The sequence below is a fragment of the Macrotis lagotis genome, chromosome X (genome assembly GCF_037893015.1).
Source record: "Macrotis lagotis isolate mMagLag1 chromosome X, bilby.v1.9.chrom.fasta, whole genome shotgun sequence".
In the NCBI taxonomy this organism is placed as follows: Eukaryota; Metazoa; Chordata; class Mammalia; order Peramelemorphia; family Peramelidae; genus Macrotis; species Macrotis lagotis.
The window spans coordinates 704152777-704278621 of record NC_133666.1 but is presented as its reverse complement, the minus strand read 5'-3'; the positions used below and the strand labels follow the sequence as shown (position 1 = coordinate 704278621).

The window sequence follows — 125845 nt, the reverse complement described above, 5'->3', positions numbered from 1 at the left end:
GAACAGATTTCCAAATGGAGTGGAGATAACTTGGCGGGGGGGGGGGGGGGGGGGGGGGTTGAGTGGTTTCCTCAGGACAAGCCCACTAGTGCAGGCCACTCCAGGTGTCCTGGGGTAAGTTAAGTTGATTGGTTTTGGGGTTACAATAGTGTTTTGCTTGGGCACAGTATTGGTTATTTATGGTTTTCTGATTCACTTCCCTTAACCTGGTAAGTAAGTGCTAGTCAGGGAAAGAATGCAGGCTTGGCAGGGTAAACTGCTTTGTTCTCTGACTCCCAAGCCATTGTTTCCAAGGGAAAGGAACTCTAGAAATTAGTAAATTCTTTATACACATTGATTAATATGAAGGTCGCAATTCTCTTGACAGAAGCATCTCCTGAGGTGAGCTACAAGAATGGAGCCATGATTAACAAAAGAGCAGGATTTTTAGACTGGATCCATTACGGATCAGCTCAATTCTGAACCAATTTCAGATTCAGAGAACCATGATGGGTAGACACAGGACAAAAGCAGTTCATTGTGAATAGAGCTAATAAATCAGTTACAAGATCCATTCAATCTTCTCACAGGATAGATCACCCTGGGCTGCATCCTGGGTTCTAGGGCTCTCTGGAACACATTCTTCTATTCCATCCTCATTTCTAATGGCATGGGAATAGCTTTAATTATTCCAATGTCTATTCCATTGTATTTGAAACTCTTTTTTAAGATGGCTTGAAGGAATTTTTATTTCTGAACTGAGCTGTGAAATTGAACCATAAGCCCTTTTGCAATTTGCAGCCCTGATTGTTTTTTCTGAAGGTGATCTGAATTCTTTCCACTTGAGTTTCATTTTCTAGATACAGAAGTTGTGTCCAATTCATTGATTATTTTCTTCATGATTGTGTTCAGGTTACCCAGTCATGTTCTTCTGTGAGGTCTATAATTTTTATGTTTTCTATGTGAGTTCAGTATGTTTTCATCAACAATGGTCAGGTTTTTTTTATGTCCTTATTTTTTGCTTCTCTTATTCTAGATTGTTCTTCACTTTTGTTTCCTGGCATTCCAAATCTATTGTTTTACCTTTTGTTGTCTTTGAGAGACTTGCCATGGCAGATTCAAGGTTCTTTATTCCCTAACTTCAAGTCATTAACAATTTGGCAGGAAAAAAAATAACACTCAAAAGGTTGAAAAGGGATTAGAATGAGAAGAAAAAAAATGATGAGAAGATTCCACTTCAGGGATCTGGTGGAAAAGTTTCAAAGAAGAGAAGACAAATGAGAAATGAGATGTCTGAGATGAGCTTTCTCCTTCAAAGGAGGTTTGCAGTTCATAACCCATGATTGTAGAGGCCAATTGAAGGGGGCACTTGAGAAGGAAAGAAGTTTTCAGTAGCTTCTGATGGGTGACTTAGTGAACCAACTAGAGATCAGTTAATGTTCAATAAAAGGTCTGTCTTCCTTTAATGAGAACCCATATTATGCCTATTACAGAATGAAGAAGAGTGACTTGTGGCATCCTAAAGAAAAGTAGTGATTTTAAAGTTTAGGGGAATCTCAAAAAGTGGAACAGAGCAATAAATTCCTCAATGAAAAGTACAATGTCACTTACAAATCAGATTTTTAATGATTTTTAATTTAATCTTTTCTTTTTTTCTCCAATTATGTTAAAACAATTTTTAAAAACATTTTTTAAAGTTTTGAGTTCCAAATTCTATCATTTCCTCCTCATTTCTGTGAGATGGTAAGCAATCAGATTTATATTATCCATGTGCAATCATGGAACATATTTCCATTCAAGTGATTTTTTTTCCAAGAAGACTGAAAAAAAATGAAAGTGAAAATTAACATGCTTCAATGATGATTCAAATATGATCAGTTCTTTCTCTGAAGGTGGATAGTTTGATCCATCATTAGTCCTTTGCATTAGTTTTGGATCATTGTATTGCTGAGAATAGCTAGACTATTCACACTCCTAATTCAGTTCACCTTGCTTTGCATCAGTTCATCTAATTCTCTCTTTTCCAATCATATTTTTTAAAGAAGAAATCATAATAATGAATAACAAAGGGGTGATTTTATGCATAGTAGGGAGAATGGTTCTCAAGTATCAGAATCTCTGATAAGGTGAATCCCATCCACATGATGGAAAAGGAAGAAAATGAAATGGAAGACCATTAAGTTTTAAGCACAGCAGCAAAGCACTTGTACATATAGTAGGTGGGAAATAATAGATGACCCCTCCAAGATATTGGGGTAGTTCGGATCTGGCCAGCCTCTCCTGTTTATGACCCATCAGTAGATCTCTTAACTCACAAGTTTCTAGAATCTAGGGGGTTTTTTTGCTCATTTATTTTTCACAAGGAAACTGGCAGTATTTTTCTGATGAATTAGCTCAAATAAATCTGAAATCAATTAAATATTGTTTTTTAATTAATGAAACAAACTTCTGTTCTCCATCATAGAAACTCTTCTTTCTTTGCAATGAAATATTTTAATTAAGGAATCTATGCCATAAACAAATGAAAACAATCATTAAGCAGAGGTATAAGCTGTTTTGACCATGACACATCATCTCCAAAGTGAACTCAAGCCCTCAATGTTACAACAGATAATTCTTCACTTGCTTGAGAACCATCACTCAGTGCAACCTAGAGTTTGACTTATATCTCTTTATAATCCTCTTCCTGTTTCATCCAGATAAGTCCTCCTTTCAGCCATTCAGAAAGCTAAATAGTTGTTTCCATAACTGATATTTTATTTTATTTTTCAATTATGATATTAAAGTTTGTCAATCTTCATCCACATGTATGCATATTTATAGGTTACATAATTTGCTTCCATACTCCCTTCCCACTCCCCTCCCTTCAATGGCAAGCAGTCTGGTGAACATTGTCCATATACATTTGTGTTTAACATGTTTACAGATTAGTCATTTTCTGTATGAGGGATTAGGTCAAGGAAAAAGAAAAAAAACAGGAGATAGGAAAGAAAAACATAAGAAAAAATTTTTTGACATGAACATAGTGGTCATTCAGATTTTGAAGGTTTTTTTCATTACGTTTTGTTTCATTTTTCTTCCTATGGATGTGAATAGCATGGTCCATAATAGGTTTCTAGCTCTCTGGACTGCTGAGACACTGCATCCATCAAGGTTGTAGCTCTTTTCTTTAATTTTGTTCTCTTTGAAGTGATCACATAAAACTTCATCATCCTGCCTCCCAGAATGCCAGTACTTGCCAACTTCTCACAAACTCTTCTAAAAATTTGATTTTATGTGTGGCCTTGTGCAAGCCACTTAACCCCATTTGCCTTTCAAAAATCTAAAAAAAAGAGTTTGATTTTAGAACATAAAACTGAAATCACATCTGATAAGGGAGAAATTTCACATCACCTTCTCCCTTTCTCTGCTACAGATCCACCTACTTAAGAGATACAATGCAAAATTTCTCCCTGATTCTATGGGGAAACATTTCTCAGCTTCTTTCCAACAGATCATTAAGGTCTTCCTGACATTGGTTTCAAATCTTCACTCTGCCACTCATAAAGGGTGTGAGAGCCTATGGACAAATCCCTCTCTGATGATGATTAGTCTAGAAGACTACTGAATTGACCTTCAACTCTGTGTCCTATGACTTGATAACTTAGGAGTTAGTGATATTCAAGGATGTAGCTGTGGACTTCACCCAGGAGGAATGGGGCCTCTTGGACCATCCTTAGTTGTTCAAAGAGGTCATGCTGGAGAATGCCCATAATCTACTTTCTCTGGGTAAGGTCACTTGCTCTGGCAGTTCTGAGTCTCCATTCCCTAGTGGACAAAGATTGGAGTATGTATCAATTATTAGAAAGAGAAAAATCTTGGCCTTCTGTGTCTAAGAGACAGGGTCTTCCTGCTGTCCAGATGTCCTGTAAAAGGTCTTTGTGGGATAGGAACATGAGGGTTTCCTTTCTTCTGAAACTCACTGTAGCTTTAATTCAAAGATGAAGTCAATGTAGAAGTATTGCCAATGTGGAATAACCTCTACTTGCATTATCAGCATTGATGGAGAATACATATATTTGAACATAATGGAATGATTCTCAAAATGGAAGTATCCACAGCCCTTTCCCTAAAGAGAACTAAATTACAAATTTCTCTCCAAGCTCTTCCCTGATTCCTCTTGGCCAAGGCTTCCAGTTCCCAGGGAGATGTGATCTCTTATTTTGAGGAAAAGGGAGCACCATGGATGCAGGTGCAAGAATACCCTAGGAACCTCTCTCCAGGTCAGTGAGATGAAAGCAGGCGTAAGAGAGCTATGATTACAAGAGGCTTATCTGTGTTGTGGGGCAGCAAGTACTAGATTTGGGGGAAGGAAAACCTGTCACCCTACTTTGGAATTCAGATTTTTTTTTAACTGTGGCCTCCTAAGAAAGTCCCTGAACAGTGGGCAGCCTCAATTTCCTCATCTGTAAGTTGAGGGGGTTCTTCCGGGATCAAATTATGATCCTATAAGAAGTCATTGTTTGGAATTTATGGACATGGAACTCCCCTGAAAGTGCTAAAAGGGGTCAGGCCACACAATATGAGCTCTTTCTTAGACCTTCTTCAAGTCTACAAACATTGTGTCTGCTGCAGGCTAGGCCCTAAGCACTGAGGACACAGAGAGAGAGAGGCAAGGGCCTTCCCTTGCTCTCAGGGATCTCACAGACTGAGGGGCAGATGATAGACCAAAATCTATGTAGAAACCCACTATGGACAGACAAATTGGAGGTGGTCAAGAGCCAGAAGGCCCTAGAGTTAAGGAGGGCTGGAAAGGGCTGATGGGGGGGGGGGACCTCTAGCTGGGGAGCCAGGACCAGCATTCTGGGTAACAGGATGGAAAATCTCAGAGTCAGGAGGTAGAGGATCCTGGTCACAGTAATCATTGTAGGGAAATAGGATGAACGAAGCCTGGAAGAGTAAGAAAGGAGTTGCTTTAGCAGGCCCAGAGAAGATTTCAAATTTGATGCTTTGCTTGTTGAGTAGATGGTCACATGGTCAGATGAAAGCTTTAGCAAAGCTGGACGTGGAGGAATGATTGGACACAGGGAAACCTGAGGCAGCCAAACAGGACTCAGGTGTAAGGAGATGGGCACCTGAACAATGACATCCCTGTTTGCAGAGAAGGGAGTCAAATGGAAAGATCTAGAAAAGCTGCTGTGGTGAAGAGCATAGGAGGTCAGCTTGGGGATGCCAAAGGATTGCCTTGGCCCAGGAAGGCCCAGCTGAGATGGTGTGACTTCATTTTGTAGGTGAACTGGCAACCTGGTTTCATGATTTCCTCTCATTCAGCAGTACATGAGGAAGAGTGAAGGCTGCTGTCAATCTTGGTCATTTTTCAGTCATTTCTCACCCTCTGCGACCCCATTTTGGGTTTTCTTGGCAAATATCCTGGAGTGGGTTGTTATTTCCATCCCCAGCTCATTTTACAGATGAGGAAACTGAAAGGGTTAAGTGACTTGCCCAGGACCACACAGAGAGTACCTGGCTGAAGCCACAGTTGAACTTGGGAAGATGAGTCTTCCTGAGTTTAGACCTGGTTCTCCATCCAACTAGCCAGCATTTACAGAGCAGCCACTGTGAGCCATGCCCTTTATAAATATCTATTCATTGGATGCAAATAATGTCCCTGGGATTTAGGTGCTATTATTATGCCCATTTTACAGATGAAGAAACTGAGGCAAACACATCTGTGCTGTATAACACAGAATCCACACTAGGAAGAGATTTTATGAATGTAATCAATGTGGAAATTCTTATTAAGACAGCACATCTTGCTAAACATGAGAGAATCCATACTGGAGATAAGCTTCTCAGATGTAATCAGTGTGGAGAGACCTTCACAACAGGTTCCAGTCTTCCTGTACATAAAAGCATCCACACTGGAGAGAAACCTTCTGAATATAATCAACATGGAAAGACTTTTACATATAGGTCCAGTCTTGCTGAACATGAGAGAATCTACACTGGGAAGAAACGTTAGGATTGTAATCAGTGTGGAAAGACATTCATTCACAAGGCCAGTTTTCCTTTACCTGAGAAAATCCACACTGGAGAGAAACCTTATGAATGTAATCCATGTGGAAAAACTTTCCTAAGAAAAATAAACTTGCTGAACATCAGAGAATCTGTACTGGAGAGAAGCATTATGAATGTGATCAGTGTGGAAAGACTTTACTCAGAGCTCCAGTCTTACTAAACATCAGAGAATTCAGACTGGGAAGAAATTTTGTGAATGTAGTTGGTGTGGGAAGATTCTCACATACAATCTTTTTTTTTTTTTTAGGTTTTTGCAAGGCAAATGGGGTTAAGTGGCTTGCCCAAGGCCACACAGCTAGGTAATTATTAAGTATCTGAGACTGGATTTGAACACAGGTACTCCTGACTCCAGGGCCGGTGCTTTATCCACTGAGCCACCTAGCCACCCCATTCACATACAGTCTTACTGGACATCAGAGAATACACATTGGAGAGAAACCTTATAAATGTAATCGTAGTGGAAAGACTTTCACAAAGAACTCCTGTTTTGCTGACCAGAGAATCTATACAGGAGAGAAACCTTATGGATGTGATCAGAAAAGACTTTAATGAAGAGTTCCAACTTTTTTTAAAATTTCATTTATTTAAGGCAATGAGGTTAAGTGACTGGCCCAAGGTCACACAAGTAGACAGTTATTAGGTATCAGGTTGGATTTGAACTCAGGTCCTGACTCCAGAACTGGTGCTCTTTCCACTGCTCCACCTAGCTACCTCAAGAGCTCCAATCTTGCTGTACATGAGAGAATGTCAAAAGTATAATCAGTCTGGTAAAGCCTTCAGGATAATGTTCAATGTCAGAAGGGATGTGGGAAATCTGGGACACTAATATATTGTTGGAGTTGGTGGAACTCATCCAACCTTTCAGGAGAGCAATTTGGAATTAGGCTCAAAGGGCAATGAACATGTGCATACTTTTTGATCAAGCAGGACCACTACTGGGTCTGTATCCTGAAGAGATCATGAAAAAGGGTAAATATTCCAAATGTACAAAAATATTCATAGCAGCTTTGTTTGTAGTGGCAAAGAATTGGAAATCAAGGGGATGTCCATCAATTGGGGAAATGGCTAAACAAATTGTGGTATATGGATGTGATAGAACACTGTTGTTCTATTAAAAATCCAGAGGGATGGGACTTCAGAAAAGCCTGGAAGGATTTGCATGAACTGATGCTGAGCAAGATGAGGAGAACCAGAACACTGTATACCTTAACAACATGGGGTGATGATCAACCTTGATAAATTTGCTCACTCTGTCAGTGCAATGATCAGTGACAATTTGGGGGGGGATCCATGATAGAGAATTCAGAGAATGAACTGTAGAGCTCAAACAAAGGCTAAAGCTTATTATTTTCAATTTTTAAAAGTTGTCTTATGTATTACATAATTTTGCTATCTCTAGTATTTTCTTCATTATGGATATGTATTTTTTCTCAACACATTCAATTTTGATCTATGCATATCATGGAACAAATGTAAAGACTATATCAGATTGTCTTCTGTTGAGGAGAGGGGGAGGTAAGGGAGGAAAGGGGGGAAATTGTAAAATTCAAAACCTTGCAAAAAATGATTGGTAAAAACTACTATTGTGTATAATTGGAAAATAACGAAAATATTTATATCAATTTTTTTAAAAAGTGACTTGTCCAAGATCACACAGCTAGTAAGCATCAAGTATCTGAGATTAGATAAATATGTCAGAATTCTGCATTCCAAAGTCTATGCTTGGAATAAGCATAAAGAACCAAAATAAAAAAAAACACAAAACAAAACCACTTTGCTCTTTTCCTCTAACATAGACACACAAATACACAAATACAAGTCCCAGTCATGTGTGTATCCTAGAGCTATTCTCTATAGCCAAATCATATCCTTATGAGGATATGATCACTAGCTTAGCTGAGACAAACAGCCCATAAAAATCAACTTTGATGAAGCTCTCTGGAGATGCCTAATATCTATAATTTGTTTATCTCCCATATGTTTCTTTAAAGATAAGAGATAAGGATTTCTGGTCACTTCCAATTTAGACTAGACCCATCCTAATGCTGTAAAGATTGAGGAAAGTCATTCAAATGCAGTCCAGAGCTTCTTAGCAGAAAATTCATTTTGTCTACAAACCATATTATGGACTCCATGTGGGAAGGCCTTCAACCAGAGATGGAAATATCCTAGGAAGAAGTCTCATGAATGTGCTCAGTGGGAACATTCCTTTGTCTGGCCAATGAAGATTACTGTTTAAGGGCTCAATTTTGATAAGGAGACATTAGAGCTGAAAGGCAGAATGGAAAAAGCAAACAGGAAATGAATGAATGAATGAATGAATGAATAGCATTGTCCTTTTCAAAGAAGTCTCAGCTCATACAGTCACCTGGTTCTCTGGAAACAACTGATAGCGCCCAGATTTCATAGTTGACCTCATTCATTTCCCCCCTTAGGATAAGGATGAGATTCTGCTATGGAATTATAGCAGAAGATTTTTATAAGAAGTTGAACTCTTGAGGTGGCTAGGTGGTGCAGTGGATAGAGCACCGGCCCTGGAGTCAGGAGTACCTGGGTTCAAATCCGGTCTCAGACACTTCATAATTACCTAGCTATGTGGCCTTGGGCAAGCCACTTAACCCTATTTGCCTTGCAAAAAAAAAAAACCTAAAAAAAAAAAAAGAAGTTGAACTCTAATACAAAAATGAATTCATTTACTTCGGTTGTACCAAAAGTTCTAGGATGGGATATATAAATAAATATATTGAGTAATCGCAAAATAGTGCATGTCAAGTAAGTTTTTTTATAATAAAACACTTTCAACTTCTGACTATATTAAAATAAATAGCCCCAGAAAGCTTGGATGTCTCTAAGCCATTCATAGGATAGACCACAAGTCATTATTCTTTCCATTCACATAAAACTCAGACCATGATGATATTAACATCACTAAATACTAGAATTAAATTCTGATTTCACAAATCTTTCAATCATTTACCCAATTATCTTCATGCCATTATGAGAAATTAAAGGACATTATCTTACACAGGATTATATAACTAGTGAAACATAAGTGGCAAGACTGAAGACTTAATTGCTTCATTTTTGGGGATGGAGAAAGAATGGGATAAATTGGTGTGGGCAAGAGACTGAAGGCCCTAAAGTTATGGAGTGGAAAAGGCTTATTATGGAAGCTGACCTCTAGCTAGAGCTCCATAGCTCGGCTTCCCAGTTTTCTGGGAAGAATGTAGATAAGTTCTTAGATTTTTTTTTTTCATTTTTTCAGTGACGTGTCTCCTGTGAAAGGTAAGAACAAAGTCTCCTTCAGACCTTCTCTCCCTCAATTGCTAACACTGTCTTCTCTCAGAAACCACCTTGCTCTCTCTCCCTACCTCCTCCCCCTCCCCCTTGCCACCCAGACTTCTCTAAAGAGTAGTTCCACAATACCCTGCTGAGTTCAGGCCACATCTGAAGTATTACGTTCAGGCTGGGGCACCACATTCTAGAGAAAGTTTGGACAGTGTGTCCAGATCAATATGACTAGAAGACAAAGGCCAGCATGATGAACACACCAGAGAACATGCTAGAGAGGAGTGTAGAAGGGATGGGGTATGTTACCATAGGAGAAGAGAAGATTGAGAGGATAAGAGAGTTGTCTTCAAGTGTTTGAAGGATCATTTAGAAACAGAAGAGTCGAAGCAGACACAACTAGGAGCTGAGGGAACTTTGCAGAGGCTGCTCTCACCTCCCTAAAGATTAGGTCTATGGAGAACTGGAAGGAACATCAAGCTTCCCCTGACCTGGAGATCTTCAAGCAGAGTCTCTGGGGCCAGGTGGTTCAGGTGTAGATGGAACTGTGTTCAGCTAGGAGTCTGAGAAGAGAGCTAAGGTACCTTGGAACTCTTAGTCTGTGATTTCGAGTTATTAGCCCCATCCTTGCCTGCAAGGGAAGAGGCCATTTCTTCTTCCCAATCATTCAAATAGGAGAGGGAGAGAATTGGAGAAAATTTCCTAGATCCCACAGCATACTATTCCTCTTGCTTAACATGAGTTTTAATATAATTTTAAGTCTGCAGGTTTCTGAGTACAGCTCTGTGGTTGTGTTAAATGGACAGATGCAGGAAGCCGTTCTGTACATTGTAGACCTTGGATCCAAGAGATGGCCCTGCTCAAAAGAAAGCATTAAGAAGCAGAGACAACATCAAAGTCTTCCAAGAAGAAGTGACACAGCTGAAAAACCATTGCTTAAGGAAGAAAACCTGGGATTTGGTCTCTAAGGACAAGGACTGCAGGGACCAGAATAAAAGGCCATCTAAAAGAGGCATCTTGAGATGAGAGAAGTCTCTCTCTGCTAACTACCAACAGATGAGAATTAGCAGGAAAGACTGCTCTCTGGAGTCAGTTCCAAGGTGTAGGAAGTGAAGGACAGGTTGATGAGTTCAGAATGAAAGTTTGTCCAAAAAAAGTTCAAAGAAGTAAACTGGCACATTGATGCACCTTGGATGAGGCTGTGAATTGGACAGTTCATTCTGCAAGGCAGTTGGGGTCTCTGCCTTGAAAGCAATTCTATCATGTGTGCACTTTTACCCATATCACAGTCTGTAACCCAAAGAGACCAAAGAATGAGGCTTACTAAATAAGTCCATTAACACCCATATATTTACACTCATTTTAATTACATATCACAGGTTTTTTTTGTAATGGTAAAGATCTAGTAACCAAAGGAGTAGGCACCAATTTAAAACTGGGTAAACTCATTTTGGCAAATGAATGATGATAAAGGAGATGGTTTCAGAAAAACTAAGAAAACCTTATATGAATGAATACAGAGTAAAATAAGAACCAGGAAGACATTTTGTACAAGAACATTATAAAAATGAGCCATTTTGAAAGCCTTATGAATTCCAATCAACATCACGACCAATCTTGATTCCAGAAGAGTAAGAACTGAGGATGCTGGCTATCTCAGATGTTGGACTAAGGATTCAGAATGAGACATGTTTTGGGACATCACCCATATGAGAAATTTGTTTGTTTGACTTGTGTCTATTACTCTGATTTTGGTTTTCTTTTTTATTCAGGGTGAAGGGCCTAATGAGAGCAGATTGGAGGCAGAAAAAACAAATTCTCAATAATCGAAGTAAGTTTCATGTTAAAATGTTAATTTAAAAAATAATTGAAATAGTTTGTTAAAAGACTTATATACTCTATCCTTAATTTTATAAGACTTACAAAGAATGGGGCAACATGGCCTTGTGAGGTAGAAGAAGCTGAGTATAAGAAACTCTGGGAGGCTTTGTGTGGGTGACTAGAAGATATTTGCCGAGCTTTCTAACAAAAAGAGATCCTTCCAACTCAAGTGGACTGAATACCTTCTCACTCTGAGGAAGAAAGACAATACAGCTTGCTAAATCCACAACCAAGGACAGAAAGCCTAGGCCATCCTTCCTGGGCCAAATGCCAGCTGGGGCATCTCTCCAGTGTTTATGGTCTGGGAATAACCCAGTGGAATGAACTAGGAAGCCCCTGTTCCATAGAAACAAGGCAGACTTGGGAATCTCTTACTTTGGGGCTAAGGCAATTGGGGCTAACTGCTTAATTTGCCCAGTATCACTAAGTCTCAAGAGACTGAGCCCCAGTTGTTACTCGGGTCCTTCTGACTCCAGGGTCAGTGCTCTATCCCCTGCCCTTCTAGCTGCCCCAAATAGCTTACTTTGGGGACCCCCAATCATTCTTAGATGCTATGCTCCTTGATCTGCCCTCACAATCTGTCACTTTTGTCTGCCTTATATTTCTCTAGATCTCTCTCCATTTCATGCTGATGTTGTTCTGCTTTCCTCCTTCCTCCTGCCAGGATACTCTTCGGCAAAATCACTGGGCTTTGCATCAGTCATGTGCATTAATATGTCCAAATCATTTCTCTATAATTGTTTCTAAATTAGTTCTTTCATTTCCAGAGATTTCTCCGCTATTCCTAGGACTCAAGCACTATCTTATTCAAAGAATTCATCACAGAATACAGGTGAGAATCACCTGAATTTAGTCCGACCTAAGCCTAACCACCCCCACACCACTCCTTCTTCTAATGATTCTCTTCTTTTTTTCCCTAATTCTATTTCTCTCATAAATTCCTTTAGTAATTTTGGTTGTGTCAGGAAATATCCAACTTGTGTGGCTGCTGCCACAACATTCTAATTCAGCTTTCCCTCAGTTTCCAAAGGGATCTTCCTAAAATAAAGGGTCTGGTCCTTCAATAGATTCCAGGGTCTTTCTGGGCTCTCCAGGACCAAATACAAAATCCTCTTTGGTCTTTAATGCTCTTTGCACCAAACTGCTTCCAGCCTTTCCTGTCTTCTGACACTTTACTCTCCCCTCCACTTACTTCTGGAGGGAGGACACTGGACTTGGGGCTGTTCTTCCCACAGGACCCCTGTGGGTACACAGGCTATTCTAACAGCCATGACACAAATCATTTCCAAGTAAACTGCCACCTGGACAATCTTAGGAGCTGGCATGCCGCCCTTAGAGATAAGGTGTGCCGGAAGCCTTGGGAGCTGGACATTCTGCCCCACAGACCAAGGGCACTAGACACAGCTGCGTTTTACCACCTCCTCCCTAATGTACCCCCTTATCCTGTAATGCAAGATGCTGAACATACCCCACTTGCATTCCCCCCAATTACCTCATTATTCTTTGTTCTACCCTGGAAAACCTAACAGTATATATGTAATAGCTAAGCAGTAATAAAATTGAGCTGGAAGCATAAGGCGGTAGTGGCTTGACTCCTTATTTTCAGCTCCCCTCCAGGAGGGGGTTCACCACTGTGGGCCCCAAGGAAGCAAGCCACAAAAAATGGTGCTGAAATCTGGGATCCCCCAACTCTGAAGGACACTTCAGAATTTGCACTCATCCTTGCTGGCCAAGGTAAGTGCCCCATACAGACTGGTCTCTTGATGGTCCCCTCACCCCAGCGGCCCCACGGCTTCTAGAGACCCTGCAGTCCCTTATCCTGATGGGGAATCTTCCCCCTTCTTCCCAAGATACCCAAGTACAGGTTCTTAAACAACTCCTAAGTTCCATTCACCTGCACTGCTCTGAAAAAAGAATGTAAGATAACACTCCAGGCAGTTTTGGCTTTGGCCCCCGGATAGAAGCTGATCACATCTTGGATCCTGATGTTTGGGGGCTTGTTTTGACAGTTGTCCGCAGAGCTGAGGTCTGTGGTGACTTTCCTCCCCTGCTGCCCTTCTATCCTATTGTCACTGCAATACATGCCTGCCTTTCAGGGAGAGAAGACAAACCTCAAGATATTTTACAGGCAGCTTTAGATGCAGAAAAGGCCAGAGCAGAGAGCCCATGCCACCTCACTGAGGTCTGCGATGAGGGCACTCAAACTGATGAGAAATCCACTTGCCCCCCTCCTCCTAAGCCCTCCCCATCCTCCGCCAGACAACCCCCCCCCCCCCAAGCCTCCTTGTCTCTACCCTGAGTTGCCTCGGGGAGATGACTGGATCCAACCACCTCCCCAACACTGCCCCCCAGGGCCACCCTGACAAGCCCATTGATGATAACCCCTAGGGCCTGAAGCATCAAGATGCTCCCCTGCCCCCTCAGCACCTACTAATGACTTCATGGAAGCCTGCCAGATGAGAGGTTCCTGCTGGGGTGCATTTTCCCCCAAGCCAGAACCTTTCCCTCAGGCTTTCCCAGTTAATGTTAACCCTACCCCACCAAGACCCTTAAGGTGGTATCCCACAGATGCTAAGGTCCTGGAAAGAATGAGGAAGGTCACCAGGGAGGAAGGCCTTAATAGCCCCTACTTGCAAAGCATGTTAGACACTTGGAGCATTGATCTTAATTGCCCAGGGGACTCTAAACAACTCTTGTGTACCCTTTTAACCCCTGGAGACTTTATCATATGGAAGGCAGCCTTTTATGATGAATGTAAACAACAGGCCGAGTACAATAGTCATACCGGCATCCAGCTAACCTTTAACATGGTGGCAGGGGAAGGGACTTTTAGTAATACGAACATCCAGTCCCAGGGCCCCCCCAGTACTATGATCAGGTCAGGCTCTGTGCGCTCCAGGCTTGGCGACGCACACCACAATCAGGCCCCTCTAAAGAGCCCTTGCGCAAACTCATCCAAGGACCAACAGAACCCTTTTCTGCTTTTGTTGCTCTGGTCCAAGAGGCTGTTGAATTTGAAGTCACCCACACAGGAGCAGCCAATGCCCTTACTAAAGAACTCATTAAGGAAGGCTGCTCCCAGGAATGCCGGAGGCTGATCGATCTTTCTAAATCCACTCACATAGAAGATTGGGTTTTAGCCTGCAGGGATATGGGGTCTATGACCCACCAAGCCTCCGCCCTAGCCCGAGCCCTAGAGACCTTGCAGATACAAACTAAGAGTGAAAAAACAGGGAACCAAGACAGGAAATGTTATGCATGTGGAGGAACAGGCCACCTAGCATGAGAATGTGCTAAACAGAAGCTCCAATTCCCTGGCGCCACCCCCAGCCATGGGCCCCAGCCCTCACAGACAGGAAAACCATGAACACCCTGCTCCAAGTGTAAGAAAGGCCTTCATCGGGCAAAAGACTGTCGCTTGCATCTCACTCCTCCTCCTCCTTCCCCCTCGGGAAATAGGATGTGGGGCAACCCTCAGCCCTGCACCTAAGAGGCAACGACATCCTCTGGACAGCACCCATTCAACTTGGGCAGCCCAGAATGTCCCTAAAATTGGCCGGGTCAGACTGGACTGGGGTCATTGACAAAGGAGCTCCACCACAGGTTTCATTTGTCCCCGGCATCCCTTCACCGCCTTTACCCTGATTTAGCCATTGAGGCATGCAAACACCTCTCTCGACAGTGCAGTAAGTGTGCACCCTTTTTACCCCTCGGCCCACTCACTAGGACAGGAGTCAATCCTCGAAGGCTCCGACCCAACTCTTTGTGGCAGGCTGATGTCACTCATTTTGCACCTTTTGGCAGGCACAAATACATAGTCACTTGCATTGACACTTTTTCTCGCTTTCTTTTTGCTGAAGCCATGACTTCTGAAACTTCCAGAGCAGTTATCACTGCTTTGATGGCCACCTTCTGCACCCTAGGGGTCCCTCACACTGTAAAAACAGAGAATGATCCCTGCTTTACTTCCTCCCCCTTTGCCACATTTTGTTCCCAGTGGAGAATTAAACATGTCACAGGAATCCCTCACAACCCCCAAGGTCAAGCAATTATTGAATGGACTCACGGCACGTTAAAGAACACTCTCCTAAAACAAAAAGACAGTGATGCCCACAACTGGCGTAGCCCCAAAATTGCCCTGCACAGGGCCCTCTTTACTATGAACTTCCTGACTTTTGATTCTGAAGGGTTTTCCCTGCCTTTAAACACTGGGGGGCCCTTTTCCCGGCCACACCTTTGCCCATGGTTCACTGGAAGGATTCTATTTCTGACAAATGGAGGGCAGGACCTGACCCTATTCTAACACAAGGGAGAGGGTTTGCTTGTGTTTTTCCCACAGATTGCACTGCCCCGCTGTGGTTTCCCGACATTCTGATCCGAACTGCCTCTCAAGATGACGCCCCACATCGCAGCCCTCACCAAAGAGATGCAGAGAATGTCACTAAACAATAGAGGAGACCCAAGATGCAGAGGACTGAGGGGGAGGAGGCGATTCCCCAACCTCCCACAGCGCTCCAGGACGAGCTCCTCACCTTGGCAAAAAGAGCCATGGACTTTAAAGACTTGTCTCTTCTCCAACTCCTCATTACTATGCTGTTCCGGCTGAATATCCCCGAAGTACAGGCCACCCCCCGATGGGCACTCATCCCCTCCCCCCAATTCTTTTACCAGTAGGTTATGATGCGACTCTCTTCCCTGCTCTCTTTGCCAGTAGTGGAACTGTGGGTCTCCCCGCACTCTCACCCGAAGAACAAGCAGCCACACTGTTTCCCGGGACTCTTAACATTTCCAATTCTGTTGGTTTCACCTTTAACTGGTCCTTTGCACACCCGGACGGGGTCCCGCTAACCCACTCATTTAAAGGGGACCTTTTTTGCCTTTGATTCTTCTGAGGTAAGAGTCCCAGCTGGAAGTCTATGGGGATACAATGGTACTGGTGTGTGCTGGTCCAAGGATTTTAGAACACTGTACTTTGGCCCTGAGAATACTGGACCACCTCAAATTCCACCCCCACCCCCCCACCCCGTTTTCTCCCTGACGTTGGACACTCCCGGGTTCTGGTCTCCGCAGATCCCCTGGGCCCCATGAAGAGGTCCCTATGCATTCCGCATCGGTTCCCGGCTCAGTATCTACTCTGATGTAAATGAGATTGGGGCACCCCCATTGAGATATAGAACCCCCCCATATGCAAAATACACTGCCCTGTCACAGGCCCCTCTGTGCAGCCCTTCAGCCTGCACAGACATTAGACCTCTTTTTTTATGAGAGGGCTTGTCTGGTATAATGGAACTTGGGGAAAAACAGACCCTAGGTGGTCCAAGCTAGCACTGGTTGAGCCTACAACACAGCCGGAAAAATCAGTACTTTTACAAAGTCAGGCCTGTCTCACACCCCCATTTTTCTGGGTAGCTACCATCTGAACCCTGGACCACTCAGACGCTGAACTGCTCCTGTATCCTACCTCCTGCACACAGGTCCTGGTCCGTACACCCGGGTATGTCTGGATCCCCGCGACCACTGATGGGTGGACACAAGCAGTTACAATCTATCACAGGGAACCCCCAGCTCACAGACCCCGCCCCGGCACAGTCCCGGGGCCCCCCACGGGCCTCTGACCCGCCGCAGCCCTCCATCCGGGAACCTCGGACCCCCGAGGCCGGAGGACACGGGGGCGGGGCAGGGGGCCGCAACCTGCCTTGTAATTCTTTGTCAGATATTTTAGGGCTTCCTGGGCTAATCCCTGAACCAGTGAACCTCAGTTTCCTCATCTGTAAAATGAGGGGGTTGGACTCCAAGGTCTTTCAGCTTCCTTGAATGGTTTTGATTCTGAATGGGATAAAGTCTGAGATTTATTCAGTAGAATATTATAGATTAGAAATAGTTGAGCTGTGTGTATGTCTCTTCTACCCCTCCTCCCCTGAAAAGCAATTTTATGTTACCTTGACCAGAGTGTAAAGAGTAAACTGCCCCTGTCTTATCTAAACAAGTCCAGATGGTTCTATATTCCTTGTCCTGGAGGGGGAGAACCTGTCTCTGTTTGAATGATATGCTTATTCTTTAGAGTAATTTATGCCTATAGATTGTGAAGACCACATTCCTCACCAAGGAAGATGGCTCAATGGGGGGGGGGGGGGAGGATCCTGCTAGGATAAATGGATCTTGGATTCCCTGCTCTTTACCCCTTTTCTCTCTCCATGTTTAAGATGGAGCAAGGGGCTCCAATTCTGGAGAATTGAATAAAACTTTTCTCTTCATACCTTGAGAAATCTCCGAGTTTTATTAAACAGGTAAACACATCCCACACAATTCTATAAGAAGTTATTATTTTGGGGTGGCTAGGTGGCATAGTGGATAAAGCACCAGCCTTGGAGTCAGGAGTACCTGAGTTCAAATCCAGTCTCAGACACTTAGTAATTACCTAGCTGTGTGGCCTTGGACAAGCCACTTAACCCTGTTTGCCTTGCAAAAACCTTAAAAAAAAGTTATTATTTGAAACTTGGGGGCATGGAACTCTCCTGAAACTTTTCGAAGAGGTGAGGTTGTCTAATATGAGCTATTTCTTAGATATTCTTCAAGTTAATAAACATTTATTATGCTGCAAGCTAGGCCTAAGCACTGGAGACACAGAGAGAAGCAAGGGCCTTCCCCCTCCTCTCAGGGAGTTCACAGTCTGAAGGGGCATATGACAGGCCAAAACCCTCTATGGAGGGGACAAATTAGAGCTGGTCAAGAGACAGAAGACCCTAAAGTAAAGGAGGCCTGGAAAGGGCTGGTTTGTGGAAGGGGACCTATAGATAAGGCTTCAGAGGAGCTAGGACCAGCATTCTGAGCAACAGGATGGAAAAGTTTCAGGGTCAGGAAGTGGAGGGTCCTGTTCACAAGTAATTATTGTGGGAGAAATAGGATTTAAGAAGCCTGGAACAGTAGGAGAGAGGTTTGGATTAGCAGCCCCAGAGAAGATTTCATATTTTATCCTTTGCTTGTTGAATAGATCACCATATGGTCAGATGAGAGCTTTAGCAAAGCTGGAGATGGAGGAATGACTGGACTGGGGAAGACTTGAGGGAGCCGGACCAAGCAGTAGCCAGATACGACTCAGGTGTGAGAAGATGGTTGCCTGAATGATATCAGGGACAATTTTTGGAGAGAAGGGGGTCAAATGAAAAGATCTAGAAAAGCTGCTGTGGTGAAGGACATAGGGAGTTGGCTAATATTTGTCCTTCATTCTCAAAGAGTATCACTGCATCAGGGAGGTGATGCCATGACAAACACATGAATTGGATTTGAGTGAGAGGGTGCTGTGCTAAGTCACCAGCATTACTTTCTCCTCCAGAACCATCTGAATCCAGCGGTCATATATGAATCAGGATGACTAGAGATGACCCTGGATATGAGGCAATCAGGGTTAAGTAACTTGCCCAAAGTCACACAGCTAGCTGTCAAGTGTCTGAGGCTGGATTCGAACTTCTTTCCTCCTGACTCTGAAGACACCACCTAAGGAGCCTTAGGGGGTCAGGATTGTCTCACCACAAGAAGACCCAGTAGAGATGATGTGGCCTAAATTTTAGGGGAACCAGGTTTCATGATTTTCTTTCTCATTCAACGACATAGGAGGAGGAGCTACCATACTTGGAAGTCATGCAAGGCTTAGCTATGTATAAAATATCAGCCCAAGTCCTGATCTGTGTGGCTCACTTTCTGCCCCATTCTTGGAAAATCACTTATCAGGTTCACATAGGTGGCCCCCACCTCAGTTTCAGAAACAGGGTGGTAGAGTTTCCCAGATGTCCCATGTAGGAGACCCTTCAGAAGCCTAAACAGAAGCCTCTGTGATTTTCAGTGTGGGATATGATCAGGTTCTATCTGGGTTAGAACCTGACAGAGATGATTACTTAAAGGTGATTGGTTGCAAGAAGGAGACAGAAATATGACTGAATATGCCCTTGAAAAATGGTAGAGAGAGCAGAATGCAGAGATTGAGGTACACCCTAGAGTTGGTGTCAGCCTGAGCCAAGGCAATCCATCAAACATTGATTAAGCACCATTTGTATTCTGTCCATTGTTCTGAGCCCTGAGCAAACAAAGGAAGGCAAAGGCTAGTCCCTGCTTTCACTCAGCTAACAGTCTACTCTGGGAAGATGGAGATGGTTTAAGAAGAAACAACAGATTCAGAACCTCTTCTTAGTTTATCTGATGGAAAAATGGTTATTTTGGAATAGAATACATTTAGCTGAAGAGAGAAATAAGGAAATGAAAGGAGTATCACAGTCTAAGAAGGTGAACAGAACTGGGGAAGAAAGAGTAGAAATCTAAATAAGAATGATAATCATGGACATTTTATTGATATTGAGTCATTTTTCAGGCATGACTCATACTTTGTGATACCATTTAGAGTTTTCTTTATAAAGATACTAGAGTGATTTGCAATTTCCTTCTCCAGTTCACTTTACAGTTGAGTAAACCAAAAACTTGCCCAAGATCACACAACTTGTCAGTATCTGAAGCCAAAGTTGAACTTGTCTTCCTTCTTCCTGACTTTGGGCCTGGTGTTCCATCCTGCTAGCTAGCATTTACATTACAGCTACTGTGGGCCATGCACTTGATAAATAATATCTCATTGGATCACCATAATAATCCTGGGATTATTTGCAGATGAAGAAACTGAGGCAAACAGAGGGCTATGACCATTAGATTGGTCTTCTTTACTCAAGTATCAGCTCACCTTTCATTGTGCTTACATCTACATTCTAGTTTGTAAACAGAACACTATCTAAAGGACCACATATGTGGGGTGGAACATGAGAGAGCTGGATAAGCTCTCTTGCTGAGGGATGGAAATGCATGTTTTTCCTTTGATTTTACCTCCCTCACCAGTCAATACAATGAATTTCTGGTTACTTTGTAAAAGATTTATTTTAGTATTAACTCATGATGACTAGTATATTAAATTTTAAATGGACTTGAAGCCCAATTTCACATATTTGTTGTTGTTATTGTCGTTTTTAAACAATGTTTGTTTTTAAAATCATCTTTGGAAGGATTAGAATTTATTTAGATTTAAGTTTCATTTGTCTCCTTGCTGGCAATCAGAAACTCTGTTGAGTGACTTATTTACATTACCCAAAAGTTTCTTTGAGAACCTGTTAGGGAGACAAATAGTTATATAAGTGGAAAATAGGTTCCACTAAGGAGGATCTGTGCATGTCCATGAGAATTTACACTTAAAGAATCATCCTGAACATTTGTAAACAATTCAATATATTGTACTTGATCAAAAGCAGAGTCTGATGTCATCATTGCAAAAGTATTCTACATGCTCCTTTCCTGAAAGAAAACACACTGGGCCTTTATTTACTGCTTATAAGACCAGAAACAAATTTTTAGTACCATTGTCTGGAACCTCCAAGGGCTTTGTGAACCACTAACTAGAAAGGGGTAGAAGAAGACTAATAGGGAAGCATGTTGTCCAATTTCTTATAAAAGGATGATTGACTCAGGTTCCTTTATGATATCCATGTTTTCAGATATGGGAAGTGTCATACATTTTTAAAGTTGTAATTATTACAAGGAATTTAAATTGTTTTAATAAGCAGAAGCATTTAAAGATAATTTTAACAACAAAGAAATAGGGACTAACTAGCCAAAATCACTTCTACCTCAGGTTAATAGGGAACATCTTGTTGGTGTTCATCATGTGATATAAAATTGGATTCGATCACCAGAATAATTATATTATGCTTACAGAGAAGTTCGATTATGAAATGACAGAGATGTTTAGTATCTGTGCATCAAGTAGCATGGCATTTATGAAGAAAAGATGGAAAGTGCAGACAATGAAAGTGAAGGTGAAGCAATGGTTTCTAGGTAGAGACAATTTCTTTGTTACTGTGGACAGAGCATCTCCAGTCACAAGGTTTGAGTTCTGATTCATCTGCTGAATCCATTTCAGTCAAGTCAGCTTGAGTCATTCTGAGTTCATGGCCTGAATTGTCAATGTATTGAGAATGCCAGCCCTCCCTGTGTCAACAACTTTCTGGGGAGGATCCAATGCAATTGTCTATGAAGCTCTGTGTAAATAAAATCATCCTTCATCTGTGAGCTTATGATATTTTCTTTTTCTTTTTTTTAATTTATTTAAGGCAATGGTGTTAAGTGACTTGCCCAAGGTCAAACTGCTAGGCAATTATTAAGTGTCTGAGACTGGATTTGAATGCAGGGACTCCTGACTCCAGGGCCGGTTCTCTATCTACTGCACCACCTAGCTACTCCCCCCCCTACACCCCGTGATATTTTCAAATGATTGATTCTGCCCATTTAAGTTTGAAGACTTCTCTTTGCTTGAGTTAACAAAATATAAATCACTTTCCATTCTACCAAATGGAGAGAAGAGCTTATAATTAAATATATGTGAGTATATGAGACTATGTAGTTATTTTTAATATTTATTTTTGTAGGAGAGATCAAACTTGAAATAAAAGAGATCCCTGCAGAAATAAGCCTTTCCTGGGAAGAAACTCACAAGCAAAAATTTGTGAATGATGGTCCCTATAACTGGACTGTACAACAGAGTATCCACACTAGGGAGAGATCTCATGAATGTAATCAGTGTGGAAAGACTTTCACATTTAGGTCCAGACTTGATGAACATAAGAGAGTCCACACAGGAGAGAAAGTTTATGAATGTAATCAGTGTGGAAAGACTTTCATTCACAAGGCCAGTCTTCTTGTACATGAGAGAATCCACACTGGAGAGAAACCTTATGAATGTATTCAATGTGGAAAGACTTTCCTCTACAAGCTCCTATCTTGGAATACATCAAAGAATCCACACTGGAGAAAAAGCTTATCAATGTAATCAGTGTGGGAAAACTCTGCTGAAGAAAAATGAACTTAGGGGTGGCTAGGTGGTGCAGTGGATAAAGCACCAGCCCTGGAGTCAGGAGTACCTGGGTTCAAATGTGGTCTCAGACATTTAATAATTACCTAGCTGTGTGGCCTTGGGCAAGCCACTTAACCCCGTTTGCCTTGCAAAAAAAACCCTAAAATAATAATAATAATAATAATAATAATAATAATAAATAAATAAATAAACTTACTGAATATCAGAGAATTCAAACCAGCAAGAAAACTTATGAATGTTATCAGTGTGGAAAGATTTTCACAAAAGCTCTTCTCTTGCCATACATCAGAGAATCCACATTGGAGAGAAACCTTATGAATATAATCAGTGTGGGAAAACTTTCCAAATGAAAAATAAACTTGCTGAACATCAGAGAATCCATAGTGGTGAGAAATCTTATAAATGTAATCATTGTGTAAAGACTTTCACAACAAGCTCCCCTTTTGCCATACATCAGAGAATTCACACGGAGCAGAAGCTTTATGAATGACATCAATGTGAAAAAACTTTCCAAAGTAAAGATAAACTTTCTGAACATCATAAAATCCACACTGAACAGAAACTTTATGAATGTAATCAATGTGGGAAAACTTTCCAAAAGGAATGTAAACTTGCTGAACATCAGAGAATCCACACTGGAGAGAAACCTTATGAGTGCATTCAGTGTGGAAATGTTTTTACAAGAAAGGACAGTGTTACTGTATATCAGAGAATGCACACTGGAGTGAAACCTTTTGAATGTAATCAATGTGGAAAGACTTTCACAAAGAGCTTCAGTCTTGCTGTACATCAGACAATCCACAGTGGAGAGAAACTTTACCAATGTAATCAGTGTGGTAAAGCCTTCAGGGAAAAATCAGCCCTTAATGACCATCAGAAAATTCATGGTAGAGAGAAATCTTGATGATGTTGATAATGATGTTTGTCCTTCATTCTGGAAGAAAACCATGACATCATGGAGGTGATACTATGACAAGGACATGAATTGGATTTCAGTGAGGGGGTGGGGGTGCTATGCTAACTAACCAGCTTCACTTTCTTCTCTAGAGCCAGTGGGTAGAATGCTGACCCTGAAGTCAGGAGGACCTGAATTCAAATCCAGCCTCAGGCACTTACTACCTGTGTGACTGCACTCATGTCACTTCACCCTGGTTGCCTCATATCCAGGGCCATCATCAGTCCTCCTGATTCATATCTGGCCACTGGGCCTAGATGACTCTAGATGAACAAGTGAGACTGGTGACTTAGCACAGCCCCCTCATGCACATCCAATTCATGTGCTTGTCCTCCTATCACCTCCTTGATAGAAATCTTATCCCTGTAATTATTGAGAAAAAGTCATTCAGAGGGGCGGAGCCAAGATGGCAACATGAAGGGATCCAGTCTTAGGAGCTCTCTGATAAAAACTCATAAACTAAGGACTCTAACTAAACTTTGGAGAGACAGAACCCACAAAGGGACCCAGTGAGGCAGTTCTCCTACTCAAGGTAACCTGGAAAAGAGCAGAAAGGCTCTGCTCCCCGGGGTCAGAGGGGTGGCCCGCCGGAGGGGTGGCCCGCCGGAGGGGTGGCCCGCCAGAGGGGTGGCCCGCCAGAGCCAAAGAACTTCAGCCTCCCGGAGGCAGCCCCAGGGCATTGGGATCTGCAGCTCACAGCAGCAGAGGAGTCTCCTGAGCTGCACCCCGGGGAGCACCAGGCACAAAGTGGGGGAACAGCAGGGGACCTTTGCCAGAGTGAGCCCATGGAGCCCAGCCCTCAGGGCACACAGCCAGCAGCATGGTCTTTCAGCAGCTTAGACCCAGAAATAGAAGGAGGTGGAGCAGGTAAGCTGGATCCCCCAGGGCATGAGCCCATTGAGCTGAGGGAGGGGACTGAAGAGAGAGAGACTGCAGAGCTCTGTCCTCTGCCCCTGGAACAGGACTTTGGGGCTCTGACCACATTCAGATCCTGATCCCAGTCTGGGCCCCCCCATAGAATAACAGGGCCCCCCCACCTCAGCCCTGTGGCAGAGGGGGGCGCTTATGGTCATTCACAGACCAGGAGGGAGGACAGAACCTCACACACTGAGACCCTTGTGGGAGTGTCTCAAAAGCTCAGGAAGCACCCCCAAAAAACAGGCTTAGGCTGGGAAAATGAACAAAGAAACAAGAGGAAGACCATGGAGAAATATTTTGCAAATGAGCCCAAGAAGGATCAAAATACTCAGTCTGAAGATGAGGAAGCACAAGCTCCTGCATCTAAAGACTCCAAGAAAAACAGAAATTGGGCTCAGGCTATGATAGAGCTCAAAAAAGACTTTGAAAATCAAATGAGGGAGTTAGAAGAAAAACTGGGAAAAGAAAGGAGTGAGATGCAGGAAAAACATGAAAATGAAGTCAGCAGCTTAGTCAAGGAAATCCAAAAAAATGCTGAAGAAAATAGCATGCTAAAAACCAACTTAGGTCAAATGGATAAAACAGTTCAAAAAGTTATGGAGGAGAAGAATGCTTTAAAAAGCAAAATTGGCCAGATGGAAAAAGAGATAAGAAAACTCTCTGAGGAGAATAAATCCTTCAGACAAAGAATAGAATTCAGGGAGAGTAATGAATTTACCAGAAATCAGGAATCAATACTTCAAAACCAAAAAAAATGAAAAATTAGAAGAAAATGTGAAATATCTCATTGAAAAAACAACGGATATGGAAAACAGACTTAGGAAAGATAATTTGAAAATTATTGGAATACCTGAAAGTTATGATCAGGAAAAGAGCCTTGACATCATTTTCAAAGAATTACTACAGGAAAATTGCCCTGATATTCTAGAAGCCGAGGGCAAAATAGAAATGGAGAGAATCCACCGATCCCCCAGAGAAAGAGATCCCAAAACCCAACCCCTAGGAATATCATAGCCAAGTTCCAGAACTCCCAAGTCAAAGAGAAAATATTACAAGCAGCCAGAAGGACACAGTTCAAATATCGTGGAGCTGCAGTCAGGATCACACAGGACTTAGCAGCAGCTACATTGGAAGCTTGTAGGGCTTGGAATATAATATACCGGAAGGCAAAAGAGCTTAGAATGCAACCGAGAATCAACTACCCAGCAAAACTGAATGTCCTCTTCCAGGGAGAAAAATGGACTTTCAATGAACCAGGGGAATTTCAAATGTCCGTGTTGGAATGGCCGGAGCTGTACAGAAGGTTTGATCTTCAAATACAGGACTCAGGCGAATATAAAGATTGGAGGAGAGGGGGAAAATATGAGGGACTTAATGAGGATGAACCGCATGTATAGAAAAATGATACTGATAATATTCATATGAACCATCTCAGTTAATAGAGCAGGTAGAGGGAGCTTTTATAGTTGAAGCACAGGAGAAAGCTGAATTCGAAGATAAAATATGGTGTAAAAATGGAGTCAATAAGAAAAAAAGGGAAATGGAATGGGAGAAAGAAAAAGGAGAGGGGGAATAGTCCAAGCTATTTCACATAATAAGATTTTTTTTATTACAATGAGCTATTGCAATGATATGGAAGCGGGGAGGCACGGGGGAATGAGGGAACCTTTGCTCTCATCAGAGATGGCTAGGAGAGGAAACAGCAAATATACTCAATGGGGTATAGACAACTGGAGTAAGAAGGAGGGGGACAGGGGGAAGGGGTGGGGATGTAAATAAAGGAGGAAAGGATGGACCATGGGGGGAGAGTGGTCAGATATAACACATTTTCTTTTTTTACTTCTTGCAAGGGGCTGGGATTGGAAGGTCTGCCCAGGACCATAGGGCCAGGTGGATTCTTGGCTTAAGGGGTGGTATGAAGGCTCAGGGCTTCTTGGCCCCAGGACCAGGGATCTGTCTGCTGTGCCACTCAGCAACCCTACAGCAGAGTCAGAGTGAAAGGAAAGAGAAAATATAGTACATGGTAGTGGAGAAATAAGAAAGGAGGGAGTTGCGAGCAGCAATGGCAACGTTGGAAAAATATGGAAGTAACTTTTGTGATGGACTTATCATAAAGAATGTGATCCACTCACGACAGAGTTGATGGTGTTGGAACAAAGACTGAAACACATTTTTTATTATTATTTGGGGGAGGGTGCAGGGCAAGTGGGGCTGGGTGGCCTGCCTGGGGCCACATAGCAGGGTGATCATTGGGTGTCTAGGGCTGGATTCGGACCCAGGTGCTCCTGGCTCAAGGGCCAATGCTCTGTCTGCCACCCAGCCACCCCTACTATTATTACTATTTTATTTTATTTTAGGTCTTTCTTTTTTTTTTTTTTTTTTCTTCTTTTTGGTTTTTGCAGGGCAGTGGGGATCGGGTGGCTTGCATGTCACATGGCTGGGTGATTATTGGGTTTACGAGGCTGGATATGGACTCGGGTGCTCATGGCTCCAGGGCTGGTGCTTTGTCCATTGCACCACCTGGCCATACCTACAATTACTACTATTATTTTTTTAATTTTAATTTTTTTTCTCCCCCTTTACTTTTTTGCCCAAGCAAGTCAATCTATATTCATGGGGGGAGGGGTATTTTGTTTACTTGTAAACAAGTATATTTTATTAATGTAAAGAAAAACATTTGTACAAAATGAGAATAAAAAATAAATAAAAAAAAAGTCATTCAAATGCAGTCTAGAGCTTCTTAACAGTAAAGTCATTCTGGCTACCAACCTTATTATGGACTCCATGTGGGAAGGCCTTCATCCAGAGGTCACCTCTTACTTTACTACAGAGGTAACATCCTGGAAAGAAACCCTATCAGTGAACTCCATGGGGACATGCCTTTCTCTGGCAGATGGAAGCTGCTGGTCTAGAGCTAAATTTCAGTAAGGAGACATTAGAGCTAAAAGGCACAAAGGGAAAAGTAAATAGGAAATGAATGAATGAATGAATGAATGAAATTGTCCATTTCAAATAAGTCTCAGGTCATACAGGTATCTGCTTCTCTGGAAACACCTGAGAGAGCCCAGGTTTTATAGTTGGCCTCATTCACCCCCCCCCCAGGAGGATGAAATCCCCCTAGGAAATTAATAACTCTATTCTTATTATATACGAAATTGAATTCTACAGCTGGGTGATTGTTGAATGTCTGGGACTGGATTTGGGCTTGGGTGCTCTTGACTCCAGGGCTGGTGCTCTGTCCACTGTGCCACCCGGCTGACCCTATTATTATTTTTTTAATTTTAATTTTAATTTTTTTCTCTTTCCTTTACTTTATTGCTCATGGGGGGTCTATATTTTTTAGGGGGAGGGGTATTACATTTACTCTTAAACAAGAATATTTTAGTAATGTATAAAAAATCATTTGTACAAAAATAAGAATAAATAAATAAAAAGAAATTGAATTCTAATACAAAAATGAATTCATTTCAATGTTGCTAGATTAGCTTCAGTTGTAACAAGGGCTTCTGGATGGAATATATATAAATAAATATATTGAGTAATCAATTGCAAAAAATGCAAATCAAATAAATTATTTATAATAAACAATTTTCAGCTTCTGTCCATGTTAAAATGAATAGCTCCTCAGAAAAATGCATGTCTCTAAATCATAAGTTAGAGAACAGGCCATTCTCTTGAGATAAATCAGAGTGCTGCTATTCTTTTCATTCTCACAAAACTCAGACAGTCATGATATTCACCTCATTAAATACCAGAATCATATCATGGTTTTGCAAGTTGTTTCATCATTTGCCTAATTATCTCCATATCATTATGAGAAATTAAAAAAGACCTAATCTTATACAGGATAATATAACTAGTAAATGGCAGGTGGCAAGGCTAACAACTTAATTTCTGTGTTCTTTGGGATATACAAAGGACAGGATAAATTGGTGCTGATCAAAAAAACTGAAGAGCCTAAAGGAGAACTAAAAAGACTTAATGCGGAAGATGACCTCTAGCTGGAACTCCATAGCACAGCTATCTGGTACACCAGGTTTCCAGGAAGAATGTAGACAATTCCCTAAATTTTTATATTCTTTTCAAAAGTTTATTTAGTTTAAATTTTACAATTTTCCCCCTAATCTCACTTCTCTCCCCCCCCACCCCTCACAGAAGGCAGTCTGTTAGTCTTTCCATTGTTTCCATGGTATATATTGATCTAAGTTGAATATGTTGAGAAAGAAATCATATCCTTAAGGAAAAAAATAAAGTATAAGAGGTAGCAAAATTAGATAATAAGATGATGTGGTTTTTTTTTTAATTAAAGGTAATGGGGGCAGCTGGGTGGCATGGTGGATAAAGTATTGGCCCTGGAGTCAGGAGTACCTGAGTTCAAATCCAGCCTCAGACACTTAATAATTATCTAGCTGTGTGGCCTTGAGCAAGCCACTTAACCCCATTGCCTAGCAAACACTAAAAAAAAAAAAGAATTGGTCTATAGAGAAGTACAATGGTGTCTCTGGAAGTAAGAGTTTGCCTTGGAGGTCCTCAGGCAGAGACTAGTGGACCATGTGGTTTAGACATAGAAGGGATTGTTGTTCAGTTAGGAGCTGGAGTAGGTAACTAAGGTAATTGGAACTCTTAGTCTGTGATTCTGAGCTGTCAGCACCCACACCTGAAAATGAAAAAGATGTTTCTTCTGCCCAGTCATTCCAAGAGGATAGGAAGAGAGCAGGAGAAAACATCCTAGAACCCAAAGACTACATATTCCTCTTGCTTAATGTGAGCTTTAATATAGTGTTAATTCTGGAGGTTTCAGGTACAGGTATGGAATTCAATGACTTTGCTCTTATTAAATGATACAGAGAGCCATTGTAGACCCTGGGCCTTAAAGATGCCACTGCTCAAAAGAAAGCACTAAGAAGCAGAGTTAAGCAAATGCTCCAAAGCCTTCCAATATGAACTGAAACAGCTTTTAAAAAACCTCTGCCTGAGGAAGGAAACCTGAGATTTGGTCTCTTAAGGACAAGGATTACAGTAACCAGAATAAAAAATCCCACCTAAAAGAGGCATTTTGAGATTAGAGAAGTCCCTCTGCCAACTTCCAGCAGATGAGAATAAGCAGGAAAGGCTGCTCTCTGAAGCCATTTCCAGAGTTTAGGAAGTGAAAAACCAGGTTAATGTGTACAGAATGACAGACTGTCCAAAAAAGAAAATGACAGATGTTGACGGCTGCAGGTAAACTGGCCCATTGGTGCACTTTGAGTGAGACTGTGAATTTGCCCTAGTCATCCTGGAAAACAGTTGGGGATTATGCCTCAAGTGATTCTCTTATGTGTGTCCTTTTAGCCAACAGGACCACTTTGAGGACTCTGCTCCAAAGAGATCTAAGAATGAGGAAAAGTCTTAATAAATATGTCTAATATATATGTATGTATATGTATATGTATATAAATATATATGTATATATATATATTTACACACAATTATAACAACTTTTTTGTAATACAAAAGCTCTGGAAACTAAAGGAGTAGTCACCAGATTGACTGGCTAAACACAATTTGGTAAATGGTGATAAAAGAGATGGTTTCAGAAAAACCAATAATGTATATATGGATGAATGCAGAATAAAATAAGAACCAGGAGACCAGTTTGTACAAGAACAACATTGTAAAAATAAACCATTTAGAAATTTATGAATTCTCATCAACACTGACCAATCCTGATTCCAGAGAAGCAAGGATGGAGAATGCTGTCCACTTCAGATGATGAACTTAAGATTCAGAATAAGGCTTGTCTTTAAACATCACTAATATGGGAAATTTACTTGACTTGTGTCTACTACCCTGGTTTTGGTTTTCTTTTTTATTCAGGGAGGGGGAAAATGAGTTAGGGAAGATGGGAGGAAGAAACAACATTCTTGATAATTGAAGTAAATTTTATTTAAAAATGTTAATTAAAGGGACGGTTAGGTGGCACGTGAATAGAGCACTGGCCCTGGAGTCAGGAGTATCCAAGTTCAAATCTGGCCTCAGACACTTAATTACCTGTGTGACCCTGGGCAAGTCACTTAACTCCATTGCCTTGCCAAAAAGAAGGTTAATAAAAAACAATTGAAATAGGTTGTTAAGAGACAAACTCTATCACTAATTTAGAAAGAAGTTATAAAGAATGATATGGCAGGGATATATGAGGTTCAAGAGTCTGAGATAGTAATCATATAGAGGTTTATTCATTACAATGAATATATTTGGAAATCTGGATTGTTCCATCTTGCTGTAATTACAATGTAGAATATATAAGTGTATTGTAGTGGGAAGGGAGATCATAAACAATCATTTTGGGGACTTGAGTGGTTTTCTCAGGACAAGCTCACCAGTGTAGTAAAACACAGGACTCCTTGAGTGCTATGAAAGTGGATAAATTGATTGTTTGGTCTTGGGCTTATTTTCCCTGGGTAGAGAGCAGGTTGCCTAGTTTTCTGATTCACTTCACTTGATAGAGGCAAGTACAGATCAGGGAAAGAATACAGACCTCTCAGAGTTAATGCATTAATCCAGACTGCTATATTTTCTCTTATGCCCAAGACAGTTTCCTGGAAAAATGATCTCAAGAAACTAAGTTAATAGTAAATTCATTACACAGTTCACATTGATAAATTTGAAAATCATAATTCTCTGGACATGCATCTCCCAAGGTGATCTGATTCCTTGAGGCAAGTGTAGAACAATGATTAGTAGATGAGCAAGATTTTTTATACTTTACCCATTATAGACCAGCTAAACTTTGAACCAAATTGAGATTCAGAGAACCATGACTAGGGGCAGATAGAGGACAAAGGCAGTTAATTATAAATAGGGTTAATAGATAAATGATAGAGGATTAATTCAGTCTTCTCACAGGATAATCTGCCCTGGACTGTATCTTGGGTTCCAGTGTTCCGTGGTACACATTCTTCTATTCTTTCCTCATGGGTTGGAGATAGTTTTTCATTATTCCAATACCCTTTCCATTGTATTGATAGGACTTTTTGTTTCTGAATTACATTATGAAATTTAACCATTTTTCTCTCCTCCCTCCTGGAATTTGCAACCTTTGGTCTTTCTTGAAGGTAATCTGTGAATTCTTCATCATTTAGAGTTTCATTTTCTAGATGTAGAAGTTCTGGCCAGTTCTCTTTGATTATTTAAGATTGTATTCAGGTTACCCCACACACACAACAACCCTAATCCTAACCATAACCTTAACTGTTCTTCTCAGAGACCTATAATTCTTTGTCTGCAAATCCTGCCTTTTGAGTTTTCTTCAGTAGTGACCAGTTTTTCTTTGAAAGGTCTTTTTGCTTCTCTTTTTCCTAGCAGAATTTCACTTGTGGTGAGGCTTTCCCTGGCAGATTTTCAAGTTTTTTATTCCATTAGCCTCCAGTGCCTATTTTTCAGAAGAAAAGAAAAACAACAAAAGAAGGATGAAAAGCAATTAGGGTGAGGAGGAAAGGTCCTATTCAGGTGCCTGGTGGAGAAGTCCCAAAGAAGTAGAACCCCAGGAGAATTTAGATGTTGGAAATGAGCTTACAAGTTCCTGTTCCCATGCCATGATGCCGAAGGATGGCTAAGGAGCAAAGAACTTTGGAGTCTTCTGAATGGATGTGACTTAGGAAATCAATTAGAGATTACATAATTACACAAAGTGATGTCTGGACATTAGAGAAGAGGAACAATTTAAAAATTCTTGGAAGTTCCAGAAGTAGAAAAGAGCAATTAATCTTGTAAACCTTACAAATACAGGGTTAAAATAAGATGACAGAAAATAGAGGTTAGACTTGAAGATTTATTTTCTGGGATTTAGTCTTAAAAAATAGTGGAAGAGGCCATCTGCCCAAGCTGAAGGAGATCAGGATACTTATACTGCAGCAAGGAAGTGGGAATCCAGATATACAATAGATAAAAAAGTTAATATTGACATCTATTAGACTATGTGTTCTTAAGGATAAGAGCAAATAGGATGTGAGAGTATGTGGGACAAAATCCACTAAGAAAATTTTCAGAGACTTGTCCGAGTAAAAGAAAGTTTATTATCTTTTTTTTTTTTAAGGTTTTTGCAGGGCAATGGGGTTAAGTGGCTTGCCCAAGGCCACCCAGCTAGGTAATTATTAAGCGTCTGAGGTCAGATTTGAACTCAGGTGCTCCTGACTCCAGGGCTGGTGTTCTATCCACTGTGCAACCTAGCCACCCCACAAAACATCCTCAATGGAGGCATTTGATAACATGGCTGAAAACTTCATACTAAAAGGGATGGAGGCACCGACACATCCAAGAGCGTCATCCACTATCCAGAACCTGGGCATGCATGTCATCATGAAATTGACCTACAGTACTGATGAACTTCTCCAGGCAATCAGGACAGATGGTATCAAAAGCCATGGTCAGATTTACAGATATTATATACAGACTTCCATTCTGTTCTTGGCATTTTTCCTGGATTTGCCAGGCAATAAACACCATATTGACTGTTCCTCAACCATTTCTGAGGCTATAGTGACCATCTTCCAGATGAAGGATCAGCCTCTTGAGAAGGACTCTGGGAAGAGTCTTACTAGCAATGACTAAAAGAAAAATACCCCTGTGGACTGTCACAGGACAATCTAGTCCCTTTACTTTTATTGAGAAGGACGATGGAGGCATCCTTGAATTCCTGGGCCATAACCTGGAAATTTTTAGTCAGTTTTTAGATGAGCAATGACCCCCCCTCCCCCAGACCTTGTAGATCTCAGCTAGAATAGAATCAGCACCCGGTGCTCTGCCACTTGAAAGGAGCCTAATGGCATTCACAACCTCTTCTTCAGTTGGAACTTCATCTTGGGACGGATTGACTTCAACTTAAGGTCAGAGGTCGGTGGCTTCCACATTGATTGCTGATGGTCTGGTAAGAATGCTGTGGACGGGTTCAGCCCATCTCTCTAGGAGCAGGTCGATATTGCTAATCACTGTGGCTCCATCAGCACTGAGGAGCTGAGATGCCCCATATGTCTTTGACCCATAAATAGCAGTCATTGGAGCTAGTGAAGAGAAGATAGGCCTGAAATTTAAGAAGGCCTGGGAAAGGCTTATTAGAGAACGTGATCTCTATCAGGGAAGACAATCCATTAGGTAAAAGTCACTTCTCTATTGCAGAATGGTTTCTCCAAAACCTAAAGGGAGAAAAATGAAAAACCCAGTGGTAACAGATTGAAACCATGAACCAAAGGGCCGAAGGAGCACAGTTCAGGGAAGGCAAGTCGGAATTCTCTAACATAGAAATACCACTGCATCCATCCCTTCACTGGGCAGGAGATCCAGTCACCCTGAACTGTCCTCCTTCCAGCCTGGACCCTTCACTGGAGATCTGGTCTAAGGGGCAAAGATGCCAAAGGAGACTTGCACAAAATGGGGATTCGGAGACACTCTCCAGTACCTCAGTTACCCAAGGGACAGGGACTCTGGTACCCCGTTTTATCTGGGGAGCTTTCTGCTCAGAAGTGCAGGGAGTTGAGGAACAGCGGAGGTGAAGCGCCTTCAGGGATGAGACGCGGGGGAACCTCGGAGGCCCAGGCGGAACTGGGCCGGATCGGAGGGAGGGGGCGGAGTCTAGGGCGGAAGCGGCTTCAGGCCATTGGGCGAGGCCTTGCAGGTGAGGGGGGCGGGCTCCGCCCCCGGGCTGGCCGCGGCCCGGGGAACTCTGGGAGCTTCCGGCCGCCTGTGCTTGCAGCCCCAGGTAGGCCGCTGCCGCCGCCCCCCCCCCCCCCCCCGCAGGGCGCCCCCGCCCGCGCTTGCCCTTGGCTCCCACTTTCCCAACTTCGGACTTTGGCCACGGCCCGGGGGGGCCCGTCCCCCGAGTTGTGGGGCCCAGGCCCGGGCCCCCGCCAGGAGCCCCCCATGACCCTCCCAGAGGCCGCTCGGGCCCGTGGGGAGGGGGCTGCAGGGAGGCCAGAGGAGCAGTGGGGGGCTCGGACCCACCCGGGGGGGCCCATGGGGGCGGGCAAGGGGCCGGGGATGGGGGCCTGACAGGTCCCTCCCTCTTAGGGCCCCCCCTGGCCCTCTGTGAACCCCCTCCCCAGCACAGGCTGCAGAGGACCCAGATCTGCCCCAAGCAGGGAGCCTGGAGCCAGAGGGAATGGCCCCGGGGAGCCCCAGCCCCCCAGCCCAGGTGAGTGCAGGCCTCTGGCCCGACCCCCACCCCTAGCCCCGGCCCCTGCCAGGCACATGGAGGAGCCCTCTGCCCTGCGCCCTGCTGCTGGGGTTCCAGCTGGGTCACTGGCACGGCCACCAGGGCCCCCTGTCCCCCGGCGTCGCCCCCTCCAGCACGGGCACTTCCCTCCCTAGTGTCTGGTCTCCAGGGATCCTGTCTCTGCCGTCCTTGGACAGGGCCGCCCACTGGGGGCCTCCTGCCTCAGGTTCCCCCAGATCCCTCTGCAGCCCTCTCCTTGCCCGATTCTCAGGTCCTGTCAGTAAGGATATAGAAAGACCCTACTGTGCGCCAGCACTGTGTATTGGCCACGAAGGAGCAGGGCCTGCCCCCAGGTAGCGCCTAGTGTGCTGTGGCCTGTCCTCAGGCCTCCCTCCTTCCAGAGCTGGGGCCAAGCCAGCCCTACACAGACAGGGGAGGGGGCAGATCCCCCAAGGGGGAAGGCTCTACAGGTTCAAGACTGGGAAGCTGTCAGGGTTTGAATTATCTGAATCTTGGAGGAAGCCCAGGAGTCTGGGGGTGGAGCCCTTGGAAAGGCCGGGGCAGTTGAGGGGGGGTCCTGGTCAGTCCAGTGTCCCTGGGACAGAGAAGAAGAAGAGGAGGAGGGGAGTGAGGGGTAGAAGTTTGGTTAGGGGCTTGGGGCTGGCTCTAGGAACCTCCTCTGGGCCACCTGAGGCACCTTCTACATTTTCCCTTATTTGATCTTGTTGCCAGAATTGTCAGGATCCTTGGTAGAGGCAGTCAGATAGCTTGGCTGACCTTTTTATATAGTTGTAGAGACTCAAACCACAACTCCTGATCCCACCTCCCCCTGCAGTTTATAGGCCACTCTAGAAGAAGGAGGCTTTCTTTGAGCTCAGTTCTTTGGGCTCCCTTTTGGGCTTGATGACTGTGAACCTAAGTGAAAAAACATGGGCCTCAGCCTCTAAAGTCCTTCTAGCTGCCCAGTTTAGCCTGCAGAGAATCAAAGCCTTGCCCAAACAGGGAGCCTGGAGGGGATGGCCCCTGGGGGCCCTGGACCTCCACCCTTGGTGAGTGCAGTCCAGCCATGACCTTGAGCAGCATTAATAAGAGTGAAATTTAATAAATATATTTTATAATTAAAACAAATGAAATTTAAGTTAGACATGAAGTTGATGCACCAAGTTCATTTGGTATTTAGTAACCATTCCAGAAAGGTCTCCCAAAAACAAAAAGAGAAAAGAGTCCTAAACTTTTGGGGGCCAACCAGTTAAGTTAGACAGGAGTGCATGGAGGTACCATTGATTACTTGATGATCCTCTTCCATGTCAGATCCCATGAGCAGCAGGACTAGTATCTACCTCCTGTCTTGAGAGTTTGTTGTTAATCAGATATGTTATAGACATACAAAACCTAGGATTTCTCCCATTCCAAAATGTCCTAAGTCCAGGAAAGTATTTGGGGCACTTAGAGAAATCTGCTGTCCTTGGATAATCTCCCTCTCCTTGTCTCAACTAGGAAAGGCAATTTGTGGATACAGTTCTTTAAAGAAGGACTAGGCTAATTTTTTTTTTTTTTGCTGCCAGGCAATAGGGTTAAGTGACTTGCCCAAGGACACACAGCTAGATAATTATTAATTGTTTGAGGTCTGATTTGAAATCAGATCCTCCTGACTCCAAGGCCAGTGCTCTATCCACTTCACCACCTAGTTGCCTCCAGATTAATTTCTGCAGACAGAGCCAACATTCAGATTTCTAGCTTGGAGAGATACAAACCTTGAGAAGGGCAGAGGCCAACATAGAGGCTGAGGTATAGTGGGTTTGAATCTGGAATTTTCAGTGGTCATTTCCATAGATATCTAGGATGGTGTATGAAGCCAGCAAGGCCTCACTTCTGGATCATTTCTTAACCCCCCCCTCCAATATTCTACTTCTTTGAGCTGGGTGCTCCAGGTTTTCCTTTTTTCTCTATTCTTAATGTATAGCAAAGAATGACTTTAGCTAAATCCCAGAAATTGTGATATATTGTTTGATCCTTTGAAATGAAATTATTAGTAAATTCTATAAACATCCATCATCTTAAAAATCATGCCTCTCCCAAGGTTCAATAATTTCTTGAGACAAGAATAGAACAGTGACTAGCAAAAGCAGGATTTTTATATCTGACCCAATACAGACCATCTCAAATTTAGATTGAGAACCATGACCTGGACAGCTACAGGACAAAAGCAATTGATTATAAATAGGGTTAATATTAAATAAATGATAGAGGAGGGGGCAACTCGGTTGTGCACCAGCCCTGGAATGAGTATCCAAGTTCAAAACTGGTCTCAGACACTTCATGATTACCTAGCTGTGTGACCTTGGACATGTCACTTTACAACATTTCCTTGCCCCCCTCAAAAAACCTCCAAAATAAATTAAATAAATAATAGGGGATCAATTCAATCTTTTCACAGTATAGGTCATCCTGGACTGCATCCTGGGGTCTATTTTTCCATTTTTATCTTCATTTCTGTTGGGCTTGGAGGAGTATATTATAATTCCAAGATCTCTCCCATTTTACTTAAAAGTCTTTCTTTGAGGGGCGGCTAGGTGGCGCAGTGGATAAAGCACAGGTCCTGGAGTCTGGAGTACCTGGGTTCAAATCAGGTCTCAGACACTTAATAATTACCTAGCTGTGTGGCCTTGGGCAAGCCACTTAACCCTATTTGCCTTGCAAATCCTAAAAAAAAAAAAGTCTTTCTTTGTATGAATTGCAGGAATTTTTGTTTCTGAATTGAATTGCTAAATTGTAACTTGTAACTATCATGCCTCCTGGAATTCGCACCCTTAAGTTTTGGGATTTTTTTTCTGTAGGTAATCTGTGAATTTTTTCCACTGGCATTTCCTTTTCTTGGTTTAAAAGTTTTGTTTAATTTGACTATTTCCCCCATGATTGTGTTCAGGTTACCCAGTCATCATCTTCCTGTGGAGCCTTTGGGCTTCAGTCTGTTTTCTTCTATATTTGGCAGATTTCCTTTGATTATTCTTGTTTTTTGCTTCTCTTCTTCTTGGTTGTATATTGTCATTCCCAATCTATTGTTCTCCCTTTTGTTGTTTTGGGGAGACTTGCCATGGCAGATTCCAGGATTTTTATTCCCTTAGCCTCAAATCATTGACAATTTAGCAAAAGAAAACACTCAGAGTGATGAGAAGGGATTAGGATGAAAAGGTCCCACTTCAGGGGCCTTGTAGAGAAGCCAGTCAGAAGTCCCAGAGAAGTAGAACCATTTTGAGTAATGAGAAGATGCCTGAGATGCTCCTTCAAAGGAGGTTTGGAATTCATTGCTCCCTGATGGTGGAGGTTGTTTGGAGTAGCTTCTGATGGCTATAATTTAGGGAATCAATGAGAGATCAGTTAAATTTCTGAAAAAGAACAGTTTTCCTTTAAATAAGATCCTATACTATGTGTGCTATGCAATGAAGAAGAGCAACTCTTGGCACCCTAGAAAAAAGAAACAATTTAAAAATTCTTGGGAATTTCAGAAAGTGGAATAGAGCAGTAAAGTTCTTATTGTTCAGAAGTAAAATAATATAATACAGGAAGTGAATGGTGCAGCATGGATTACAAATTGACCATAGATCACATTTTTAATTTTTGAAAAGTTTTGAGTTCCAAATTCTATCCTTTGCTCCTTACCTCTCTTGCCACCTTCTTCCCTTTTCTGAGATGGAAGGCTTCTTTGGGTTTACCTATGCAATCATGGAGCATGTTTCCTTCCATATTCTTCATTTTTTCAAGATGAATCAAAAGAACTAAAATAAGAGACTGTGAAAAATATGATATAGTGTGTATTCAAACCATCATTCTTTCACTGTAAGTGGATGATATGATTCATTATTAGTCCTTTAGATTAGTTTTGGGTTATTGTAATGCTGAAAATAGCTAAACCATTCACATCTCATTTTTTGTGTAATTTTTCTTTTAATGTGTAAAATATTCTCCTGGTTCAGTTCACTTTGCTTTGCTTCAGTTTTTGTAATTCTGTCCAGCTTTTTCAAACAACTTTTAAAAGAAGAAATCATAAAAGTGAATAACCAAAATGTAATTTTAATGCATAGGATGGTGAATGGTTCTCAAACATCAGAATCTCTGATAAAGTGAATCATCCTTGTGATGGAAATGGAAGAAAGTGAAATGGGAAGCCATGAAGTTCTAAGCACATTGGCAAAACACTTGTATATGTAGTAGGCAGGAAACAGAAATGACCGCTCCCAAGTATTAGGGTAGTTTGAATGTAGCCAGCCTCTCCTGTTTATGACCCAGCAGTAGGCTTCTCTTGACACTTGTTCTCTGAAATGTCTAGATTTCTAGGGGTATGTTCTGATCATTTATTTCTCATAAGGGAACTAATAATATGTTTCTGATAAATTAGCCAAAGTTCATCTGAAGACAATTAAATATTGCTTTTTTAAATAAGGAAAATCTGTTCTCCATGTAGAAACATCTTTCTTGGTAAAGAAATATTTTACTTAATGAATCCATGACATAGAAAAATGGAATTTATCATAAAGTAAAGGTATAAGCTGTTTTAGCTACGAGACATTCCTAAAATGAACTCAAGTCCAAATGATGCAGGGAAAAGTTGTAGAGAATTATGAATGTAGCAGAAACAAAACTTGTACTTTTAAAGGCTGTTAAATTTTGTTAAATTGGGTGGAGCCCCCCCCCCATGTGAATCAACTCTCATTGTTTAATGTAAAATTTGTATCCTGATCTCCTTAGGTTTCAAGGCCCCTACCTAATTCTGGTTGGTAAAGGAGAAGAGAATTCCCTTTTTGCTCTCTGGATAAGGGGCAAGACCATAAAAATTTGGGTTTGACCTCCCTTGGGGCCAGTCCTCTCTGACTCTCTGGCCCAGTCAACTTTGCCACTATTCTTTTATCTCTGTCTCTCTCCTTACCTATCACTTTCTGTTAGGTTGCAACTTTTTTTTTTTATTTAATATTTATTCTCATTTTGTACAAATAATGGTTTTTTTATATTAATAAAATATTCTTGTTTAAGAGTAAATGAAATACCCCTCCCCCCATAAACATAGACTTGCTTGAGTGATAAAGTAAAGGGGAGAGAAAAAAATTAATTAAAAAAAATAGCAATAATTGTAGGTATGGCCAGGTGGTGCAATGGACAGAGCACCAGCCCTGGAGCCACGAGCACCCGAGCCCACATCTGGCCCTGTAGACCCAACAATCACCCAGCCATGTGACATGCAAGCCACCTGAACCCCACTGCCCTGCAAAAACAAAAACAAAAAAGAAAAAAAAACCCCAAAATAAAATAAAATAGTAATAATAGTAGGGGTGGCTGGGTGATGGACAGAGCATTGGCCCTTGAGCCAGGAGCACCTGGGTCCAAATCTGGCCTCAGACACCCAACGATCACCCTGCTATGTGGCCCCAGGCAGGCCACCCAGCCCCATTTGCCCTGCACCGCCCCCCAGAAAATAATAATAATAAAAAATATGCTTGAGTCTTTGTTCTCACACCAACAACTCTGTCGCAGGTGGATCACATTCTTTAAGATAAGTCCATGGCAAAAGTTAATTTCATATTTTACCATTGCCATTGCTGATTGCAACTCCCTCCTTTCATATTTCTCCACTACCATGTACTATATTTTCTCTCTCCTTTCACTCTGACTCTGCTGTAGGGTAGCTGAGTGGCGCAGCAGACAGATCCCTGGTCCTGGGGCCAAGAGGCCCTGAGCCCCCATACCACCCCTTAGGCCCAGGCTCCACCTGGCCCTATGGTCCCGGACAGGCCATCCAATCCCAGCCCCTTGTAAGAAGTTAAAAAGAAAATGTTTTATATCTGACCACTCTCCCCCCATGGTCCATCCCCACCATCACTCACATACCCCCCTTCCCCTTGTCCCCCCTCCTTCTTACTCCAGATGCCTATACCCCATTGAGTTTATATGCTGTTTCCTCTCTTAGCCACCTCTGATTAGAGCAAAGGTTCCCTCATTCCCCCTTGCCTCCCCCTTCCATATCATTGTAATAAAAATCTTATTATATGAGATATCTTGGCCTGTTCCCCCCTCCTTTTTCTTTCTCCCATTACATTTCCCTTTTTTTCTATTGACTCTATTTTTACACCATGTTTTATCTTCAAATTCCACTTTCTCCTGTGCTTCAACTATAAAAGCTCCCTCTACTTGCTCTATTAACTGAGAAGGTTCATATGAGTATTATCAATGTCATTTTTCTATACAGGAATACATGCAGTTCATCCTCATTAAGTCCTTCATATTTTCACCTTCTCCTCCAATCTCTATGCTTCACCTGAGTCTTGTTCTGAAGATCAAACCTTCTGTTCAGCTCTGGCCATTCCAACAGGAACATTTGAAATTCCCCTGGTTCATTGAAAATCCATCTTTTTCCCTGAAAGAGGACATTCAGCCTTGCTGGGTAGTTCATTCTTGGCTGCATTCTAAGCTCTTTTGCCTTCTGGTATATTATATTCCAAGCCCTACGAGCTTCCAATGTAGTTGCTGCTAAGTCTTGTGTAATCCTGACTGCAGCTCCACGATATTTGAACTGTGTCCTTCTGGCTGCTTGTAATATTTTCTCTTTGACTTGGGAGTTCTGGAACTTGGCTATAATATTCCTAGGGGTTGGTTTTTTGGGATCTCTTTCTCTGGGGGATCGGTGGATTCTCTCCATTTCTATTTTGCCCTCTGCTTCTAGAATATCAGGGCAATTTTCCTGTAGTAATTCTTTGAAAATGATGTCAAGGCTCTTTTCCTGATCATAACTTTCAGGTATTCCAATAATTTTACAATTATCTTTCCTAAGTCTGTTTTTCATATCAGTTGTTTTTTCAATGAGATATTTCACATTTTCTTCTAATTTTTCATTTTTTTTGGTTTTGAAGTATTGATTCCTGATTTCTGGTAAATTCATCAATCTCCCTGAGTTCTATTCTTTGTTTGAAGGATTTGTTCTCCTCAGAGAGTTTTCTTGTCTCTTTTTCCATCTGGCCAATTTTGCTTTTTAATACATTCTTCTCCTCCATAACTTTTTGAACTGTTTTATCCATTTGACCTAAGCTGGTTTTTAGCATGCTATTTTCTTCAGCATTTTTTTGAATTTCCTTGACTTAGGCTGCTGACTTCATTTTCATGTTTTTCCTCCATCTCTCTCCTTTCTTTTCTCAGTTTTTCTTCTAACTCCCTCATTTGATTTTCAAAGTCTTTTTTGAACTCTGTCATAGCCTGAGCCCAATTTCTGTTTTTCTTGGAGTCTTTAGATGCAGGAGCTTGTGTTTCCTCATCTTCAGACTGAGTATATTGATCCTTCTTGGGATCATAGATAATGTATTTCTCAATGGTGTTCCTCTTTTTTCTCTGCTTGCTCATTTTCCCATCCTAAGCCTGTTTTGGGGGTGCTTCCTGAGCTTTTGGGACACTCCCACAAGGGTCTCAGTGTGTGAGGCTCTGTCCTTCCTGGTCTGTGAATGACCATATATGCCCCCCTCTGCTATGGGGCTGAGGTGGAGGGGGTCCCTGCTGTTCTATGGGGGGGCCTAGACTCTGATCAGGATCTGAATGTGGTCAGAGCCCCAGAGTCCTGTTCCAGGGGCAGAGGACAGAGCTCTGCAGTCTCTCTTACTCCCCTCCCTCAGCTCTATGGGCTCATGCCCTGGGGGCTCCTGCTTACAGGTTCTGCCTGCTTCAGTTCCTGGATCTGGGCTGCTGAAAGACCACATTGCTCACTGTGGGCCCTGAAGGCTGGGCTTCACTTGCTCCCTCTGGCAGAGGCCCCCTGCTGTTCCCCCAATTTGTGCCCGGTGCTCCCTGGGGTGTAGATCAGGAGACTCCCCTGCTGCTGTGAGCCATGGCTCCCAGTGCCCTGGGGCTGCCTCCGGGAGGCTGAAGTTCTTTCACTCTGGCAGGCCACCCCTCTGGCAGGCTGCCCCCTCTTACCCTGGGGAGCAGAGCCTTTCTGCTCTTTTCCAGGTTACCTTGAGTAGGAGAACTGCCTCGCGGGTCCCTCTGTGGGGTCTGTCTCGAAAGGTTAGTTAGAGTCCTTAGCTTATAAGTTTTATCAGAGAAGGCCTAAAACAGGATCCTTTCTTGTTGCCATCTTGGCTCTGCCTCCCTTTTTTTTTTTAGTTTTTTTTGCAAGGCAAATAGGGTTAAGTGGCTTGCCCAAGGCCACATGACTAGGTAGTAACTTTTTTTTTTAATAAATCTTTATTTTCTTTCCACACCTGAATTCCTGGAGCTGAATTGTGATTCTTCACAGGCAGACTCGAACTGAAATCTAAGCAACAACACTCATAGCAACAGATGACTCTTCTTTATTTCATTTAGCGCAATCCAGATATTGATTATAATCCTCTTCATGTTTTCATTCAGATATGCCCTCTTTTGCCATTTATATCTTTCCTTTAACTTTGTTCTTTTTTCAGTGATCACAGAAATCTCCTCCACCCCCCTAACCTGTTCTTGCCAGCCTCCCACATACACTTCACAGAATTTTTTTTTTACAGCATAAGCACTTCCATCAGGTCTGAAAAGAAAGAAATTTCACATCAATTCTCCCTCCCACTCAGATCTACCTTCTTCAGAGAAATAACACATACTTTTTCCCTGATTACATAAAGAGTCCTTTTTCAGTCTTATTCCAATTGATTATTATGGTCTTCCTGAAAAAGGTTTCAAGTATTTATTCTGCCACTCAAAGGATGTGACCTTTGGGCAAATCCCTCTCTGTGTTTCAATTTCCTCCTATAAATTGATGAGGGTTGTGCTACAAGAACTTTTAAAATATCCTTCAGCTCTATGTCCTATGACTTTTGATAATTTAGGAGTTGGTGACATTCAAGGATGTGGCTGTAGACTTCACCTGGGAGGAATGGGGCCTCTTGGACCATCCTCAGAAGGAGTTGTACAAAGAGGTGATGTTGGAGAATGCCCAGAACTTGCTCTCTGTGGGTAAGGACACTTGCTCTGATAATTCTGTCTCCATTCCCTAGTGGGCAGTGTTTGAAGCATTTGTCATCTATTATGGTCTCCCATTTCTAAGAGGCAGTGGCTTCCTGCCCTGCAGATGACTTTTTTGCTTCATGTGATAGGATTTTGAAGATTTCCTTTGTTGCTTCAGAAGCTCTAGGAAGCTTCAGTTAAAACAGGAAGTCAATGTGGAAGCATCTCAAATGTGGAACTAAACTCAAAGGTTATTAAGTCCAACCTTTACCTGATGATCAGCACTAATGGGGAGTAGAAATTCATTCCTTTGCACATAATGGATTCATTCTTAAAATGGGACAGTTCTGTATCCAGAGCCCTTTCCCTAAAGAGAACTAAAGTACAAGTTTCCCTCCCAGCTCTTCCCTAACTATTCCTCATGGCCAGGGCTTCAAGTTCCCAGGGATGATGTGATCTCTTATTTTGAGGAAAAGGGAGCACCATGGATGCTGGAACAAGGAGACCTGAGGAACCTCTGTCCAGGTGAGTCAGGTAAAAGCAGGTAGATGAGAGCTGAGATTACAAGAAGCTTCTTTGTGTTGTTGGGGAGCAAGTAGTTGATTTGGGGGTAGAAAATCTGCCTTGGAATTCTTAGATATTTTAGCAATGGCTTCCTGGCCAATCCCTGGATCAGTGAACCTCAGTTTCCTCATCTGTCAAATGAGAGGATTGGACTCCATGGTCTTTCAGCTTCCTTGAAGGGATAAATCTATGATCTTATAAGAAGTTATTATTTGGAATTTGTGGGCATGGATCTCCTGAAAGTTGAAAAAGAGGTTAGGTTACACAATATGAGCTTTCCTAGACCTTCAAGTCTGCAAACATTTATTAAGTGTCTGCTGCATGCTATTCACTAAGGATGAAGAAAGAAGCAAGGGCCTTCTCTGCCTTTCAAGGAGCTCAGTCTGGAGAGGCAGACAACAGGCCAAAAACTATGTAGAAACCCACTATGGATGGAACAGATTGGAACTGGTCAAGAGCCTGAAGGCCCTAGAGTTAAGGAGGACTGGAAAGGGCTGTTTGTGGGAAGGAACCTCTAGAAGGGAAAGACTGAGACAGGAGGTGGAATACAAAGGAGACCCTTGTATTGCATTATAATATTATGGGTTTAAGAAGAGCCTAGGGACAGCTAGGTGGCGCAGTGGATAGAGCACTGGCCTTGGAGTCAGGAGTACCTGGGTTCAAATCCGACCTCAGACACTTAATAATTACCTAGCTGTGTGGCCTTGGGCAAGCCACTTAACCCCATTTGCCTTGCCAAAAATCTTTAAAAAAAAAAGAGCCTTAAAGTGTGGGAAAGAAATTGCTTTAGCAGCCCCAGAGAAGATTTCATATTTGATCCTTTGCTTGTTGAATAGATGGCCACATGGTCAGGTGTGAGTTTAGCAAAGGTGGATGCAGAGGAATGACTCGACTTGGGGAGACTTGAGGCAGCTGGATCCAACTCAGGTGTGAGGACAAGGGTGCCTGAACAGGGATGTTTGCAGAGAAAGGGGGGTTTGAATGAAAAGATCTGGAGAAGCTGCTGTGGTGGAGGGCATAGGGAGTCCGCTTGGGGAATGTCAAAGGATTGTCTTGCCCCAGGAAGGGCCAGTGAAAATGGTATGGCCTCTATTTGTGGGGCTGCTTGGTTTCATGACTTTCTCTCTCCATCAGCAGCACTTGAACAAGGGTGAAGGCTGCTGCCAGACTTGGAAGGCATCCAGTCCTGATCTCCATGGCTCAATCTGTCTCATTTTTTGGAAAGTCATTGGCCAGGTTCATATAGATGACCCCTGCCTCCGTTTCAGGAGTTGGGTGGTAATTTGCTAGGTGTCTCATGTGGGAGACCATTCAGGAGCCTAGACAGAAGCCTCTGTGCTCTTTAGTGATGGGTCTGATCAGATTCCATCTGGTTAGATCCTAACTAATATGATTACCTAAAAGTGATTTGGTGCAAGAAGGAGACAGAAATATGACTGAATATACCCTTTAAAAGTGGTAGAGAGAACAGAATGCAGAGATTGAGGTAGACCCTGGGGTTGGTGTTAGCTTGGGCCAAGGCATTCCATTAATCAAACATTGATTAAGCATCTTTTGTATTCTGTCCATTGTGCTGAACTCTGAGCAAACAATGGAAGGCAAAGGCTTTCACTCAGCTCATAGTCTACTCTGAGAAGATAGAGATAGTTTGAGAAGAAACAACAGATTCAGAACCTCTTAGTTTATCTGATGGAAAAAAGTTTATTTTGGAATAGAGTACATTGACTTGAAGAGGAATATGAAATAAAATAAGGAATAAGGAAATGAAAGAAGTGAGCATAACATTCTAGGAAGGTGAGCAGAATTGGAGGAAAGAGTAGAAATCTAAATAATGATGATAATAATAGCATGGACATTTGGTTGATATTGAGTAATTTTTCAGTCATTTCTCATGCTTTGTGTACCCATTTAGGATTTTCTTTACAAAGGTACTGGAATGGTTTGCCATTTTCATCTCTAGTAACTTGCCCAAGATCACACAGCTAGTAAGTGTCTGAAACCAAAGTAGAATTTGGTAAGACAAGGCTTCCTGACTTTGGACCTGCTGTTCCGTCCTGCTAGCTAGCATTTATATAGCAACTGCTCTGGGCCATGGTCTTTGTAGATATTATTTCCTTGGATTCCCATAATAACTTTGGGAGATGGGAGTTTATTGTTATGTTCATTTTACAGATGAAGAAACTGAGGCAAACAGAGGTCTATGACCATGGGATTGGTTTTCATTACTGAAGGACTAGCATAATATCAATTGAACTTGCAACTGCATTCTGGTTTTTAAACAGAACATTATATAAAGGACCACACATGTTTATGGAGAAACTCGATTATGAAATAATAGAAATGTTTAGTATTTGTGTATCAAGTAGCATAGCATTTATGAAGAAAAGATGGAAAGTGCAGACAATGAAAGTGAAAGTGAAGCAGTGGTTTCTAGGTAGAGACAATTTCTTTGTTACTGTGGACAGAGCATCCCCAGTCACAAGGTTTGAGTTCTTATTCATCTGCTGTTTCAGTCAAGTCAGCTTGAGTCATTCTGAGTTCATGGCCTAAATTGTGAATGTATTGAGAATGCCAGCCCTGTGTCAACTTTCTGGGGAGGATCCAATGCAATTGTCTATGAAGTTCTTTGTAAATAAAATCACCCTTCATCTGTGAGCTCATGATATTCTCAAATGATTGATTCTGCCCACTTAAGTTTGAAGACTTCTCTTTGCCTGAGTTAACAGAATATAAATCATTTTCCATTCTGCCAAATGGAGGGAAGAGCTTATAATTATATATATATGTGAGTATATGAAACTGTAGGTATTTTTAATTTTTGTTTCTTTTTGTAGGAGAGGTCAAACTTGAAATACGAGAGATCCCTGCAGAGATAAGCCTTTCCTCGGAAGAAACTCACAAGCAAAAATTTCTGAATGATGGTCCCTATAACTGGACTGTACAACAGAGTATCCACACTAGGGAGAGACCTTATGAATGTAATCAATGTGGAAAGACTTTCATAAAGCAGGCACATCTCACTGAACATGAGAGATTCCACACTGGAAAGAAACCTTACAAGTGTTATGAGTGTGAAAAGACTTTCACAACAAGTTCCAGTCTTGCTGTCCATCAAAGAATCCACACTGGAGAGAAACCTTATGAATGTAATCAGTGTGGGAAGACTTTCACTACAAGCTCCTATCTTGGAAAACATCAAGGAATCCACACTGGAGAGAGACCTTATGAATGCAATCACTGTAGAAAGACTTTTACAAATAATAGCAATCTTGTTTGTCATCAGAGACTTTATGAATGTAATCAATATGGAAAGACTTTCATTAAGAAGTCCAGACTAGCTGAACATGAGAAATGCCACACTGGGAAGAAACCTTATGAATGTAATCAGTGTGGAAAGACTTTCACTGCAGGCTCCTATCTTGGAATACATCAAAGAATCCACACTGGAGAGAAACCTTATGAATGCAATCACTGTGGAAAGGCTTTTACAAAAAATAGCAATCTTGTTTGTCATGAGAGGATCCACACTGGGGAGAGACCTTACAAATGTAATCAGTGTGGAAAGACTTTCACAACAAACTCTATTCTTGGTGTACATAAGAGAATCCACACTGGAGAGAAACCTTATGAATGTAATCACTGTGGAAAGACTTTCATTAAGAGGGCACATCTTGCTGAACATGAGAGAATCCACACTGGAGAGAAACCTTACACATGTAATCAGTGTGGAAAGACTTTCACAGCAAACTCTAGTCTTGGTGTACATAAGAGAATCCACACTGGAGAGAAACCTTATGAATGTAATCACTGTGGAAAGACTTTTACAAAAAATAGCAATCTTGTTTGTCATGAGAGGATCCACACTGGGGAGAGGCCTTACGAATGTAATCAGTGTGGAAAGACTTTCAGAACAAACTCTATTCTTGGTGTACATAAGAGAATCCACACTGGAGAGAAACCTTATGAATGTAATCACTGTGGAAAGACTTTTACAAAAAATAGCAATCTTGTTTTTCATCAGAGGATCCACACTGGGGAGAGGCCTTACAAATGTAATCAGTGTGGAAAGACTTTCATTAAGAGGTTCAGACTTGTTGAACATCAGAGAATCCACACTAAAATAAAACCTTATGAATGTGAGCAATGTGGAAAGATTTTCAAATACAGGTCTGGTCTTGGCGAACATCAGAGAATCCACACTGGGAAGAAACCTCATGAATGTAATCAGTGTGGAAAGACTTTCACATATAGGTCCAGACTTGATGAACATAAGAGAGTCCACACTGGAGAGAAAGCTTATGAATGTAATCAGTGTTGAAAGACTTGCATTCACAAGGCCAGTCTTGCTGTACATGAGAAAATCCACACTGGAGAGAAAGCTTATGAATGTAATCAATGTGGAAAAACTTTCATTCAGAGGGCCAGTCTTGCTGTACATCAGAGAATCCATACAGGAGAAAAACCTTATGAATGCAATCAGTGTGGAAAGACTTTCGTTCGCAAAGCCAGTCTTCTGGTTCATCAGAGAATCCACACTGGAGAGAAACCTTAATGAATGTAATCAGTGTGGAAAGACTTATTTGCAAGACCAGTCTTCTTGTTCATGAGAAAATCCACAGTGGGAAGAAAGCTTATGAATGCAATCAGTGTGGAAAGACTTTCACGACAAACTCTTATCTTGTATTACATCAGAAAATCCATGCTGGAGAGAAACCCTATGAATGTATTCAGTGTGGAAAGACTTTTCTAAAGAAAAATAAACTTGCTGAACATCAGATAGTCCACACTGGAGAGAAACCTTATGAATGTAATCAGTGTGGAAAGACTTTCACTTGCAAAGCCAATCTTTTTCTACATAAGAGAATTCACACTGGGAAGAAACCTTGTGAATGTAATCAGTGTGGAAAGACTTTTACTCAGAGGGCCAGTCTTGCTATACATGAGAGAGAATGTATTCTCTCTGGAGAGAAACCTTATCCACACTGGAGAGAAATCTAATGAATGTATTCAGTGTGGAAAGACCTTCACCACAAGCTCTTAACTTGCATTATATCAGAAAATCCATACTGGAGAGAAACCTTATGAATGTAATCAATGTGGAAGGTCTTTTCCTAAAGAAAAACAAACTTGCGGCAGCTAGGTGGTGTAGTGGATAAAGCACCGGCCCTGGAGTTAGGAGTACCTGGGTTCAAATCCAGTCTCAGACACTTAATAATTACCTAGCTGTGTGGCCTTGGGCAACCACTTAACCCCGTTTGCCTTGCAAAAATATAACAAAAAATCAAAAAAAAACTTGCTGAACATCAGAAAATTCACTCTGGTGAGAAACCATATGAATGTAATCCATGTGGAAAGGTTTTGCAAGGACAGTGTATCCTGTATATCAGGCAATGCACAGTAGAGAGAGACCTCATCAATGTAATCAGTGTGGTAAAGCCTTCAGACAAAAGTTAGCCCTTAATGTCATTCAGATAATTCATGCTAGTGAGAAATCTTGATGATGATGATGATGGTGATGATGATGATGATGATGATGATGATGATGATGTTTGTCATTAACTCTAGAAAAAGATCATGACATCAGGGAAGTGGCATCATGAATTTGATTGGAGTGGGGAGTTTGGGGAGGGGGTGGGAATTGTACTATGTCACCAGCCTCACTTTCTCCTCCTGAACCAGGGGTTAGAGTGCTGACCCCAAAATCAGGACATTTACTAGCTGTTTGATCTTGGGCACTTCACTTTACCCTGATTCCCTCATATCTAGGGCCATTTCCAGCCTTCCTGATTCATATCTGGCCCCTGGACCTAGATGGCTCTGGAGGCTAAAGTAAGGCTGGTGACTTAGCATAGACTCCCCTCATTTTTGACCAATTCTTGTGTTTGTCATCCTGTCATTTCTCTGATAGATATCTTATCCCTGTAATGAATGAGGAAAGTCATTCAAATGTGGTCCAGAGCTTCTTAGCAGAAAAGTCACTCTGGCTACAAATCTTACTGTGGACTCCATGTGGGAAAGCCTTCAACTGGAGATAAACTTATTTTACATTAGAGGAAATATCCTGGAAAGAAGCCTTATCATGTGCTCAGTGGGAACATACTTTTATCTAGCAGATGGAAGTTGCTGGTCTATGGCTAAATTTTAGTAAGGAGATATCAGAGCTAAAAGCCATAAAGGGAAAAGTAAACAAAATAAATGAATGAATGAATGAAATTGTCCATTTCAAAGAAGTCTAATCTCATACAGGTATCTGGTTCTCTGGAAACATCTAATAGAACATAGATTTTATAATTGATAGTATTCATTCCCCCATTAGAATAATGAGATTCCACTTTGGAAATACTAATAGCCTTTATATAAAAAACTGAATTCTAATACAAAAATGAATTTATTTCAACATTGCCATTCATTTTCTGTTTACTGGAGTATTCGTATTTGAACAATGTTTCCAGAGGAACATGTCTAGAAGACAAGGACTAGAGAGCATGCTAGAGAGGTTAGAAAGGAATTGGGCATGTTTCTCTACCAGAAGATCTTGAGGGGGGAATAAGACGGTTGTCCTCAAGTGTTTGAAAGATTATTTGTAAACAAATAAGTCCAAGTACAACTAGGATTTGAGGGATCATTGCAGAGAGGTTGCTTTTATTTCCATTAGGATTAGGGCTTTGGTGCCTCTGGAAGAAGAGTTTGCTTCCCCTGCCTTTGAAGTCCCCAAGCAGAGATTAGCAGAACACATGGTTCAGACATAGAAGGGACATGTTCAGTTGGTAACTGGAATAAATAACTAAATTAATTTGAACTCTTAGTCTGTGATTTTGAGCTAATCACCCCAACATCAGCATCCATGCCGGAAAATGAAAAAGATGTTTCTCTGCCCAGTCAATGAGGGGAGGAAGAAAAGCAGGAGAAAATATCCTGTAACCCAAAGACTCTTTCTTAACATAAATTTCTTAGTGTTAATGCTGGAGGTTTAAGGGTACAGGTATCAAATTCAGTGAACTTCTTGTTAAATGACATGATGCAAGGAGCCATTGTAGGCCCTGTGCCCTTAAGATGGCAATGCTCAAAAGAAAGTACTAAGAAGCAATGTCCAGCAAATACTGAGAGGAAGAGAAAGCTCCAAAGTCTTCCAACATGGAATGAAACAGCTAAAAAACAGCTAAAAAAACCTGAGGAAGGAAATCTGAGATTTGATCTCTTAAAGCCCAGGACAGCAGGGACCAGAAGAAAAATTGCACCTAAAAGATGCAATTTGAGATTAGCCAAGTCTCTCTGTCAACTTCCAGCAGATGAGAATTAGCAGAAAGGCTGCTCTCTGGAGTGATTTCCAGGCTATGGGAAGTGACAGACCAGGTTCATGTGTTCAGAAGGATAGACTGTCCAAAAAAAAAAAAATTATAGATGCTGAGGGTCTGCAAGTAAACTGCTACATTGGTGCACTATGAGTGAGGCTGTAAATTGTCCTAATCATTCGAATTAGAGCATGCCATGCTGGGCAATCCTGTGCCAGTGTCTCTCATGCTTTACAATCAATCTAAAGTTTTCAGAGTGTCCTGGTTTTGCTTCTCCTGGATCTTTGTGAGCACTTGCCTGTGTGAGTTTACCATAGAATAATCTTTTTGGAGAACATATTTCTGGCATTGTAACAATGGCCAGCCTACCATGGTTGCACTCTCTGTAGTAATGTTGAAATGCTCGGCAATTTACCTGGATAAAGGATCTCAGTGTCTGGTATCTTCTGCCAAGTGACCTTCAGAATCTTCCTTGGACAATTTAAATGGAAGTGATTGTTTCCTGACATGGCGCAGGTGGACAGTCCAGGTTTCACAGGCATATAACAAGGAGGCCAACACAAGGGCTCTGTAGAACTTCAATTTGGTAGTCAGTCTAATACCTCTTCTCTGCCACACTTTCTTTTGGATCCTCCCAAGTACTGAGCTAGCTCTGGCAATGCCAGTGTCAGGGTACACCTCACTGGAACAGACATTGCCAAGGTAAATGATCTTATCCACAGAACTCAAAACTGATGGAGCACCTTGATGTTCATTGTTAGACCAAAATGAACATAAGCAGCAAAGTACTGATCCATACTTTGCTGCATCTCAATTTCAGAGGCTGCATTGAGTGTATAATCTTTTGCAAACAGATCATGCACCAATACTAACTCTACTTGGGTCTTGGCTCCTAGTCTTTTGAAGTTGAAGAAAAGTGAAATGTGAATTACAAATCTAAAATTAGATTTTACAAATTTTTAATAAAATAATTTCATTTTTTCCCAATGATATTTAAACTATTTTTAAAAGTATGCATACCCTTTAATCCAGTAATACCACTACTGGGTCTATACCCTGAAGAGATGATGAAAAAGGGTAAAAACATCACTTGTACAAAAATATTCATAGCAGCCCTGCTTGTGGTGGCAAAGAATTGGAAATCAAGTAAATATCCTTCAATTGGGGAATGGCTTAGCAAAGTGTGGTATATGTATGTCATGGAACACTACTGTTCTATTAGAAACTAGGAGGGATAGGAATTCAGGGAAGCCTGGAGGGATTTGCATGAAGTGATGCTGAGCGAGATGAGCAGAACCAGAAGAGCATTGTACACCCAAATAGCAACATGGGGGTGATGATCAACCTTAAGGGACTCGCTCATTCCATCAGTGCAACAATCAGGGACAATTTGGGGCTGTCTGAAATGGAGAATATCATCTGTATCCAGAGAAAGAACTGAGTTTGAACAAAGACCAAAGACTTTTACCTTTAATTTAGAAAAAAAAACCTGATATCTTATTGTCTGATATTGCTATCTCTTATACTTTATGTTTCTTCCTTAAGGATATGATTTCTCACCATACTCAATATGGATCAATGTAGACCATGGAAACAATGTGAAGACTGACAAATTGCCTTCTGGGGGGTGGGGGTGGGGGAAGGAAGTAAGATTGGGGAAAAATTGTAAAACTCAAAAATCTTTGTAAAAAAAGAAAGATCAAAGGCAGAAGAGATAGACACAAATAATAATAATAATAACACCAGTTCTTTCTCTGGAGGCAGATAATATGCTTTGTGAGAAATTATAGGGTGTTTGATTTCCATGAGGTGTAAGAGGAGACTGTTAGTTTAAAGATCTCACAGGTATCCACCAGAAGAAAGGATAAAGTTAACTATGAGTGATTGTGTATTATATATATATATATATATATATATATATATATATATATATATATATATATATATATATATAAAGTTAACTATAACTGATTGTTAATTAGGTTGAAAAGACACCAACTTGTGCAAGAATGTGGAGTTGAGACAAAAGGGGACCCTGACCAATCACTGAACTAACTGGGAGAGGTCTTCTCACTAGACCTGAAGTCACCTTAACCAGGGGAAGGTCAAATATTGAATGAGTCCGAAGTTGCCCTAGGGTGTCTGACCTTTGCAAGTGAACTTGCTTATTGAGGTCTAAGCATATTAGTATAGACTCCCCATGTGATAATTGCGGCTCATCAGCATACTATGCCTCCTTTGGCCAGGGTGAGGTAAATGTGTTAAGGGGTGTCATGGAGCTGGGGGATATCTTTTAGATTGTGCTCCTAATGAAGAGGACCTATCAGGATTCAAAGGGGATGGAAACACAAGCCTTCCTGTATAATGTTGGACATTGTCCCAATTCAGGGCTTTTCCCATTGGGGGAATTGTCTCTTTTGTGGGGATGTTAATTCAAGCTCTTCAACCACTCCAGGCTAAGTTTTATTATTCTGGGCCATTTATCACAGCTTCATCAGTCCTTTGGTTGTCTTGGGTCATTGTATTGCTGAGAATAGCTATGTCACTGAGAGTTTATCATGCTTTTTTGATTCTATTTAGTTTTTGTTAGTTCATATGTAAGTTTTTCAGGTTTCAATTATATTTTTAAAGGAAGAAACCACACTTATAAATAAGGAAAGGGTAATTTTGTGCATAGGATGAAGAATGCTCTCCAAACATCAGAATCTCTGATGAATTGAATCATTTCCCCAGGATGGAAATGGACTTGGAAGTCCTTCAACTTCTTAATATTTTGACAAAGCACATGGTGGACATGTAGGTGGAAAACATAGATGACCCCTCCCAAGCATGAGGATATTTTGGATCTGGTCACCGTCTCCTGTACGTGACCTTTAGTAGGCCTCTTAACTCATTCTCTTGCCTCTTCTCCCAAGATTCTAGTCTTGTATGTTTAGATCATGTATTTTTCATTAATTTTTCTGATGAAAAACCAAAAGGTAATTAAATAGCAACTCTTGTTTCTTTGTTATGAAATGTTATATGTTAACTGTACTTTTGGTGATGATTCTCCTCGAAGACCATGACATCAGGGATGCCATGATAAACAGATTTGAGTGAGGGGGCTGTGCTAAGTCACCAGCCTCACTTTTCTCCTCCAGAGTCATCTGGTTCCAGTGGCCAGATGTGAATCAGGACTACTGGAGGTGGCTGTGGGTTCCAGGCACTGAGGTTTAAGTGACTTGCCCAAGGTCACACAACTACTACTAAGTGTCTGAGGTCAGATTGGAACTCCAAACCTCTTCACTGCAAGGCCAGTGCTCTATCCACTACAGCACCTAGCTGCTCCACATATAAGTATTTCACAGTGTACTTAAACAAAGACAAGTCTTGGGGCAGCTGGTTGGTACAGTGACTAAAGCATGGACCCTGTAGTCTAGAAGACCTGAGTTCAAGTTTGGCCTCAGATACTAATTTCCTATCCCTATGACCTTGGGCAAGTCACTTAATCCCAGTGCCTTGGTGGGGGGGGGGAAGAATGACAAAGCTGAAGATTTCTAGCAAGCAAGGGCATTTATTAATGATTAGGCTTTAATGGAGAACATTGAGGTGTTAGCAACCCAGGGAAGCAGGATTTTAAAGGATATTGTATAGGTAGTGCTGGGCATTGAGGGGATAATGATCTACAGACTGAAGACCATGCACCAGCACTCCCTTCACTCCCTTCTTGGCTTCTTGCCTTTTCAAGTTGAAGAATTTCCATCAGGGCAGTAGCTGACTTCGAGGCCAAGTTCTTCCTCAATGAAAGTATGTGATAACATGGCTGAAAACATCATGGGAAGAAGGACATCGCCTTGTTTCACTCCAGGGTGACCTAGAAATCTTGAGAGTATCATCTACTATCTAGAATGTAAGCCTGCAAGCCATGGGAGACTAAAGGACAATACTGATGAATTTCTCCTGGCAACCATATTTTGACAAAATTTTCCATAAACCCTCACAGCTGATGGAATCAAAGGTCTTGGTCAGATCCACAGATATTGTATACAGAGCTCTGTCCTGTTCCTGGCATGTTTCCTGGAGTTGCCGGTCAGAAAACATAAGGACCATCCCTTGACCTTTTCTGAAGGTGTGGCCTTCCCAGTGTCTGCTCCTTCAGACCTGTGCTGGCAAACCTTGCCTCCCAGGTCCTTCAAAATCTATAGTAATGTTTTCTCATCATAAGCCTTTTCTTTTGGTTGGCATTTTCTCTCCTGAGAATTTCTGACCCTTCTGATTGCTGCTAAGTAACAAAAGCTGTTGCTGTTCTCCAGGACCTTGCACTTAACGTTTCACATCACTCTGTGATGGTCCTGGGAAGCCTCTTGGTGAGTCTTTCCTGCCTTGGTCTCTCTCCATGCCATGCTGTCCCTGGTGACTCCCCCTCCAGTCCTACCCCTTGGGACAAGATGATTCTGGGTATCTTCTCCTGGCCACAGCCTCTCCCCCCTCCTAAGCCCCAAGCTCCAATCCAAGCTGAACCCTGAGAGTCCTGTCTTTTGCCCCTTAAGCAGGATCCCCAGGTTGACAAATGGCATCCACCCTTTATCACAGTCCCGAGTCTTTCCTTCCAATTTCTGTCTTTATCAGAGCCCAGAGAGGTCAGTGTGCAAAGGGTGCTGCCTTCCTCTGACCACAACTGCCTTTTCTCCAGAACAGGGCCAGGGAGTTTGGGGAGCAGGCCAGGTGACGACAGACTTCATTTCTGATGCGGGCGCTAACCCCACGGACTACAGTCACTATACAGAGGCTAGCCGGGGCTCACTTACTGGGGTCCCCTCTAACGTTTCTCTCTTCACTGATCCTGGGAGGTTGAGACACCGGCCTCATCCATTTTCTGGAAGATACAGAACACTGGAATGACCGACCACCTCGGTGCCCTAGGATGGTGGTGAGCTGCTGCAGGCCTGTGGGTGAGACAATGGCAGGGCACCTGTCTCGACGTGTGTATCTGGGTCTGGGGCCCCCCAAAACAAGAGAAAGGCCTATGAGGAGGCTGCATTCAAATGCCCCCAACTTGGGCAGGGGTCAGAGACTGTCCCCCCATTAGTCGGCGGCCTCCCCCCAGGCAGGGCCCCCCTCCACGTGCACTCTGGCTGAGCAAGAGGCTCTGGGCCTGGGCCTCCTCCTTGCAGCTCGGACCCTGCCCCGGAGAGCCGGGCTCAGGGCAAGGGGAGCCCCTCCCGAACCTCAGTGTCCTCCGCTCAGAGGGGGCGGGGCGGGGGAGGGGGCGGGGTCTGGGGCGGAAGCGGCTTCAGGCCATTGGGCGAGGCCCTGCAGGTGAGGGGGGCGGGCTCCGCCCCCGGGCTGGCCGCGGCCCGGGGAACTCTGGGAGCTTCCGGCCGCCTGTGCTTGCAGCCCCAGGTAGGCCGCTGCCCCCGCCGCCCCCCCCCCCCCCGCAGGGCGCCCCCGCCCCCCCGCAGGGCGCCCCCGCCCGCGCTTGCCCTTGGCTCCCACTTTCCCAACTTCGGACTTTGGCCACGGCCCGGGGGGGCCCGTCCCCCGAGTTGTGGGGCCCAGGCCCGGGCCCCCGCCAGGAGCCCCCCATGACCCTCCCAGAGGCCGCTCGGGCCCGTGGGGAGGGGGCTGCAGGGAGGCCAGAGGAGCAGTGGGGGGCTCGGACCCACCCGGGGGGGCCCATGGGGGCGGGCAAGGGGCCGGGGATGGGGGCCTGACAGGTCCCTCCCTCTTAGGGCCCCCCCTGGCCCTCTGTGAACCCCCTCCCCAGCACAGGCTGCAGAGGACCCAGATCTGCCCCAAGCAGGGAGCCTGGAGCCAGAGGGAATGGCCCCGGGGAGCCCCAGCCCCCCAGCTCAGGTGAGTGCAGGCCTCTGGCCCGACCCCCACCCCTAGCCCCGGCCCCTGCCAGGCACATGGAGGAGCCCTCTGCCCTGCGCCCTGCTGCTGGGGTTCCAGCTGGGTCACTGGCACGGCCACCAGGGCCCCCTGTCCCCCGGCGTCGCCCCCTCCAGCACGGGCACTTCCCTCCCTAGTGTCTGGTCTCCAGGGATCCTGTCTCTGCCGTCCTTGGACAGGGCCGCCCACTGGGGGCCTCCTGCCTCAGGTTCCCCCAGATCCCTCTGCAGCCCTCTCCTTGCCCGATTCTCAGGTCCTGTCAGTAAGGATATAGAAAGACCCTACTGTGCGCCAGCACTGTGTATTGGCCACGAAGGAGCAGGGCCTGCCCCCAGGTAGCGCCTAGTGTGCTGTGGCCTGTCCTCAGGCCTCCCTCCTTCCAGAGCTGGGGCCAAGCCAGCCCTACACAGACAGGGGAGGGGGCAGATCCCCCAAGGGGGAAGGCTCTACAGGTTCAAGACTGGGAAGCTGTCAGGGTTTGAATTATCTGAATCTTGGAGGAAGCCCAGGAGTCTGGGGGTGGAGCCCTTGGAAAGGCCGGGGCAGTTGAGGGGGGGTCCTGGTCAGTCCAGTGTCCCTGGGACAGAGAAGAAGAAGAGGAGGAGGGGAGTGAGGGGGTAGGAAGTGGTAACCTAAAAACAGAAAATAAAATAACATAACAATAGAGAATAATAGATTTGAGAAAAGGTTTATTTTTCTTTGACTTTAACTACCTCCATTACATAGTGGAGACCATGTTAGCAAAATGATCTCCCTCAGCTGAGTGAGATGCCAAAATGTACCCAGGAACAAGGGAAGGGGAACAGAACATACATAGCTAGAGTAGCCAAAACCTTCAACTTGTCTGGTCACCATTCCGTTATTTGATCTCAGAGGAACTTTCTTCCAAGATACTATGTTCAGGAAGGAGGGAACTTGTTTTTGACTTTGGAGTTGAAGTATCAGGAGCTCAGGGTAAGTACTTGTTTTTGATGTCTAAAAGTGGCCTGAATCCTTGATATGATGAGGTTCAGACAATCTGCTTTCAAAATTATATAGCAATTAGAGAGGGCAAGATAAGTGTAAAGTGGACACATTCCAATCCTTACCATTGCCTAGAAATACCACCTTCTACCAGGAAAGGAACTTGGGAATGGTTCTAGGAACCTCCTGTGGGCCACCTGATGCACCTTCTACATTGTCCTTATTGCATCCTGTTTTAAGAATTGTCAGGGGGCAGCTAGGTGGCTTAGTGCATAAAAACCTGCCTTGGAGTCAGGAGTACTTGGGTTCAAATCCGGTCTCAGACACTTAATAATTACCTAGCTTTGTGGCCATGGGCAAGCCACTTAACTCCATTTGCCTTGCAAAAAAAAAAAACCCTAAAAAAAAAAGAATTGTCAGGAGGCAGCCAGACAGCTTGATTACCATTTTGTGGTGTTTCAAAACGGGGATCTGCACCTCTATAGGAGGTGGATACCTTTGGTGTCTCCTCCAGAGGAGAGTTTTGGGTAAGGTCAAGAAGAACATTGGATAAAAAAAAGGTAGGGAAAAGGTGAATTTAAAAAGTAAAGACACAAAAGGGGGAGGCTCCAAAGTTTTTGGGTCTTTAGTACCCTTTATGAATGGGGTGGGGGGCCAAGGATTGAGTTTAAATCTGACCCACATGTCTGTGTGATCCCAGGGAAGTCTTTTAACTTTGTCTCAGGTTTTCATTTGTAAAATATGTTGGAAAAGTAAATAAATGTCCAATTCCTCCAGTCCTTGTGCTGTCTGAACAATAAATGGTGCCTCTGTACAAATTTATGACTAATTGAGCCTTTGGTCAGCTAAACAATGTTTCCTGGTTATTTAGCTTCCTTTGGGTTTTTTTTTTTTGCATGGCATTGGGCTTAATGACTTGCCCAAGGTCACCCACCTAGGTCATTATTAAGTTTTGAGGTCCTCCCATGGCCTGTGCTCTATCCCCTGAGCCACCTAGTGACCCTAATTTAGCTTGTTTTTGAAGCAGCTATTTATTTCGTTATTATCAGGAGGAGACCACTCCCTCATGCTTTGTGAAGATCTAAATCTGGTTGCTGGAGTGGCCTTTTCTGAAGTGAATGAAATCATCCCCAGAGTTGTAGGGACTCAAACCACAACTCCTTCCTGATCCCACCTAGTGAAGACCCTGCCCTCTGACTCCATAGTAAATATGTCCTTCTAGAAAGAGGCTTTCTTTGAGCTCAGTTTTGGGGGCTCCCTATCATGCATGATGGCTCTGTGAGTCTAAGTGAAGAAACATGGGCCGTTTTTCTTACTTTGCTGGTTCGTAGTCAAACTCTATGATCATTTTTTATAAGAAATCTCAAAATGAGATCAGGCGAATTGAACCTGACAGAAACAGCTGGACACCACCCACCCACACACTCCTAGGAAAGGCAGGGCTTTTGAAGGGATGGGGGGTAGGGAGGGTCCTCCTCAGGCCTTTTCCTGCTGTTGGTGTTCTCCAAGGAGACCATGAGAAGAGGTAGGTGATGACATGGCAGGCCAGTGAATTGGATTGAATTGAGGGGGGCAGGGCAAAGTCACCAATCTCCCCTTCTCTGAAGGCATCTGGACCCATTGGCCAGATAGGGGACAGGAGGACTAGGGATGGCTCTGCATGTAGTGGGCGACTTTGGTCTTTTAAAGCTAGATTTTTCCGAGGTTACAGTTTGAGGCAAAACCCATTCAGTCATTAAAGTTAGAACATAAGTGAGAGGTGAGGAGAGGCCAAGAATGACCATTTCTAGAAAAGAAGAAAAAACATTTTTGTTGGAGAGTAAGAGCCTGAGGATTCCTCAGTGGTTAAGGCTAGTAAGAAAGGAAATGACCATGGACCTCTTGCATAGTCAAAAATAAATCTACCAGTGCTGGGAGGGGAACAGCCTCAGACTCTTCTTTTTTTTAGGTTTTTACAAGGTGGGGTTAAGTGGCTTGCCCAAGGCCATACAGCTAGGTCATTATTAAATGTCTGAGGACGGATTTGAACTCAGGTCCTGACTCCAGGACTGGTGCTCTATCCACTGAGCCACCTAGCCACCCCAGGCTTTCTGACCCAAACAGAAACTCTTCCTATTTTCATTCACTCTGAATCAATCAGGCCTAAACTATGACCAAGTGGGCTTAATCTGAGACTCATTTGTCCTCTTCCCTTGGAGTTGAGACCAGTAGGTCCTAGGTTGGTCTTAACCAGGCCCTCTCTCCCTGCCCTAACTGCTTCTTAACTTCTGCCAACTCTTATGACCTCATGGTGAATATCCTGGGGGTCCTCCAGGAGTACACTTCCCTCTGTAACCTGCATACTGGACCAGTTTCCTGTCTCTAGCTGTTTTTCAGACTCTCAATGACTTCTCACTCACTCAGTCTCCCTCATACCCCAGATTTACTATTGTGTCATGTATTCCCTAAACTTCACAGGACTCAAGTGTCTTGCTTTCAACCTTCATGAGTCCTTTCTCCCTGGAAAGAGTTCCTGCCTGTCCCCACTTTATCTGTACCTGTCTCTTGGTCTGGTTCCCATCAGATCCCAGCCACTGGCTCAACTGCTCCACTTGCCCTTTAGGGATTCCAAATCTCAGCTGTACTGGGGTCTTCCTGGCTCCTAGGGAGATATCACGACACAGTCATCTTAATTTCCCAGCCTCAGTGTCCACTTTGAGGCCTTCTGCCCCTATCCAATGTCCCTGACCTTCCTAACGTGAGCTGGGTTACAGTGACTTGCCTCCCAAACTCTCCCTCTCACCCCCTCCCCAAAAGCGAACTCCTGCTTCCCTGACCTCATCCTCCTGCTGTGTGTTTTAGTTTGGGAGAGGGGCTGTTCGGAGGGCAAAGAATCTATAGGAGGGAAAGTTCTGACCCAGGAACCTCAGTGATTTAGATTGGTCTCATCCTATCTAGGATTCTAAAACACCCTCATTGTAGAAGGATGGTTAGGATACAGAAGAGGAGGAAGAGTCTTCCTGTATAGTCTTCATTTCTAAACCTGACCCTTTCTGCTGCCTCCCCTTTGGGGGGGGGGGAGAAAAAAAATGGTTTTGGTCATGGGGTATTAACATCATAAACTCAAGACAACTCAGACAAAAAAGTGAACACCCTCAGCCATCCCTCATCTCTGCAATATGTTTATGTGGATTGTCCACCCAGTCAAAATCTCCTTTAAATGACCTCCCTCCTTCTTTCAAATGTAATCTCTGTCCTGAGGACAGGACCTGGGCCTTTATAACTCCTGTTCATTCCTTATAGACCAGCCTCCTGCCTCAGAAGAGAATGGAAAGACCTCTGAGCTACCAAGATCTTTCTACCTGCCCAGTTCAGTCTGCAGAGAATCAAAGCCTCGACCAAGCAGGGAGCCTGGAGGGAATGATCCCTGGGAGCCCTGGACCTCCACCCCTGGTGAGTGCAGTCCAGTCAGACTTGAGCAACATTAATTATTATTATTTTTTTTTGTAAGGCAAATGGGATTAAGTGGCATGCCCAAGGCCACACAGCTAGGTAATTATTAAGTGTCTGAGACCAGATTTGAACCCAGGTACTCCTGACTCCAAGGCTGGTGCTTTATCCACTATGCCACCTAGCTGCCCCACAACATTAATTATTGTAAACTTCATAATTAGATTTTAGAATTAAAACAAATGAAGTTTATGAAGCTGATTCACTAAGTTCATTCTGTAGACATTTCAGAAATGTCTCCCAAGAGCAAAACAAGAAAAGGGTTCTAAACTTTTGGGGACCAAGCAGTCAGGTCAGATATGAGTGCATGGAGCTGCCATTGATTACTTGATGATCCTCTTCCATGTCAGATCCCATGAGCAGCAGGACTAGTGTCTCGCTCCTGACTTGAGGATTTGTTGTTATTAGATATGTTATAGACATACAAAACCTAGGATTTCTCCTATTCTAAACTGTCATAAATAGAGAAATATATTTGGGATGCTTAGAGAGATAACCAGACCTGCTATCCTTGGATAATCTCCCTCTCATTGTCACAACTGGGAAGGACAATTCATGGAAACAGATGAGGGCCAGGCTAATTTCTCAGATAGAGTCACTATTCAGATTTCTAGCTGGAGAGATACAAACCTTGATAAGGTAGAGACAAACATAGAGGCTGAGAAAGCAGGTTTGGATAACAAGTTTTAAGTTTCCATTTCCATAGATATAGAGGATGGTCTATGAATCATTAAGACCTCTTTGCTGAATCATTTCTTAAACCTCCACTACTCTCTGTGTCTTTGAGCTGGGGGCTTCGGGTCTTCCTTATTTCTCTATTCTTAATGTATAGCAAAGAATGACTTTATCTGAATCCCAGAAATTTTGATATGTTGTTTGATCTCTAGAAATGAAATTATCAGTAAATTCTATAAGCATCCTTCATCTTAAAAAAAATCATGGCTCTCAGGAGGGCGGCTAGGTGGCGCAGTGGATAAAGCACCGGCTCTGGAGTCAGGAGTACCTGAGTTCAAATCCGGCCTCACACACTTAATAATTGCTTAGCTGTGTGGCCTTGGGCAAGTCACTTAACCCCATTTGCCTTGCAAAAAACCTAAAAAAAAATCATGGCTCTCTTAATACATGCATCTCCCAAGGTTAGCGAATTTCTTGAGGCAAGAATAGAACAGTGATTAGCAAGAGCAGGATTTTTCTATCTGACCCATCACAGACCATCTTAAATTTAGATTGAAAACTAAGAGTTGGACAGCCACAGGACAAAAGCAATTAATTTTAAATAGGGCTAATAATAAATGATAATGAGGGGTCACCTAGAGTGTGCACCAGCTCTAAAGTGAGGAATATTTGAGTTCAAATTCTGCCTCAGACATTTCATTATTGCCTAGTTGTGTAACCCTGGGCAAGTCACTTAATCCCATTGCCTTGCCTTCCCCTCCCCCAAGTAATAAATAGAGTAAATGTTAGAGGAGCAATTCAATCTTCTCACAGGATAGGTCATCCTAGCCTGCTTTTTGGGGTCTGTTTTTTTCCACTCTATCTTCATTTCTGATGGACTTGGAAGAGTCTTTCATTTTTCTAAGATTTTTCCCTTGATTTTGAAAGACTTTTCTTTGCATGACTTGCAGGAATTTTTTTTTCTGAATTGAATTGCTAAATTTTATCCATTATGACTCCTGGAATTTGCAATATTAGATTTTTGGGGTTTCTCTGAAGGTGTTTTGTGAGTTTTTTCCACTGGCATTTCCTTTTCTTGGTTGCCTTGGTTTTCTAGGTTGTCCTTCACTTTTGTGTATTTTTTTTCCCCAATCTATTTTCCATTTTGTTTTTGGGACACTTGTTATGGCAGATTCCAGGATTTTTATTCCCTTAGCCTCAAGTCACTGACACCTTAGCAGAAGGATGAGAAGGGTTTAGGATGAGGAGAAGGTCCCATTTCAGGGGCCTGGTAGAGAAGTCAGTCAGAAATCTCAGTGAAGTAGAGCCATATGAGTAATGAGGAGATGTCTGAGATGGTCCTTCAAAGGAAGTTTGTAATTCACCCCCATGATGGTGGGGAATGTTTGGAGTAGCTTCTAATTGCTATAATTGAGGGAATCAATTAGAAATCAGTTTAGTTTCTGAAAAAAGAACAGCTTTCCTTTAAATAAGATCCTATACAATGTGTACTATACAATGAAGCAAAACAACTCTTGGCACCCTAGAGAAAAGAAACAATTTAAAAATTCTTGGGAATTTCAGAAAGTGGAATAGAGCAGTAAAGTCCGAATTGTTTAGAAGTAAAATAATAGAACAAAGGAAGTGAAAGGTGCAATGTGGATTAGAAATAAACCATAGATCAAATTTTTAATTTTTTAAAAATTCTGAGTTCTAAATTCCATCATTTGCTCCTTCTCTTTCTCCCCACCTTCTCTTTTTCCCCACCTTCATCCTTTTTCTGAGATGTAAGCTGGTTTAGGTTTATCTGTGTAGTCATGGAGCACATTTCCATATTCTTCATTTTTTCAAGATGACTCAAAAGGAACAAAATGAGAGAATATGAAAAATATCATGCTTTAGTGTGTATTCAGATGATCAGTACTTTCACTGTAGGTGAATAGTATGATTCATTATTAGTCCTTTGGATTAGTTTTGGGTTATTGTATTGCTGAAAGTAGCTAAGCCATTCACAGTTATTGTACAATATTGCTTTTCTTTCTTTCTTTTTACTTTTGTAAGGTTTTTTGCAAGGCAATGGGGTTAAGTGGCTTGCCCAAGGCCACACAGCTAGGTAATTATTAAGTGTCTGAGGCTGGACTTGAACTCAGGGATTCCTGACCCCAGGGCTGGTGCTCTATCCACTGCACCACCTAGTTGCCCCCACAATATTGCTTTTAATGTCTAAAACATTCTCCTGATTCAGTTCATTTTTCTTTGCCTCAAGTCATGTAATTCTCTCCAGCTTTTTCTTTTTTTTATATTTAATATTTATTCTCATTTTGTACAAATGTTATTTTATACATTAATAAAATATTCTTGTTTAGAGTAAACAAAATACCCCCTCCCCCAAAAAATATAGATTCGCTTGAGCAATAAAGGGGAGAGAAAAAATTAAAATTAAAAAATAATAGTAATAATTATAGGTATGGCAAGGTGGCGCAATGGATGGAGCACCAGCCCTGGAGATGGGAGCACCCGAGGCCATATCCGGCCCCATACACCCAGCAGTCACCCAGCCATGTGACATGCAAGCCACTCCAACCCCACTGCCCTGCAAAAACCAAAAAATGAAGAAAAAAAAAGACCCCAAATAAAATAAAATAGTAATAATAGTAGGGGCAGCTGGGTGGCAGACAGAGCATTGGCCTTTGAGCCAGGAGCACCCAGGTCCAAATCCGGCCTCAGACACCCAATGATCACTCTGCTATGCGGCCCCAGGCAGGCCACCCAGCCCCATTTACCCTGCACCCCCCCAAATAAATAATAATAATAATAATAATAATAATAATAATAATAATAATAATAATAACAACAGATATGCTTCAGTCTTTGTTCCAACACCAACAACTGTCACTGGTAGATCACATTGTTTATGATAAGTCTATCACAAAAGTTACTTCCTTATTTTTCCACCGTTGCCATTGCTGATCTCAACTCCCTCCTTTTGTATTTCTCCACTACCATGTACTATATTTTCTCTCTCCTTTCACTCTGACTCTGCGGTGGGGTAGCTGAGTGGCGCAGCAGACAGATTACTGGCCTTGGGGCCAAGAGTCCCTGAGCCCCACTACCACCCCTTAGGCCCTATGGTCCTGGACAGGCCATCCAATCCCAGCCCCTTGGAAAAAGTAAAAAAGAAAATGTGTTATATCTGACCACCCTGTCCCCATGGTCCATCCTCTCCTCCATCACTCACATCACCCCCCCCCCCCCGCTTCTCCCTGTGCCCCCCCACCTCCTTCTTACTCCAGATGTCTATACCCCATTGAGTATATATGCTGTTTCCTCTCCTAGCCACCTTTGATGACAGCAAAGATTCCCGCATTCCCCCTTGCCTACCCCCTTCCATATCATAGCAATAGCTCATTATAATGAAGAAAAATCTTATTATATGAAATATCTTGGCCTATTCCCCCTCTCCTTTTTCTTTTTCCCATTACATTTCCCTTTTTTTTCCTATTGACTCCATTTTTACACCATATTTTATCTTCAAATTCAGCTTTCTCCTGTGCTTCAACTATAAAAGCTCCTTCTACCTGTTCTATTAACTGAGAAGGTTCATATGAGTATTGTCAGTGTCATTTTTCTATGTAGGAATACATGCAGTTCATCATCATCAAGTCCCTCATATTTTCCCCCTCTCCTCCAATCTTTATATTCACCTGAGTCCTGTATTTGAAGATCAAACCTTCTGTACAGCTCCAGCCATTCCAACAGGGACATTTGAAATTCCCCTGGTTCATTGAAAGTCCATTTTTCTCCCTGGAAGAGGACATTCAGTTTTGCTGGGTAGTTGATTCTCGGTTGCATTCTAAGCTCTTTTGCCTTCCGGTATATATATTATATTCCAAGCCTTATGAGATTTTACTGTAGTTGCTGCTAAGTCCTGTGTGATCCTGACTGCAGCTCCACGATATTTGAATTGTGTTCTTCTGACTGCTTGTAATATTTTCTCTTTGACTTGGGAGTTCTGGAACTTGGCTATAATATTCCTAGGGGTTGGTTTTTTGGGATCTCTTTCTCTGGGGGATTGGTGGATTCTCTCCATTTCTATTTTGCCCTCTACTTCTAGAATATCAGGGCAATTTTCCTGTAGTAATTCTTTGAAAATGATGTCAAGGCTCTTTTCCTGATCATGACTTTCAGGTATTCCAATAATTTTTAAATTATCTTTCCTAAATCTGTTTTCCATATCAGTTGTTTTTTCAATGAGATGTTTCACGTTTTCTTCTAATTTTTCCTTTTTTTTGGTTTTGAAGTATTGATTCCTGATTTCTTGTAAATTCATCAATCTCCCTGAGTTCTATTCTTTGTCTGAAGGATTTGTTTTCCTCAGGGTTTTCTTATCTCTTTTTCCATCTGGCCCATTCTGTTCTTTAAAGCATTCTTCTCCTCAATGACTTTTTGAACTGTTTTATCCATTTGACCTAAGCTGGTTTTTAGCAAACTATTTTCTTCAGCATTTTTTTGGATTTCCTTGACTAAACTGCTAGCTTCATTTTCATGTTTTTCCTGCATCTCTCTCCTTTCTTTTCCCAGTTTTTCTTGTAACTCCCTCATTTGATTTTCAAAGTCTTTTTTGAACTCTGTCATAGCCTGAGCCCAATTTCTATTTTTCTTGGAGTCTTTAGATGCAGGAGCTTGTGCTTCCTCATCTTCAGACTGAGTATATTGATCCTTCTTGGGATCATAGATAATGTATTTCTCAATGGTGTTCCTCTTTTTTCTCTGCTTGCTCATTTTCCCAGCCTAAGCCTGTTTTGGGGGTGCTTCCTGAGCTTTTGGGACACTCCCACAAGGGTCTCAGTGTGTGAGGCTCTGTCCTCCTTCCTGGTCTGTGAATGACCATAAGCGCCCCCCTCTGCCATGGGGCTGAGGTGGGGGGGGCTAGACTGTGATCAGTATCTGAATGTGTTCAGAGCCCCAGAGTCCTGTTCTAGGAGCAGAGGACAGAGCTGGAGAGTCTCTCTCTCTTCACTCCCCTCCCTAGTTTCAATGGGCTTATGCCCTGGGGGCTCCTGCTTACCAGCCCCACCTGCTTCTGTTTCCTGGATCTGGCCAAGCTGCTCACTGTGTGCCCTGAGGGCTGGGCTTCACATGCTCGCTCTGGCAGGGGTCCCCCCACTGCTCCCCCAATTTGTGCCCGGTGCTCCCCCGGGGTGTAGCTCAGGAAATTCCCCTGCTGCTGTGAGCAGCTGGTCCCAGCACCCTGGGGCTGCCTCTGGGAGGCTTCATGAAGTTCTTTCACTCTGGCAGGACACCCCTCTGGCGGGCCCCCCCTCCAACCCCAGGGAGCAGAGCCTTTCTGCTCTTTTTCAGGTTACCTTGAGTAGGAGAACTGCCCCAATGGGTCCCTCTGTCGTTTCTGTCTCTAGAAAATTTAGAGTCCTTAGTTTTGAAGATTTATGAGAGAACACCTAAGACATGATCCGCTCTTGTCACCATCCTGCCTCAGCCCATTCTCTCTAGCTTTTTCAATTACCTTCTTAAAAGAAGAAATCATAATAATGGATAACAAAAAGCTAATTTTATGCATAGGATGGAGAATGGTTCTCAAACATCAGATTCTCTAATAAAGTGAATCATCCATATGATGGAAATGGAAGAAAGTGAAATGGAAGGCTATTAAGTTCTAAGCACATTGGCAAAGCACTTTCTGTACATGTTATAGATGGGAAGCAGAAATGACCCTTCCCCAGTATTAGGGTAGTTTGAGTTTAGCTATTCTCTCCTGTTTTATGATCCGTCAGTGGGCCTTTTCTCTTAATATGTGCTCTCTCAAATTTCTAGAATTCTAGGGGTATGTTTGGATTTCTTACAAAGGAACCAACAATATTTTTTCTGATGAATTAAGTCAAGAAGATCTGAAGACAGTTAAATATTGCTTTTTTTTTAAAAAATCAAACAACCATCTGTTCTCCACGTAGAAACATTTTTCTTGATAAGGAAATATTTTATGTAATGAATCTATGACAAAAAAAATGAAATCAATCATAAAGCAAAAGTATAAGCAGTTTTAGCCAGAGGATATCCCCAAAATGAACTCAAGTCCTCATTATAACAAGAGATAACTGTTTTCTCCACTTAGTGCAGTCCAGATTCTGATTAATAATATCTCCTTATGATCCTCTAAATGATTTCATCCAGATATGTGCTCTTTTCTTTCATTTAGATCTTTATTTTAACTTTGTTTTCTTTGGGCTGTTCACAAGAACAGCTACCTACTTGAGCTTGCACAAAGGAGGACACAGACCCTAGGTTAATCTCAGAACTAGAAGGGACAGACCTAACCTAATTTCAGGTTTTGATCAGATTGAGGCTAAGTCTTTTGTCTTTATTTTTGAAGAAATGACTTTTTTAAATACATTATTAAAATATTCTTGTTTAAGAGTAAACTAATACCCCCTCCCCCCAAAATATAGACCCTCATGAGCAAAAAAAGGGAAAAAATTAAAATAATGATAATAATAATAATAGTAATAGGGGCAGATAAGTGGCACATTGGATGGAGCACTGGCCCTGGAGCCAGGACCACCTGAGCCCAAATCCGGCTTCATACAACCAACAAACACCCAGCTGTACAACCCCATCCACCCCGCAACCCCCTCCCCCCAAAAAAATAACAAAAATAATAATGATAAAATATGTGCTTCAGACTGTGTTCTAACACCACCAGCTCTGTCACGGGTGGATCACATTCTTTAGGATAAGTCCATCACAAAAGCTGCTTCCATAATTTTCCACTGTTGCCATTACTTCCCCACTACCATATACTATATTTTCTCTCTCCTTTCACTCTGACCACCTTTTTAAATGTGCTGTAGGGTAGCTTAGTGGCAGCAGACAAAGCATTGGCCCTGGGGCCAAGAGGCCCAGAGCCCACCTACCACCCCTAAGGCCCAGCAACCACCCTGCCCTGTGGTCCCAGACAGGCCATCCAATCCCAGCCCCTTGCAAGAAGTAAAGAAGAAAACATGTTATATCTGACCACTCTCCCCCACAGTCCACCCTCTCCTCCATAACTCACATCCCCCCATCCCCCATTCCTCTTCTCTCCTTATTCTAGATGTCTATACTCCATTGAGTATATATGCTGTTTCCTCTCTGAGCCACCTCTGATGAGAATGAAGGTTCCCTCATCCTCCCTCACCTTCCCCCTTCCATATCATTGCAATAGCTCATTGTAATGAAGAAATCTTATATGTAATATCTTAACCTATTCTCTTTTCTCTTACTCCCATTACATTTCCCTTTTAGCCATTGACTCCATTTTTACAAAATATTATATCTTCAAATTCAGCTCTCTCCTGTGCTTCATCTATAAGAGCTCCTTCTACCTGCTCTATTAAATGAGAAGTTTCCTATGAGTATTATCAGTATCATTTTTCTGTGCTGGAATACATGTAGTTTATCATCTTTATCATATTTTTCCCCTTCTCCTCCAATCTCTGTGCTTCACCTGAGTCCTTTACCTGAAGATCAAACTTTCTGTTCAGCTCTGGCCATTCCAACAGGAACATTTGAAATTCCCCTGGTTCATTGAAAGTCCATCTTTTTCCCTGGAAGAGGATGTGTGGTTTTGCTGGGTAGTTGCATTCTGAGCTATTTTGTCTTTTTTTTTTTTTTTTTAGGTTTTGCAAGGCAAATGGGGTTAAGTGGCATGCCCAAGGCCACACAGCTAGGTAATTACTAAGTGTCTGAGACTGGATTTGAACCCAGGTACTCCTGACTCCAGGGCCAGTGCTTTATCCACTACGCCACCTAGCAGCCCCCCCTGAGCTATTTTGTCTTATGGGCTATTACATTCCAAGCCCTAGGACCCTTTAATGTAGTTGCTAAGTCCTGTGTGATTCTGACTGCAGCTCCATGATATTTGAATTGTGTCCTTCCGGCTGCTTGTAATATTTTCTTTTTGACTTGGGAGTTCTGGAACTTGGCTATAATATTCCTGTGGGTTGGTTTTTTTGGATCTCTTTCCAGGGGAGATCAGTGGATTCTTTCAATTTCTATTTTGCCCTCTGCTTCTAGGATATCTGGGCAGTTTTCCTGTAGGAATTCTTTAAAAATGATGTCAAAGCTCTTTTCCTGATCATTAATTTCAGGTATCCCAATCATTTTTAAATTATGTTTCCTGAATCTGTTTTCTAGATCTGTTGTTTTTTCAATGAGATATTTCACATTTTCTTCTAATTTTTCATTCTTTTAGTTTTGAAGTATTGTGTCTTGACTTCTTGTAAAGTCAGCAACTTCCTTCATCTCCATTCTACATCTGAAGGATTGTTTTCCTCAGGGAGCTTTCTTATCTCTTTTGCCATCTGGCCATTTCTGCTTTTTAAAGCATTCTTCTCCTCAATAATTTTTTGAACTGTTTTATCCATTTGACCTAAGCTGGTTTTTAGCATGCTATTTTCTTCAGCATTTTTTTGGATCTCCCTGACTAAGTTGCGGACTTCATTTTCATGTTTTTCTTGCATCTCTCTCATCTTTTTTCCCAATTTTTCTTCTATCTCCCTCACTTGATTTTCAAAATCTTTTGAGCTCTGTCAGCCTGAGCCCAATTTCTGGGTTTTTTTTGGAGTCTTTAGTTGCAGGAGCTTGGACTTCTTCATCTTCTGACTGAGTATTTTGATCTTTCTTGGGATCATAGGCAAAGCATTTCTCAATAGTGTTCCTCATTTTTCTCTGTTTACTCATTTCCCCAGCCTGTGCCTGTTCTTTGGTTGCTTCCTAAGCTTTTGAGTATTATTGGGACATCCCCCCCTCCCAAGGATCTCAGTGTGTCCTCCCTCCTGGCCTGTGAATGACCACAAGTGCATCCCTCCTCCATGGGGCTGGGGGGGGGGGCCTAGACTGCTATCAGTATCTGAATGTGGACAGAGCCCCAGAGTACTGTTCCATGGACAGAGAACAGACCTTGGAAGTCTCTGTCTACTCCCCTACCTAGACTGAGTACTCAAGGCTGAGTTGCCTGGGGGCTCCTGCTTATCAGCTCTGCCTGTTTTCAGTTCCTGGATCTGGAGTCCTGCTGCTGCTCAATGAGTGTCCTGAGGGCTAGGCTTCCTGTGCTCCCTCTGGCAAAGGCAGCCCCCATCTTCCAAGTTGTGCCTGGTGCTCATCTTCTCTTCTAGTCAGGAAACTGTCCCCACTGTCCTGAGCCATGGCTCCCAGGCACCCTGGGGTTGCCTCTGCGAGGCTCAAGTTCCTTCACTCTGGTGGGTGGCTCCTCTAACTTCATGTAGCTGAGCCATTCCACTATTTTCCAGGTTACCTTGGGCTGGAGAACTGCCTTACTGGATCCCTCCATGGGTTCTGTTTCTCAAAAATCTAGTTAGAGTCCTTATTTTATAAGTTTTGAGAGAGAGCACCTAAGAGAGACTCTTCTCCTGTTGCCATCTTGGCTCCGCCCCTCCTTTTGTCTTTTGTCTTTTTTTTTTAAGTTTTGCAAGGCAAATAGGGTTAAGTGGCCACACAGCTAGTTAATTATTAAGGGTCAGGTACTCCTGACTCCAGGGCAAGTGCTTTATCACTGTACCACCTAGCTGCCCCTCAAGTCTTTTGTCTTAACTGTGGTACCTGCCCACAGGCAATAATATACGCAGACCCTAGTCTTTGTAATGTAAATTCACAATTCTTTCTTCAAGGTCTTCCAAAAACTCCCATATCCCTCATAATTCCCCATTTTTTTTTTAGGTTTTTTTTCACAAGGCAAATGGGGTTAAGTGGCTTGCCCAAGGCTACTCAGCTAGGTAATTAAGTGTCTGAGGCCAGATTTGAACTCAGGTACTCGTGAATCCAAGACCAGTGCTCTATCCAACTGTGCCACCTAGCCACCTGCCATTTTCTTTTTTTAATAAGAATTTGGGTTCCACACTTTATCAGTGATTTCTTTCTTAAATCACAATCCTTGTTATTGACAAGACTACTGACTTTTCTTCTATCAAGATTTTTACTTCCTTATCATGAACCCACCCTATTTTCCAGGTTTGCAAACTTTCTGATGTCCCTTCTTATTTCTTTTACTGCTTGTCTGTTGTCATCTATCTTTTAAGCAGCAATGTGACAGATTTAATTTACTACCTTCTCCAACCAATAGATTGTCTAATACAACTCTGTGTTGAGTAATTCTCTCTAGTTTGCATGACCTAGCCAACCAGCCAGTCCAGGGTCCTTGGTGTCCAATTGGCAATTGTTTCCATTACAGCTTAGAATCTAATCAGGATATAAATTGGATTTCCATAGCCCTAACTCCCATCTGTCCCCAGTAGTAGGCCCATAAGTCTAGATAACATTTCCCTGAGCAATCCTTCTAGATGGGTATATGCAGTGGTAATCATAATTTTCTTCAACTATAATGCATCCTGACAAGGAATCCAGGTACCATCATTACATTTCACATGAGTCTCAGTCTACCTAACTGTAAGTTGTACAGTCCAGAATAAGTATCCTGTTTCTGGATATAAGTCCACAAACATTTGCCACTTCCCAGGAAAATGTCTTGTCCAAACTGGTATAAACAATAGTCACCCCTAGCTGATTTAGTCATAAGCCACTGTTGTAGGGGCAGCTAGGTGGTGCAGTAGATAGAGCACCAACCCTGGAGTCAGGAGTACCTGAGTTCAAATCTGGCCTAGGGCACTTAATAATTGCCTAGCTGTGTGACTTTGGGCAAGTCACTTAACCCCATTGCCTTGCAAAAACTAAAAGAAAAAAATAAGCCCCCTTTTGTTCTCTCCTCTGGACCAGTGACTTATGCTACAATGCACCCTTGACCAGGAACTGAGAATCTAGGCTGGACTCAGGGGCACTGGCACCCAAGGCCAGTTGTCAAACTATTGTGGATAACACTGCAAGTCCAACAGTTAGTCATACTAAAAGATTGGGTAATGACTTCTGTCAGCTAGATTCTTTTCCCGCCATTATTTATCCCCTATTCTCTAAATCAGAGATAGGACTCTCCCTGGTAGGTTATAATCCTGCCATCCAATAATGTTGACCTCCTTTTCTTTATTGGAGCACATATGCCTCTCTTCCTCCTTTCCATAAGGGAAGGGGCATAAGGATGGGTGTCATACAGATCCCCTGAGTAAACAATGTACATACAGGCAAGAGATGGTGGAGATGAATTGTCTCTCCTTGTCTCTTCTCTTCTACCCTGTAGTCATCTGGATGTCCTTCTGTATCCTTTGAATCTCTTCCAAAAAGGTCCTCTCCAACATAGGTGACTTGCTGAGACCTTCTTTTCTAGTGTGGAAACTCCTTCACACTCAGATCAAAATAGATTTTCATCATTAGAGAATGAGATTCTGTAGCTCATTACAATTTGCACTTTGCTTTACTGTCATATTGACATACATACTTCACTTTAGCACAATAAACTTCCATAAGTATTTCACTACATGAGTAACTCCACTGAGCAATAACCACATTAACTTAAGCTTGTAATAGTCTTAACCTTTTGTTCTCATTACAATGACGACTGGAACATCCTTAACCAAAATGGATTTTTTTCCAAAATATTCCCAAATATACCATAGATTTTCCTTTTGCAGATGTACTTATCTAACTCACAAACCTTTCCATAAACTAGATAATGAAACTGTAATTGTCCTAAAAATTTCCATTCTTCTCTTTATCTCAATATCCCCCTAACATAAAAATTAAGGAATCTTAATTCCTATCTAAACATGTAGCTGTCAGCAGGTGTCAGAGTCACACACCTAACCTATCTGGCTATCAAATCCAATTGACCTAAAACTTCTTTTTCAGATTTGCTTAGTTACTGTAAAGATCCAGGACATCAAAGGAAAATTCCTTTATAGATATAATTTTTGACTGTCAGTGTCCAAGCAAAGGTCATGCAGGTTGTCAGATGTCCTAGGCCAGATTTATTCTGCCAGGTGAGACATTATCCAAATGTCACTTTGGGGAAGTCAGGTCTGAAAGGGTCCAACTTCAGACCACACTGAAAAGCTACCCTTTAAACTGTATACCCCAACACCTGAGATCTTCAGCCCCTCAGCTTCTTTGGCTCTAAGAACACATTGACCCACTAATACTTCCTTCTTGCTGTCCATCCTAGTATCTGACATAAAAAGAGAAACTTGATTAAAAGTTCTATGATCTAATATCATAATTTTAGCTAATTAGAATTTCAAGTGAGTCCAATTCCCTAAATTCCCATTTAATGGGGCCCCAATTAATGAATCCCCTACTTAAATCTCTGAGTGTCCTTCCTGGGTCCTTGTTAACCAGGAATTCTAACTATTTCTGGCCCTGCATGCCTATCATCTTCCTCTTACTCAAGGCCTCTGATCTCCAGACCCACATCCCTTTGTTTGAAATCATATCTACTTTATCTCTATATAAAGATGTTATTTCAAATTACCCTTGACTATCTTACCCTCCTTGTATCCTGTTGTATTTTTCAACAAATAAATAGCCCCTTTGGGTATGAGATTGCCCATCTCCTAAATTCTCAAAGAACAATCAGCTAAATATTGTCACAGAAAAATCTCCAATAATCTTTCTTGTGTTCTTTCTCATATTACATAGGTGCTTTTAATTCAAAGCAAACAACCACAGTTTTGGAATGTATATCTACTTAAAATATTCTCAGTTTACAAATATAGCTAGAAACTTCTATACATAAACTTGTTTAGCTAATAGACATCCATCCTTAACATACAAAGTATTACTTTCAGAGTTCTTTCAAACCATTAGAACAAGATGACTTTAAATTTCCCAACATGTATTTTTAATTCCAATATATATGAACCCACAAATCTATCCCAGAGTTGAGCATGATTTTTGATATTTCACTTATTATCCCTTCAAAGCAATCACATGTTAATTCCAGGCTTTAATATTACAAATATTCAAATAGCTTATATGTTCAGATGAGATAATATAATCCCTCTGCCATTACAAAAGAATACCACATAACTGATAAATGCATCTTTCTCATCAATAAGTTACCTTACAGTGGGACCACACTAATTTCAATCATCCGTCAGAGCCCCCCATATCTGTTATAACCAGATCCTCCAAGAATCTAATCTCATACATATGATACATTTAAAACCCCAATGCTTATTTATGCCATGGTTATTAATCCAATGGCAAAAGACCAAATCATTTGATGAAATCTCAGTTTATTTAGTTTACTATCCATCCTACAACTAAACTTTCCATCAGTTTAGTTTGGTAAAAGCTTCAGAATACCTTATACAAAGAATCCAATACTCACATTCCAAAAACTCCATCCAAAATAAAAATACAGTTGTCATCATTAGGCTTAACATCAAAACAAATTAGAGTTAATAAATCCTCTCCTTAAATGTCCTTCACAACTCTTTCCTGTGTTTTCTTTTTCCCTAATGAAATCAGTAAATATCTGTGATAATAATTTTGCATTTTTCTTCTTAGTAACACAATACCACTTTCCTTTAATTCAAAGGTGTTTCTATAGAGTTTAAAATCCCAAATCAATTTAACAGTCTAGGTTATTTAATTCCTCCCATTCCATACCTATTTTTTCAGAATGTAACAACACTAATTCCCCTATTTTAAAACCCTCAGAGTGATTCCCTTAACTCCAGTTCAGACTTGGGTCAATCTTAAAAATAACTTTTATACCAAGAGGCCAGAACAGAGGCATTAATTAAACATGATTTCCTTTCAATAAACGTGTCTCCCAACCCCTGTTTTTTTTCTTTTATATTTTCTCCCTTTCTCAACCAGATACCACCTCACCTGTGATGCAGTCTTTCCCTTTAAGGCTAACAACTTGGAATCTCCAGACACACCCCCCCCCCATTTCCACAGGCTGGGAACTCCTCAGCTGAACTCAGTTTAGAGTTCAAGTCTTAACAAGATAGGAGATGGGATCAAGACTACTATGTGTCCAACCTATCATTCCCTTAGGGTGAAAGCATGGGTTCCTTCTCAGACAGTTATAAGAATAAGAAATCTTCCTTCCAATATTTCCCTTAAAAGTTCTCTCTCTTAAACTCTTCCCAAACCAGAGCTTTTTTCTCTTAAAGAGCACCCCCCCCCTCTAATTTCACACACTGACCCAGTGAGGGAGGGGCTGATCTCCATGAAGGGGACACTGCAGGGCTACTTCCTCCTCCCCCACCTTCTGAAACTCCTTTGCCCAACTCCCAGCTCCCCCACAGTTTAAAACTTAGACTTTGTCCCCAGTCCCAGAAATACCTAACCCAGACTATTTACACAAGACTGTACAGAGAACATATGAACACACAAAACACACATAACCCCTATGGGAACATTCAAACTCATTCATACACCATCCTTTATCCAATTGCTTTGCTTCCTTTCCTCTGGCATCTGGCTTCTGTGTACTGGCCACTAAGCTCCCTTGCTCCTTATGTTGACTGACAATCTTCCCCTTGTAGGCTTTAAGATTTTGGGGAAATTCCTGGAGAGAGAACCCCAAATTCCCCTCCCTCCCTTGGGGCACCCTATTATCCTCTGGCCTCCTTCAGGATAGATCTCCCATCTGGAGGACTTCTCAGTGAGCCAGGGTGCTTCTATAGTGTCCACAAAGTGAGACAGAGACCAGGACTTGATTGATTTTGGAGTTCCTTTAAGGATCCTGGGGGTTGCTGGGGTAAAAGAATATGCAAATTGGACAGTCTCTGAGTGTTCAGAGGATAGGGTTTATATAACATTTTGGGGGGGCAGTTATGAGCAAGCATGATACAAAAGCAGAGATAGCAGTTAGATACATTTTTCTGTTGGACAGGTAATTACTAATATACACAAACATAGAAAAGAACTCACATACTCCCAGGCTTCTCCCCGGCCTAGAACTTGTGGAATGTAATGTCTAAATGTTCCAGCCAAATCTGGAGAAAGTGGAGATAGTCTCTGGAGGAGTCAGGAATTTGTAGCCACAGCAAAAGGATCATTTTGTAAGTCCAAGATAGGTTCTTTGAGCCCCACCCCCACCCCAGAGTCAAACATCTGTCTTATCAATATGTTTTCAGACCTATAGGCACCTAATCAAATTTAAATTTCTTTTTTTTTTTTTTTTGGCAAGGCAATGGGGTTAAGTGGCTTGCCCAAGGCCACACAGCTAGGTAATTATTAAGTGTCTGAGGCAGGATTTGAACTCAGGTACTCCTGACTTCAGGGCTAGTGCTCTATCCACTGCGCCACCTGGCCGCCCCTTCAAATTTATGTTTTTAAGGAGTTTCTCAGAGTTCAGAAAAGTGTCGAGGATCTCTCTTGTACAAGGATTACACAAATGTTAATGCTGTGCTTCAGTTCTGTCCACCACCTCGTGGTTCATACCCCCAGACATTTTAATCACTCTCAGTTCCAAACCCCAGGCCAATCTTCTCTGGAATCTCTGAGATATTCCCCCCTGCTCCCCACCCCCTCAGAGAACACCAAGAAAGTGTCTTTTAAATCAAGCTGTTTGCATGCCTTATTTTCTTGTGTTCTTCTGGGAAAATACAGAAAAGATTTACATTATATTCCAAATGAACCCCCAAATTGTTATAAATGGCTCATGAATACAGAGTATTTAAATGTGGTTAAATTATTTTTTTATTAAGGCATCTTAATAAATGGCACACCTCTCTCAAGGGGAGAGGGACATGGAAATCCAGAACTGCTAGGTATTATATGCACTTTGAAAGGTTTTATTCCTGTTCCTCTATGCCAATCATTGGCTGTTGTCACAAATCTAATTGATAGTTGTCCCCATATGTTTTCCCTGCCCTGATCATAAACAGCTACCTCCTTGAGCATTCCCAAAGGAGAACAGAGACAGACCCTAGGTTAATCTCAGAACTGGGTGCGGCAGTCCTTATCTAATCTCTATAATGTATACTAACAATTCTCCCTTCACATTATTGTGGAACCCAAAGATCCCCATATTACTCACAACCTACTTCAGAATAATAAAACATACTTTTCCCCTGATTCCATAGGGAGTCCTGTTTCAGCTTTATTCCAATTGATTTAGATTTTCCTAAGAAAGGTTTCAAATATTGATTCTGCCACCCAAAAGGTGTGACTTTTAACCAATCCCCTTTGTGCTTATTTCCTATCAGTTGATCAGGGATAGACTAGAGGAATTTTAAAATGTCCTTCAGCTCTATGTTCTATGACTTTTGATAATTTAGGAGTTGGTGACTTTCAAGGATGTGGCTTTGGACTTCACCTTAGAGGAATGGGGCCTCTTGGACTATCCTCAGAAGGAGTTGTACAAAGAGGTCATGTTGGAGAATGCCTGGAACCTGCTCTCTGTGGGTAAGGACACTTGGTCTGATAATTCTGTCTCCATTCCCTAGAGGGCATTTGTCATGTATTAGAAAGAGAAAAATGCTGTTCTGTGTCAAAGGGGCAGGGGCTTCCTGCTGTCCAGATGTCCTATAAAAGACCTTTGCCTCTCATGATAGGATCCTGAGGATTTCCTTTGTTGTTCCTGAAGCTCTAGGTAGCTTCAATTCAGACATGAATTCAATGTGGAGGCATCTCAGATGTGGAACTAAACTCAAAGGTTATTAAGTCCAACCTCTACCTGATGATCAGCACTAATGGGGAGTAGAAATTCATTCCTTTGCACATAATGGATTCATTCTTAAAATGGGGCAGCTCTGTATCCAGAGCCCTTTCCCTAAAGAGAACTAAAGTACAAGTTTCCCTCCCAGCTCTTCCCTAACTATTCCTCATGGCCAGGGTTTCCAGTTCCCAGGGATGATGTGATCTCTTATTTTGAGGAAAAGGGAGCACCATGGATGCTGGAACAAGGAGACCTGAGGAACCTCTGTCCAGGTAAGTGAGGTGAAAGCAGGTAGAAGAGAGCTGGGATTACAAGAGACTTTTATGTATTGAGGGGGAGCAAGTAGTTGATTTCAGGTTTTTTTGTCTTGGAATTCTTAGTCAGATATGTTAGCAGTAGTTTCCTGGGCCAGTCCCTGAATCAGTGAACCTCAGTTTCCTCAACTGTAAAATGAGAGAGTTGGACTCCCTGGTCTTTGAGCTTCCTTGAATGGATCAATCTTTGATCTTATAAGATGTTATTATTTAGAATTTGTGGGCATGATCTTTCTTGAAAATGGTAAAAGAGGTCAGGCTACACAATAGCATTAAGTGTCTGATGCATGCTAAGCCTAAGCACTGGGGACAAAGAGGAAAGGGCCTTCTGCTTTCTGGGAACCCAGTCTGGAAAGGCAGAGGACAATCTGAAATGCTATGTAGAAACCCTCTATTGACAGAACAGATTGGAGCAGCTCAAGAGCCCTGAAGGCCCTAGAGATAGGAGGCCTGGAAAGGGCTGAGTCAGGAGGTGGAACACAAAGGAGACCCTGGAACTACATTGTAGTATTATGGATTTAAAAAGCCTGGAAAAATAGGAAAGGGATTGCTTTAGCAGCCTTAGAGAAGATTTCATATTTGATCCTTTGCTTGTTGAGTAGATGGCCACATGATCAAATGAGAGCCTATTTTACAGATGAAGAAACTGAGGCAAACAGAACTCTATGACCATGGGATTGGTCTTTTCTACTCAGGGTCCAGCATATTATTCACTGTGCTTGCAGCTACACTTTGGTTTTTAAACAGAACACTATGTAAAGGACCACGCATGTGTGGAGTGAAAAATGGAAGCGCTAGTTAAACTCATTTGCTGAGGGATGGAAATGCATGTTTTTGTTTGTTATCTTCTTAACCAGTCAATACAATGAATTGCTGGTTATTCCATAAAAGGTTTATTTTAGTATGAACTCATGATAAGTAGTATATTAAAGTTTAAAAAGGATTGAAACCCAATTATACATATTTCTTGTTGCTGTTTCTTTACAATGTTTATTTTTAAAATCACCTTGTGAAGGATAGAATTTTTTCATACTTACATTTCATTTTTGACCTGCTGGCAATCCAGCCACCCAGAAAGTTTGCTGAGTGACTAGTCTACATTGCCAAACCATTCTTTTGAGAACCTGTCCAGGAGACAAATAGTCATATCAGTGGAAAATAGGTTCCAATAAGGAAGGTCCATGAGAATTTACACATAAAGAATCATCCTGAAAGTCTGTAAACAATTTGTATTTGATCAGAAGCAGATCTGTCATCATGGCATGTTCCCCAAAAGCATTCCATCTCTGATTGTGATGGTTTGGAATCACTGCAGAAAGAATCCTACTATGGTAGAAACAGACACAAGCTCCTTGTCTGAAAGAAAAATATCATTATAGCACAAGGAGCCTTCTAGTATTTGTGCATCAAATGGCATAGGTTTTATGAAGAAAAGATGGAAAGTTCAGACACTGGAAATAAAGGTGAAGCAGCAAGATTTGAAATAGAAACAATTTCTCTGTTACTGTGGATAGTAACAAGATTAGAGTCCAGTCACAAGATCAGAGTTCTGATTCATCTGCTGCCATTTAGGTCAAGTTAATCTGATCCATTCTGAGTTCATGCTCTGAACTGTGACTGTAATGAGACTGCCAGCCCTCCCTGTGTCACAGCTTTCTGGGGGGCATGTACTGTGGTTGTGTATGAAGCTCTTTATAAACAAAATCATCCTTCATCTGTGAGTGCATATTTTTTTTAGTTTTTTTTGCCAAGGCAAATGGGGTTAAGTGACTTGTCCAAGTTCACTCAGCTAGGCAATTATTAAGTGTCTGAGGCTGAATTTGAACTCAGGTATTCCTGACTCCAGGGCTGGTGCTCTTTCTACTGCACCACCTAGCCGCACCTGAGCTTGTATATTCAGTTGATTGATTCTGCCCTTTTAAGTTTGAATAATTCTCCTTGCCTGAGTTAACAATATAAATGACTTTTCATTTCTGCCAAATGGAGGGAAGAATTTATAATTATATATGTGAGTATATGAGACTGTTTAGGTATCTTTATATTTGTTTCTTTTTGTAGGAGAGATCAAACTTGAAATAAAAGAGATCCCTGCAGAGATAAGTCTTTCCTGGGAAGAAACTCAAAAACAAAAATTTGTGAATGATGGTCCTTATAACTGGATTATACAACAGAGAATTCACACTAGGGAGAGATCTTATGAATGTAATCAATGTGGAAAGACTTTCAATCAGAAGGCACATCTTGCTGAACACGAGAGAATCCATACTGGAGAGAAACCTTGCATATACAATCACTGTGGGAAGACTTTTACAAATAATAGCAATCTTGTTTGTCATCAGTGGATCCACACTGGGGAGAGACCTTATGAATGTAATCAATGTGGAAAAACTTTCACATATAAGTCCAGATTTGTTGAACATAAGAGAGTCCACACTGGAGAGAAACCTTATGAATGTAATCAGTGTGGAAAAACATTTATTCACAAGTTTCAACTTACTCAACATCAGAGATCCCACACTGGGAAGAAACCTTATGAATGTAATCAGTGTGGAAAGACTTTCACAACAAGCTCTTATCTTCCATTACATCTGAAAATCCACACTGGAGAGAAACCTTATGAATGTAATCAGTGTGGAAAAACATTCATTCACAAGTTTCAACTTACTCAACATCAGAGATCCCACACCGGGGAAAAACCTTATGAATGTAATCAGTGTGGAAAGACTTTCACAACTAGTTCTTATCTTCCATTACATCAGAAAATCCACACTGGAGAGAAACCTTATGGATGTAATCAATGTGGAAAGACTTTCCTTCGCAAAGCCAATCTTCTGGAACATGAGAAAATCCACACTGGGGAGAAACCTAATGAATGTAATCAGTGTGGAAAGACTTTCATTCGCAAAGCCAATCTTCTGGAACATGAGAAAATCCACACTGGGGAGAAACCCTATGAATGTAATCAGTGTGGAAAGATTTTCACGACAAGCTCTTACCTTCCGTTGCATCAGAAAATCCACACTGGAGAGAAGCCTTATGAATGTAATCAGTGTGGAAAGAATTTCCTTCGCAAGGCCAATCTTCTGGAACATGAGAAAATCCACACTGGGGAGAAACCTTATGAATGCAATCAGTGTGGAAAGACTTTTATTCGCAAGGCTAATCTTCTTGAACATGAGAGAATCCACACTGGGGAGAAACCTTATGAATGTAATCAGTGTGGTAAAGCCTTCAGGCAAAAGTCAGCCCTTAATGTTCATCTGAGAATTCATGCTAGAGGGACATCTTGATGATGATAATGATGTTTGTCCTTGGTTCTGGAAGAAGATCAAGACATCAGGGAGGTGGCAACATGACAAGCACAGTTGGATTTGAATTGGGGGGGGGGCTTCACCAGCCTCACTTTCTCCTCTAGAATCAAGGGTTAGATCTCTGACCCTGAAGTCAGGAGGGACACTTACTACCTGTTATATGACCTTGGGTACTCCACTTCACCCAGACTGTCTCATATCCAGGGCCATCTCCAGTCTTCCTGATCTATATCTGCCTCTGGACCCAGATGACTGGAGGAGCAAGTGAGACTTAGCACAGCCTCCCCTCACTCAAATCTAATTCATGTGCTTATCATCCTATCACCTCCCTGATAGAAATCTAATGAGGAAAGTCATTCAAATGCAGGACAGAGCATCTTAACAGAAAAGTCACTCAGGCTATAAACCTTACTGTGGACTCTATGTGGGAAGGCCTGCAGCCAGAGATCACTTCTTATTTTACAACAAAGGAAACATCCTGAAGAAGCTTTATTAATGTGCTCCATGGGATATGCCTTTCTTTTGGCAGATGAGGTTGCTGATCTAGGGCTAAATTTCAGTAAGGAGACAGAGCTAAAAGGCATAAAGGGAAAAGTAAACAGGAGGAAATGAATGAATGAATGAATGAAAGAAATTGTCCATTTCAAAGAAGTCTGATCTCATACAGGTATTTGCTTCTCTGGAAATGTGATAGAACCCAGATTTTATAGTTGGTCTTATTCATTCCCCTATTAGCTGTATGAGATTCTACTTTGGAATTAAGAACCACATTTTATAAGAAACTGAACTCTAATACAACAATGGATTTTTTTCAAAGTTACTGTTCATTTCCTTTTTCCTGGAGTAATAGAAAATAATTCAAGAATATTTCCAGAGGAATATGTCCAGAAGAGAAGATATTGAGCAGGGATAAGATGGTCATCCCCAAGTGTTTGAAGCCTTATTTGTAAAAAGACTTAGACAAGTCCAAGTTGACACAACTAGTAGTTGAGGGACAATTTTCATTTCATTAGGGTTAGGTCTATGGAGAAGTACAGTGGTGCCTCTGGAAGTAAGAGGCTTCCCCTTCCTTGGAGGTCCCCAAGCAGAGACTAGCAGACAACATGGTTCAGACATAGAAGGGATTATTGTTTAGTTAGGAGCTGGAGTAGATAACTAAGATAATTGGAACTCAGTCTGTGATTCTGGGCTATCAGCCCCCATGTTTGAAAATCAAAAAGATGTTTCCTCTGCCCAGTCTTTCAAAGAGGAGAGGAAGAGAGCAGGAGGAAATATCCTAGAACCCAAAGACTACATATGCTACTTGTTTAATGTGAGTTTTAATATAGTGTTAATTCTGGAGGTTTCAGGGACAGGTATGGAATTCCATGACCTTGATCTTGTTAAATGACATGATATAGGAAGCCAGTGTAGGCCCTGGGCCCTAAAGATGGCACTGCTCCCAAAACCTTCCAATATGAACTGAAATAGCTAAAAAAAAACCCCTCAAAACCTCTGCCTTTGGAGGCAGCTAGGTGGCACAGTGGATAGAGCACTGGCCCTGGAGTCAGGAGGATCTGAGTTCAAATCCAGTCTGACATTTAATAATTGCCTAGCTGTGTGACCTTGGGCAAGTCACTTAACCTCATTGCCTTAAATAAAAAGAAAATAAAAAAAAAAACCCTCTGCCTGAAGAAGGAAACCTGAGGTTTGATCTCTTAAGGATAAGGACTGCAGTAACCAGCATAAAAATCCCACCTAAAAGAGACATTTTGAGATGAGAGAAGTCCCTTTGCCAACTTCCAGCAGATGAGAATTAACAGGAAAGGTTACACTCTGGAGTCATTTCCAGGCTTTAGGAAGTGAGGGAGTAATCATAATACCAGGTCTCCCTCATCCCCAACCAAGTAGAGAAACCTCAGAAAAATAAAGTGAGAGAAAAAGCAAGTGTACTTAATTCACTGTGTGTTCAGATTACCATTGACTCTGTCTCTGGAATGGATTGCGTTTTTTACCATTATCCTAAGTCCATCAGAAAAGTTGCTTCAGTACCCCCCCCCCCCAGTTCAAATTGTCAATTGTATTTCCCTTCATTTTATTCTGTCCTACTCCCATTCTATTCCCTCTTTCCTTTTACCCTATCCCTCCTCAAAAGTAGGTTGTACCTGACTACTATACTTGCCCAAGATCTTCCCTCCTTTCTATTACCTACACCCCTTCTGTCCTCAGTTCCCTTTCTCCCATCCCTTTCCTCTTTTTTCTTCTATATAGTATGATAGATTACTATTCCCTATTGGGTTATTTCCTCTCTGAGCTATATTTGATGGTCATGTAGGTTTACTCATTTCCCCTCATCTTACCCCTTCCACCCTATCACAAAAGCTTTTTCTTCACTCCTTTCTCTTTCTCCCCAGAACATTCATTCCTATTTCATCAATTGACTCCACCTTTACATATACCTTCATATTCAGCTCTCTCCTGTGCCTTATCTATATATGCACCTTCTAACTGCTTTAATAAATGATAAGGCTCATAAAAGTTATCAGTATCTTCCTCCCTGGAAAGAGTACACTCAGTTCAACAACATTGAATTCCTCATAATTTGCCCTTCCTGCCTACTCTCTGCTTCACCTGAGTCCTGAAATTGAAGATGAAATTTTTTCCCCCCCAGTTAGTTCAAAAGGAAAGTTTGAAAGTCCCATATTTCTGGGGATTGTGTCTCTAAAGGGATTCTATGATGTGTGTCCTTTTAGTCAGCAGGACTACTCCCCACAAGGGATCAGAAAATGAATAAAAAGCTTAATAGATATGTCTGTAATTCATATAAATTTAGACAAAATTATAGTACCTTTTTTGTAATGGGAAAGATCTGGAAACTAAAGTAGTAGTCACCAGTTTGCATGGCTAAACACATTTTACAGATAGATGGTGATAAAAGATGGTTTCAGAAAAACCAAGAAAGGCTTATGAATGAATGCAGTGCAAAATAAGAACCAGGAGAACAGGTTGTCCAAGAACAAAATTATTAAAATAAACCATTTTTGAAAGCCTTATGAATTTTCAACAACTCTGACCAATCCTGGTTCCAAAGGAGCAAGGATATAGAATGCTGTCCACATCAGAGGATACACTAAAAATTCAGAATGAAGATTGTATTTGGGCATCACCAATGTGGCAGATTTGCTTGACTTGTGTCTATTGCCCTTGTTTTGGTTTTCTTTATTCAGGGTAGTAGAAGAACGAGTGAGAGGAGATGGGAGGAAGAAAAAACATTCTTGATAATTGAAGTAAGTTTTATTTTAAAATGTTTATTAAAAAACAACTGAAACAGTCCATTGTTAATAGTCTTAAATTCTCATTAATTTAGAAAGTGGATTCATAGGATGGCACAGCATGGCTTTGTGAGGTACAGGAATCTGAGATGGTACCCGTAAATCTAGATTGCTCCATATTGCTAAAGTTATTTTACATATATATATGGGAAGGGAAATCACAATCATTTTGGGGGCTTGAGTGCTTTTCTCAGGACAAGCTCACCAAAATACTAGGATAAAAGTATCCTCTGAATCTATGGGCATGGTTAATTTGATTGTTTGGTCTTGAGCTTACATTGTATAGAGAACAACAGCTTACATAGTTTTCTGATTCACTTCATATGCAAGCAAGCACAGGTCATGGAAAGAATGCAGACTTGTCAAGGTTATTAACGAATTACTCCAGACAGCTTTATTTTTTCTTTCTCCCAAGCCAGACTTTCCTGGAGAAAGGTTCTCTAGAAATTAAGTTATTAGTGAATTCATTACATAGATCACATTGATCAATTTAAAAATTATAGTTATCTTGACACATGCATCCCTCAAGGTGAACTGATTCCTTGAGGCAAGTGTAGAACCGTAATTACCAGAGTAGGATTTTTACAATGGACCCTTTACAGACTAGATCAATTCTGAACTAAATTGAGATTCAGAGAACCATGACTAGGGGCAGAATAAGGACCCAGGCAAGTTAATATTATCTTCTCACAGGATAAGTCACCTTGGACTGCATCTTAGCTTACAATGGTATGTGGAACACATCTTTCCATTCCCTCTTCATAGACTGGGGATACTTTTTCATTATTTCCATTGCATTGGTAGGACTTATTGTTTCTGTATTGCATTATAAAATTTAACCAATATTTCTCCTCCCTCCTGGAATTTGTAGCCTTGGTCTTTCTTGATGGTAATCTGTGAATTCTTTCAATTGGAGCTTAAGCTTAAAAGGTACCGAAGTCCTGACCAATTCTCTTTTTTTTTATTTCCTTTAAGTCTATGTTCAGGTTACCCCCACCACCCCACCCCTAATTCCAATCCTAACTGTTCTTCTCAGAGCCCTTTGAACCTTTAGTTGTCTTCAAATCTTGCCTTTCAGTTCTGTTTGTTTTCTATTCCCTTAGCCTCCACTACCTATTTTAACAGAGGAGTTGGGTGATTCTAGTCCTTCATTTTAGAAGATCAAAATGACATAACCATGTTTGAGACAAATGACAGTGTGTCCAACTGGCTGATGTGACCAATATGAGCTTGAATCCTCTACCACAGGTCAGGCACAAATAGTCCATGTGAACACTTGGTGTAGGTACTCTAAACTTACATATGTCACATTTCCTTTGAGCTGCTTCCATTCTACCTTCCTCATTGAAGGCAGCACCGTCACTGATGAGGGCATGCCATGCTGGACAGTCCTGCACCAGTGTCTCCCATGCTGTAGGATCAATTCTAAAGGTCTTTGATGAGACCTTCCAGGTGTCTCAGTATCACTTTTTTTTTTAGTTTTTTTGCAAGGCAAATGAGGTTAAGTGGCTCACCCAAGGCCACACAGCTAGGTAATCATCAAGTGTCTGAGACCTGATTTGAACCCAGGTACTCCTGACTCCAGGGCCAGTGCTTTATCCACTGCACCACCTAGCTGCCCCTCAGTATTACTTCTGACAGTCTTGTGAGTGCTTGCTCTGTGGGAGTTCTCTATAGACTTGTCCTTTTGATAATTTATTTGTCTGGCATTCTAAAAAATATTCCCAGTCCACCGTAATTGCCCTCTCTGTAGTAATGTTAGAATGCTCTGCAGTTTAGCTTGAAAGAAGACCTGTGTCTGTTATCTTCTGCCAGGTGATCTTCAGAATCTTCCTAAGACAATTTAAATGGAAGCGATTCAGTTTCCTCACATGGTACTGGTAGACTGTCCAGGTTTCACAGGCTTATAGCAATGAAGTCAACACAATGGCTCTTTAAACCTTGAGGTTGGTACCTGTTCTCTCTCACTCTATTGGGATTTCCCAAATGCTGAGCTAGCTCTGGCAATTCCATTGTGCCTCACTGTCAATGTGTACCTCAATGGAAAGGATATTGCAGGTAAGTGAACCTGTCCACAGAACTCAAAACTGATGGAACACCTGGTTTTTCCTTAAACCAAAGTGAACACAAGTGACAAAGTATTAATCCATACTTTGCCACAACTCAGCTTTGGAAGCTACATTGAGGGCACAGTTATGTGTAAACAGAGCATGCACTAATACTTCTCCACTTTGGTCTTGGCTTCTAGACTTTTCAAGTTGAAGAAAAGTAAAATGTGGATTGCAAATAGATCTAAAATTAGATTTAAAATTTTTTTAATAAAATAATTTCATTTTTTCCCAATGATATTAAAACTTTTTTTATTTAAATTTAAATTTTATTTAAATTTAAATTTTATTAAATTTTAATTTAAAATTTTTAAACATTTTCTTTAAAGTTTAGAGTTCCAAGTTTATCCTTCCACACTTTCCTGAGACAGTAAACAGTCAAATATAGATTGTAGAGGAGCAATCATGGGAAACATTTCCATATTAGTCATACTGAAAGAAGACTCATAAGAAAGTGAAAAATAGTATCCTTCAGACTGTATTTAAATAATACCACTTCTTTCTCTGGAGGCAGATAATATGCTTTGTGAGAAATTATAGGGTGTTTGGTTTCCATGGAGTGTAAGAGGAGACTGTTAGTTTAAAGATCTCAGAGGTATCTACCAGAACAAAGGGTAGAGTTTCTGTTTGTTAATTAGGTTGAAAAGACAGCAACTTGTATAACAATGTGGAGTTGAGACAAAAAGAGGACCCTGACCAATCCCTGAACTGGGAGGTCTTCTTACTGGACCTGAAGTCACCTTAACCAGGGGAAGGTCAAAAATTGAATGAGTCCGAAGTTGCCCTAGGGTGTCTGACCTTTGAAAGTGAACTTGCTTATTGAGGTCCATGCATATTAGTATAGGCTCCCCATGTGGTTATTGAGGTTCATCAGCATACCATGCCTCCTTTTTTTTTGCAAATTACCAATTTTTATTTGTGTACTGAAATTTATGGATTATTTCATATTTAACATTAGAAAAAATACTTAACAGAATTAATACTTTATATAAGGAATTATGTGCAGAGAAGTGTATTTTCATCAACCTCTAGTGAAAGATTTTAGTTTTGGTGGTCATGGAAACCTACTTCTATATTTTCATTGTAATAAAGAAAAAAACTTATATAAGATATCTTGGCCTATCCCCCCTCTCCTTTTTCTTTCTCCCATTACATTTCCCTCTTTTTCTATTGACTCCATTTTCACACCATATTTTATCTTCAAATTCAGCTTTCTCCTGTGCTTCAACTATAAAAGCTCCCTCTACCTGCTCTATTAACTGAGAAGGTTCATATGAGTATTATCAGTGTCATTTTTCTATGCAGGAATACATGCAGTTCATCATCATCAAGTCCCTTATATTTTCCCCTTCTCCTCCACTCTCTATGCTTCAACTGAGTCCTGTATCTGAAGATCAAACCTTCTGTTCAGTTCTGCCATTCCAATAGGAACATTTGAAATTCCTCTGGTTCATTGAAAGTCCATCTTTTTCCCTGGAAGAGGACATTCAGCCTTGCTCTGGGTAGTTGATTCTCGGTTGCATTCCAAGCTCTTTTGCCTTCCGGTATATTATATTCCAAGTGCTATGAGCTTTTAATGCAGTTACTGCTAAGTCCTGTGTGATCCTGACTGCAGCTCCATGATATTTGAACTGTGTCCTTCTGGCTGCTTGTAATATTTTCTCTTTGACTTGGGAGTTCTGGAACTTGGCTATAATTCCTGGGGGTTGGTTTTTTGGGATCTCTTTCTCGGGGGGGGCTTGGTGGATTCTCTCCATTTCTATTTTGCCCTCTGCTTCTAGAATATCAGGGCAATTTTCCTGTAGTAATTCTTTGAAAATGATGTCAAGGTTCTTTTCCTGATCATGACTTTCAGGTATTCCAATAAATTTTAAATTATCTTTCCTAAGTCTGTTTTCCATATCAGTGTTTTTTTTCAATAAGAGAGATGTTTCACATTTTCTTCTAATTTTTCATTTTTTTTGGTTTTGAAGTAATGAATCCTGGTTTCTTGTAAATTCATCAATCTCCCTGAGTTTTCTTATCTCTTTTTCCATCTGGCCCATTTTGCTTTTTTAAAGCATTCTTCTCCTCAATAACTTTTTGAACTGTTTTATCCATTTGACCTAAGCTGGTTTTTAGCATGCTTCTGGATTTTTTTGGATTTCCTTGATTAGGCTGCTGACTTCATTTTCATGTTTTTCCTGCATCTCTCCTTTCTTTTCCCAGTTTTTCTTGTAACTTCCTCATTTAATTTTCAAAGTCTTTTTTGAACTCTGTCATAGCCTGAGCCCAATTTCTGTTTTTCTTGGAGTCTTTAGATGCAGGAGCTTGTGCTTCCTCATCTTCAGACTGAGTATTTTGATCCTTCTTGGGATCATAGATAATGTGTTTCTCAATGGTGTGCCTCTTTTTTCTCAGCTTGCTCATTTTCCCAACCTAAGCCTGTTTTGGGGGTGCTTCCTGAGCTTTTGGGATACTCCTACAAGAGTCTCAGTGTGTGAGGCTCTGTCCTCCCTCCTGGTCTGTGAATGATCATATGCACCCCCCACTGCCATGGGGCTGAGGTGGGGGGGCCCTGCTGTTCTATGTGGTCAGAGCCCCAAAGTCCTATTCCAGGGGCAGAGGACAGAGCTCTGGAGGCTCCTGCTTATGGGCTCCACCTGCTTCAGTTCCTGGATCTGGACTGCTGAAAGACCACATTGCTCACTGTGTGCCCTGAGGGCTGGGCTTCACATGCTCACTCTGGCAGAGGTCCTCTGCTGTTCCCCCAATTTGTGCTCGGTGCTTCCCAGGGTGTAGCTCAGGAGACTCCCCTGCTGCTGTGAGCAGTGGCTCCCAGCGCCCTGGGGCTGCCTCCGGGAGGCAGGGAGCAGAGCCTTTCTGCTCTTTTCCAGGTTACCTTGAGTAGGAGAACTGCCTCACTGGGTCCCTCTGTGGGTTCTGTCTCTCAAAAGTTTAGTTAGAATCCTTAGCTTATGATTTTTATGAGAGAGCGCCTAAGACAGGATCTGTTCTTGTCACCATCTTGGCTCTGCCACCCCATACTATGCCTCCCTTGACCAGGGTGAGGTAAATGTGTTAAGGGGTATCATGGAGCTGGGGGATAACTTTTAGGTTGTGCCCCTAATGAAGAGGACCTATCAGGATTCAAAGGGCATGGAAACACAAGCCTTCCTGTATAAGGTTGGACATTGTCCCAATTCAGGGCTTTCTCACTGGGGGAATTGTCTCTTCTGTGAAGATGTTAATTCAAGCTCTTCAACCACAGCAGGCTAAGTTTTATTATTCTGGACCATTTATCACATCTTCATCAGTCCTTTGGATGAGTCTTGGGTTATTGTATTGCTGAGAATAGCTATGCCATGTTGTTTATCATACTATGTTGCTCTGACTGTCCAACATTTTCCTAGTTCTATTCACTTTAGTTTTTGTAAGTTCATGTAAGTATCTTTAATAATTGCAAGGCAATTATTAAGTGTTGGAGGCCAGATTTGAATCACGTCCCTCCTGACCCTAGGGCCAGTGTTCTATCCACTGGGCCACCTAGCTGCCTCCAATTTTTAAAGGAAGAAATCACAGTAATCTTATGCATAGGATGGAGAATGTTCTCCAAACATCAGAATCTCTGATCAATTGAATCATATCCCTAGGATGGAAATGGAATAAAATGAAATGGAAGTCCTTCAAGTTCTAAGTACTTTGGCAAAGCACATGGTGGACATGTAGATGGCAAACATAGATGACCCTTCCCAAGTATCAGGATCTTTTTTAGTTGGCCTCTTAACTCATTCTCTTGCCTCTTGTTCTCCCAAGATTCTAGAATTCTAGAAGCATGTTTAGATCATGTATTTTTCATAAATTTTTCTGATGAAAAACCCAAAGGCAATTAAATAGAAACTCTTGTTTCTTTGTTATGAAATGTTATATGTTAACCATAGTTTTGGTGATGATAATGATGTTCTCCTCAAAGAAAACTAGAACAGCAGGGATACCATGACAAACACATGAATTGAATATGAATAATGGGAGAAGGTGCTAAGTCATCAGCCTCACTTTCTCTTCCAGAACCATCTGGGTCCCTTGGTCAGATATGATTCATGAACCTGGCCCTGGGTTCAAAGCAATCAGAGTTAAGTGACCTGTCCAAGGTCACACAGCTAGTAAGTGTTCGTTGATTGAGGCCAGATTGAAACTCCCAACTTCCTGATGTGAAGGTCAGTGCTCTATCCCTACACCACCTAGCTCCCCCTGGTTTTCTTAGATTAAAAATCAACTAACATAAAAGTTAGTTTATCCATGAAGTGTTATTCTTTAAGACCTCTCTTGGAAACCCATGGGTGGACAACTCATTAAAGGTATCCAAGGTCTAAATGAAGAAGTATTTAAAGTAATTTCAGAGAAGGCCATAAAATTGAGGTGGCCAATTAGGTTACATAATCCATAAAGCTGTCATTAAAAGACCACAGCCACATCTAATCTGACTCTAGTCTCCCTTGAGGCAGCCCCTGACCTAAGCCTATAAGAGTCACTCTGTACCACTCCAAAGTCATTCCTGGTCCTGCTCCCTGGGGTTGAGCAGAACCCAGAAAGCCTCTCCCAGTAACAACAACTTTCCAGATATTTGAGCTCCACAGCCTCCTCCCTTCTTTCCAGGCTAATCAACCTTTGTTTTTGTCAATGGCTCCTTAGTCAATCAGCTGATCCCCAGACCCCTTGATACTGTTTTCACCATATAAGTCACCTAATATGGTGGAAAGAATGTGGACTCCAGAGTCAGAAGGGATCTAGGGAGAAATCCCATTTCCTACAGTACACTCAACCCTAGTGCTACCCCTGCATGGATGGAAAGGCAGTGAAAGAATTGAGTTAGTCAGTTTTTCCCTCACATGCAGGACCATCTCCAGTTGTCCTGATTCTTGATTGTGTGTGTGTGTGTGTCACAAAACTAGGTCGTTATTAAGTGGGGGCAGCTAGTTGGTACAGTGGATAAAAGCCATGGAGTCAGGAATACCTGAGTTCAAATCCACCCTCAGACAAATAATTACCTAGCTGTGTGGCCTTGGGCAAGCCACTTAACCCCACTGCCTTGCAAAAGCCTAAAAAAAAAATTATTGTCTGAGGACTGATTTGAACTCAGGTCCTCCTGACTCCAGGGCTGGTGCTCTATCTACTGTACCACCTTGTCACCCCTTGTCTTGATTCTTAAATGACCACTGGATGCAAATGGCTCTGGAGGAGAAGGTGAGGCTGGTGACCTTGCATGGTCCCACCTCATTCCAATCCAATTCATCTGCATATCATAACCTCACCTCCCTGACCTGATGGTCTTTTAGAGCAATAGTTCTGTCCTATCTTTCTTTTCTTGATCCCAACAGATCTTTAAAAAAAACTTCTTGTCATTATCCTTTCTGCCTCCCCTCTCCATAGCAGAACTGTCTGGTACACCAGTTTTCTAGGAAGAATGTAGACAAGTCTTGGATTCTTTCATTCTTTCAGTGGCACATCCTCTGCTAGGATGAAGTCTGTTCAACCCTTCTCTCCCTCAATGTCTTCCCCATGTTCTCTGCAATACTCTTCCTGGGTTCAAGCCTGAACAGAACAGGCTAGGGCATCCCATTTTGGAAAAGCTTTGGATACTGTGTCCAGAAGACAAGGACCCCAGTGGTGGGAGACCATAGAAGTGTAAAAAGAACTGGTGGAAGGAGTTGGAGATTTTTCTCTAGAAGAGAATGCATTGAGGTGATAAGATTGTCATCTTCAAGTATTTGAAAGATTTTTGAAAACACACTTAGACAAGAGGGCATAATTAGGAGTTCAATGAACATTGCAGAAGCTGGTTTGACCTCCATAAGGATTAAGACTATGGAGAAGTGCAATGTGGCCTCTGGAATAATCAGCTTCCTTTCCTCTCCTTGAAGGTCCTCAAGCAAAGACTGATGACCACATGGTTAATGGGGAGGCATATGAGTGTTTCACAATGTACCTTACAAAAGACAAGGCTTGGGGTAGCTAGGTGGTACAGTGGATAAAGCACTGGCCCTGGAGTCATGAGTATCTGGGTTCAAATCTGGTCTCAGACACTTAATAATTACCTAGCTGTGTGGCCTTGGGCAAGCCACTTAATCCCGTTTGCCTTGCAAAAACCTAAAAAAAAAAAAGATTTTATTTCTTTTGAATTTTACAATTTATCCTCTAATCTTGCTTCCCTCTCCCCACCCCCTACAGAAGGCAGTCTGTTAGTCTTTACATTGTTTCCATGGTATACATTGAGCTAAGCTGGATGTGAGAGAGAGGAGTCATGTCCTTATGGAAGAAAAAATAAAGTATAAGAGAGAGCAAAATGTAATAGTCTTTGTTCAAACTTCACAATTTTTTCTCTGGATACAGATGGCATTCTCCATCACAGATATTCCAAAATTGTGCCTGATTGTTGCACTGATGGAATGAGCAAGTCCATCAAGGTTGGTCATCACCCCTATGTTGCTGTTAGGATGTACAATGTTTTTCAGGTTCTACTCATCTCCCTCAGGATCAGTTCATGCAGATCCTTCCAGGCTTCCCTGAATTCCTATCCCTTCTGCTTTCTGACAGAACAATGGTGTTCCGTCACATACATATACAACATTTTGTTAAGCCATTCCCCAATTGAAGGACATTCACTTAATTTCCAATTTTTTGCTACCACAAACAGGGCTGCTATAAATATTTTTGTGCAAGTGATGTTTTTGCTTTTTTGTTATCTCTTCAGGGTATAGACCCAGTAGTGGTATTGCTGGATTAAAGGGGATGCACATTTTTGTTGCCTTTTGGTTATAATTCCAAATTGTTTTCCAGAAAGGTTGGATGAGTTCACAGCACCATCAATGTATTACTGCCTCAGATTTCCCATATCCCTTCCAACATTGATCACTGAAGGATATTTATTAATGATTAGGGTTTAGCTCCTCCATTGAGGAGTTATTAACCAATGGAAGCAGGTTTTTAAAGGACATTGTATTCAACTGACAGTTCTGGTCAATGAAGGCACAATCTTCTGCAGACAGAAGACCATGCACCAGCACTCCCTTCACTTTGGTCTTGGCTTCTTGCCTTTTCAAGTTGAAGAATTTCCATCAAGGCAGTAGCTGACTTCGAGGCCATGTTCTTCCTCAATGAAAGTATGTGATAACATGGCTGAAAACATCATGGGAAGAAGGACATTGCCTTGTTTCACTCCAGGGTGACCTAGAAATCTTGAGAGTATCATCTACTATCTAGAATGTAAGCCTGCAAGCCATGGGAGACTAAAGGACAATACTGATGAATTTCTCCTGGCAACCATATTTTGACAAAATTTTCCATAAACCCTCACAGCTGATGGAATCAAAGGTCTTGGTCAGATCCACAGATATTGTATACAGAGCTCTGTCCTGTTCCTGGCATGTTTCCTGGAGTTGCCGGTCAGAAAACATAAGGACCGTCCCTTGACCTTTTCTGAAGGTGTGGCCTTCCCAGTGTCTGCTCCTTCAGACCTGTGCTGGCAAACCTTGCCTCCCAGGTCCTTCAAAATCTATAGTAATGTTTTCTCATCATAAGCCTTTTCTTTTGGTTGGCATTTTCTCTCCTGAGAATTTCTGACCCTTCTGATTGCTGCTAAGTAACAAAAGCTGTTGCTGTTCTCCAGGACCTTGCACTTAACGTTTCACATCACTCTGTGATGGTCCTGGGAAGCCTCTTGGTGAGTCTTTCCTGCCTTGGTCTCTCTCCATGCCATGCTGTCCCTGGTGACTCCCCCTCCAGTCCTACCCCTTGGGACAAGATGATTCTGGGTATCTTCTCCTGGCCACAGCCTCTCCCCCCTCCTAAGCCCCAAGCTCCAATCCAAGCTGAACCCTGAGAGTCCTGTCTTTTGCCCCTTAAGCAGGATCCCCAGGTTGACAAATGGCATCCACCCTTTATCACAGTCCCGAGTCTTTCCTTCCAATTTCTGTCTTTATCAGAGCCCAGAGAGGTCAGTGTGCAAAGGGTGCTGCCTTCCTCTGACCACAACTGCCTTTTCTCCGGAACAGGGCCAGGGAGTTTGGGGAGCAGGCCAGGTGACGACAGACTTCATTTCTGATGCGGGCGCTAACCCCACGGACTACAGTCACTATACAGAGGCTAGCCGGGGCTCACTTACTGGGGTCCCCTCTAACGTTTCTCTCTTCACTGATCCTGGGAGGTTGAGACACCGGCCTCATCCATTTTCTGGAAGATACAGAACACTGGAATGACCGACCACCTCGGTGCCCTAGGATGGTGGTGAGCTGCTGCAGGCCTGTGGGTGAGACAATGGCAGGGCACCTGTCTCGACGTGTGTATCTGGGTCTGGGGCCCCCCAAAACAAGAGAAAGGCCTATGAGGAGGCTGCATTCAAATGCCCCCAACTTGGGCAGGGGTCAGAGACTGTCCCCCCATTAGTCGGCGGCCTCCCCCCAGGCAGGGCCCCCCTCCACGTGCACTCTGGCTGAGCAAGAGGCTCTGGGCCTGGGCCTCCTCCTTGCAGCTCGGACCCTGCCCCGGAGAGCCGGGCTCAGGGCAAGGGGAGCCCCTCCCGAACCTCAGTGTCCTCCGCTCAGAGGGGGCGGGGCGGGGGAGGGGGCGGGGTCTGGGGCGGAAGCGGCTTCAGGCCATTGGGCGAGGCCCTGCAGGTGAGGGGGGCGGGCTCCGCCCCCGGGCTGGCCGCGGCCCGGGGAACTCTGGGAGCTTCCGGCCGCCTGTGCTTGCAGCCCCAGGTAGGCCGCTGCCCCCGCCGCCCCGCAGGGCGCCCCCGCCCGCGCTTGCCCTTGGCTCCCACTTTCCCAACTTCGGACTTTGGCCACGGCCCGGGGGGGCCCGTCCCCCGAGTTGTGGGGCCCAGGCCCGGGCCCCCGCCAGGAGCCCCCCATGACCCTCCCAGAGGCCGCTCGGGCCCGTGGGGAGGGGGCTGCAGGGAGGCCAGAGGAGCAGTGGGGGGCTCGGACCCACCCGGGGGGGCCCATGGGGGCGGGCAAGGGGCCGGGGATGGGGGCCTGACAGGTCCCTCCCTCTTAGGGCCCCCCCTGGCCCTCTGTGAACCCCCTCCCCAGCACAGGCTGCAGAGGACCCAGATCTGCCCCAAGCAGGGAGCCTGGAGCCAGAGGGAATGGCCCCGGGGAGCCCCAGCCCCCCAGCCCAGGTGAGTGCAGGCCTCTGGCCCGACCCCCACCCCTAGCCCCGGCCCCTGCCAGGCACATGGAGGAGCCCTCTGCCCTGCGCCCTGCTGCTGGGGTTCCAGCTGGGTCACTGGCACGGCCACCAGGGCCCCCTGTCCCCCGGCGTCGCCCCCTCCAGCACGGGCACTTCCCTCCCTAGTGTCTGGTCTCCAGGGATCCTGTCTCTGCCGTCCTTGGACAGGGCCGCCCACTGGGGACCTCCTGCCTCAGGTTCCCCCAGATCCCTCTGCAGCCCTCTCCTTGCCCGATTCTCAGGTCCTGTCAGTAAGGATATAGAAAGACCCTACTGTGCGCCAGCACTGTGTATTGGCCACGAAGGAGCAGGGCCTGCCCCCAGGTAGCGCCTAGTGTGCTGTGGCCTGTCCTCAGGCCTCCCTCCTTCCAGAGCTGGGGCCAAGCCAGCCCTACACAGACAGGGGAGGGGGCAGATCCCCCAAGGGGGAAGGCTCTACAGGTTCAAGACTGGGAAGCTGTCAGGGTTTGAATTATCTGAATCTTGGAGGAAGCCCAGGAGTCTGGGGGTGGAGCCCTTGGAAAGGCCGGGGCAGTTGAGGGGGGGTCCTGGTCAGTCCAGTGTCCCTGGGACAGAGAAGAAGAAGAGGAGGAGGGGAGTGAGGGGTAGAAGTTTGGTTAGGGGCTTGGGGCTGGCTCTAGGAACCTCCTCTGGGCCACCTGAGGCACCTTCTACATTTTCCCTTATTTGATCTTGTTGCCAGAATTGTCAGGATCCTTGGTAGAGGCAGTCAGATAGCTTGGCTGACCTTTTTATATAGTTGTAGAGACTCAAACCACAACTCCTGATCCCACCTCCCCCTGCAGTTTATAGGCCACTCTAGAAGAAGGAGGCTTTCTTTGAGCTCAGTTCTTTGGGCTCCCTTTTGGGCTTGATGACTGTGAACCTAAGTGAAAAAAAATGGGCCATTCTTACTTCATCTGTTGGTAGCCAAACTCTAAGATCATTTTTCATGAGAAATTCCCAATGGGGTCCAGAAGAATTGGACCTGACAGAAACAGCTGGACACCACCTAGGAAAGGCAGGGCTTGTGAAGGGTAGCAGGCAGGTGATGCCGTGGCAGGCCAGCGAATTGGATTTAAATGAGGGGAGGGCAGTGCAAATTCTCCAATCTCCCCTTCTTTGGAGCCATCTGGATCTATTGGCCAGATATGCCGTCAGGAGAACTGGGGATGGCTCTGCATGCAGTGGGGGGCCTGGGCCATTTAAAACTAGGTCTTTCCCAGGTTACAGTTTGATTGAGGGAAAGCCCATTTAGTCATTAAGGTTAGAACATAAGTGAGAGGTGAGGGGAGGCCAAGAAAGATCATTTCTAAAAAAGAAGAAAAAACTTTGTTGGAGAGTAAGAGCCTGACCATCCTTCTACAGTGAACCCTGAATAAGAAGGGGCTTTGGAATCCTACATAGAATGCAATCAGACAGATAATGGCCTTGGACCTCTTGCATAGTCAAAAATAAATCCACCAGTGCTGGGAGGGGAAGAGCCTCAGGCTTTCTGACTCAAACAGAAATTCTTCCTATTTTCATTCATTCTGAACCAACCTGGTCCAAACTGTGGCCAAGTGGGCTTAATCTGAGACCCATTTGTCCTCTTCCCTTGGAGCTGAGATCCAGTAGGTCCTGGGTTGGTCTTAGCCAAGCCCTCCCTCTCCTGCCCCAAACACTTCTTAGCTTCTGCCAGCTCTTCTGGGGATCTTGCAGGAGCACACTTCCCCCTATAGCCTTCATAATGGAGCAGTTCCCCATCTCTACCTCTTTGCATGATTCCCAATCACTGCTCACTCATCTGGGCTACCCCCCACATCCCAGATTTACTATTGTGTCATATATTCCCCAAATTTCAACAGGTGTCCTACTTTCAATCCTTTCTCCCTGGAAAGAGCTCCTGCTTGCCCCTACCTTATCTGTGCCTGTTTCTTGGTCTGGTTCCCATCCCAGCCACTGACTCATCTGCCCCACTTTCCAAGCCTCAGGGGGTCCCGGCAGTTTTCCTGGATCTTTGGGAATAGTCATGTTACTTTCCCAGCCCCACTGTCCACCTGGAGTCCTTCTGGCCCTATCCAATATCCCTGAACTCCCTAGCTTAAGCTAGGTTATACTGTCTTGCCTCCCAGACTCTCCCTCTCACCCCCTCCCCATAGGGGAACTCCTGCTTCCCTGACCTCATCCTCCAGTTGTGTGTGTTAGTTGGGGAGAGGAGATGCTGGGAGGGAAAGTTCTGACCAATAAGCCTTAGAGATTCTGATTGATCTCATTCTATCTAGGATTACAAAGCCCCTTCTTCCTCATGGTTCACTGTAGAAGGATGGTTAGGGCACAGAAGGGAGGGAGAGTCTTCCTGTACAGTCTTCATATCTAAACCTGACCCTCTCTTGCCTCACTCCTTTTTTATTGGTAGAAAAAATGTTTTTTTCCAGGGGATATTAATATTATAAACTCAAGATAACTTAGATAAAAAGGTGAACACCCTCAGACACCCCCCCATCTCTGCAATATGTTTATATGAAACATCCATCCAGTCAAATCCAATCCAGGCCTTGAAATGACTTCCCTCCTTTCAAGTGGAATCTCACTCTCTGTTCATCCCCTATAGGCCAGCTTCCTGCCTAGGAAGAGAATGGAAAAGCCTCTCAGCCTCCTAGATCCTTCTCCCTGCCCAGTTCAGCCTGCAGAGAATCAAAGCCTTGCCCAAACAGGGAGCCTGGAGGGAATGGACCCTGGGAGCCCTGAACCTGTACCCCTGGTGAGTGCCATCCAACCATGACCTTGAGTATCATTAATAAGAGAGAATCTGAATAAATGCATTTTAGAATTAAAACAAATGAAATTTAAATTACACATGAAGTTGATGCACTAAGTTCATTTGGTAGTTAGTAACCATTCCAGAAAGTTCTCCCAAAAGCAAAAAGAGAAAGGAGTCCTAAACTTTTGGGGGCCAACCAGTTAGGTTAGACAGGAGTTCATGGAGGTACCATTGATTACTTGATGATTCTCTTCCATGTCAGATCCCATTAGCAGCAGGACTAGTGTCTCCCCCCTGACTTGAGAGTTTGTTATTAATCAGATATGTTATAGACATACAAAACCTAGGATTTCTCCCATTCCAAAATGTCCTAAGTTCAGGAAAGTATTTGGGGCTCTTAGAGAGATAACCAGACCTGCTGTCCATGGATAATCTCCCTCTCACTGTCACAACTGGGAAAGACAATTGGTGGAAACAGAGGAGGACCAGGCTAATTTCTTCAGTTAACAATGGTTAAATTTTAACCATTATGCCTCCTGGAATTTGCAACTCTAAAGTTTTTTTTTTTCTGTAGGTGATCTGTAACTTTTTCTATTAGCATTTCATTTTCTATGGTCAAAATTCTAATTCTTTATTCCCTTGATGATTGTGTTCAGATTACCTAGTCAAGGTTTTCTGAGAAGCCTTTGAGTTCATCCAGTTTGTTTTCTTCAATACTTGACAGATTTTTTTTTTAGTATTCTTGTTTTTTGCTTCTCTTCTTCTAGCTTGTCCTTCTCTTTTGTGTCTTGTCATTCCCACTCTATTCTCCCTTTTTTTGTCTTTGGGAGACTTTGTCATGGAAGATTCCAGAATTTTTCTTTGCTTTGCCTCATGCCACTGACAATTTAGCCGAAGAACACACTCAGAAAAGGGTTTAGGATGAGTTTCCACTTCAGGTGCATGGCAGAGAAGTCAGAAGTCCCAGAGAAGTAGAGCCACGTGAATAATGAGATGTCTGAGATGCTCCTTCAAAGGAGGTTTGGAATACATAATGCCATATTGCTGGGGGATGTCTAGAGTAGATTCTGATGGCTATGATTTAGGGAATCTATTAGAGATCAATTAATCTTCTGAAAAAGACTTGCCTTCATTTAATGAGATTCCATGCTATGTATTTTATACAATGAAGAAGAGTGACTGGTGGCAGACTAGAGAAACAAAACAATTTCAAAATTCTTGGGAATCTCAAAAAAAGTAGATCAGTGCAATAAATTTCCCTATTATTCAGAAGTAAAATAATAGAATAAAGGAAATGAAAGGTACAATATGGATTACAAATAGATCATAGATTAGATTTTAGTTTTCTAAAAATTTAATGTTTTCCTTTACCCCCCCCAGTATGTTACAACAATATTTTAAAACAATTTTTAATGTTGTGAGTTTCAGATTCTGTCTTTTACTCCTTCCTTCTCCCTACCTTCCTCCCTTTTCTGATATGGTAACCTGGTTTAGGGTATACTTGTGCAATCATGGAGCACACTTTCCATATTCTTCAGTTTTTCAAGAAGACTCATAAAAAAATGAAAGAAAGTGAAAAATATTATGCTTCAATGTGTATTTAAACAATCAATTCTTTCAGTGAAGGTGAATAGTATGATTCATTATTATTCCTTTTGATAAATTTTGGATCATGATATTGACTGAGAAAAACTAAGGCATTTACAGTTCATAAATGGTATGACCTTTGGGCACATCCCACTCTGGGCCTCTATTTCCTCCTATAAATTAATGAGGGTTAGACTTGATGAATTTTGAAATGTCCTTCAGCTCTGTGTTCTATTACTTTTGATAATTTAGGAAATGGTGACATTTAAGGATGTGGCTGTTGACTTCACCCAGGAGGAATGGGGCCTCTTGGACCATCCTCAGAAGGAGTTGTACAAAGAGGTCATGTTGGAGAATGCCCAGAACCTGCTCTCTGTGGGTAAGGACATTTGCTGTCATAATTCTGTGTTTCCATTTCCTAATGGACTCTGTTTAAAGCATTTAACATTTATTAGAAAGAGAATAATTCTGTCTCCTGTGTCTTAAGGGGCAGGGGCTTCCTATTATCCGGATATCCTTTAAAGGACCTTTCCATTGTGTGATAGGAATGAGAATGTCCTTGGTTGCTTCTGAAGCTCTCCATAGCTTCAGGTCAAAGGTGAAATCAGTGTGGAATATTAAGCTTATACATGATATGTATATAAGCTTAGTGAGTCCGAGCTCTTCTTGCATTATCGGTACCTGTAGGGAGTACAAATACACATCTGAACATAATGGAGTGATTTTCAAAATGGAGCAGCTCTGTATCCACAGCCCTTTCCTTAAAGAGAGCTAAATTACAAATTTCTCTCCAAGCTCTTCCCTAACTGATTCCTCATGGCCAGGGCTTCCAGTTCCCAGAGAAGATGTGACCTCTTATTTTGAGCAAAATGAAGCAGCATGGATGCTGGGGCAAGAAGGCCTGAGGAACCTCTGTCCAGGTGAGTGAGGTGAAAGTAGGTTTAAGGGAGCCATGATTACCAGAGGCCTCTATGAGTTGTGGGGGAGCAAGTACTAGATTTTGAGGTAGGCAAATCTTCCTTGAAATTCTTTGTCAGGGGGCAGCTAGGTGGCGTAGTGGATAAAGCACCGGCCTTGAAGTCAGGAGTACCTGGGTTCAAATCCGGTCTCAGACATTTAATAATTACCTAGCTGTGTGGTCTTGGGCAAGCCACTTAACCCCATTTGCCTTGCAAAAACTTACAAAAAAAGGGAAAAAAAAGAAATTCTTTGTCAGATTTTTTTTAGCAGTAGCTTCCTGGGCCAGTCCCTTAACTAATTTCCTTTTTTTGTAAAATGAGGGAATTGTCTTTCTACTCCCTTGAAAGGATCAATGTATAATTCTGTAAGAAGTTATTTGATATTTGAAGATATGGAACTCTTTCTTAGATCTTAGATCTTTCAGGTCAAGAAACATTTACTGTCTGTTACATGCTAGGCCCCAAACTTTGGGGACATAGAGAAAGATAAGAACCTTCCCCTCTTCTCAGGGAGCTCACAGTCTGAGGGTCAGATGACATGGCAACAATTATGTGGATACCCACTATGGGCAGGACAAATTAGAGGTGCTCAAGAAATGGAATAGCCCTAATGTTAAGGAAGACTGGAAAGGGCTGGGGCTTCAGGAGAGCCAGGACTAGTATTTTGGGCAACAGAGAGAAAGAAAAGACTAAATCATGAGGTCAAGTATCCTGTTCACAGAGCAGAAAGGGAGCCACTACCATTGGATCATAGTAATTATGAAGTGAAATAGGAGGGAAGATTTTATATTTGATCCTTTGCTTGTTGAGTAGATGGCCCCATGGTCAGATGAACTTGAAGGCTGAGGTAGCCATACCAGTAAGCAGGATCTTAAATACCTCAAGTGTGAGGTGATGGGTGCCTGCCTAGACAATGACAATGGCAGTATTTGGAGAGAAGGAAGTGGAATGAAATAATCTGAAAATAAAGTCAGCTAGGGAGAAGTCAAGGGATTATCTTGTCACCAGAAGACCCAACTGACATGTTGTGAACCTAAATTTGTAGGGGAACCAGGCAACCTAGTTTTATGATTTTTCTCTCTCATTCACCACCCTTGCAGAGGAGTGAAGGCTGCTGCCATACTTGGAAATCATCCAAGGCTTAATTTTGCATAAATCATCACCCTGAGTCCTGATCTCTGTCCCATTCTTGGAAAATCAATGGTTGGGTTCATATAAATGACCCCTACCTTGGTTTTGGAAGCTGAGTGGTAGAGATTCCCAGGGATCCCATGTGGGAGACTCTTCAGGAACCTAGACCAAAGCCTCTGTGATCTTCAGTGTTGGATCTGGTCAGATTCTACCTGGATTAGAACCTGACAGGATTGCTTAAAGGTGATTGGGTGTAAGAAGGAGACAGAAATGTGACTGAATCTGCCCTTGACATCAGGTAGAGAGAACAAAATGCAGAGATTGAGGTAGAACCTGGGGTTGCCTGGGGTTGGTGTCAGCCCTGGGCCAAGTCAGTCCATCAATCTGTAAAAATTGGTGAAGTTGTGTCTATATTCTTGCCTCTATGCTAATCCCTGACCATACAAAGGAAGGCAAAGGCCAGTCCCTGCTTTCATTCAGCTCATAGTCTAATCTAGAAGTATGGAAATGGTTTGAGAAGAAACAACTTCATGAACCTCATTCATAGCTGATCTACTTGAAAAGAGTTGTTTTCAAATGGAAATATATTTAGTTCCACAAAGAAATGAGGAAATACATGGAGTGAGTATAATAGCAGCTTAAAAGGTGAGCAAAATTGGGGAGGAAAGGACAGACATCAAAATGATAATAATAATGATAATTGCACAGATTTTTTGATATTGTTGAATCTTTTTTTTTTTTTTTAGATTTTTGCAAGGCAAACAGGGTTAAGTGGCTTGCCCAAGGCCACACAACTAGGTAATCATTAAGTGTCTGGATTTGAACCCAGGTACTCCTGACTCCAGGGCCGGTGCTTTATCCACTATGCCACCTAGCCACCCCATTGCTGAATCATTTTGCGATCATTTCTTATGCTCTGTGACCCCATTTAGGATTTTCTTGGCAAAGATATTGGAATAATTTGCCATTTCCATTTCCAGCTTATTTTACAGATGAGTTCATTGAAAGGGTTAAGTGACTTGCTCAGGATCTCACAACTATTACATGTCTGAAGCTGTAGTTGAACTTGAGAAGATGAGTCTCTATCCAATTAGCTAGCTTTTACGTAGCAGCTACCATGGGCCAAGTACTTAATAAGTATTATCTCATTGGATCCCCATAATAACCCTGAAGCTAGTTGCTATTGTTGTAACCACTTTACAGATGAAGAAACTGAGGCTAACAAAGGTCTTTAATCATGAGATTGGAATTTGGGTCTTCCTGACTCAAGGGCCAGCAGGCCATTCATTGTGCTTCAAACTGCATTTCAATTTTTAAACAAAACATTGCGAAAAGGACCACAACTGCATGGGGTGGGAATTTTGATGTCTGTCCTTTCCTCCCCAATTTTGCTCACCTTTTAAGCTGCTATTATACTCACTCCATGTATTTCCTCATTTCTTTGTGGAACTAAATATATTTCCATTTGAAAACAACTCTTTTCAAGTAGATCTCTCTTTCTAAGGGTCAGAAATGTTTTGTTTTCACATCCTTGATCAATCAATAAACTCAATTTCTGGTTACTATGAAAAATAATATGTTAAATTAAAGTGCACATGAAGATCAAGTGTACTTACTATTTTGTTGTTGGTTTTAGACAACATTTATTTTTTTATATTTTATGTTCCCAGTACATGATACAAAAGTTTTTCAACATTCATTCAGTTGCTTATTTATGTTATATTCTTTTTTCCACCCTTCCTCCCCCCTTAGCAGCAAACAATCTAGTGAAAACATATTTATTTTTAAAATCACCTTTGTTAGGATAGAATTTCTTCAGATTTGTGTTTCATTTTTCTACTACTGGCAATTCATCTCCTTAAAAACTCTACTGAATGGCTAATCTGCCAAACAATTCCTTAGGAGACAAATAGTCATGTAAGTGAAAGAAAGGTTAAAATAAGGAGGTTCTGTGAATGACAGTGACAATTTACATTTCAATAGAGACTCCTCTTGTACGTCCAGTCCAAAGCATATGTCGCACTTATGAATCGGAGTATATGATCTCCAAAAGTATTCTATTACTGATTGTAATGCTTTGAAATCACTGCAGAAAGAACCCTATTATGGTAGAAACATATACATGCTTGTTATCTGAAAGGGAAAATAACATTATAAAAAAAACTGAGACATTATTTATGGCTCACTGATATAAATTTTTAGCACAAATACCATGGATCAAAATCCAGAATCTCTGAGGGTTTTGTGAACCACAAACTGGGAAAGGCTACAAAAGGACTAGTAGGGAAGCATGTTGTCCACTTTATTAAAAAAGGATGAGGGACTCAGGTTCCTTTATACATGCATTTTTTAAGTTGTTTTTATTGCAAGGAATATAATTTTGTTTCTTTTAGTGGACAGAGGCATTAAGAAATAATTTAAAAAACAAAGAAAGATGTACTGACTACCCAAAAAGTAATGAGCAAGAACAAAATGTCTTGTACCTCAGGTAAATACACAAAAATAGTACTGGCATTCATCATGTGATGGCTGATATTGCAGCAACACAAATAATATTGCAACCATAATTAGGTTATGCTTATAGATAAGCTAGATTAGGAAATAATAGAAATGTTTACTATTTGTTAGCCAGTGGCATGGTTTTTATGAAGAAAAGATGAAAAGTGCAGACATTGAAAATGAAGGTGAAGCAGCAGGTTTCAAAGAAGAGACTATTTCTCTGGTACTGTGGACAGAGCATGCCCAGTCACAAGGTTTGAGTTCTGTTTCAGCTGCTGATATTTAGGTTAAGTCATTTCACTCTGAGCCATTCTGAACTCATGGGTCAAATTGTGAATGTAAAGAGAATGCTAGTCTTGCCTGTGTCATCTGTTTGTTTCAGGGATTCAATGTGAATGTATATGAAGCTCTTTGTAAATAAAATCCTCTTTCAAATATGAATTAATGATATTTTGAAATGATTTATTCTGCCCATTTAAGTTTCAAGGCTTTTCTTTGCCTGGGGAAACAGAATGTAAATCAGTTTACATTCTGCCAATGGAGGGAAGAGCTTAACATCATAAAGGTGTGTAGTCATTTGTAGGTTTATTTATTATTCATTTCTTTTAGAAGGAGAAAACAGATTTGAAAAAAAAGATATTCCTGCAAAGATAAGCATTTCCTGGGATGAAAATCAGAAGCAAAGATTTGTGAATGATGGTTCCTATAATTACACTTGGCGAGACATCTGTGCTGTACATCAAAGAATCCACACTAGGAAGAGACCTTATGAATGTAATCAATGTGGAAAGACTTTCATTAAGAGGGCACATCTTGCTGAACATGAGAGAATCCACACTGGAGAGAAACCTTACAAATGTAATGAATGTGGAAAGACTTTCACAACAAGCTCCAGTCTTGGTGTACATAAGAGAATTCACACTGGAGAGAAACCTTATGAATGCAATCATTGTGGGAAAACTTTTACAAATAATAGCAATCTTGTTTATCATCAGAGGATCCATACTGGGGAGAGACCTTATGAATGTAATCAGTGTGGAAAGACTTTCATTAAGAGGGCCAGTCTTGCTGAACATCAGAGAATCCACACTGGAAAGAAACCTTATGAATGTAATCAGTGTGGAAAGACTTTTACATACAGGTCCAGTCTTGGCGAACATCAGAGAATCCACACTGGGAAGAAACCTCATGAATGTAATCAGTGTGGAAAGACTTTCACATATAGGTCCAGACTTGATGAACATAAGAGAGTCCACACTGGAGAGAAAGCTTATGAATGTAATCAGTGTGGAAAGACTTTCATTCACAAGGCCAGTCTTCTCGTACATGAGAGAATCCACAGTGGAGAGAAACCTTATGAATGTAATGTGTGTGGCAAGACTTTCATTCAGAGCTTCCAACTTGCTGTACATGAGAAAATCCACACTGGAGAGAAACCTTATGAATGTAATCAGTGTGGAAAGACTTTCATTCACAAATTTCATCTAACTAAACATCAGATGATTCACACTGGAGAGAAACCTTATGAATGTGATCAGTGTGGAAAGACTTTTACTCAGAGGGCCAGCCTTGCTGTACATCAGAGAATCCACACTGGGGAGAAGCCTTATGAATGCAATCAGTGTGGAAAGACTTTCACAACAAGCTCCTCTCTTGCAATACATCAGCGAATCCACACTGGAGTGAAACCTTATGAATGTAATCAGTGTGGAAAGACTTTTACTACAAGCTCCTATGTTGCCCTACATCAGAGAATCCACACTGGAGAGAAACCTTATGAATGTAGTCAATGTGGAAAAACTTTCCTAAAGAAAAATAAACTCGCTGAACATCAGAGAATCCACACTGGAGAGAAGCCTTATGAATGCAATCAGTGTGGAAAAGCTTTTACAAGGAAGGACAGAGTTACTATGCATCAGAGAATTCACACTGGAGAGAAATCTAATGAATGTAATCAGTGTGGAAAGACTTTCACAACAAGCTCCTATCTTGCCATACATCAGAGAATCCACACTGGAGAGAAACCTTATGAATGTAATCAATGTGCAAAGACTTTCACAAGAAGCTCCTATCTTGTGATACATCAGAGAATCCACACTGGCAATGACCCCTATGAATGTAATCAGTGTGGAAAGACTTTCATTCACAAGTTTCACCTTACTAAACATCAGATGATTCACACTTTAGGGAAACCTTATGAATGTAATCAATGTGGAAAGACTTTTACTCAGAGGGCTAGCCTTGCTGTACATCAGAGAATCCACACTGGAGAGAAACCTTATGAATGTAACCAATGTGGAAAAACTTTCCTAAAGAAAAATAAACTTGCTGTGCATCAGAGAATCCATACTGGGGAGAAACCTTATGAATGCAGTCAGTGTGGAAAAGCTTTTACTAGGAAGGACAAGGTTACTATGCATCAGCGAATCCACACTGGAGAGAAACCTCATCCCTGTAACTTCTGTGGTAAAGCCTTCAGGCAAAAATCAGCCCTTAATTCCCATCAGAGAATTCATACTAGATAGAAATTTTATCACTGTAATGAATGAGAAAAGTCATTCAAATGCAGTTCAGAGCTTCTTAGCAGAAAATTCCCTCTAGCTACAAACCATATTATGGATTCCTTATGGGAAGGCCTCTTATTTTACATCCTAGAAAGAAGCCCCATTGTACTCAGTGGGGTTGTGCCTTTGTCTAAGAGAGGCTGCTGGTCAAGGATTAAATTTTGGTAAGGAGACTTTCCTGCTAAAAGGCACAGGGAACAAGTAAACAGGAAATGAATGAATGAATGAAATTGTCACTTTCAAAGAAGTCTCAGCTCATGCAATCATCTAGTTCTCTGGAAAGAGAACTGAGAGAGCCCAGATTTTATAGTTGGCATCATTCATTCACCCATTGGGAAGATGAGATTCCATTATTAAATTAATAACAATATTCTTTTAAGAAGGTAAACTCAAATACACATGAATTTATTTAAAGTTGCTAGATTAACTTTAATTGTAATAATGGTTCTGGGATGGAATATATAAATAAATATATTGATCTCATTGGCAAAACAATGCATGTCAAGTAAGTTATTTATAATAAACTTTTTAAATTTCTAGCCATATTAAAATGAATAGCCCCTAAGAATTGTGGAAGTCTCTTAAGTCATTCATAAGAATAACCAGAAGCCATTCTTCTATTGAGATAACTCAGTTTGCTACTATTCTTTTCATTCACATATATCTCAGACCATGCTGTTATTAACCTCAATAGATATCCTTCTTTTGAAAGGCTTTCCACCATTTGCCTAAGTAATTCGGTACCATTATGAGAAATTAAAGGACTTGATATTTTGGGGAGAGTTTTTCTTTTAATTATTATATAAATAGAAATCTTTTTGTTTTCCAATTAGATACAATGGTAGTTTCTACCAATCTTTTTTTTTTGCAAGGTTTTGAATTTTTTAATTTTTCTCCCTCTCTTCTTCCCACTCCCCCCAACAGAAGGCAATCTGATATAGGCTTTACATTTGCATCCATGATAAACATAGATAAAAATTTAATATGTTGTGAGAGAAGAAAGAAATCCAAAAAGAAGAAAGAAAACATTAGAGATAGCAAAATTACATAAAATATAAGACACCTTTTAAAAATTGAAGATAACAAGCTTTGGTTTTTGAAGTCTACAGTTCCTTCTCTGGGCACAGAAAGTATTCTCCACAGATCCCCTGAAATTTTCCCTTATTATTGAACTCATGGTTGATCATTACCCCATGTTGTTAGTGTGTAAAATGTTCAGGTTCTGCTCATCTCACTTGGCATTAGTTCATGCAAGTTCAAGGACCTTATCTTACACAGTATTATATAGATAGTAAAAGATTGATTCAGAGGGTGGAGACTTAATTGCTTAATTGTTTGGCTCATCCAAAGGACGGGGAAAATTGGTGCTGGTCAAGAAACTGAAGACCTTAAAGTTAAGGAGGACTGGAAAAGGCTTATCATGGAAGGGGACCTCTAGCTGGAGCTCCATAACTCAGGTGTCTCGAATACCAGTTTTCTAGGACGAAAATGTTGACAAGGGGTAACCAGGTGGCACAGTGGATAGAGTACCAGCCCTAGAGACAGGAGGACCTGAGTTCAAATCTAACCTCAGACACTTGATTCTTAATAGCTTGGGCTAGTCACTTAACTCCATTGCCCTGCAAAAATCAAAAAAGAAAATGTTGACAAGTCCTTAGATTTTTCTATTCTTTCAGTGACATCTCAGCTGTGAAAAATCAGAATGAAGTCCCTCAAAACCCTTCTCTCCGTCAAATACTAACACTGTCCTCCCTCAGAAACTGCCATGTTCTCTTAACCTGCCCTCCCCAGACTCTAAACATTAGTTTCACAATATTCTGCCATGGTCAGGCCACATCTGACTGGTGTACCACATTTTAGAAAATGTTTCCAGAGCAATACGTCCAAAAGACAAGGACTAGAGAACATGCTACAGTGTTTATCTAGCAGAAGTTATTGAGGGTAAAAAAGATGGTTTTCTTTGAGTACTTGAAGGATTGTTTGGAAGCAGACAAGTCCAAGCAGACGTACCTAGGATCTCATTGGTTTCACCTCCATAAGAATTAATTCTATGGAAACATGCAGTGGCGCTTCTAAAATTAACAGTTTGCTTCCCCTTCTGTGGAGGTCCCCAGGCAGAGACTAGAAGACTAGGTAGTTAAGATGTAGAAGGGACTATTGTTCAGATAGGAGCCTACCCTGACTGGGGTCAGGTACCCATTTTGTCAGATCAAAACACAGAAAGCTAGAGGAGGTATAAAGGCATGAGCTGAGGTAGTCTTGTCAAATTTACATTTAACCATGAAGTTATATTACACAATAAAAGAAATTTACTTCTGACTGGGCTTATGGAAGCCCTCAATTAACATTTTCTTAAAAAACTAGATAGATATTACTTCTTCAACAGTAATAACTCCTTCAAATAGCCTTTTCCAAGGCTCCTTGCCTTCAGGATAATGTGTATTTCCAGTGTCAGAAGCTCAGTGGGAACATGCCCTGATCTAGACCCTCTATTTCTGCAAAGAACTCAGGCCAGGAAATTACCTAGATCATCCAACTCCTTAGGACTACAACTAACACATATGCACTCACACAAGATATGTATATACAAATTTATATAAATTATAAATTAAGTAAATAGAGCACTGGACAAATTCAATTGTCTTTCAGTTAGGGATTTTTAGTTCCTCACCCAGGATTCTCCATATTCCAATTCCTTGGCATTTACTGGTTAGTCTTCTTCCTCCTCCCCAGAAAACTCTAAAGGCACCTTGTCTCTTCCAGCATCAAATATGTACTCTCAGACTTGATTGTAAGCCCTTCCCAATATAGCCCCATCTGACTTCCCAACCTTCTTCAGCTTCATTCCCCTAGCTGAACTAGAGGAACCTAGGAACACTGACCTGGTGATATGTTCACATCTGGCACTCCTACCTGAAATGTTCTCTCTTCTCTCTGCCTCATGCTTTTTACACTGGATACAGAAACTGGTGGAGATTGGCCAATTAGGACACAGAGACTGGACAGCAAGTCCACCAGGCAGAGACAATGGAGGCTTTGATTCTGCCCGTATCAGAATAAACACACAGTTTAAACAAACACCTATAAACTGCATAAACCAAGTCAAAGCACCTCAAAATTAAATCTCATTCCAAAGAGGTACTAGAGACTCACTGGAAAACACACTGTGCTCTCACATGAGAGAATTCCAAATGACAATACAAAGACAAGATACCAGACAACATCCTTTCTCAGAGACATACATTAATGACAGAGAATGTCAAAAGAAAATCCAAACCTATACACCAGTCCACTTACCGAAACAGTACCTCATCTAGATATAGGGACAAGTCCTCAATATCTACCCAGTCAAAAACAGGCAATTATCACCCAAAGGTAAAGTCCTGGAGAAATTTTAGCTTCAAAGAAAACACTTCACAATAGAACAATTGTATTGGAAAGTGGGAGACTCACCCCTTCCAAGTCCAAGAAAAAATTTTACCTGGCTCAAAATCTATCCTAACTCTTGGTCATTTCTGTGGCACTGTGTTAGGAATGAGTCAACCCTTTGTAAGTCATCTGTCCATCCTAAGTCAACTAAGGAAACAAAAGTTCTATTTGAAATAAGAGCAGGTCGGGGCAGCTAGGTGGCACAGTGGATAAAGCACTGGCCCTGGAGTCAGGAGTACCTGGGTTCAAATCCAGTCCCAGACACTTAATAATTACCTAGCTATATGGCCTTGGGCAAGCTACTTAACCTCATTTGCCTTGCAAAAACCTAAAAAAAATAGAGCAGGGAGTTGAAAAATGACTTGGCCAAGGTCACCTAATTCCTTGGACTCAAGACTGGAATTGGTTGATTGGTTGATTATTGTCCTTCATTATTGAAGATGACCAAAATGACAATGTGTCGAACTGTGGCTGATCAGATGAATGCTCTATCACAGATTAGGCACAAATAGTCCATGTGAACAGCTGGGGTGTGTACTCTAAACTTACATAAGTTGTGTTTTCTTTGAACTGCTTCAATTCTGCCCTCCTCATAGAGTGTAGCCCCCCACTGATGAGGGCACACCATGCTGGACAGTCCTGTGCCAATGTTGTACAATCAAATTCTAAAGTTCTTCAATGAGACCTTCATAGTATCTTGGTAACACTTCATCTGACCCACTGTGAGTGAGCACTTGTCCTGTGTGAGTTTTCCATAATATTTTTGGCAAACATACATTGGGCATTCTAACAACATGTTGAAAGGCTAGATAGTTTAGCTTGAGAAAGGACTTGTGTCTGGTATCTTCTTCTGCCAGGTGATCTTCAGAATCTTAAGACAATTTAAATGGGGGGGGCGGCTAGGTGGCGTAGTGGATAAAGCACCAGCCCTGGAGTCAGGAGTATCTGGGTTCAAATCCGGTCTCAGACAATAATTACCTAGCTGTGTGGCCTTGGGCAAGCCACTTAACCCTGTTTGCCTTGCAAAAAAAAGACAATTTAAATGGAAACGATTCAGTTTCCTGACATGGTCCTGGTAGACTAAGTTTCAGAGGTTATATCAATGAGGTCAGCACATTGGCCCTGTAGACCTTCAGTTTGGTAGTCAGTCTAATACGTCTTCCACACTTTCTTTCAGAGCCTCCCAAATATTGAGCTAGCTCTCATAATGCATGTGTCAACTTCATTGTCATTGTGAACCTCCTGGAAAGAATACTGCCAAGGGAAGTGAACTTGTCCATCCACAGTACTCAACACTCCATTTGCTGTAATCAATGGTTCCACATCTGGATGATGTGGGACTGGCTGATGGAGCACCTGTGTTTTCTTGTTGTTAATTGTTTGACCAAAATTAGCACAATCATCAGAGAATTGATCCACACTTTGTGCATCTCAGCTTCAGAGGTTGCATTGAGTACACAATCATCCACAAACAGAAGATCACGCCCCAACACTCCCTCCACTTTGGTCTTGGCTTGTAACTTTTTCAAGTTGAAGAATTTGCCATCAGTGAGGTAGCTGACCTTGATGCCATGTTCATCCTTATTGCAGGCACTTGCTAGATAGCTGAAAACATCATACTAAAAAGCATGGGAGCAAGAATACATCCTTGTTTCCCTCCATTGTTGACTGGGAAATGTTGAGAACATCTGCTACTATCCAGAGCTCAGCCAAGCATATTGTCATGAGATTGATGAACTTCTCCAGGTAACAAAATTTTGACATAATTTTCCATAAGTTCTCATGATTGATGGTATCAAAGGCCTTGATCAGATCCACATTGTATACAGATTTCTGTTTTGTTCTGTCCTTTTCCCTGGAGTTGTCAGGCAGCAAATACCATTGTAGAGATGGAGGATGGAGGCATCCTTGAATTCTTGGGGATAATCTCTTCATGCTATATAACCTGGAACATTTCAGTCAGTTTTGGGATGAGCAATGGACCCCCACCTTGTAGATCTCAGCTAGAATAGAAGCAGCACCAGGTTCTTTGCCACTTAAAAGGAGCCTAATGGCATTCAAAACCTCTTCTTCAGTTGCAACTTCAGCTAGGGACAGATTGACTTCAACTTGAGGTAAATATTCCAGTGGTTCTGCCTTGATTGTTGATGGTCTATTAAGAAGACTTTGCAAGTGTTTAGCCCATATTTAGGATCGTGACCCTGTCAATAAAGTAGTTCTGTCAGCTCTGAGTAGTTGAGATGTACTATAGGTCTTTGACCCATAAATAGCCTTCAGGGCTTCATAAGAGCAGGACTGGATTACACACACATTCACTCAAGAACAAACACATTCACACATGCATACACATACCTACTCACACAGGTCTATGTATATACAAATTTATATTACAAATTATGTAAACAGAAAAAGCACTGGACAAATTCACTTTCAGTTGCCAATTTCTTGTTCCTCATTCAGGATTCTCCATATTCCAACTCTTTACCATTTTACTGGTTTTCTCCCTTCCCATAAAACTCTAAAGGCTCCTTCTCTCTTCCAGGATTACATATATATCCTGAGCTTGACTTCCAAAGACCTTCCCAACATAGCCCCTTTTACTTTCCAACCTTCTTCAGTTTCACTCCCCTAGCTAGACTAGAGGAATCCAGGGACACTGACTTACTAATTATTGTTCACACCTGGCATTCCCTACCTGAAATGTTCTCTCTTTTCTCTCCCTCTTGGCATCTCTGGCTTCTTTCTTCAAGACAGAACTTCAATGCCACTTTTTTCTAGAGAGGACTTTTTTCCTGGACTCCCTCTTCTTCCTCTACCCCTCCTCCATTGCCTTTCCTTCGAGATTCTCATGACTTCGTAGGCTCGATGGCAACCTGATTGGTTCCGGAGATGAGGCACAGGGAACAGTCTCATTAATTGGAACTTTGGGAATGAGCCTGAGTCAAATGAGTGGTCCTTGTTTGTGTCCAGGTACAAGATTGTGACCCAGTCATTTGGACAGTCATCTAGGCATCATTGCAGGATGTCTTGGTCACATAAAGATACTAGATTCTTTTACATTGGATTCACATGTTTTCAGAATTAATTTTTCACAGAATCAGTATCTAATCTGGGTGAAATAGCAAGTAAGAGACAGTAATCAAGTAGTGGTTTAATTCATTATTTTCATTGCAAGCAATAGATTTGTATATCAAGATTGTTCCACTTTGTTGCAGGTAAGGCAGAGTATATGTACATGAATCATAGTAGGGAGGGAGAGGACCTATGGATCACAAGCTATCATTTTGGGGGCTGAATATTCTGAATAGTTTTCTCAGAATAAACCCATGTGTGCAGATTAATACGGATATCCTCAAGTCCTGTGGGAATACTTACATTGATTGGACTGGTAGTACTTTATTATTTTGCTTGGATATAGAACACATTATACAGTTTTCTGATTCACTTCACTTAACACAGAGAATACAGGTCAGGGAAAGAATGCAGACTGTGAACCCTAAAACTGTAAAAACCTTAAAATATAAGCTTTAAAATGAACAGAAAATATAGATTAGATATTTTAAGTTTTATTTTCTAAGACCTTCCCTCTAGCCTGTAGGTAGAGGTCCTTTAAGGTAATGACCACACTTGAACTAGGAGAGGGGAAATTTTTATCTGAAAACAGAGAACAGTGAAATTTTGTGCCCTCCTTTGTGACCTGACAATGAGGTTTGCACAAATTCAAGTATCCCAAATGACTCCTCAGAGAACATCATCCTTGTCCAAAACTATCTGATGAATCATTGTCTCTTCCTGGCTGGACACATCTCCAAGCATCCTGGTCACTGTCCTCCTGAGTTTGTATCTTCATTTCTTATTGAGTGGCAAGGTGACAGAGTTGTAGTTTTGAGAAACTTATTATACTTTGACAGGACATCAGGGTGAACTGCTTTGTTTTGTCCAATTCCCAAAGTACAGTTCCCTGGGAAAAGGAGTTCTAGAAATAAAAGTATTAGTAAGTTCTTTACACATGAAAATCATATTCTCTTGACACATGCATCTCCCAAGACAAGCTTATTCCTAGAGGCAAGAGTAGAACCATGATTATCAAAAAAGCAGGATTTTTATACTTGACCCATTATAGACCAATCTCAATTCTGAACCAAATTCCGGTTCAGAGAACCATGACAGGGCCAGACACAGGACTAAAGCATTCACTGTATATAGGGTTAATAAATAAATGTTACAAAGTCAATTCAGTCCTCCAGGAAAGACCATCCTGTGCTCTAGTGCTCTCTGGAACACATTCCTCATCCTCATTTCTAATGGGCTGGGAATAGTTTTTGATTGTTCCATTATCTTTTCCATTGAAAAATCTTTCCTTTGAATGATTTGAAGAATTTTTTTAATTACTATTTTACTTATTTATTTTTTCTAATTACATGGAATGGTAGTTTTCAATAATTGTTTTTGCAAGGTATTGAGTATTACATTTTTCTCCCTCCCTCTCTTCCCTCTCCCCCCCACCACAGAAAGCAATTTGTATGTATAATCATGCTAAACATGATCCATATTAGTTATGTTGTAAGAGAAGAATCAAACAAAAATGGAGAAAAAAAATAGAAAAAAGCCTAATAAATAAGACAATTTTTTTAGGTTTTTGCCAGGCAGTGGGGTTGAGTGGCTTGCCCAAGGCCACACAGCTAGGTAATTATTAAGTGTCTGAGGCTGGACTTGAACTCAGGTACTCCTGACTCCAGGGCCAGTGCTCTATCCACTGTACCACCTAGCCACCCCCCATAAAAGACATTTTTAAAATTGAAAACAATAAGCTTTGGTCTGCGTACCAACATCTCTGGATGTGGATGGTGTTGTGCATCAGAAAGCCTTTTGAATTCTCTAATTCTTGTGCTTCTGAGATGAACAAACCCATCATGATTGATGGGGACACAATGTTGCTGTGAGTGTGTACAATGTTTCCTTGGTACTGCTCACTTCCCTCAGTGGCCATTCATGCAGGTCTTTCCAAGCTTTTCGATAGTCTGGCATTTCCTTCATCAATAATGATTTAGAGCATCTTTTTTTCACATGACCAGAAAGACCTTTAATTTCTTCATCCAAGAACGGCCTGTTCATATCCTTTGACTATCATTTGAGGAATGGCTTCTATTTGCCATTTGACTCAGTTCTCTCTAGAGTCAGAGGAACACTGGTGGAGGAGAGGCTCAGTCCTTGTGAATGAGGGTCCTGAGTGTTTTCCTGGCAGAGATCCTGATGAGCAGCTGAGGCAAACAGGGAAAAAAAACTCATTTGAGCCTGGGGTCCCAGGACTCCAACCACTTGGTAAGGTTGACCTTCCTGGGGTGGGGGAGGGGGCTGTTTAACCCTTCTTTGTTTCCTTGGCATTCAGTCTAGGGCCTGGTTCTTGTCCTTCCTCGTCAAAGAAGACCAAAATGACACCACCATGTTTAAGACAAATGACAGTGTGTCCGACTGTGGCTGATCAGACAAATTCAAGCTCAGAAGGCTCCACCAGAGTTCAGGCACAAATAGTTCATGGGATCACCTGGGATGGGTCCACTAAACTTGTTTGTCATGTTTCCTTTTCAGCTGCTTCAATTCTGCCTTCCTCATAGAGTGCAGCATCCTCACTGATGAGGGCATGCCATGCTGGGTGGTCCTGTGCCAGGGTTTCTCAAGCTCTACAGTCAGTTCTAAAGTTCTTCAATGAGATTATCTAGGAGTCACAGGTATATATAGCAATGGGGTCAACCCAGTGGTTCTATAGACCTTCAGTTTAGTAATCAGTCTAATACCTTTTCTCTATCACACTTTCTTTTGGAGCTTCCCCAAATACTGAACTAGTTCTGGTAATACAAGTGTCAACCTCATTGTCAATGTGTAGCTCCCTGGAAAGGACACTGCCAAGGGAAGTGAACTTGTCCACAGTCCTCAGAACTTCTCCATTTGCTGTAATCTATGGTTCCACATATGGTTGGTATGGTGCTGGTTGATGGAGCACCTGAGTTTTCTTGGTGTTAATTGTTAGACCAAAATCAGCACAGATAGTAAAGAGTTCATCCATACTTTGTTGCATCTCAGCTTCAGAGGCTGCATGGACAGCACAGTCATCTGCAAACAAGATTGTGCACTAACACTCCCTCCACTTTGGTCTTGGCTTGTAGCCTTTTCAAGTTGAAGAATTTGCCATCAGTTCATCAGCTGACCTTGAGGTCATGTGCATCCTCAGTGAAGACTTTTGATAACATGGCTGAAAACATCATGCTAAAAAGTATGGGAGCAAGGACACATCCTTGTTTTACTCTATTGATGATTGGGAAATCTCAAGAGGATCATCCACTATCCAGAACCCAGGCAAACATGCTGTTAGGAGATTAATGAACTTCTCCAGGCAACCAAATTTTGACTTAATTTTCCCTAAATCCTCATGGCTGATGGTATCAAAGTCTTTCGACAGATTTATAAATGTTGTATACAGACCTCTGTTCTATTCCTGGCATTTTTCCTGGAGTGGTCAGACAGCAAACACCATATTGACTGTTCCTCTACCCTTTCTGAAGCTGCACTGGCTCTCAGGGAGGTGAACATTTTCCAGGTGAAGGATCAGTCTATTCTGAAGAACTCTGGCAAGACTCTGACCAGCAATGACTAAAAGAGAAATGCCCCTGTGATTGTCCCAGGACAATCGATTATTCTCTTTACCTTTATAGAAATGGAGGATGGAGGCATCCTTGAATTCTTGGGGGGATAATCTCTTCATGCCATATAACCTGGAAAAGTTCAGTCAGTTTTTGGATGAGCAACGGACCTTCCCCCCCCCCAATACACACACCTTGTGGATCTCAGCTAGGGAATAAAACAAGCACCAGGTGCGTTGCCCCTTGGAAGGAGTCCAATGGCATTCACAAGCTCTTCTTCAGTTGAACTTCAGCTAGGGCCTGATTGACTTCAGCTTGAGGTCAGAGGTGGGTGGCTTCCAGATTGATTGTTGCCGGCCTGTCAAGGACACTACAGAAGTGTCCAGCCCATCTCTCTGGGGCCATGGCCCTATTGGTCAATCATGTGGCTCCATCAGGGCTCCAACTCCACGGAGCAGTTGAGCTGCACCCTAGGGCTCTGGCTGTGCATGCACATAGTAGGTGCTCCATCGAGGCTTCCTGACCATGATTGAGGCCCGGTTCCAGAGCAATGGGGGCATCTCTTCCTTTTCTGCCTTTCTCCATGACACCCCCTCAAGCCCAGGAAAGGAGCCCCTGGAACGGAGGTTGGGCCCTGTGGAGACATTGGCAGCTCCAAGGCCCGGCATTGGGCCCCCCCCCACTCCTCTCCCTTCCCAGCAGCAGGCGGGGGTTCACCCCATTGGCAGGGGTGCTGCAGGTGAGGGGGCGTGGCTTTGGCGGGAGACCAGAGGCAATGACCCCACCCGGGCTCAACATGGGGGGGCCGCCCCTCCCGCTGCCTCCCCTTCCCTGGGGGTGCAGGGCCCGGTAAGGTCAGGGCCCCCACCCCCCACCCCTGGCCACCCTGACCTCTCCGTCCTGCTTGTGTCTTAGTAGGGGGGCGGGGGGGGGGGGAGCTGCCGGACTCGGGCCCAGCACCTCTGAGGCTCTGACTGGTCTCCTCATCCTGGGGGGGGGTGGGCCCAAAGCCCCTTCTGATCTCTTGGGGGGGCCTGTCCCTGCCGCCTCTCCCCATCTGCAGATCTTCCCTCATTTCCAGCCTTCCTCCCAGCTCAGTCTGCAGAGGACCGGGGCCTGGAGCCCAAGGGAATGGCCCCCCAGGAGGCCCAGACCCCCACCCAGGTGAGTGCTGCCCCCCTTCTCCCCACTTCCAGCCCTCCTGGGAGCCCCAGCCCCCCCTATCCCCAGTGCCCTGTGCCCTGCTTCTGTGGCCAGAGTCACCTGTACTTGGGGTCTCGAGTACTGACACCTGTCTCCCCAAATTGCTGCCCCCCATTTGTTTTCAAGTTCCCCCTCATTCCTGCTGACTCTCAAGGGTGCCCACTTCCCTCCGTGTCTCTGCTCCTTTTGTACCTGCCCAGCTGCCTCCCCAGACACACAACCTCCCCCTCCTCTCTGTTCTAGTGGCCAGGACTTGGGGGGGGGGGGCAGTAAAGAATTCTGCAGGCCCCCCTAGACCTTCTTCTGGGCAGTGTTGTCCACATGGGCCTCCTGGTCCTGCTGTCAGCCTCCTGCCTCAGGTCCTCCCAGCCGTCCCAGGCCTCTCTGCACCCCTCTCCTTCCCTAGGTCTCAGGTCCAGTAAGGATTTCAAAAGGCCTTGCTGTGTGGTGGCTCTGTTCCAACCTGCAGGCCACATGGCAGCAGGCCTGACCCCAGGTTCCTGGGCAAATAGCCTGGCAGCAAGTGGGACCAAACCAGTTCTCCACGGGGGGGAGGGGGGAGGCCCTCTGAGAGAGAAGCCTCCAAGAGATTCAGGGGAAATCACTTTGGCAGGAGGGGAGAATTTAGCCGAAGCCTTGGACACAGGGTGAGGAGCTACAACTGCCTACACCTGGGAGAGAGCCCTTGGAAAGGCAGAGTCAGGCGATTGGGGTTTTGGTCAAGGGGCAGCGACTTGGAGCTGGCTCTAGGAACCTCTTATGGGCCACTTGAGGTGCCTTCTACATTTTCCCTTATTTGATCCTGTTGCAAGAACTGTCAGGGTCCTTGGTAGCAGCAGCCCAGGAGGCAGCCAGGTGGGGTGGCCTCCGTTTCTGGATGATGGAATGGCCCTTTCTGAAGTGAATGAAATTATCCTTGGTGTCAGTCTCACAACTGTAAAACAAAAACCTTAAAACATAGGGTTAAAATAAAGTAGCAGACATGTAGGTTAAACATTTTTAAGTTTTAGTCTGTAAGATTTTGTCTTTAAACCTTAAGGTAGAGGCCATTTTCAGGAAATGACCACACCAAACTGGGAAAGAAATTGGACTTTATATAAAAACAGAGAATAGGGGAAATCCTTCCCCTTCTTACTGGCCTAACCATAGAAGTTGCACAATATCTTTGCCCCAAACTGCTCCTCCAAGATCATCTTTGCCCAATATTGCTAAAAGTATTGTCCGTCTCTTCCCAGCCTCCTGCTTATTGTTCTCTTGAATTTGTGCTGAACATAGGCTGAGATGCTTTGGAAAACTTGGGGAGGAAGCCTGAGCATTTTCTAAATCAATCAATCGTTTTCCCCAGGATATAGTTTTGATCAATTCTTATGCTTGCCAGTGGGGTGGTGGAGACTCAAGCCACAATTCCTCTGATTCTGTCTACTGAAGACTCCTCCCCTCTATAGTATATATGCCCCTCTAGAAAGAGCTTTCTTTGACCTCAGTTTTTGGGGTTCCCTTTCCTGCATGATGATTCAGTGAGCCTAAGTGAAGAAATAGGGGCTGTTATTCCTATTTTGGCTCTTAGTAGCCAAACTCAAAGATCACTTTTTTTAATGAAAGATTTTATTTAGAGTTTCACAAATTTACCCCTATTCTTGCTTCCCCCCCAGAAGGCAGTCTGTTAGTCTTTACATTGTTTCCATGTTATATAGTGATCTCAGTTGAATGTGATGAGAGAGGAATCATATCCTTAAGGAGGAAATCATTTTTCTTTTTTTTAATATTTAAGGTAATGGGGTTAAGTGACTTGCCCAAGGTCACACAGCTAGACAATTATTAAATGTCTGAGATCAGATTTGAACTCAGATCCTCCTGATTCCAGGGTTGGAGCTCTATCCACTGCACCACCTAGCTGCCTCCTAAGATCATTTTCCACAAGATATCCCCAAATGGGGTCAGGAAGAGTTGGATGTGACTGAAACAACCAGATAGCACCCCACTCACCCCTAGGAAAGGCAGGGCTTGTGTGGGGAGGGGGGGGGCAGGCAGGTGATGCCATGGCAGGCCAGTGAATTGGATGGAAGTGAGGGAGGACAAGGCAAAGTTACCAGCCTCCCCTTCTCTGGAGCCATCTGGGTCCAATGACCAGATAGGGTCAGGAGGTCTGGGGATGCCTCTGCATGCAGTGGGGGACCTTGGCCTTTTAAAGCTAGTTCTTTACCAGGTCATGGTTTGACTGAGGCAAAGCCCATTCTGTCATTAAGGTTAGGTAAGTGAGAGGTGAGAAGAGACCAAGAAGGACCATTTCTAGAAAAGAAGAAAAAACCATTTTTGTTAGGAGACTAAGTCCCTGAGGGCTTAGGGAAGAAAAGAACCAGGAAAAGCCTCTTTCGAAAATTCACAAATCCATAGGGGTGGGGAAGACCCTCAGATTTTCTGGCCCAAACAGAGACCATTCCCTCTGCCCCAATCTGGGTCCAGACTAACCAAATGGGCTTAGCCTGAAATACATGTGCAATTTCCTTGGAGCTGAGATAAGCCAAGCCCCCCATCCTCCCCATCCTGAACATCCCTTATCTTCTGCCAACTCACCCAACTTCATGGTGAGTATCCTGCAGGTCCTCCAGGAGTATGCCTCCCTCCCTGGCCTGGTAACTGGACCAGTTCCCTGCCTCTAACTCTTTTCCAGACTGCCAATCACTTTTCACACATCTGGTCTCGCCCTCCCAAGATTTGCCATTGGATCACACTTTCCCAAATTTCAGACTTTGCCCAGACTCAAGTGTCCTACTTTCAGCCTTTATGTGTCCTTTCTCCTTGCCCTGAGGTCCAACCTTCAGATCTGGTCCCTTGGAAGGATCCACTAGTCCTGCTTTCCTGTCTTCCCAGATCCTCGTTGGCTGCAGGAACCAGAGCTTCTGCCTGGCTCCCCCCTTATTTGGCCCTGTGATTCGTGGACTGGTTCCCATCAGATACAGACACTGGCTCCCTAACTTCAGTTTCCCTTTAGATGTTCCAAGCCTCAGGGGGCCCCAGGAATCCTCCCCAACTTCCCAAGTAGTTAGATTTTAGGAGCCAGTCATTCTGCTTTCTCAATGTCCTGTAGCCCTCTCATCTCTGTCCAGGGTCCCTGACCTCCTTACCTGGAACTGGGTTAGATTGTCTTCCTCCCAGACCTTCCTTCTGCCCCATTCCCAGGGGAGCTCCTACTTTGCTGGCCCTTCTTTCCTAATGTATGTGTTAGTTGGAGAGAAGGAATGCCGGGAGGGCAGAGAATCTATGGGAGGGAAAGTTCTGACATAGGAGTTCCTGGAGTGTTCTCAATCCATCTGGCATCCCAAAACCCCTTCTACCTCTTAGGTCTCTATTGGAGGATGATTAGGGGTCAGAAGAGGAGGAAAAGAGGGAGAGTTTTCCTGTACAGTCTTCATTTCTAAATCTGAGCCTCCCTGCTGCCTCCCTCCTCCTTTAGAGTGGAAAATCTGCCCTGGAGACAGGACCTGGGTCTTTGTAACTCCTTTGGGACCTTACCCCTCTGTAAATCTCCATAAGCCAGTCTGCTACCTAGGAAGAGAAGGAAAAGACCTCTCACCCTCCAAGAGCCTTCTCTCTCCCCAGCTCAATCTACAGAGGACTGCGGCCTGGCCCAGTAAGGAGCCTGGACCCAGAGAGAATGGTCTTTGGTAGCTACAATTCCCCAGCCTGACTGGGTGCAATCCCTCCACCGATTTGACCCACATTCATAATTGTGAAAACTTAATAACTGGGTTTTAGAATAAAATGAAAGTAGTTTAAGTTAGACATGAAGTTGATCATCTAGAGGTAGCCATTCCAGAAATGTCTACCAAGAGCAAAAAGAGAAGAGAGTCCTAAACTTCTGGTGACCACCCCTTCAGGTCAGCCATGAGTGCATGGAGGTGCCATTGCTTGATTACTTGATGATCCACTTCCCCATCCATCCATCTACTCTGAGCAGAACCGGCAAAGAGCCAATGAGCAGCAGGACCAGGGTGTCCTTCCTGACTTGAGACTTCATGTTTTTATCAGCTGTGTTATGACATCTACAACCAGGGATTTCTCCTTTTCCAAAATGCCCTTGCTACAAGAATAAATATTTGGGACCTTAGAGAGCTCCCCAGCCCAGGTTCCTGCTTTCTCAGGATTATCACCTTCTACCTGGCACAACTGGGAAAGACAACATATGGATACCATTAGAAGAGGATCAGGAATTCTAGCTGGAGAGACCCAGACCTTGACAGGGACAGAGGCAAACCTTCTGCCTTAGAAACTTTAATTAGAAGTTGAGAAAACAGGTTTGGATCTGAAGACTGAGTTTTAAAAATAATTTAAAATAATTTAAATAATTTAAATAATTTAAATAATTAAATTTAAATAATTTAAAAATAATCAAGGCCATTTCCATAGACATAGAGGATGGTTTGGGAAGTTGTCCAAGCCTCACTTACGGATCATTTCTTTATAAAATAAGGCAGGAAATGGAATGCAGTCCCATACCACCCTGCCTGGCTCTCTTATTCTGTCCCCGTTCTTGGAGCAGGGGCTCAGGGTCTTATTGCTGGTCTTCTTTGCTTTCAGCGTGGGGAGGGGTATGACTGCTCTGTGGGGCTTCCCCCTTGGCTTCCCTAACTATTGGCTTTCCTGTCTCATTTTTAACATCTCGTGCTTATTTTAAATTTGTTTTTCTGATTTTTGAGGTGCCTTTTCAGTTTATTAATCTTTTTTTCTATATTCTTAATGTATAACAAAGAATGATTTTAGAAATTTTGGTATATTAGTTGATCATTATTTACTTTACAAAGTTATCATGGCTGGGATGTGTTCTTTGACACAAATGTTAATATGTCACTGGTTTGCATTTGTTTCATTTCTTTGCAGTCTCTAAACCAATTTATACCCTTACCACATTTTGGAATGAAAGGATGTCTTGATTATTTCTGCCTCTAAAAACTTGTGTGCAGTGTTTCTGTGCCAAAGTGGTTCATGTTTGTAGAAGTTTTCATGGGGTGTCAAGAACTATGCATAGTCCTTGGTTGTCCCATTTAGAAGATGCTGTAAGACTTTAAACTTTACTTCCTTCAGAAATTCTACATTTGTACCTCCCTGTTTGCTTCTCAGTTCCTTGTGTAGATTCCCCTTTCTCTCTTCCCCTTCAGCTAGTCCTGTTCCTTAGGCTTTTAATTTCATCTATTTTTGTACCCCCTTCCATCAAGGATTTCTTTCACTCTTTTCATTATCCATCTTCTCTTTCTGTTTTACCAAGATTCTCCTTTTCTGACCCATAATCCCCTGGTTCCTCTTTCCTCTGTAGACTTCATTCAGTCAAAGCCTTCAAGGTCTCCTTTCTCAGTTCTGCCCTCCAGGGGCCTCCTGCCTCTGCCTTGTAGGACTTACTCCTTGGAGACCCCCTTTTCCATGGCTCCTTGGCTTCAGAATAATGCATATTATTGCATTTTATATAAATAAAATTATATAATTATATATATATATATAAATTATAATATAAATACACAAATTTATATTAATTACAAGGGAGTACTAATAGCACAGTGCTTAAAACGCTGGCCTTGAAATCTGAGACACTTTCCACTTACTAGCTATGTGACCTTGGGCAAGTCACTGATCCCTGATTGCCTTGCATCCCAGGCTATCTGCAATCACAATGATTCCTATCTGGCCACTAGACCAGATGGCTCTGGAAGAGACAGTGAGCCTGGTGATGCAGCCCAGCTCCTGTCACTCCAATCCAATTCACATACTTGTCATGGCATCACCTCCCTGATGTCCTGATCTTCTTTGAGAATGAAGGACAAACACGAACATAAATTGCAAATTATGTAAACAAAAATGGGCACTGGACAAGTCCACTTTCAGCTACAGATTTCTTGTTCCTCACATGGGAATCTCCATGTTCCAAGTCTTGCCCATTTTACTGGCTAATCTCCTTGTCTCTTCTAGGATCAAATGTAAACTCTCCTACTTGACTTGTGCATCCCTTGCCCATATGGCTTCATCTTACCTTTCTGACCTTCAGCTTGACTCCCCTGCATGGACTCTAGAATCCAGGGCTCCTGGCATTCCCTACCTAAAATGTTGTCTCTTATTCTCTGTGCCTTCTGACTTCTCTGGCTTCTTCAAGATAGAATGTCAAAGCCACTTTCTTCCAGAGAGGACATTTTTTCTGGCCTCCCTCCTCCTCCTCCAACTGTCTCCCAGTGCCTTTCCTTTAAGATTCCCATAACTTCACTGGGTTGCAGGCACCCTAAGTGGTTCCAGAACTGAGACACAGGGAACAATCTGATGGGTT

The 125845-nt window shown here is 42.4% G+C and overlaps 2 protein-coding genes and 1 long non-coding RNA gene across 4 annotated transcripts; 2 read left to right on the top strand and 1 right to left on the bottom strand.

The window, feature by feature from the left end:
- Nucleotides 1-30171: 30171 nt before the first annotated feature.
- LOC141497240 (uncharacterized) lies at nt 30172-33543 on the bottom strand. The gene is made up of 2 exons (XR_012471260.1): nt 33412-33543; nt 30172-33148 (listed from the first exon to the last, which is right to left on the bottom strand). It is a non-coding gene; the product is annotated as an uncharacterized LOC141497240 (long non-coding RNA).
- A 401-nt stretch (nt 33544-33944) lies between these two features.
- Nucleotides 33945-108253, top strand: LOC141499677 (uncharacterized). Its single transcript, XM_074202325.1, is given in 14 exon segments — nt 33945-34143; nt 43002-43128; nt 43549-43644; nt 46518-48232; nt 48234-48265; nt 48267-48657; nt 48659-48820; nt 56204-56357; nt 56722-56810; nt 61095-61244; nt 78155-78281; nt 78711-78806; nt 80907-82106; nt 106443-108253. Coding segments are annotated over 14 exon segments (6183 nt in total). The 5' UTR covers nt 33945-34110.
- Nucleotides 96368-106307, top strand: LOC141497188 (zinc finger protein 74-like). Of its 2 annotated transcripts, none has more exons than XM_074199837.1 (5): nt 96368-96735; nt 99379-99528; nt 101368-101494; nt 101940-102035; nt 105834-106307. In XM_074199837.1, exons 1-5 carry the CDS (start codon nt 96703-96705, stop codon nt 105863-105865), a joined length of 438 nt encoding a protein of 145 aa, XP_074055938.1. In that variant the 5' UTR covers nt 96368-96702; the 3' UTR covers nt 105866-106307. The 2 variants fall into 2 exon arrangements, with proteins under 2 accessions (XP_074055938.1, XP_074055939.1); XM_074199838.1 differs by having other exon boundaries at nt 96372-96735; nt 103175-106307.
- Nucleotides 108254-125845: the final 17592 nt, after the last annotated feature.

Excerpts from the sequence above, each read along its gene's own strand:
- LOC141497188 (XM_074199837.1), top strand. The coding sequence starts at position 96,703 with ATGGCCCCGGGGAGCCCCAGCCCCCCAGCCCAG. Across the intron at positions 99,529-101,367 it reads GCCCTGAACCTGTACCCCTG|GAAATGGTGACATTTAAGGA; the intron begins GTGAGTGCCATC and ends TTGATAATTTAG. Across the intron at positions 101,495-101,939 it reads CCAGAACCTGCTCTCTGTGG|GGCTTCCAGTTCCCAGAGAA; the intron begins GTAAGGACATTT and ends CCTCATGGCCAG.